Here is a 113,894-nt window from a genome sequence, read left to right as displayed (position 1 = left end):
GAAAGATATAAACTTGTTAAGTGAGGTCATTAACAACTGAAGAGCAACTGGTTCTGAAGTGCCAGGAAGGACACCTTTTTAAGTCATAGCTCTGTCATATCCTTTGTATTCTTGGACAATCTGCTTTGCAAGTTAACATTTATCTACCTTCTCCTGATAAGAATAAAGAGAATTGCTGCAGTCCTGTAAAAATCTCAATCCAATATAGCAGCAACCAGTGAAGATTTTCCCTTTTGGAAAAATAATGAAGGACATCACTTTTTGCAGTCACAAGTTCCTTCTGTGAACCACATGGTTGCTGTTATCTAAGGGCTGTAACAGTGAAGTTTCAGTCAAGGCTAAAGGTCTTGGGATAATATGGGAGGGGAGTGGGGCGTGGAAATCAGTTAAATCATGGTCAGACAGGAAATTATCCCTATTGAATTTTTGGAGCATTTCCTTCTTTCTTTCCCCTGGTTACTATTTTTAGAACCCACAAAGTAAAGCATCAACAATTCCTCCGAGGGACAGTAGCTCTGTATTAAAAGCATGAAGGCACTGACTTTCAGTTAAATAGACTGGCATTAGGACTCTGTAAAAAGCTGACAGATTTGTGCTTAATTCTGTTTTCACAAATGGAAATTAAAACTGTTTTTTTCTTGTCTTTTAACATAACAGCCCAAGCATAAGCCCTGGGTAAGTGAGAGCAGATTGGTGACTTTTCAAAGCAGTATCTTAAACCCATTGGAGATTTCAGTGACATTTACATTTCCACAGTGCCCAGTTTATTTCTATATGGGTTTCAGAAGGCAGCCACTATTTGCATTGCTTGAAGCTTTGGTTATGCACAGTCAAAACAAATACTGTTATGCAAAATAAGTTCACTGGAGGGACAGGAGAATTTAGCTTTGAATATACTTCAGATAGTCACTCTGCTTTAGAGCAAAGCTTTTGGAGTTTTAAAACACTATTCTGTCTCTCCTCGAGAATAGCTGCAGAGAAAGATCTGGGATTCTTCCCACACCTGCTCTCCATCCATACTTCTCTTTCCAAACCAGCTCAAAGTAGTAGCAAGGATGACTGACCATAGCCAAGTTTGAATAGCATTACAGATTGCCCCTGCAGTATCATAATAATGTATTCAGATAAGTGCTAGAAAATAGTAATTTTGATACAGCAAGGAGAGAAGGCTTGCCAGAGGAAATTATTTCAGCTGGAAAGCAAGAAACAAACACCAAACACCAACATTTCTGCTTTACTGTCTGCATGCTACAGTTCACAAAAAATAGTGAAGAAACTTACAAGAGGCAAAAAAAACCCTAGCTCAGGACTCAAAGTCTGAAAGGAAGAACCTGAGAGAGATAAAAAACAAAGACAAGGTTGTTAACACCCAGACCTCACCATCACACAGATGTAAATTTAAAGCTTTGAATCTTTTCTGTTTTCATTTATTTTTTATTTCCGGGAGACATTTGTTGAAGTGTTTGGCCCACATTTGCAGTTTGCTTCTAAAACCTGTACTAGCACTGCTAGATTTCTATCATAAGACAAAATTCTTTCACCATCTTCTACACTGAGCCTGTGCTATTACCTGTTACTTGTAACTGACTATTCAAGACATGGCTGTAAAACAGTACTGACTGGGGCGCAAACTCATTACCTGCAAGACATGAAGCAGTTCAAGCAATGGTGGCAACCACTTTCACAGACATCAGAGTATATTTTGAGTAAGGGCCAGTAGTTTTACTAAGTATGTAGTTGGCAGGTTTGGTTACTACAAAAAGCTCTTAATTATATTATCATCAGGAGAGCCCCTTGTCTTCAGCAGCAAATACCCCTAATAAGAGATTATTCTTCTTTGACCTTAGTGTACTCTAGTTTCCATGCAATATTCTTCTTTGGTATTTCCTTGATACCCAGAGACAAGCAGGATACTTGTTTCCTGGACGTAGTACTACAATTAGTTATAAATAGAACCATTAAAGAAAGATAGGGGGATTTTTAAAAGCAAAAAAAACACATGGAAATACACTGCTCATCCCAACCAGCTCTACTTGTCATTACAGCAAGAGCTACAGAGATGAACAGCAAAAGTGCAGAACTGCATCATTCACCCTCTGCAACATCAAGCTGGCTGTAGCCTGCTCTTGGGTGCAGGCACATCTGGGGCTAGGATAATGAGTGCACATCTGCCAGCATTCCCAGAGAGCAGAGCTGTTCTCTCTGCTCTTGCAGACACCTTCACAATGGGAGACATCTTAAATATACTTCTAGGACAGGGAAGGCTCCTGAACTTAGGCAATACCACCAATAAAAGCAGCAATAGCTGCTGTCAGCTGTTTGGGTGGCAATCATGCTGTATCATGCTGTTTGATAACCTCAGCAGTGAAACATGGACCTCTGCTGCTGCACAATGTTTGGTGGGGGGAAACAGCACAGGGTAAGCAGTGATGGTGCAAACTCTTCTCTGTTTTCAGAAAGATTCAGAAATTAATTGCTCCTGTATGCATGCAAAAAAAAAAAAAAACAAAGTGAGAATTGGGAAGGAGGTTAATTGAGGTATGGATTAACTGGTATGGATTAGAGTCCTGTTCTAGGACTGTGGATACAAAAGAAGTGCTAGAAAGCACTTAGAGGTTAATGTAAAGAACACAGAAGGGAAGAAAGGAAAGACAGAAGAAAAAGCAGCCGCATGATGTACCAAGTTTGAACATTTGAACAGGAGAGCAGGAAGATCTAAGCAAAACCAAAAGAACAAAAACCCCTAACTTTTTTATCTGAAAGTATTTACTGTACATAGCTCTCCAGTCACACACTAGACTAGCAACTTCAATGATGAACCAACTTCATTACAGGTTTTTATAGGGGCAAACTGTGGCTCTGTTACAGCTTGAAGTAATCTAAACTCTTTCCTCTTCAAATTCATTTTCAGCAAGATCAGCTCCAAAAGCTGGGACCTGATTGCATGCGTGCTACTGCTAATGAAGAAATATGTGTATGTGTGTGTGTGCGCAAAGGGAAGGCAGAAACACAGAATAAAGGCTATGAGGACAACACAGTGACTGTTTATGTTTTCTTAATGTTCCAAAAATCCTCAGAATGGCTACAGAAGTTTTTAACCAAGAAATAAACAAAGCTCAAAGTCCACATCCCAAATAAAGACCATGAATAGAGCAGAGAATTTACCAAATATAACAAATCATAAAACAAAAAGAAGAGGGTAAAAATTGATAGAAAATACAATGTAGAATAAGAGGGAAACCTAAATGCAGGGTAGCACTTGTAGCAATTCTGGAGAACACTGTGATAATGGACAGTGTTCCAAGTACAGGGTCGCTTGAACTATGAGTGGTAAGGGAAGCAAGGGTGTCTTATAAAGGAATTACACAATAATTTAGCAGATTACATTCTGCATGCAAGAGAAGATCACACAATGCAAGACAGCAAAATATATTTAATGCTCAGATTAGGACCAAGACGTGACCTTAGCAGACAGTAAGAAAACTGGATGCAAAAAAGACATGAAGGCATCAGGGAATGTGATATAATAACTACAAAGATTTTCCCAGCATCATGCAAGAGAAAGGAGCAAAGTCATCCAGCCAGGAAAAATTCTGACACAATTGTTAAATCACTGGGACAGTGTAAATGAAAGAAAAAAAACTCTGGCCTAAATGTCAGTTATTCTCAGTTCTAGCTGGCTGTTACCAGCCAACATTGCTGGATAATGTTGGTGTCTCCTTGTTCACTTTCAAAAATAAGAAGATTACATTTTACTATTAAGGTTATAATGGTATCACAACAACATGACCAAGATGATGATCTGCCTCACAAGACTCAGCATCATGCAAAATAAAATGTTCATGTATGGTTTTAAGAGAAGAAGAAAGAAACACTAACACAAGCTCAGTTACAACAGAAACTCAGTTAAAATCCCATCTATCATCTAAAAAGAGCTAAGAAAAAAAAAATCTACAATAGAAATAAAATGGCATTATAATAGCTTTTTGATGTCTATGAAACACTTGGGGCATAATTCAGGGGCTCCTGACCAGAGGCTTAGCAGGCTGTTATGACTAGGAGGTACAACACAGTACATGGCAGATACACTAAACAAGGCTCTGAAAGCTTGACCTCTTCATTTACACAACACTGCAACCAATGTTGTTCCACAAACAAGAGAACTATGGGAAAAAAAGATGCTGTAAACCTTTTGTCTTCTTAAATGGAAAATATCTTGAAATTTGAAATACAGATCAGGATCACAGAAATATTACTAGGTGCATGTTATGACAAGCTAGAAGGGTTTCTTTCTTCATGTTGGATTAGCAAATTTCATATCAGATATTCCTATAAGGGCATTACAATCCAGAAGTAGAGCAGGATCCAAAACAGTTGATCTTATTACATAACCTACAGCATAATTAGCCACAAGTGTGGGTACATACATATGTGTTCTGTGGGTGTATGTATATAAAAACCTCATATCATTAGCTGTTTTTCTGTGACTGAATATGCTTCAATTTCTTCACATTAACCTTCAAAATTATTTTATATTTGTCTCACTGATTTTAATGGCATAGTTACCTGATGAAGAACTTAAATAGTGAACATGTAGATTTGCATTGGTAAGTATGAGAGAAGACACCTTCCTGAAAGTATAATAACCAGACTTTGTAGTCATTCAACACTGTAGCAATAACAGAGCAAAAGAACAATACTGGAATCTGGAATTAATGACCTCCAAAGCAAAATGTTCTCACCCAAATTCCTATAGCTGTGGTCTTCCTCCTGTGACTTCAAATGCAAACCACTGCCAGGGTAAAAAGTAGTACATTTTGGTTAAGATTTCAGCAAAGGACAGGGAAACAAAACAACACTGGAGAATAAACTTGTTAGCATCAAGCCTTCCAATTCCCACTGAAGACTTTTGCTTAGGAACATGCATACTGTAGTATTCAGAGCATGTGCACTTTTAAAGTGACAAATTCAAGAGGTATCCAATCACATACACTGACCTCCCTTGCCCTTCATGGTATCTGGCTGGGTAAAACAGCTCACTGCAGTTCTTAAATACCATTCAGAACTACAACAGTGCAATTCATAACTTGTACTTAGCAGAGATGCTCAGGTGAGAAGACTGAATTACTTCTGAGTCAGAGCTTTCTAACTTGTCCTTTGTAATCTTGCTGCTCTCCTTTCTTTGCTATTACCCTCAAGTGCAGAATTCTGTAGCACAGATGCTGTGAGCTCAGCCTGATTTATCCAAATGTTACGTATTTTTATATTTTCAAAGAGTTCCACAGATCTAGAGAATTATATTAACTAAAGCAGATTTTACATTTGTATTCCTATATGACCTGTGGCCCTACCAATTTCTTTTTAACAAACAAAAAAAAAACCAAAAAACAAAAAACAAACAAACAAAAAAAAACCACAACAAAATAAACCCTACAAAACAAAACAAAAATTATAGGCATTCAAGGGTATGGACCAGGTTATGTTATATAGCTAGAAGATCATAATGCAGAAAGTGTGGGACACACTGAGGTGGGCAGGATCACCTAGGCCTGTCTTGTCTTACTTTGAAATCAGTCTCAAGAGGAAAAGGAATAAAGGAAAAATAGATCTCATGCATCCCAGAGCAAATACAAGTAGCACACTGAACATGGACCAAGAGCCAATTTAATTCCATTATTTCTTGTTGGAATGAAATAATGGAATGGGCTTGTCTATCCGAATTCCCCACTTCTGTTCATATCTGGAAATGGCTGATGTCCACTAAAGTATTCGGAGTCATTAGGAGATAAGCTACATTAAAAAATTGACATGCCCAAGTAAGCCTTCAATGGTCAGTCATGCTTCAAACTAGATCCTTCAGTTTCTGAAGGATGACTGCCTTCTCTGCAGAGTTGGTAGGATACAAAACATGTCAATACTGTTGCCTGTGACTAGGCAAATATAATGCAAGATGAGCAGGAAGGAGGTACCACCGCCCTTTGTGCTACTCTAGTCTGGCTGCTCATGATAAGAGGCTTTCCATATTGTCTCCATATGTTTTCCATTTGATTTTTCAAAATTCCGTTAAGTTGCTCTATCATGGTCATTTGGACTTGATACCTACCATCACCCACAGTGGGGTGGCAGCAGTTCCTGACACACATACAGGTAATTCCTTGGAGGAGAGTTAATTACTTCACTGGAATAGCTGTTCTCTGGAACTAATTATCTTTCTGTCATCTTCCCTGGGAAAGGTTTTTTGAGCAGAATCCTGTCTCTGTTTCCCCCATCACTGTCACTCACACACCCTGGTGAGTGAAACTTGAAATCAGTTGACGATTCTTATCCTCTTAAGAAAGAGATCAGAAAGAGACTGTCATTGACGAGCGGGTCTTCCCACTGCTTGACACAGACCCTCCATGTGATTACTCTTTGAATCTATGTGTTTTTAAATGACCCTTACAAGCTGATAAAAGCAAAACAAACAAGCTTGAGCTATGCTGGATGGACTCCATCGACAGCATATTCCCTGTAGAAAAAGAATAAATGGTCACATATTCTTAACATGGTAATTACACCCAGAATTCCTTTCCCCCAGCTTAACACTCATAACCTCATAAGGAAGTGTTCCACTGAATTTATTTCTTTGGAAATATAACTGCCTTCACCTATTACAGCTCATGTGCACCTCAGTAACCAAGTAACTCCAACCTGAAAGCAAAGCCTCAGATTGAATTCTGGCATTTTCTCTTTTCTTACTACTGAATTTTGTGGCAATATTTATTATCAGTTACATGGTTTTTATGCTATTTCAAGAGGTCAAGCAGCCTTGAATTGACTGATGTTAGTCTCCAGAATGAAGGTGGAAAGCAACAATGATTATGGCAGGAATCAATGTGCTTCCATTGTACTTCCTAAATGAGTCCTTTCCAGGACTGAAATAATGCCTTCAGCTTAAAAACTTCATAAACCACATCTTTGAAGTTTATAAACACTTCCTGTAGTTACAGAACGTCTTGCCCCCACTCCAAATCCAACATCTTTCTGCCAAGAGTAGATATTTACAACTTTTCTTGTAAAAATCCGTTTCATTAAAAGCATGGGAAGGAGAGGTATTGCTGCCTACTCCCCACATAATAGGCAGCTATAGACCATCTGTTAGGGAATAGGAGGCCTTTGTTCAATTTCCTCCTCAGCTGAAGTTTATTCAAACCTTCAAAGAGCACATAAAAGCAACTGTTGCTTTAAGGTATTCTTCAGTGGGGGCATCCTCCATCTCACATGCTGAACTTGGCCACTGTGTGGCAAAGATTACCAGTGGAGACCAACAAAGTCAGTCCCCTCCTCTGTTGGGGGGGTCCCTGCTTATGTTGGCCACAGGTAACATAGGAATACAAATGCAAAATAATCTTCATATGTCTCAAAAACAGCCAAAAAGGCACCCTCACCCAGCTCTACAGCAGCCATCAGAATACCAAAGGTCACTAGTTTTCACTACTGCAGTTGTCACTTCTGTGACCTGCCCAGTACAATGTCCAGCCTGACCAGGTCTGTCAGCATGGGCTGACAAACACTCAGTGTCCCCACAAAGTCCCCAAGACTGTACCAGCACTTTCTGCTAAACATCTGGAGCTGAAGACTGATCATCTTTGAAGTCTATAAAAAGATATTGCCAACTTGATTTGACTTTTATCTTAATACCTTCTTTTTAACTTAGGGCCATGCATCACCAAAGCAGTTTAAAGAGTACTTCAATACTCAGGATTACAAACAACTCCATATGGCTGTACATATGTAACATCCTCCTTTATACTAAAGTCTCTCAGTGTCAGATCAAACCAAGTCTGGCACATGGTTGTGACTATTCCCTGTACAGGAGATAAGCTGTTTTATTGTGAAATCCTTTCTCAGCATTGCCATTAAACATCTCTTTTGTTACAACTGTCAAGGGTCTCCACTTTACCAATTGTGATGCATTATTTCTTTTTACATGTACCAGAACATAAGTATTTGTACAAGTGAGTCTACAAACTGGGATATGACTGCATACAGGACTAAGTAATTACCTAAACATACTAATGTGAATCCAGATGCTAAAATTCACATGCAGCTATTTAACAGCACAATGTTGTCTACTGGTCATCATGCAACACCATGCTGAGAAGTAAATGTCAATGGCTTGCATTGGAATAAGCAAATTAACTGAAGAAATTAAAATTCATACTTTCTTCATACCTACTGTACTTCTTTGTACCATATTAAGGTGGTCAGGGGTTTCTGCAGTCTTTTTTTGAATTATGAAGCAAGTTTAAGGCTTGCCTGCTTTACTCTGAAAAGCTAAACTAAGATGCGTGTAAAAGTCACATTCATCAGTAAAGCTTGGCCAGTGCTCTCCTCCTCCAAGCGCTGCCAGTAGGAGCTTTTATTGTTGGCTCTAGCTGGCAAAGCAACTCATGTTGCATACAATTCACAATGTTTGGGAAGTATTCATATCCTAAGGTTATCAATGCTAGGCAAGACACAGGCAAACCCAAACAATTGCACTGTTGCCCACCTCCCACAGTGGTACTCTCTTACCATTGTTTCAGATCATGGAGCAGTCTGTTTCAACCAGTTTCTGAATGAGTGTCTTGGCAGTATAAAAACAGGACTTCTAAAGCTAACCACCTTTTCCAGACACCCCTTGCCATAGCCCCATAAAGGGTGCACCTACTTACCAAATGCTGAGCACAGAAATCTGGATCATCTGTGCTGACTAACTTGAAACTGAAACCTTGCAGTGAAACTAAGGAGGAGTCCAAACCCCCAATTTGTAGGAAGAATATTCATCATCTCATAAAGATCAAAGACTAGCTTACCAAGTACAAAATATACACATGCTGTACACAGTTCTCCTTATTTTGATACCTGGCTTTGCTAGCCGATATAATGCTCTCTGTCCAGGGCCAGCCAACCCTGGATATTTTCACACATCAACATCCTTACCTCAGTTACAAGTTCTCGAAATCCTGCACACTCTCACATGATACATCTGTTTCTCTAGGTAATCAGCTAAAATAGTGCTTACATTATGCCTTGCCCTGCATTGAATCCAAAATTTAGATTTTCCACTCCATTTCATGATTTAAGGAGCCCTCCAGAATAGAAAATGTATCTTGTTATTGACAACTCCTGCACTATAACATCACATTTTTTGCAAGGTATGGGCATTCGGTGTTTTACAGTGCTGACAACTGCATTCTACCAAAACATGTTTGCGAAAACTCTTGGGAAAGGTAACGACAACAGAAATCCTAAAGAGCTATTCATTGACCTTTCACTCTCTTTAGAAGTGCTGGTCCCTCTGAGATAATATTTTTCCCTTTCTTTTAGAGAAATCTTACAGCATCCTACTCAGAAAGTGTTACAAGGATTATTCTATGATTCTGTGTCAGGTGAAGTGTAGTAAAATACTTTTATGTGAAACAAAGCTTATTGCTGATACAAATAGAAAATAGATTTGTTTCCATCTTTATGCTGAGATAATAAATCAGAGAATCAGACTGATATAAGCTATCATTAAGCTGTTTGAAAATGTGCCAGAACATCAGAGGGGTACAGTCTTACCAAGAATATATTATAGCAGAGGATACACATCAAGACTAGGGCTATGCAAATAACTGATTTTGCAGTTTTCTCAGGGAACATGAAAACTAATTTTGGATTAGTCTGAATTATTTCCATTTATTGGGGAGAAAAGCTAACAAATAAACCACACAGATCAGAAAAAAACATTTCTTTCTTCAAGGTTTTAACCTTCCAAAGCATGTCTGCATAAAAAAATCTAACAGAAGAAACATCTCAAATGTTCATTGCACATTCTGTAAAAGAATCATCAATACAATTTTTCAGGCAGACTTTGAAACGGTCACAGTTTAAGCACAAAAACTAGAAACACATCAATCCTTATTCACATATAGTGTTAAGTTTCCATTATAATTATTTATTAATGAAAGGAAAATTACAGGATGAATTTTATGCCTGCTGCACAAAATGCAACCAAAATCTATATACTTGTATTCCCCCTGAAGAAAACTGGAATTAAATTGTGATTTTTTTTTTCTGGATCCTTGACAATATATTTAGCAGAATGTCTTAACCTTTCCATATCTATGTATAGAGTTCTACAGGACAGTATTTCATTCAGAAGAAAAATAATAACCTTTCCATTTAAGGCCTGCCCATTTGTATTTCCTTGTCCACTGGGCTGCAATGCATATAGTAAAGGCTTTATTTATTTGTTCTATGTGCTTTGCATACATGGATCAAAATTTAAAACAATAAAACACTATTACACGTCTGTTACTCCTGACATCAGTACTGACCCAGAAGATAACCCCAGGTCAAATGATGGGCTTTGATTGCTGTTCCCATCACAGTCTCTTTCATATTCTGTGCAAGTATACTAATCCATATTGAGCCCTAAAGGTTTTTAAGTATCTGCAAAACAGAGGCATATTATTTTCTACAAAGTCATTAAGAAGTTCTCTATTGTTCATTCTTTTAAAGAGTTTTCCATGGCATTCATTTTACTTTTAAATAAGAAGCCCAGTGTTACCTAACATGCTGCCTCTCCAAATTCTATCAGCAGCATTTTCTTCACAGCCTATATTTAAGTCTTAGCACTTAAATAGTATTCTACATCCTCAAAGCAAGCACTCTACAAATATTTGAACTAATCCTCATAATACTTCAAAGTCCACATTAGTTCAATAATTTAAAACAAAGAGAACAGATTTTTAACAACTATGAAGGAAAATAAATCATTTCAAAACCAGAAATAAATACAGCATGCATTCACTACCCTGAATATGCAGAGATCATGAAGCATGAGACAAAAAAATCATGAAGCTTTAGAGACAAACCCATTATGAAATGTGTTAGTATTAGAAAGCCAGTGCTGCACACAAAATGCTCTAAGAACAGAAACACTAGCAATAACACCCCATCAATACAGCTTAATTTTTAAAACCAGCCTTAAAGACCACATCCTCCTTCTTCCATACTTCCCCAACATCAGACAAACTCTCAACTTACTCTTCTTAGTGCAAACCCTGAATGAAAAGCTGCATATTTAGAAAGCAGTTCTCTCACCTGAGTTAAATCTCTATCAGCCATAGAGACCAAGCTGCTTGTTAAGCATTTAGCAGTAAAGGAACCACCCCACCCTTTCCTGGGTAATCAGAAGACAGCTGTGAGTGAAGCTTGGACAGAGCTTCTGTTCTGCAGCTGTTTTGCCAAAGCCAATGTATTTGTCGTGTCCTACCTGTTCACTTCTTTAGTAACTATGGTAGGTTTACAAACCCTACAACAGCTGCAAACATTAAGGCATTTTAAGGACCAAGTTTTCAAAGGTATTTAGGCATGTAACTCCTTTACTACAGCCACAGTCAAACATCTATCTCTGGCTCTAGGCCGTCATTCAGTGCCATCTATCATCTGCCCATTCCAGTTAGTTACTCTGAGTACTTGGCACAAACAGCTCACTTCCTCCAATCAAATCTCTTTTGCTTCTCTGGCTCTCTCTTTCCATCGTGTTAGAGACACATAGTTAAAATCCATACCTATTTATTGCTTACTGCTGGGAATCCATTCAGTATCTCATTTCACATTTAACTTTAAAGTAGATGCAAACAACCAAGGTGGACAATGGGAATCTAATTTAGCTAATTAAACTGGCAAATGATGCCAACATCTGACTGCTTTCCTATTGAAACTGTGAGAAATCCAATTCAAATTCAAGCTCAGAAACTGCTGAAGTTTAGCAAAGACAACTTTGCTGTAGGTAGCAAGGCTGCCTCCCTCAGATGCCACTCAAAGATAACAGGATGTTAGAATAGCTTCTACTGCATAGGAAGAATATGTCCTCTATGAGTCATTTAGGACAGATTAAACAAGCTGACCCAGTTCCTGACACAGAAAGGAAGGGTCAGGTACTAGTCAGGGCTGGCACATCAGGGGCTGCACTTGCAGTGCTGAATGTTGCTCCTGACCACAAAGCCACACACAGAAAATCACTGTGGAATCAGCCATAAACCAAATTAGTCCCGAACTCGTGTTATTTTGGTCCATTCAGTCGACAAAATGTAAATGCAAAAATTAATGTAGAGAATTTTTTCTCTTTCCCTGACAGCTGTATCTGCTACCTAAGAGAATCTCAGATTCTTTCAAACTGTCTCTATATCTGCAGGGCTGACAGCTTAACTGCAAAAGGGAAAGATGTGGGAGGCAAAAGACACAGAGACGTTTTTCCTGGAGAAGCTTAATTAACTGTTTTTATAGCACATTAATGACATGGGGTGTTTTTTATCATTACCACAACAAACAGTTATGGAGGACAAGAAATAGTCCAACCACTGTACCTGATGGATTGATTTTTAGATTGTGACTTGAGTGCTCTGTAGTTTTTCTTTCAATAAGTAATCATTGACCATATGATACTACAATATAAAGCCCATCTAGTGCAAAAAAAGGATGTTTTGGGGGATTAAGAGGGGCAGAAATTGAGCTTTTTTTTTTCCTAACATGTTTCTATGGTTTTATGGTTTCTATGGTTTTATGTATTCACTTAAGTCCATGCTGGTTAGATTATATTTTGGAATTGCCTGGGTTCAGTTAGAAGGCACTGCTCTCAGCCAAAATAGATAAATACAAAGATGGCAATTAAAGGTTGCTTTTTCCCCAGCTTCTACACACACAGTTTCTCCTCACTGGCAGTTACAGATAGAGGACTACAGTGCCATCTCTCTCTCTGAGCAGTGTTTGCAACATCATTTAACCTGCCTTCCTTACAGGACAAAGTTGTTGTCAAGATGAATTATACTAGGGTATACTAAGCTGGCAATCAGTACAGCTGTTGTGGATCCCACCATTTCTTTTATATAGCTACAGACATTGCCTCACTGCCATTTCACAGTGGTCTTCCAGTTTCAGTAACATCTTATTGAAAGAATGTAAAATCCAATTAGTTTACATCCTCTGTGCTATGTGGTTGAAATACTGTGGCTATGTAGCATGCCAAAACAATGAACTCCTACAGAAACAATGGTGCTGGATTACCAGGGAAGATAGCTGAGATAGGCAGGCAGACATACATGCTTAGTTGGCATACCTCATGAGCGTAAAAGGACCTTAGGAAGGCTAGTAATGCTCTTCTGTATTCTTGCCTTTTGTGTTCTTAATTGCCAACTTACCCAAAAGCACAGATGAGGGAGAATTTTTGCCATGCCAATTCTACCATTGATTGTACAGGCTGCTCCAAAGGAAATAGTCTTCTGGACAGCTGGCTTGGTGCTGTATTAAAGAGATCTGCTCAGAGACCAAGTTGGTCCATCCTGGGTCAAGTTCAGGGGCATCTCTTGCATGGCCCAGAAGGATGTTGTGGTAAGCTGTATCCATTAATATTCTTCTGCATACTGAATTCACAGTGTTCCAAAAATCCTTGTAAAATTATAATGCTTGCATACCCTTCTGCTCTCATCAACATCATCTTTGGACATTTAGTAGGATCTCTTTATATCCATGAGTACGTGTCACTGCATTGAATTTCCAGCTTTCTGAGATATGATGGCATCTAGGGATGAGCGCAGATAGCTGCAGCCAGCACCTTTGGCTACCTCCAGCTACAAGCTTGATTAGAGGCATAAGTTCAGTGTCTTAAATGGCAAAGAAGAGATTTCACAAAGCAAGCTGGTAGCTTTCCTGTGAATCTTGCACATCTAGCTTGGGAAGCTTAGGCCTAGGGATAGTTTTCAGCTTATTTAACCTCACCATGTGACTACAGAACTGCAGAGATTGTCTTGACATGTTAGGCCAGTCCACTGCAGAATGTCATGGATCTTTGTTCACATAAACAGTTAAGACTATAACATTTAAGACTATATGATTTAGAAAGTGTCCTGGACAGCCTTAGGTTATAGGTTGTATGTGGTGCTTACCTGGCTAACATGACATGTGTTAGGAAAATAGTGTTAAGAAAACACAAGACAAAAATTTCAGCCTCAACTAGTCCTCTGTATTCAAATTTAGTAAGCCTGGACAAACACTAGGGGCAGAGCAACTCATTGAATTATGGAAATATTGTTTAAAACAAAATATTTTGCTGCTTCTGTGTAATAGTTTACCTTTACCTTTCAGGTCATTAACTTAGAGGGTAACGAAAGGAAGGGTAAAACAAGTAGAAACTCGAACCCAGTATACCCTTTCCCTTTCTCTTTCACAAGAGAAAGTTTTCCCCATAAAATCATAAGCTCCAATAGGAAAAGAATTGTGATTTTCTACTAAAGCAGCAGATCAGCACAAGTGAGCCAGAATCAGTGCTAACAGAGAGCACATGCTAGCAGTTACACACTTGGAGGCTAATTTTCAGTAGTGCTGAGCACTCACAATGCCAGCTGAATTCAAGTGGAATGGTAGGAGATCAGCACATCAGAAGATCAGGCTCTTTGATTTAAAGACTATCCAGAGGCAAAGAAAGCCTACCAGTGGGATGAAAGAATGAAAGACAATGACTGTCAGTAAGAGTCAAGTATTCCGGGAAAACAAGTTGAAGCCAACAAAAAAATCTCCTCCATGTCCCACTCTTCAGAAAGGCATAAAACTCAGCACTCAAAGAATCCAGGGTCAAGAAATATTTGTAGAAAGGAAAAAAGTAGTAAGTGGTGCAGTAGCATTTCAGAGCTGGGGTTTCAGGGTGACTTCTGAGCAGATGCTTGATGGGAATACCTAGGGGAAGGCTAGCATGTTCTCCAAGAGGTAGAACCCAGCTCTGCAAACGGATGGTGCAGGAATCCTTCTACTCCTGCAGGAGATAAAGCAAAAGCAGATACCCACATACCCAGCCCTGGAACTTGATTGCCCAGCTGTTCAGCAATTTCCAAATCTGCATAAATATAATAAATTATATTTTATTATGAAATATATTCTCTCTAGTACCTATAAATATGACAGCTTATTGCAGAGTCTTGATTCAAGAGTATTTCTATGCCCTCATTTAGTAATTGCCTCACTCACTAAGAGCTACAGCTCTATCAAGACGATCCTAGTGATATTCATTATGCAGCTTATACAGTATTAAAATACTAAATGCTTACTAAATACTAAAAACATGTCATCCTCTTCTCTTTCGCCTTCTCTACCAAAACGGAAGTGTGAATAAAGCTTGATATTTTTGGTAACCACAAAGGAGGAGTTGAATACATGTATATTAAACACCCACAAAAAATTACAAGCTCTTTCAGTTTGTAGATTAGCATGTTCCCAGTTGTGTCAAACTGCAGGCTCAGGGCTGGATCAACAATCTGCAAAAACATGTGAAAATTAAATGGAAAATGAATAGTATTTCAGCCTGTTTTGCCAGACCAGAGGGATTAAATGCTTAGCCTCTTTTTTAACTTCTTTATCCTTTCTCATGCTAAAGACCATACACAGCAGGCATGGCCCTCAGTTGTATCCTTCTGATGTTTCTATCATGATAATTTTTTCCTACTTCTGGAAAATAAGAGGTAGTCTGAGTGAACTGGACCATAATCAGTGTGGGGCAGTAACAAAGGGACTCATTCTATGGAACGCAGAACATAAAATTGGGAGATACAACCAGTTTGTACCTCTTCTAATTTTAAGACTCTTTCCACCTCTCCTATCATTTAATAAGAAAGGTTAGAATCTACACAACTGGAAAGCGGGACGATCCCAGAACCTGTGAGAATCCACAAAAAAACTTTTTTTTTTATTTTTGAAGCATGACCCACACTGTAAACTTTTCAAGCAGTAAATTCCCTGATTGTACCTGCCTTCTGAATTCAAGCAGCATGTTGTAGAGGGAGAAAAAGCGCAAGTTAACACAGCCTCAAAAGTGTTTAGATAGAGAGAAGCTCTCATCTGGCTGGAGAAATAGATGGAGGCAAGCCATTTAACCTGGGAGAAGAACTGAGAAGATAAGCTTCCCCTTGGAGACTGGACAGAGGAAAACAAGGAGATTCTAAAAGGTAAACAGAATATTCAGAAAAAGCTTAAAGGAAAGCAAGTGGAAAGGACATGCCATTTTTGGGTTCTTCAGGAAAGATAATCTTTAATGGCTCCCTAGTCACTGAATCCCAAATACTAGGATTGCTAGTTGCTAAAACTAGTACTAAAACCCCAATTAGTAGTTTATCTCATCATGCCAATGTCTAGTCAAGTCTCATACACCACAGTAGAACATTTTGAAAGAACATTTTTCAGTTCCCTGTAGAGAGGGGATGGATATAAATATATATCATTGCTTTGCTGTGTTATGCATTAATACTAGTTATTACCAGAACCAAGCAATGTGTGAATGTTATTTTAAGCTACCCCTGCTGCAGCATGTAGATGCCTTGAGTTTTGCCTATGTTTATGCAATTAAGCTGCATTTAAGTTTCTACTGCAATGTGTTGTGAGGTTCTCTCTGGAACAGGCTTTCAGTAATACAGATCCTGATAAAGCTTTAGTGTAAACACACTGCTGAATATTGAGGATGAAATGCAGAAGATTTGAGTGCTGAAAATAAAGCCAGGATGTCTATGTCTTTTCCATTGCTGGCAGAGCAAGCTTTTCTAAACAGGAAGTGATCTTATTATGAATTTCATTGATGCTATGTGTAGTGCACCCTAGGTTTCACATGTCTTTCCATATTTTTACTGGCTTTTATTATTTTCAAAAATAAGTGGAAAAAAAAGCAAGAAAAAGCTATATTCTGATAATCTAATTCTAATACAGAGTGCTTCTCACATGCTTTGACAAAAATTTGGATTATATGGACTATAGGTCCTACTTCTGCTGCCTATTCTTTTAAGAAATTGAAAGAAAATTAATAATTAGAAAATAAACATAAGACACATGGAATAAACAGCTTTCTCTTGGACAAAAGAGAACTTAATAGTGTTGCCATTAAAGTTTGTACATGATTAATACTTACTGTGGATCATTAAACTGCATACAAATACTTGTGTGAAATTCCTATTGATACCCACAGAGTAACTAATCAGTAAGCCAATAAACTACCTTGAAACTATAGTCACTTACTCCTTAAAATATTAGGTAAATGTCTAAGCACTAGCTATGCCTGACCAGACTGGAGATAGTGCAGCATACTCTGCGCATGCAAGCTTTCAGTTGTAGTCAATACCAGTCTGATCCACCTCACCCAGTAACTAGGGCCCCAACTGAAACTCAAGAGCAGGTATTTGTCTTTCCTTAAGTTAGTTAATATGACTAGTGCTTAGAAGCAGTTGTAACTGATGCGTTTGAAAATGAAACATGGTAAGAAAATTATGTTCTTCTCCAGCTAGTACACAGGGAAAATTTCTGCTAAAGATGAGTAAATTTAAGATGGATTATGTAAAAAAAGATCTTCTAACTGCAGTTAAAGAAACAAGACGCAAAATGTTTGCAGGTTTTTTTGTTATGTGCAGTAATTACACTTGTTGTAGCCATGTCAATGTGTGCATTTCAAGGATATTGTAGTCTCCTCTTTCAGGGAAGGAGGTTACAGCTTGCCAAGGAGTAAAATAATTGACAGGAAATCTGCCCCTCTTCTCTCAAAAAGCATCCCTTCCCTCCATGAGACTTAGATGGGCATATTTATAGAAGGGTAGCCCTTCTCTGAATAACCCGATTATAGAACAGTAGACACTGCTAAGGGCAAGAAATCAAAATTGATGGTCTGATGCAACATTATTAAATCTGATTTGATAAAAAAAAAACCCTAGGAGCTTTCAGGCTGCTGTCAAAGTTTATGCAGCTAAAGTAGGCAACGCTGTTTTCTTCTAACAGTATATCACTTACATGGCATTTAAGATCAAAATAGGCACTCTCCCCTGCGTTTAGCATCAGTAATCTTCTCTTTAATGAAGCTGAATTCTTTAAAGGCAGGAAACAGTTCTACTCTTCTAAAAAAGTGAAGAGAACAGAAGCTGTTTAGAGTGTTCAATAACATGTGATTAACTTTTCCCTCCAAAAGAGTTGGCAGGGTTTTAAGTCTATTCCCTAAACAGCATTTTCTATCAAAATACTTGTTAGGTAGGGATTGTTCCCCCCTCAGTTGTTGGAAAATATGCAAAACAAATATTGAAAAAAAAAACCCATAGCTTTCTTTTCACTACAGAGTTTACTGATTTGAGTTTTTAGCACAACTAAATTCTGTTTGACGTATGGAGATATCTCTCATTGGAACTCCAAAATAAGCAAGAAATCCACAGCCAAACCCTAGCAAAAGGAAAAAAAATATGATATAGAGCAGTTATCTCCCCATCAGCATGCTAAGCAAAGAATTCACCCTTGATTTCCAGCAAATATTTCAGCTAGAGCAAGATGTCTTTATGTAATGTGAGCTAAAGAAAAAATATGCTCCATCGACTGTGCTCTGGAAACAAAGCGAAAGGGCTTCATGCTTGTAAAAGTAAGCTAGATCATTTTGAAGAAAAGGGAGGATTGCAGAATCTAAGCTCATTTCCTTTGCAGAATCCACTCATCTATTTAGACTCCATGCAAATTGCTATCTCTTCCCTTTTGGTAAGTATTGTCATGTTTTTAATATCTTTTTCCACTTGTTTGGGCTGCAATCTATGAATACATAATCAGGTTGTGGACATATCATCATCTTATCATGTGTTCTACATACCCACACATAGCGCCTAACTTTTGTCACCTCTTAAATGTCCTGGAAATACCTTTTTTTCCCCCCTCCTCTTCAAAGAATGCATTGTAGCAAAACGTATTTCACAAGTGCCAAAAAGGCATACTGAAGCACGTTGGCAGATTTTCTTCTGTTCCAAAAAGCTGTCTACACTGTAGTCTGGACAGCATGTGCAATGCATCTACCCTGGCAATGACCTTCTGGGAAAGTACTTTACCTGCACCTTATGACATTAGTATGCATCTAGCAAGGGTTGTAGTCATTTGGCTGCCTTCAGCACTAGCTTCACCATAATCTGATGCTCCAAGGTGTATTGACAAACTTATTATGCAGCAAAAAACATGGTCAGCAACTCCTTTTTAATTTTAACTCCTTGCCTTCTATGTTCATCAAAGCACTATAAGTTCTACTGAATGGGCTTTGCCTCAGCGCTGCTCCTAGCCCTCCTTCCTAGGCATCTTTACCTCTTGTGAGTATTGTTATACTTAGAGCCATGCTACAGCAACACTGAATGTACTAAAGGATGGCACTGGTCTTGTGACTTCCCCTGCTCTTTCACATACATTTTGATCATACGAGCTCTCTAAACCATCACAAAGGCCCATAGGTGTATTGAATCTGGAAATATACTTGGTAAACATTCTAGATCTATGTCACCTGCATGGCTTGAGCTGGATGCATTCCTTATGGTTCAGTTTCTTATATTCTAGAGAGAGTCCTTCAGTTTTTTCATATAGTTTCCACCTTAGCTTGATATCCTGCTCTCATCACCCTGCTTGGAGTTGTTACAAGTTGATGCAGTGCTGAATTCTTTCTTCACTGAGGCTTCCTGCTGATGCAGGAAAAGCAGTATCAAATGCAGTCTTTGTGCTTGAGGTTCTCTTTGGCTCTAGTTTCTGCTGACAGTGAAATGCCTCCTCAGCCACACCGATGGCTTGTTGTTTGGGGTGGGGTTTTTTTTGTTTGGTGCAAACAAAACCAAACAAAAAGACCTGAAAACCATAGCAAAAGCTGTCAAAGGGCTGATAGTTATTTTTCATATTAGTGTTCTGCTCCCAAAACTTAGCACTGTAAAATTATCTCTACTTTATGGAAGTATCGAATGAGCATTTCACTTAGGACTTCTGGCCTGTTATTTCTGACATGTTGCATTTTATGGAAGCCCTTGATGACTCTCCCAGGACTTGTGTCAAAATGTGATTATCATTTCTGTTGGCAATATTTCTATTAAATTAGGTAGGCCATCAGCAGCAATATTTTTGACCTTGAACTTTTGAGATCCAACAGTGCACAAGACTACACAGCAATCTGTCAAAAGTAATAGTCTAACATGAGCTTGAAATTGTACATAGAGTGATTTTTATCCTTCAATTTTAAAACAAAAGGAAGATGTATAATATTTATTCAGACAGCAATAATTATGGTTAATGAAAACAAAGAGACAATGTTTTATAAGAGTTTGGTATTTTGACCCAACTGAATTATATGATGTGTTCTATTTTCAGTGTGGATTTTATGTTAAAATAGCCATAGCTTGCTACTATCACAGGTAAAATGGTTGAGGTTATTGTAAGGTCTCTTTCATTTGGAGAGAAGGCGTAAAAAAAAACAAACTACTTCAAAACTTGCTCTTTTATTACTGAATTCATGTTGGTAACATCCTTCTGCCTACTGCATTATGCATTGAAATCTAGCAATTAAATACTAGCTCTTTGCTCAAGATTCCAGATATGTTTTAAAAATTTACTTTTTATTACAGATTGAAAGTACCTGGTGTTACAATGGTCAAATATTTTATTGCAATATGTCCCACTAGTCCAACACAAACATGGATGTAGTTTACCTGGAATGTTTTCACAGAACATCTTTAAAACCAAGACAACTTCCAAGATAAATTACAAATTTTAAAAGCTATTTTTCTTAACAAAGTTATTCTTAAATTAATCCACATAAATGTTTTTCATAATTATATTAAATAAATCTGTCAAGCCTTCATCTGGAGATATTAAAAAGATATGTTCTGCCTTGCTTTTATGAATTATTAGTTACTGGAATAATTTTAAGAAGCTTTACTTATGTTTATACTTTAATGTCTGGCATAATCTGCAAAACACATTACATTCTCTCTAAGCTGGTATTTCATGATAGGGAATCACAGATCTTTCAATAAGCAAAGCAGGATCCAGAATCTTTGTAGACCTGGACTAAATCCCAACACCCAACTTCCCCTACAATGTGGGGAAGGAAGAAATATGCATGAATATATGTAGGTACAGAAAACTGATATTGCCTAGTGACTTGGGAAGAAAAGGTAGAAAGTGTGATTCATTTACATATTTACCTGCTGTAGATAAAAACACACACATGTATTTAAAAACATAAAGAGAATAAATAAAATCCAGAATGCCAAACTTTATATGATTAAAAATTAAAAATAAAACCTTAACCAAATTTCTGTCAGAGGCATATTTATTACAGCTCTACCTTCTTACAAAAATATTGTAATAAACACATTGCTAAAAATATGTGTTAGAGTTACATTTGGAACATTATAGGAACATTCAGTTGCCCATACATAGGCACATGGTGCCATTTAAGGTGCTCTTGGTGCCTACTTAGCCTCCAGCTGCCATCTAAGAAGGCATCTCAGATTCTGTGTCACATCTGACAGCCACTCTATGCCAACACCTAACATTAAAAAAAAAATCGAATAGTGCAGCATTGACCAGTTATAACTGAAGTTCACTTTTAGACTTGTTGTCTATTTGTTTTGCCTGTATAACCAGATTTCATTAATTATATACTAGTCAGTAGCTTAGCTAAAAATTCCATCCAACATTCTTACAATCTTTAATAGAAGCAAGCATAAAATAATCATATAGGAAATAGTGAGATAGAGATTTTACACATCTAAATGCAATCTCTAGTAATCCAGGTCTTTTCCTATGCTAACAATAGAACTGCTTAGATTTAGCAACAGAAGATAACTGCATGTCAGAGAGGCATAGCACAAATAAGAAACTTTTAATACCTGTGAAAAAAATGGCATTATTAGCATTCATAGCATAGCCTATAATATACTGTATTTCCATCAGTTAACAATAACATCTATTTGATCTATACAGAGTAATTCTGGCTAGGAAGATCTAATTCATGGGCACAATCTCATTACAGCATTAAAGACCAACAGGACTATTGCTGCCTTTCCTGCACACCACAGGAATTCCAGGGACAGACTGTAAGGACACATTTGTGTTTAATTATTATGAAAATGTCACATAAAGAATAAGAAAGCAGTTAAATCAATGTACAAAGATTTAAACTAGAAACTGGTAAGGCTTTAATAACACTCTGCATGTGAATTATGCTTCCAATAACACACAAATGTATTATGAAGCTTTAGCTGGTATAAAGCAGTTTCTTGTGGCTTAATGCATTTGAAAAGAGAGTGGCTGTGCTTTGTGCTAACAGAAATGCCAATTATGAATCAAACCCTCAGTTTAATTCACTTAATTATAGCTACAGTTAAAGCAAAAAGCCATGTTGAAATATTTTCTCTTCAGCTGGTGGAAGTGGCAACATTCCTTCCCTCATATTTATTGGAGCACAGTCATGGAACCCCAGCCATTCATTGCACTGCTATGCACCCTGTTGGTGCTCCTCCCCCAGTGGCCATTTCCCTTTTTGCCTACTGCAATGTCTCCAGCCTTACCTCTGTGTTCCAGGACACCCAACCATGTCAATGTCACGAGCATCTACAGGAGATGGTGAAGAAGCTAGAGAAGCAATTTTGGAGGAAGCCAACATACTCAGCACCTGGCATGGTGCCCATGCCCAGGTGTTGGTGAGACTCTGTGAGGGGAGGGCATGGCTGCCCTGTGCCCAACACAGCCAATTCCAACAAGTTCCACCGCAGCCTCACTGCAGGGCATGGCTGAGCCCCTCACCAGCACTGGTGGTAGCAGGTTTGAGAAGGGGGAAACTGCGTGAGGAAAAATGGATGAGAAATGAGCCCTGTGAGCACCCAGGTTGGAGAGGGAAGAGCAGAAGCCCTGGCTGCCTGAGCACACTCCCCTGGAGACACCACAGTGGAGCAGATGTTTTCCTGAAGGACTGCAGGGCAGCCTATGGAGAAGATCCATGCTGGAGCAGGGGAAAACATGAGCTCTACATTGCATAAACCAAGAATAGAAAATGCACTTGCTCTGCCACAAGCCATGTAAATAGCCTCTGAAAAAATACAACTCAAGATTACCTTGCCTCAGCAAGTGCAAGCAACAGCATCACCAGCCATTTTGAAGATGGCTTGTGGTGACCTCATGTAAAAAACTGCCCACTCTTCAGATTCTTCATCATTTCACTTACTAATGACGAAAGAATGAGCAGCTCTGTTCTTCCAGTATAGACACTGCAATAAACTAAAAAAAAAAAAAAAAAAATACAAGCTATGTTGGTGTGCTAGGTTCTAGCTGTAGAATCATAGAATCATAGAATAGTTAGAGTTGGAAAGGACCTCAAGATCATCTAATTCCAACACCCCCTCTCATGGCCAGGAGCACCTCACAACACTAGACCATATCACCCAAGGCTTCATCCAACCTGGTCTTGAACACTGCCAGGGATGGAGCATTCACTACGTCCCTGGGCAAACCATTCCAGTACCTCACCACCCTTACAGTAAAGAATTTCTTCCTTACATCCAGTCTAAACCTCTGCTGTTTAAGTTTCAACCCATTACCCCTTGTCCTATCACTACAGTCCCTAATGAATAGTCCCTCCCCAGCACCCCTGTAGGCCCCCTTCAGATACTGGAAGGCTGCTATGAGGTCTCCACGCAGCCTTCTCTTCTCCAGGCTGAACAGCCCCAGCTTTCTCAGCCTGTCTTCATACAGGAGGTGCTCCAGTCCCCTGATCATCCTCGTGGCCTCCTCTGAACTTGTTCCAACAGTTCCATGTCCTTTTTATGTTGAGGACACCAGAACTGCACACAATACTCCAAGTGAGGTCTCACGAGAGCAGAGTAGAGGGGCAGGATCACCTCCTTTGACCTGCTGGTCACACTCTTTTTGATGCAGCCAAGGACACAATTGGCTTTCTGGGATGCGAGCGCACACTGAAGCTGGCTCATGTTCATTCTCTCATTGACCAACACCCCCAAGTCCTTCTCTGCAGGGCTGCTCTGAATTTCCTTTTTGCCCAACCTGTAGCTGTGCCTGGGGTTGCTCCAACCCAGGTGTAGGACCTTGCACTTGTCATGGTTAAACTTCATGAGGTTGGCATCAGCCCACCTCACAAGCGTGTCAAGGTCCCTCTGGATGGTATTCCTTCCCTCCAGCATATCAACAGAACCACACAGCTTGGTGTCATCGGCAACCCTCTACAAGAATAATTAGCATGCTATGGTGTACTTTGAAGTAGGGACTTCTATTGTATTACAAAATTTTTGCCTCATATATATAATCATAGAATGGTTTGGGCTGGAAAGGACTTTAAGATCATACAGTTCCAAACACTCTGCCATGGGCAAGAGCACCTTCCACTAGGCCAGGTTGCTCAAAGCCCCATCCAGCCTCTCACTGAACAGGAATGGGGCAGCCACAGCTTCTCTGGGCAACCTATGCTACTGTCTCACCACCCTCATAGTGAAGAATTATTTTCTTATAGCTAATCTATAACTATGGAAACATTGTTCCATTTAAAAAAGGCCTCATCACAATCTCAACTGCCAGGAAGCCATGACAGAACCTGACAGCTCAGATTTGTCCTGACAGCCCCTTTTAGGATTTAAATAGCAGTCTCCATCCTCAGCCCTACATCTGCTTTAGCTGGAAGCTAGCAAGAACATCCAAAATTTACACAGATGGACCCCTTTTGGCCTCAGGACAGCTGCCAACCCTTCAAAAGCCATTGCTATTCTGTTCCCACTGCTCCACCTTCGAGAAGGCAACCATGATATTTCATGTACATTTAATATCAATGTGAAATATTTATTACCCTTTCCAGCTTTGAGTTCTGTTTACCATTTCATCTCAAACCTTAAATTGGCACAAAAAAAAAAAACCTGTACAACTGGAAATATGTCAGTCCCTAAAACCATGAATGCTGCACTTAAGTAAGCTGCTTCACAAGACCACAATTAAAAATTTATTTGCATAATCAACACTCTTACACTTGAAATTTTCTTGTCATTGCAGTGACAGGAACTTTTTAAGAGATCTTAAAGGATTTGAACCTGCATTATCTCATTATTGTTACATAATCTGTCAATAAATCAATGCATTGTGGATAACTAGAAGCACCTGCCATATTCTTTACTGCCTACCCCAGGAATAAAACTCACTCTATCATTCCCAAGCATTCAAGACCCCACATCTCAACCTCCAATGCAATACAAAGCCCTTATACTGCTGCATCCCATCTCTAGAAAACTACAAGAGTGCTATCTGGCCCCAGCCCAGCCCACTGGCCAAGCATACAGGATTTTAGGTTACGCACTGGGCTTCCCCTTCCTTCTTATACAACCTTGCCCCTGACAATTAGGGCACCCACAACCTCTGATCACCTGCACAAGGAGAAGAGGGACATGGTGTCATCAGCTGGTCTGTAGGACAATGTGAATGAAAGCAAAATCTCAACCCACAACAGAAGCAGAGGATGATGCTGAGACCAGCTGGAATGATGCAGGAACACTGAGTGGCACAGCATAGAGGTTCAGCCAGGGCACCCACCGCTGAGCAGTGACATGACAAGAATGTTGCACAATGGGGACACTTGCCAGGGTAGAGCTGATGTGCAGCTGAGGGAACAAGAGATATTCAAGGAAAGGCTGTCAGCCTGCACAGCTGCACGCCGTGTGTGGAGTCACAGGAGGAAAGGGCTGAACCTGAGCACTTCCATGCTCACAGCCACCTGTGCTGAGGGGGCACAGCCTGCAGGCTGGCTGGAGGCAGGCCCTCATCCAGGTCTGGTAGAGGCTCTGGGAGCCACATGCCAATGAATCCCACCTCAGTACGCATCTGCCCAAGCAATGCTGCTTTAGGATGTCAGCACCCTCCTTCCCAGACCCTCCATGTGAGCATGGAAGGTCAGGTTTCAGTTATTCCCCAGGGTGGACTAAGAATTTAATTCCAGTTCAAAGGAGTGGAAGGTGTTTAATAAAAATAAAAGAAAAAATTACAGACACACAGAATCTGAAAGTGTGGAGGTGATGTCAGGAACAGCCTGCAGTGGGGGGAAGGGTCTCACCTTCCAGACTGTAGCTCCAGATTCAGGTACTTGCACCTGCTCCCCAGCAAACTTTGAAGAAGCAATGTACTGATGTATTAAGAAATCCTTAGAGTAAACACATCAAAACAATTCTCACACTTCTGCCTTCTGCTGTTGCCTCCTCCAAAACTCAACCCCTCAAGCCCAGGAAAAAACAAACAAAAAAAACCAAGGACAACAAGAAAAAAAAAAAACACTTAAAAAATACACTTTGAAATCCTACCAAAGTCTGTTTTCTGTTATGTTACCCCCCTGGCTATTCAACATCCTTCCATGCCTTTAACAGGAGCTGCCAAGAAGTGGCCTTCAACTTGCTCAAACTGCAGAGGCAAGCTCCAGCTGGATGTTGATATTTTACATTATTCCTGCTCATTAAGCATTTAAAAATACACAAGTTATTTAAGCTTTAAGCATTGTGTCAAAGACCAAAGCTTCTCCTTCACTTCAAAAGGACGGCACATTAGTTCTGCTCATCTCTGCTTTTGCTGAAACAGGTGAAGTTACAGCTCACTTCACATGTCCTTGGCTATTCCCTATTGCACATTCAACTTCCACCTTATTAGTCAGACACAGTGTTTCCAGCAGAAACTCCCTCTCGTTTCAGAAAGCCTCATGTGCCAACACTCATATCCTCTCACTCTCTTCTATTTAATGGGGTAATACATCTTAAGGATTCTTGTAGTTCCATAATTATGGGTATAAGATGTAGGACTTCCTCCTATTTTTAAACAGTGCCAGTTCATCTCAGAAGGTTAAAAAAAATTTAAAAATGTATCTTATTGCATGCAACAGACTAATAAAAAGGCTATGTATCTGCATAATAGGCAATGTATAACTGTTACTGTTCTGCTTGTGGAGGAAGTTATGCAAAGCACCCTGGCATTAAGCATCTGGAAGGCAAGAACACCCCAGCATATTATAAAGTGATAGCCCAGTTCCTAGCAGCTCCTCACTTGCAGGAGAATCAGGCACATAATCCAGATACTCAAAACTGTTTTCTCTTTTGCCAGCAGTGCTTGTGAACAGGTCCAATCCAGCCAGGCAAACAGAACACACTCCTTCCATCTCTCAACCATTGTTGGCTTGAAGAAAGTCACACAAGTTTCAGTCTACGAATGCGGAGAATAAAACACAACTATGCAGACAGGATAGAACCTTGGGAAGGTCCCTCAGGCACACCTTGTTCAGTCATTTTGCTTGCTAGTGTTGCAGCTCTGACACAGAAGTGCTCAAGACTGTAGGCCCAGAAAGGAGCTACAGAAGCCTCCCAGATTTCAGAGGCATGAGACAAAGATTCACAGAGTCTACACATTCAGAGTCAGCTGAATGAAGCAAACATAAAAAAAAAATTCCTTTGACTTAATCCATGTTAGCAAATATACTCAATAGCGTGATTGCTGCAACTCAGCAGTCTGTGCTGATGCCTCAACAGAGGTCAAAGAGCATTCTCAGCTGCATTTCCAGTTCTCAGTTTTCCTTATCATTTAGTGAATCCTGGAGGGGGAAGAGAGGGCAGAGAGAGAAAAAATTAATGGAGGAGGGGAAGAGGGGGAGATTTCCCATGATTTCTTGTGTGCCCATTTTCCCTTCAGTCCTTACTGAAAGGGAAGAACCAAAGAACCTCAACCAACCCTTTTACCCACAGGGCTGGGCAGTGTTACAGAACCCCAACACTACAATAGATATTTTGCCACCAAGAGCTGCCCCACCACATTCCCCCTCTGCAGTTTCATCTCTCCTTCTACTACAGGTTTTAATTTGAATGATTTTCCTTTGGGAAAAGAAAAAGAAGCATCTCTGCACAAACATCCCTCATCCTAGCTGCACTAGGCAGGCTTTGCTAGCACGAGATATTTTCCTTTACCTGGGCTAGGAGTTGATGACGTCTCAGCTGTCTATAGAACTGCAACACAGAAGGGTCGGCTCTCACTACTTTTGGGTCAAAATCCAGAACACGGAGACCTGCAAGGCTACGTGCTCGGGAGAGAGCTACATAAGCCTGCCCACTTTCAAAGACACGAGACAGGGAGATTTCCACACAATCCAAAGACATGCCCTATCAAAGAAGAACCCAGAGAAGCTTGTTACAGAGCAAAGAAAGAACACTGTGTTGTATCAAAACTAACCTGCCCTGTGAGTCTGTCAAAGGTACCACCCTTGGTGTACAGGTTTGATGAAAAAAAGGAAGTCTCCTGTTTGACTATGTAACTGAGTAGAAGAGCAAAGAAAATTATGGTTTTCCACTGTCATGAAACTGCTAGCAGACAGTGGGGTCACCTAACTAACTCCACTCTTGTGTGAAACCCACAAATCCTTTATAATGAATCCTGCTATTTTCACTCCTAGTAGTTAGCTGGAGCAGCCATCACTCCCAAGCAGCCCTCAGGCATCCAAGACACAGTTTGGGTTAGGCCTGGCCAGCCCTGTTTGCACCCAGAGACATCCCAGGAGGGAGCAGAATTTATAGCATGGCCTGGTTTGAACAGCAGCATGTGAACAAACTCACAGATCCCCAAGTGTATGAAGCCTTCTGAAAATATAGGAACTGTATTAGTTACACTGAAAAAAACAACAATGCACACCACCAAGGATGCACAGGTGTGACTCCTGCAGCTTGCTCAGGTACACTGCAAACCTCAGGGTCACTCATGTTAATGACTATCAGGGAAACACTACCTCTGATAAACCCACTGTGATAAACACCACTGCTTTAGAGTCTAACATCAACTATGCAGATGGCAGCATCCTAATGGAAACTCTAACAGTATTGATAGCCCATCCTTTACCCTATAGACAAGTATCACAAGCAGATGAGGTACTGCCTTCTCTGCAGCTAGACCCACATATTCTAGAGGTCCCCCACAGCAAGAGACTGTCAGTTTCCCTTCTTGTTTTACCAGAAATGAAAGCTCACAAATGAAATAGGGCTTATGATGGTGTAAAAGTCTATCCACAGCTGTATAAAAACTCACCTGACTCTTGTGAATGGAAATGGCCCATGCCAATTTTAAAGGCAACTGTTGACGAGTCAGATGAACCCCTGATGGTCCTTTGAAAACCCATTTCTCCATTTTTATGACCTGTGTGATTCCACAGAGAAACCTCACCTTCGGCAGCCCTGTAGGAGTGGAAGCAGGAAAGAAACAGGGATGCATTCCTGGCACGCAACTGCCAGGAAGCCAGCAGCCTAACACCATTTATGTTTTTCCTCCTTCCCCATGTCAGTCTTTCACGAATTTTAGAAGTATCTTAAAAAAAAAACAACATAATAAATAATAAAAAACCCACCAGAAACAAAAGAAACAAACAAAACCCACATCCAATCAAAAAAAGCTAAACATACACACAGTAAATAGTATGTCCTGAAATTACATGTGGGACCCACTTAAACAGGAGAATTAAAGTCAGGAGTCAGGTAACTTATCAGTTGAAATGCAAAGAAAAATACGCACTGCAGGTAGTAGAACATCACTCTCCAAGCAAAATAAACAAGAAAAAAAACCACACCAAGACTTGCTTCAACAGAACAGACAGGAAACATAAATGAGCATACACAACTAGAGAATAAAGGAAAGCAAACACAAGAGGCTCTACAGATAACTACAACTGGTACAGCACATGACATCACAGCTAATAAGAGCCCCAAGCCTCTCACTGCAGAAAAGACTTCCTCTCTGCTTTCCCTGAAATTATTCTGACAAGCAGTAAACAAAGTTAACAAGTCATCAGCTGTCAATGATAAGTTACTTTGGGTTCCCCCCCTTTCCTTCAACAAAAGATCAAATAGCTTACTTACCTTTCTGCTCACTTTCAAATCCTACAACAACTCCTCGTGCCCCATTCACCAGCCCTTGAGACACATCCAGATTCTTAGCTAGCATCACCTACAGAGAAAAAGAAAAATCCCTTAGTGCACTGGCTTTATAAGCCTGCTCAGCCACCTGCAGCTAAGCTTCTAGCCGGGAGGCATAAGCACAGCAGGCTGATATGGCCATGGCCACATCATCCTATTGCAGGCTAGGGCACTATCTACAATTTGACTGAAATTATTTCACAGCCTTTCTTCCCAGGATTCCTAACTACATCATTCTGCAACATTGAACACTTCACTTGAGCTGCTTCTGCCCACAGCTGTGAGCTCAGGTCCAGGGAACAGATTGCCTTTCCCTAAACAGCCACCAGCCTAGACATAGATTCTGGAAATACCTAAGGAATAACTTCCTGATGCAAACAGGGCTGCTGCCAGGCACAATCCTTTCCATTCCAACAGCTCTAGCTCACAGCAAGGTGCCAAGTCCTGCAAAATTTAGCAAGCTGTGCCATACCCTTTCAGGTCAGGAGGGCTGCTGTACCTGGAGCCGAGACAGCAGGAAAGAACTGCCTGTCTTCTGCTTCCTGAAACCTAAACCTAATTGGAAATGTGCATCAAAGTCATAGCAGACACCACTGTCTACGAGATATGGACCTCAACTCAAATAAAACTAATTCTGTGAATAAGATTCAAAATAGAAAGAACACAAATATTGAGATAGAATCATCTGTCACCCTGGCATAGCCATTCTAATGTATAGAATGCAGATTCTGTACAGTCTATTCTACACATTTACCTGCTATTCCTTTATTTTTCTTAGGCTGTTTAATCTACTGGGCTTTCACACACATGCACACACACCTACCTGAGCTCCAAGCTTTAGCTCAACTCTACCACCCACAGGACATTGAGCATCAATTAACTTCACTAACATCGGGTCACTGTCCAAAGCCTCAAAAGTGTGCACTTCTCCTATTAAGGAAGAACATAACAAATTGCAACCATTTAACACACTCTACCCAGCATCACAAGATGCTCAACATTTATTTCTAATAGCTGTTCCTCTTTTAACATCCATTGTGTTCTGCTGCTAGGACATCTTCACACAAACCTTGTCACACCTAACAGCAGAATGTTCACTATGCCTCTCTTCCCACCATAATTCCCAGAGCATGAGAAGGCTTGTGGATCAAAAGCCTGCAGTAAATAAGAAGTGAGCAGTCACCATTTTGAGAAAGTGACCAGTTTCACTTGCAGCCAACACCAGACCTCCACAGAGAACTAAGAATCCTAGGGCCAGACAGGGATGCAGCCTTTAATTAAAGCTCTGGCTGGATAGAGCATGGCCTTTCTAAGACATTAGAGAAAATAAAACCAGGAGAATGGAGGCAATAAATGACCCAGTCTATCTCACAGCAAGCAATGAGCTATTTATTACACACCAAGAAGATGTGTATTTTTAAGCAAAAAGCTGTGGAGTTTTTCCTCAGACAGCTCAACTCCAACACACACAGCTTAGACTGATGCTGCTGCACATGACACAACACTGGGTTCTTCCTGGCACCACAGTATCCCCACTGCACCCACTCAGAGCTGAGCCCCAAAGCCAGCAGTCTCCAAGGAGTTCACCTGATAGCTGTTGCAAGCATCTCTCATTAGTTATTTCTACATCATCTTTATGGGTGCAGAGCCGTGTGGCCAGGATCCCATCACGCTCAGACCTGTTATCAGCTGTCTGCATCAGTTGTCTGGTAACCTCCTCTGTGCACCTGGTAACCAGGAAAAAGAGATTATTATTTAAAGTGATCGGGAACAGGTCATGAGCAGCAGTAACTTACACACAGCTGGATCAGGCTGTGTGCAAGCCCCAGGCATCTAGAGAGGGAGACAGGGAGAGATAAACACACAAAGATGGAGAGCTGTGCCACTGTGTGAACCAGCCCTGCCCTGTAAGCAGCCAGATGGGGATCTACAGAATTCCTAGCAGACATTGCAAAAAGGAACCCTAGAAAGGGTCCTTCCTTACCAGAGCAGCATATATGAAGACTCCCTACATTAACTAAAGGATTAATAGCTATTGCCTCCAGCTGTGCATTCCTGACAGAGCACAGAGAAGTAACCAACCCACTTGCCTCTGCTCTATCAGTAGGAAGCAGGGATTACAAAGAATGACTAATTTCTCCTCACCTGCCTAAACGGATTGCGCTCAGGAGCGAGACAAAGGTCTTGTCAGTCTGCCTCCGCACTTCAGTCAACTCCATGTTTATGTGGATGCATTTCCTCCAGCTTTTTGCCTGGCAGATTATTCTCTTGTTATAAAAAGAAGCAAACTTGAAGTATGAGGAAGAGTTTAGGGACAATTTTGTACCTGGAAGCAGAATGTGGTTTCTTCATTAGCCTTGCAGACTGGGGGTAGCTGCAAGAAGTCCCCACAGATGATTAGCTGAATGCCTCCAAAAGGCTCCTCCCGTTTTCTGACTGCCCTGAAAATGAGGGAATAGAGAAGTTTTGAATGCCCTCCTGGACATAGTAATGTCTTGGAAGTTACTTCTTCGGTTGTAAGTACATTCAAACACATACCACTTGCAGTAAAACATGATTTTATTCTCCTCTGCTGTAGCAGTAAACCTCAAATAATTAAGCAATGCTACCACAAGACATTAAATGTGCTCTGCTTACACACCCAGACATCATTACCAGACTTGGCTCTTCAGTAGCTGTTATACTACAGCTGCTTCTCTGCCAAACAGAACTGCTGGGCACAGCACAGACAGCTGGATTCTGGACCAGGCTCTACAGACAACACTTAGCTCCAAAGATGGAAACCCAGGGAATGTGGACATGAGCAAAACCTATCTAAAGATAAAGATCTGCCCAGATGCTGGCTATGATTTCATGCTTCCTTTCAGCCCTACGCCAGTGGTTATTTTACACCCATTCACATAAGCAGCTGGGATACAGAATAAAATCCGTTTCTGTTAGTTGTTTGACCTAGCAATTGCTCACCTTGCTACTGCCTCCAGCTTGTCAAAGAACTTGCCATCCACCATTGAGATCTCATCGATAATTAGGTGCTGGCAGGACAGCCAGTGCTGGCGCACCCCAGGCCTCTCTGCCAGCTGAATACACTGCTCCAGCGGAGTCTTCCCAGAGCCGATCCCTGGCAGGAGAGAAGAAAGCAAAGCTTTGGGAAACTCCCGATTCTTTAGGAAGGGAGCAAGAGCTCCCAGACCCACTGTCAGGCAGATCATCACCTGCAAAGGCATGGAGAGTGGTGCCACCAATGTGGCAAGCTGCCACCCCTGTGCTGGCTGTAGCATAAGTGGTCTTAGGAGGGAGGGAGCCCACTATCTTCTTCAGCAGGAACGACTTCCCGGTTCCTTGGAGGAGAGAGAAGCAGCAGGTCAGTGGTGATGCACAAGGACTTCAACCGGTAACAGCCGCCCGGCCCCCTCACCTGCGCAGCCAGTGAAGAAGATGCTTTTCCCACTTCTCACAACTCCCATCACGGCCTCCTGCTCCGCCGAGAGCCTCACTGAGGGCCTCCACTCAGCGCGGTGATCCTGTGGGACAGGCGGCGGCGCACCGTGAGGGCAGGGCCGATAACCGGAACGCGGGACCACCCCCCTCGCCCCAAGACTCACCTGCACCTGGCTCTCCCCCTGAGCCTCGCCGCCTCGGAGGCGGCCTGGGGCCCGCAGTATGTCCCGCTCCTGCAGCGGGCTGATGATGGTGAAGGCCGGCGGCGGCCGGTCCAGCAGGCGGGGGACACGCGGAGTGCCCCGTTGCCCGGTTGCCACCTTGACCCGCAGGAGACGGAGGAAGCGGCGCAGAGTGTCTGGGGGGCAGTCGGACAGGAGGACCTGGGCACCGCTCGGCCCCACCCGCACCGCCGCCCGACCCTCACCCGCGAACCGCGTAAAGAGCCGCACGCCGTCACCGGCCAGCACGAAGCTCAGGGCAGCCGCCGCCCCGCCGCTGCCGGAGACCACCCGCAGCACCGGCTGCCGCAGCTCGTTGCGGCCCAGCAGCACAAGCGCGCCCCGCATCACGCGGCGCCTCGGGGCCTGTCCCCCGGGCAGCGGCTGTTCCACGGCCACCGTGCAGCGCAGCTCCGCGGCCTCCATGCTACAGCTATCGCCGCCGGCACAGGCCGTTCAAACTCACCGCGAGCTGCAGCCGCCAATCAGCGCCAGGGGCTTTAACTCGGAGGCCAATGGGAAAAGGGAAGAGAACCGGTAAGAGAAAAGAGGCGGAGCACAACCCAGACCAATCAGCAGCCTCATCAGGGACCACGTGAGGCGTTGCCAGGCTACGGGATGCAGCGCAACCCCAGGGGACCATGGCCTCCCGCAGGGCGAACACCGAACCGCTGGACCCAGTGCGGCTGAACCAGCTCCTATGCGAGCGGGTGCGGAAGGAGCTGAAGTGCCAGCGGCTGCACACAGAGTACAAAGTGAATCCGCTCCAACCAGGTGAGGTGGCGCACGGGCGGTCTCAGGGTCACAGAGAACTGACGTAAGGCCCCGAGGGCAAGGTGAGCACAGCACCGAGCGGTGCTGAGGGAAGGCTTGCGGACCGGCCGGCCCCCGTGAGGCCAGGACAGGTCGTGGAGCAACAGGCTGCATGTCAGAAACAAGCAGCTTCACCCGAGAAAGCCAGCATAGGCCAATGAGAGGGGCAGAGCTGGAAGGAGCAACCCCGTGGGCTTTTCTTTTGCCTAAGTGAACAATCTGCATCCTCAAAGGCAGATCGGCAGCATGACAAATTTGCCCAGATTAGACAGTGCATTATTAAACACGCAGAAGTGAGGCAACTGTCTGGGATCCAGAACCCACGGATCCTGAGCAAACACTAGAGCTAAGATAGGGAAGGTAGTCTCAGTGCTATACCATGCTTCTTCAGTTCCCGGGCTGATTTCTATCTGTCAATTCTGTTATATAGTATCATAATCTGTGCTGGCAGGTGGGTGATGTTAATAGATTCACCCAGGTATAGCTTTTACAATAAACCAAAACCAAAAGAAAGGAAAGTAACATCCTGAAACTTGGCACTCTGCAGGCCACCTCCTGGGCAGAGTGGAAGTTTGCTGTGGTGAATGCATGCGGCACAAAGCAGTAGTGCCATTAGCATCCTTAACCCTCTTCCCTTTTCAGACTTGAAGTCTCTGACTCACTTTGTTCTGTTCACATGCTGTTCTTCCTTCACAACTTCAGTAAAGTAGCTGGGCCCAGACTGGGGAATAACCAAAAAGAACATTTGCAGTGACAGACAGCCTTACTTGGCTGTGATGCTACACTTACATGGAAGTAATTCATCTGTACCATTTCTTTGCAGTTCACACGATCACCAGGAAGCCTATGTCATGGCATGATAATATAGAAGAGCCAGCAGATGGTAAGAAATCTCTTAACAGCTTGTGATAATTACAAAAGAAAATTACTAATAGGATTTCAAAATTCCAGTTAGTCTAAAAAACGACATATATGGAAACACCACTGTGTCAGTGTAAGAAAATAAAACTCATTTATGCTTTTGTTAAATGTAAGGCAGTTTTTTCCCAGTTTAAGGTCCTTTCCTATTACTTTTCATTATGAGTACAAGCTTGCATTCATGTAATTATGTTTTTCAGTTATACTACAAAATTCTGCTTGAGAATCTAAACCTCTTTCAGAAATAAAACAAAAATCTAGAAACACGTTTTATACGTACATGTTGGCTGTTGTTGCAGATTCTACCTAACCACCAACTGCTTAAGTGGCTGCCAAGTCTCACTTTAGAGCACTAGTAACAGGAACCCTTATAAGCAAGTGCTCCCTTATTTCCAACATGCCAATTTTGTCTAAAAACCTTAATAGCCAGTTAAGATTGGCCTGCCCTAGCCAAGGACTGGGGGAAAAGAGGAGAAAACCGAAACAGGGGAAAGCAGCAGGTCTCAGGCAACCAAGAAAGATGAGAACTAACATGAAGTCCTGGTTGATACTAAATGTGGTGTAAGAAAATTAACATGCTACAATACAGTAAACAGGGATGACAGAATTAACAGGGCAGTATAGGCAGACAAATCTAGAAACTTCATCAAGATAAATTTGAGCACAAACGTCACCATCACAACACCATTTGCAGAAGCACAGAGGTTGCCTCCAACCTTGGCTTTCTTGTTACGGCTTGGACAGCATTAAGATGTCCTAATACACACAATTAGTAACTGTTTTTAAACATACTTTCATTTGTATTTGTGTCTCTTAAACCAACAGAAGAGTTTCTGAATCTTATTCACCGTGCAGCACTGGAACCAACAAAGAAATATGCAGAGCCACAAACTGAAAGTCAAGAAATTGGCTGGAACACAAAACCTTTGGTAAGGTGCTTAAGGACCCGGATCTTTGCAGGATTCAGAGAGGTTCAGCCCATCACAGTGGAAGATATTCATGTTAAGAAAGTAATCTGTGACAAACACGGGAAACAGGAATTGAGTATGACGAGCACAGCTATTCACGGACAACAATCTTTTGGTATTTACACCTAAGCTGACTCCTCACAATGGCATAGGCTTGTGAACACAGAAACGGTATACAACCCCCTGAGAAACTTGCACACAAAATATCTACAGTCACAGCTGACCCCAAGCACATTGCCAAATGCCACATACATTCTCATGGGTGTTTATTAAAGCCTTCTGCCACAGGAAATGGCATAGTGAGGAATGTGAAGTGACATACAAAAGTACTATGAAAAGAAATGTGCTGCTGTACAAATAAATTGCAAGCAGAACCATAAAATTAATAATCAGCTAAGTATACCTAAGGCAGAGTACACCAGTGAGGATTCATTTGGGGAACTGTGAATAAACAGGAGGAAAAGAAATCTTATTAACAAGCTGAGACATCAACCATATCTGACAAATAGCTGTGACAATAACTGACTTTGTAGATTTGTGTTTCAAGAAAGGCAAATGAAGGCCTGATTAATTTGGCTTGTTAAGAGGAAAACCAGGATAAATGAGAAAATAAGGGTCTTCTGCAACTTTTCATACTGTACTTCAGGTAAACTACTTACTCATGACAAGGCTAGAAACAGACATCCCCAGCACAGCTTTACGCTTCCTGATACTGCTGGTAGGATTAGACTGGCAGGAAATTCATGTTGGCAACTAAATTCATATGTAGAGAAGTTAAAATGAGAGAGTCAGGACTCATGATGCTTTTTCAGAGTTTTCCTTTTTCACCAGGCTCTACCATAACGAAGCAGTGAACAGTATAGTCTCAAATAAGCAGTTTCCTACTTGTTTGTCACTTGGGCATTTCTTGGCAGCAAGAACACTGTGCATCACTCTTCTCAGGAGGGACTACTACTACTACTAATTCTACTAAAAGCACGTGACTATTCATCTTTTTTCTTTCCCAGATCCCTATGGACCGTACTGATTGCAGATTCTACTTCCCACGTCGGAAAACTGAAGTCACTAAATAAATGGCTGCCACAAGCCATGGGGAGGAGCAGTCTGAGAACCTCCAGTAGTAAAGTGGCAATGCCACACAACTTAGAAGCAGTTAATGACATCTAACATACTAGGCACTGCTTGTTATTAGGTGAGTCTGGTACGTTTCTGGCAAGAGAAAATGTGAGAAAAGGGAAGAGACAACCTCAGTCTGTCCAGAGTTGCAGCCTGACAATAGTTACAGAAATAAACCTGTTTGTAAGATTGCTGCATTTGCCTCGCTGCTGTTTCCAAACCCGTCTACATATATAGCCTAAAAATCACTTCGACATCTTAACAGGCTTTAGACTTCTTATTCTGACCATCAACATGACCCAGGGTTCAAGTTCACCAAGTTCATGTCAGCAGTATCTGTGGAAAAAGTTGTCAGAACAAAAGGAACAAAGGGCAGGGTTCAGCAACCATTCGTAACACAGCTAAACATAAGTTAGACTTAGTTCTGTGCAAACCATTTAATGCGTTCACACACCATAGGTCTAAGTAGAAAACAATCCTTCCATAAAACAGACAGTAAGAAGAAACTGGTGATAAGGCACTAGTTTCCACTGACTTTTCTTCTTGCCACTTGGAAGTATCCAGCCTGCTCCATGGTTAGCTGCTTGATGAGAGCCGAAACACATCTTTGCAACACACAGAAATATAGAAACCCCACTGGGGAGCAGAGTCCTCTTAGCGTGCCCGGCTCTTCATTTTCTGCCTTGCTCTCTTTCCAGGTCTCTTCTGAAAAAAAAAAAAAAAAAGGATATTTCTTTTTGTGTCCTCAATATCTATTCTAGCTCTATAGCTTGGGGAGGATACTTGTCAATAACTCCAGAGAAGGAGGGTTGGGGACACAGACAGCAACAAACATTACTTGCTAATTCCTCCCATTCACTTCCCTGCTGAAATACGAAACCACCATCCTCAACTCTGTCTGCAACTGAATCAAGCTCAGCTCCCAGAGACAGGCAGTATCACTTCCAGATGCTGGAGGCACCCTTCACATACTCAGCTCTCCCTCCCAGACCAGGACTGGCTTCAAAGTCAACTAGGATCATCTGCATGCAACATTCTGCTTACATTGAGGGCCTTTTTTCCTCTTTTTCCTCCTTTTCCTGGGCCCTTGTTGTGAGCCACTTTTGAACTGAAGCTGGATACATCATTAAAACTCTCCTTTGTGTTCCACTTTGAGCCTTTCTTCTTCCCACCAAAACCAAACTTCTGATTCTTGTATCGTCTTTTGGCATTTGGTCTGAAAAACAAGCAAGCAGCATCACTGCCTATATTCCTTTCCTCAGGAATACCCAAGAAGACACATGTATCTGCTGATGGACTTCTATCAGCCATCATAAACCTTTCCCCTCTTACTGAAAAGGCAAAAAACAAAAGTCTCCTTTCCACTCTGGCCACAGTTTTCCTTCTCCGTTGGGTCCAGAAAACCACCTTGGACTTGTTTCAATGAACATTAATTCATTGAAATGACGTTTCAATGTCATTTGAATAACAAATGACACTGAAACGTTTGTTTAAAACAAACATAGTGTTTGTTTCAGTTAACATTGAACATTAATCAGAACAGCTTTCTCATTGCACAAAATAATCCCCCAAAAGACTAAAAAAAAAATAATCAGAGATTCTGCATTTGAATTTCTTTCTTTTGTGGTCTCACCCTTTCTTTGTCCGTTGATTTGCATTCCCTTTTTTATTCCCCTGAGATGACGTCTGCTCTTCGTCTAGGAAATCCAGCTTGTCAGACAAACCTGCAAGAGCAAAGACATGACAGCTGCCACCACAGGAAGTACAAATTTTCAGTTGAAGCAAGTAATAGTAACAAGTCACCCTCACTGAAGAACAACTACCTGGGAGGATTTTCACTGGCATAGAATTCTGCACAGCAGCAGTCTTTCAAGCTCAGTGCCCAGCACACCACACATCACAAGGCTGTACACTTGCTCATACATTGCTGCTCCCACTACACATTTGCTCTCTTAGAGAACTTTACCTTTCTGATATTTTTTGACTGCATTCAACATATTCTTTTTCTCCTTTTGTCTTCTCTGCAGAATCTCAGTTTGTACCTGGGATTAGAAGCAGAATGTTAGTGTTCTCCTTAGTAGTGTCCCACACTTCCACCCCCATCCCACACATACACTTTCGTTTTTAATGTATCCCATCTTTTGCTCTGACTTCCTTCAAAGCAGCCAGATAGATCCCATATATTTTAGACAGCCTTCTGCAGTCTCACTTTCTAATCTCTCAGGCTCTAGATCACTGACATAGATAAATAACTTTAGTAGCTCCTCCTCACCTTCTTGCCATATTTTCTCATTGCACGGAGCTGTTTCGCTTTCTCAGACCTTTCTATTGCTTCCTGTTTACTCTTCAGCTTCTGTCGAATCTTGTTGGGGGAACAGAAAAACAACACTTATCAGTAATGCACAAGAAAATATGAGAATTTTATGATTGCTGTGCAGTCCTGAAATCAATAGTTATATGTGAACTATTAATGACGTGTAAAAAAAGAAAACATCTCTGAATCAGATAATGTGCCATAAAGCACAACACTGCTTCAGCTGAAGGCTGGAACAGTTATTACAGAATCTCCTGAATTGATCTGTAGCAAAATCTCATTAAAAAGACAAAACCTAGATACAAGACAGAGCCTTATAATGGGCCCTAATGGAACCAAAAAACAAGTGTATCTTGTCACATCTTGTCAGTCTACTAAGGTCTATGTATAAGATTTGAAAGTTTCTTTCTTGTCATTTAAAGCACTGAAGAAAAGTCAACCATCTTTCCGTGCCACATGTTTTTCGTTCCCTCCCTGTTCACAAATATTTCTATAAAGATGCCACATTACAAGGAATTACAATGACTTCAACCCAGATCATCTGGCTTCAGCCTGTGACTCCACTAACATATAAAAACTCTGTTCTTTCAACAGAAGCCAACAAAAGAACAGTAATGTGCAGAACTGATTTAAGCCTCAGCACAACCTAATTATTAATATTCCTCTTTTCTAAGAGTCTATCAGCCAGCAAAACAGTGACTAAGTCATACAAGAGCCTCCAAATTAGCTTCTAGCTCATGTGTTTAACTTATACAGTGTAGTATCTCTTCCAAAACTAAAAGAGTTAGGCTTCCATTTTGCACAAAGACCACAATCAAAAAGCAAGTTCACAAACTTATTTTCTATGCAAATCTGCCTTACTACAGGATAGATTAATTCAGCTGTGAATACACAGTTCAAAATCACAAAGAACAAAAACAGGCTGACAATCAACAAAGGGTGATACTTACTTAAATAGGTAAAAAGTATGTTAATGCCACAGCTGACCACAGTCTTGGGACAAGGAGCATAAACACGGCCAACTTCACTACCACTGTTACATGTATGGAGAATTTGCCTCCATTTTTAATATTAAATACATTCAATATAGTAGAAAAGAATATATGCTTTTCTACTTTATGTTCCAACATGTTATGGAAGTCCACACACTGCACTGAAATATCTATTCCTGTCACAGACAAACTTTCAAACACAAACATTGTCACGGGCACTTGTCAGAGATGAAGTACTCACACATCACACCTTCAAGTCTATCCTTAACACAGGCTAAAAGCAGCACATAACACAGGACAGGAAACCATTATTCACTGAACATACCTTCTGCATTTGTTGGTCTGATTTTGCCATCTCTGCAAAGTAATCATCCGGCCTTCTTGTAGGAACCTGGAGCTTATGCAGCCTTGGTAGGGCTTCCAGGACTGCTGCCTGCGCCTGCCGGTAACTGGGAAGACAGCACAGCACTAGCTCTGTCACTGGCACTGTGCATCTCACAGCGCCAACAGGAACTCTGCTCACATAAGCTAGCAGAGACAGGGGTCTAGCAAGCATTGATCTAGAATTATATCAACATTCCATGCTACTATAAGCAATTTAGGTGCCAATACAGTATTAACACTTATATCTTGCACATATACATTTACCTAGCTTCCAGTTCCAGTTTTGTATGGTGAATTATAAAAGGCAAGGCAAAACAAGAGAACTGTAATAACACCAAAGCAAATTCACAAAGAAAAGCCATCCCCTGTGCTAAAGCCACAGTGCTGCAACCAAGGAGCTTTTTAAATAAACTTTGCAGTAAAAGATGGAAGTCTGCTGTGAGGAGAGCAATTCTTTCCAGTGACAAGTTAAATATACTGTCGTTGAAAACATTGAGAGCCATCAAATGCAAGATACGTGGCCCAAGAGTGACAGCCAGTGTAGCAGTCGGCAGCATACTTGCTAAACACAACACCCAAGCATGCAGCAGTATGCCAAGACCCTGCATGAAACCTCTCTTTCTGATACTTACAAGCTCATTTCTCTCTGGAAATCATTCTCAGGGTCAACAGCGTCTTTGTTAGAAGCACTCTGTGAAACGGGATCCACGACTTGGCCCAAAGTCACATCCAGCCTTTCCACCCAAGACAGATGCTGCCTGAATTCGGACAGGCACTGCTTCAGGCCTTCCTGCGAAAGAAGCACAGCCCTGCACACCTCCTCACAGAACCAGCCCCCAGGCTGAATATCCAGGTCACACCCCAGAACGCTCCTCCAAGGTGTTCCCCCACAGATCTCCACAGCAAGGCTGGCACCCTCCAGGCCTGCCCTGTCCCGACACCCAGCGCCCCAGCACCGGCGCAGGCTCTTCTGACCCGCACCTGACGCTGTCCCGCCCCGCAGGCCCCGCTCACCGCATCGTTGCGCCGCTTCGGCCGCTCCTCGAGCACCACGTTGAGCCCCGGCTTCAGCTCGCCCCTCAAGAAGGCCTCTTGCAGCTGTGGGAAGGGAACCGTCAGGCCGAGCCGCCGAGCGGCCCTACACCGCGGCGGCCGGAGGAGGCCTCACCGCAGGGCCCTCGCCACGGGCTCACCTCCGAGTCCGAGAGAGAGGAGTCCTCCGAATCCGAGCCTGAATCAGAGAGGGACTCACGCCACGCCATGCTGCCACCCCTGCCCCGCCACTTCCGCTCACGTGCGAGCTCTGCCGCCGCAACTTCCGGGGACGCCGGGGCCGCGGTTGCTACGGCGACGGCAACGGCGTCGGCAGCAGCAGCGCCATGTCGGCCGTGGTGGCTCAACCCGTGGCCGTCCTCGGCTGCCGGCCGGGGGTCGCCAGCGGCGTCTGCTTTTTGGAGGATCAGGTCGTGCTGCACGCGGTGGGGGCGGGCTGCGTCCAGCTCCACCTCAAGGAGAAGTGGCACAAGTTCATCCCAGGTGATCCCGACCCGGGCCCAAGCCCCAGCCCCTGGCCCGGCCCGTCCTGACCCTTCTCCTCCCCGCAGGCATCGAGAAGACCCGAGGCATGCAGGCGATGGCCATAAGCCCCGATCGGCGGTACCTGGCCGCCGCAGAGACGGTAGCGGATCAGCCGGTGCTGACGGTCTACGATCTGTCGTCGGTGCCGGCGCGGCGGAGGAGGACCCTGTCCGCTGCCGAGCTGCCGGAGAGTATAGCGGTGTCTCTGGCCTTCTCCCCCGACGGTCGGTACTTGGCCGCCGCCACGGCCCCCCCCAAGGGGCACCTCACCTACTGGCTCTGGGAGAAGCAGCGGCTGATGGCTGCCGTCCGGCTCGAGGCCCCGGGTAGCAGCGTCTGCCAGGTAACAGCGGCGGCTCTCACGGGCTCCAGCACATCCCGCCAGCCCCGGGGCTGTTCGGATCCCCGCAGCCTTGCCACCGGGGTGCACGCAAACACCTCCGCAGTTGAGCTGGGCCAGCGTCTCTGCGGCTTATGTTTAACGTTTTGATTCACAGTTCCTTGGGAGCCTACTACACTCGTTCAAAAACGTAGATAAAAAGACCAAACTTTAGTCCAACAAGTACTCGGTGCCAGGTAGGATGTGAGTTCAGTCTGCAGGATACGTGCCTGGTACAATTTCCTGTTACCATATGGCTTCTATTCTGGGCAAGACAGGAAGGAGCGAGCTCCACAATGTAGATTTTATGTAGTTTCCATGGCCGTTTTTGGTATCTGCTCTTGGCCTTCTTCGGCAATAGGACACTGGGCTAAACAAATTTTTGCTTTTGACCCATAATGGACATTCTCATGTCCTTGTCTCTTACATCACATGAGATCTATGGTCTGGGCCAATAAAACTGGCCAGTGTGTGTGCAACATGTCCTTTGTCTCCCTGCAGAAACACTCATTAAATATATTGTCTGTGTTCAGAAGGCATAGTACACATCTCTGCATGCTCACACACCTTTTCCTTCCTGCAGTCTGTTCTATGGTCAGATCAGAGCAGTAGCCCAGGAAGAGTGCATAGGAGCAAGCTGATGGCACTCAAACAATTCCCGTGTCCTTCTTTGGGTGCACTTTTTAGTATCTTTCTTGCAGGGAGGTAATAGGCTTTCAGTACCTGGGTTGGCTGGACCCCAGCTGCTGTTTTTTTCTGGGGTACAGCTACACAGAGAGGTTGTATGAACTACTGACTTCATGAACTCAATTTCTAAGAGGAAGAGGAGTGACTTGAAAGGTAACTGCTGTCTGAAGTCCCATTAAGCACAAAAAATGAGTTCTTATTATGCCTGCTATCCTTCGTGTTGGGTATTAAGATGGCTATTTCACTTTTTCCACCAATAAACACCTGAATAACATGTATAATGGGCGAGGTATGCCAGAAATAATTTATTCCTGGCCTTTAGGAATGAATGGTCCCACTTCTCATGAAGCTTGCCACTGGAAGAAAAAAACATGCTAATCAACAGTAAAGAGGTATTTTTGCCTTACTTTTGGCATTTAATCCTGAAAGTCAGAGACAACTTTCCCTTTGGTATTGCATTGTGATTCAGATAGCAGCTTAATAGAGTTAACATATTTGTAATATCATGTAAATTGATAGACACTGTTTTGAAAGGGGGGAAACTGCAATATGTGGTTATGATGGTTATTTCTTATTCTTTTCTGTATTCCTATATGTTTTTAAGAAACTGCTTCCCTTGTTTGTTCTCCTGTATCTGTTATTCAAAGTCTTCAGAACAAGTATCATATTTGCTTATTTGCGAATATAGTTGTATAAAATATTTTCTCTCTCTTTTTGTTCCATAGGTGAGTTTTAGTCCTCATGACAATGCGCAGGTTTGTTTCACTGGAAATGGCTTTTTCAAACTTTTTAAGTACAGTGAAGGAACTTTGAAGCAGATGAATTTAGAAAAGGGAATGCCACAAAACTACTTGTGCCATACCTGGCTGTCCAAGGAGGAAGTTATATGTGGCACTGACACAGGCAAACTTATCTTGTTTGAAACTGGAAATCTTCTCTGGGAGACAAGAGTAGAGTACAGAAAACCACACAGGGAATTAGAAGAAGATGCAACAACAGAATATGAGTGGTAAGGCTGTTAAACACTAATAATCTCATGTTTGTTCATGCATATTAGTTGTAGGCCATTCACTTATTTCTTTCTTGTCCAGTTTGTGAATAATATTTTGCTGCTGATAAGCATTTTTTTGTTTGTCCTTTAGTATTCTTAAGTCTTTATGCATTTCCTGCTTGCAGTTGTTCTGTTGGCTCCAGTGTTGATAATGGTTCACAACAGGATTCTTTGCCTCAAATATCTGCAATTGCAGCTTATTCCAAAGGATTTGCATGTTCACCTAGCCCAGGAATTGTTGTGCTCTTTGAGAAGACCAGGGGAAAGGAATTCTGCGAGGAGATTCAAGAAATCTGGGTAGGGAGAAAAAAAGCTTTTCCAGGCAATAATACAGCAAAGGCCTGTTTAGAGGGGAGGGGTACTTCCAATTCAGCTATTTATGATAATTTTTAGCATATCTCTAAATTACATTTTAAGCATTAGCTAACTCTGCTGATTGACAGGAAGGGAGTTGCCAGAGGTCACACTGAAAGGCAGCAATAGATAAATTTTATATCATAACTCTGCATGTTCCCTCATCTAAAATCTGCTTTGAGATTGCTAGACATCAGGAAAACTTTAGGAAACTTTTATTTATGGAGACTCTTGGAGCTAAGAAGTACTCTACATCAATTTTGAAGAACTAGTCTGCTTAGTTCTTTTCCAAGGCGAAGTTTTTGTCTCCTCAGATATTTATGAGACTTTTGCACTATTAAGTAATCCAGTAAGATTTATAACTGTTCTATAGTGAGCTGTATACATTGACTTATTTGCAGCCTCTGGATAAGAACATTTAGCTCTGATGACCTGATCAAGCCTTCATACTCTGGGCTTCAGAGGTCAGATCTTCCCTGTGTACAAGACTCTGTAATAAGGCTGTTACCAACCTGAATGATACATTGCAAAGAACTGTTACTCTGACATCACAATTTACAGGCAGTTTTTTTTCTCAATGTTTTTCTGCTACCATTTTCAGTTTTGTTTAAGGCAGTGCTTAAGTTTACCTCTGAAATGTCTGTTGATACTTTTTGCAGCTGTAATGCTATAGATACAATTAAATTATCTCATCCTCTGTTCCCTGCCTTGCAGTAGTTAGATACTATTAAATATCTAAGTTTTCTCATTGATACTAAGTATATGCTTATTAGAGTAGAATTACAGCAAAAGTGTGTGTGTGTGTGTGTGTGTGTGTGTGTGTGCATGTGCGTGTCTACTACTAAAACATGGAGACCTGAAATATCCCATGGGATGTATTTGTTTTGCAGCTTCCTAAGGACCGGTTCAGCAGTGATACAAAAAAGTCAGGCAGACAGAACATTATACATATATGCTTCAGCCCCTCAGAGGAAACAATGGTTGTTAACACACATAAGAATCAGCTTTATGTGTTTACTATGCTCACCACCGATTTCATGAAGGTGAGTGCAATCCTATCACATTCCACATCCCTAATGGCCAGTAAGAGGTATTGTAATGGCACAGGCTGTTCAGTGTCGCTTTCTATAATGCATTCTCATAAAAAGCATAAAATAGCATCTGAATCCTTAAAACTCATGATATGATAAGTTCTGTGTGCTTCTCTGAGAGCTGTATTTTAGCAGCCCCTTGCTCAACCATCCCTCCATATTAATACCTGATGTTATTCAGCAGAATGAGAGAGGACACTATTAAGTCTATTTAAGGGTGCTAAACTAGTTAAGTAGGTGTTGAACTAGTTAAGCAAGGCTTTAAGAGAGAGACTTTTAACAGAGAGGATTTTAACATAATCGTTTATGCTCCACTGTAACATGCAGAATTTTTAATGCAATGATAAACATCCATGGGAATCTCATGTGACTCTAAAATAATAGTCACTGAAGTCCTACTTAGAAGTGAAACCTCTTTGTGACAGACAAACATAATGAAAACCATTCCCTACTGTGAAGGAATTAAATAATAAAAAGACAGGAGATAAATGTATTATCACGAAATAGACTGTCTTGGAGTTAAATACCTACCCTGTGTACAGGCATATGGAAAGGTCTTTACAGGAGGGGGTTTTGTAGTTATGGGTCCTTTTTCTGCATGTAGCCTAAAATTTCATTGGTGCTTCACTTCAGGATGTACTAACTAAACATCCTGGTTAATCTGCTTATCAGTCAGCACTGGATTGGTTTTATATATATGTCTGGCCAGAAGGTCTTAAATGTATTCTTGCAGGTCTAGTTTTATTTATTTATCCAACTTGCATTTCTTTGGACACCTAAAATTACGTTCTGCTCTCACTAGTGTATGAGGACTGTGGAGCCTACATCTTCCCCCCATCACTTTTCTTGATTATTAATTATAACGTTAAAACTGACTCTAACATTGTTATGTTTTTAATATTGTTATGTGCCCTGAAAGGAGTAAGTGGTTTCCTCAAATCTATTTGATTACTGCATGCAAAGAGCAATGATAGATTTCTTACCTGACTTACTGCTTCTAGTGAAATATTTGTGAATTTTTATGTTCTCGTTGTTTCTCAGGACAGGATTGCTTATTTTAAATATTTGACTTTCCCATTGCATTCTGCTTCCATTACTGGTCTGGACATCTGTGTTTGGAAATCCATTCTTGCCACTTGTTCCCTGGATAGATCTGTCCGCATCTGGAATTACCAGACAAAGTAAAGAGTTGTTTCTGTTCATTACTACCTTTTGCTTTTTTGTATGTTGTACTTACAGGTAACAGCAGCCACCTCCCATGAATGAGAGTGTTGTTTTGATAAAATTCTTGTGTGGAGTGGGATATAAATGATCTTACTGACATTATTTGGGGTGTGTGAATATGCAGTGCCTTTAAAACCAGTGCCAGAAGACTCCAAAGCCTTTTCTATTAAGCCATTTTTGTGTCAGACTTCTCATGTGTATTGAGGAAAAAATCTTCAGGAATATTTCATTCAGCTTTGCTTTAAGTTACTGCTGTCCCATCATCCCATCCCCTGCTTCATAGCCATAGTTCTTAAGAAAAATTACTCTAGTTTTTAAGGTTCTGTGGGAGGAGACGGGGAGAAAAACAGATCTCTGGAGAGGTATTTGTGTAGGTTTGCAGTCAGTGATTCATGTACCCTCTTAATTATATTGCACTAAACAAGGATTTGCTCTTACACCTTCCACACTTTATCTATGAATCAGAAAGTTTGAATTTGCCTTTGTTTCCTGTAACATCTGTGTGATGATTACTTAACTGAATGACAACACATTTCCTCAAGGACAAAGCAGAGTTAGATTGTAGCTGGAGGTGTCCTTGCTGGGCCATATGATGTCCCGTTCTGCATGTACAGGGAGTTTGTACTATTCCATACTGCACAGTGGTTTTCTCTTTCAGCACTTTGGAGCTGTGTAAGGAATACTGGGAGGAAGCATACACAGTTTCACTTCATCCCACTGGCCTTTTCTGTTTGGTTGGATTTTCTGACAAACTACGATTTATAAGTCTACTGTATGAGGACATGCATGTTTTCAAGGAGCTTGCTGTGATAAAGTGTAGAGAGGTAAGGAGTGATGCAAAAATGAAATAGAGGAGTCATAAGAAGCAGAGTGGCAAAGAACATAACAAAAGGTAGAAACCTCTCTGATAGATACTAGTAGGATTTAGGATATCAAAGCATAGAGAAAAAGAGTTTAACTTGAAAAATAAGCCTGGAGGCTGATATGTAATGTGCACCTAGGAAGCAGCAGAAGAGGTAGTTTGCTCAGAAATGCTCAACTGAATTTTACAGGGAAAAGTGCCAATTAAGAAAGCAGTAAGAGGCTAATTATGTCATGGAGTTTTCTTTTTGTGTAACATTCTGATTTTAGATGATGTCATTGGAATTCAATTCATGAATGTTTTTATCCCCTGCATCTGCAGTAATGGGTGGTTATGTTGTTTTTGTAGTGTTCATTCAGTAGCAGAGGACATCTTTTTGCTGCAGTTAATGGAAATGTGATTGAAATTTATTCCAGCATCACCTTTGAGAATATTAATAATCTGAAAGGACATAGTGGGAAGGTTAGTAAACAAATCCTATGCAGTACAACTCATTAAAGTATGAACTAGTTGGTAAGATGCATTTTGAAAAGGTAAAGTACAATTTTGGATCAGAAATGGACCCAAAAATTAAAACTAGAAATTCAAAAGTCAGTTTTCTTTGGTCAGAAGTCAATGTATGCATGTATTAGATGCATCTAAAGAGTCTGTTCTTAAACTGGAAGTGAGTGATTGGCAGGTAGCTGAACCAGGAAAACTATCCCAGTAATAAATTACAAAATGAAATGTATTACTCACTGTTGAAATGAGCTTTTTCCTGGCAGTGGGTTCATAAAGTAGTTGTTCCTGATTCTTTTTTTTTTTTTTAATATAATTACTTGAGAAACATCCAGGGGGTTTTAAGTAAGTCTTGTAAATGTGATAACTAAGTTGACATGGATTTACCAGTAAAATTACTTCACGCTGTGTGTCTATAACCTACATATCAGGCTCCTTGGTGTGTTTTGCTTTTGCCAGATACATTCAGTTAAGTGGAGTGCAGATGATACTAAAATTATCTCCTGTGACACACATGGTGCTGTGTATGAGTGGAACTTGTCAACAGGTGAAAGGGAGACAGACTGTGTGCTCAAGTCCTGCAGGTACAGCAGCATTGACCTGTCTTCTGATGCCGAAGTCATTTTTGCTGTTGGATCTGACCAAACTCTCAAAGAAATTTCAGAGTCTTCGGTGAGCTAACAAGGACTAAGGGATTTTGCTAAGTTTTTTGGGGGAGGGTAGTACTGCTTTGGTTTTCTTATTGTCCATTTGGTAAGTAGTAACCAGTCAGGGTTTGAGAGCCGCAATATTTACTGACACTTTTCTTGTGTTCTTGTGCCCTTTAGCATGAAACCTGACATTTTGCTGTAATTTTGTATTTTTATAAATTTACTCTGATTTACCTAGAAATCTTCTAATCCCTCTAACAAACTAACTTAGCAATCTTGTACTTACAGTTTTGCTGAAATCTAAGTATACTGCATCTCCTACTGTAGGCTACATGCATTTATTTTTTTTGTCCAGAAAAGTAGTAAATTGTATTTAATAACCATTACATCTTTCAGAAGTGATTAATATGTGGAACTTGGTTTGAAATTGTGCATATCTATAAAGCTTGATATTAATGATAGTTATGGCTTTACTCCTAAAGGCATGTAGATTCTTTTGACTGCATTATTTGCTGCAGACAGAGGTATGACAAATGCTCATGCAATAGCTAATCAAATACTATTGGGGAACTTAATGTAATATGAGGCGTTTGTGTGGTGGTTTTGTTTTGTCTCTTTTTTTAGATCCAGCATGAAGTGCCTGCTTTTGGTGTTGTTTATACTGCAGTAGCTGTTTCTCATTCTGGGCACATGGTATTTGTTGGTACGTCTCTGGGGACAATTCGAGCTATGAAGTACCCTTTACCTTTGACAATGGATTTCAATGAGTATCAGGCCCATGCGGGTGCTGTTACAAAGGTAACATAAAGTACTTTCTTTTCCCTGCACTGCAGGCTGCACATGTCTCCTTTAGCACTGATTCTCCTTCGCATTTGATAGATAATAAAACTGCTAAAACTGAGGTTGAGCCTCCATGTGGAGAATGAGTATTACAGCATTCATAGAAGTCTCTCTAGAAATAGATGTCACTAGATAAGCTGTTGTTGGCTAAAAAGTGGCTTGCACCAGGATATGTAACATGGCATTTCTCTGACAGTGAAGTTTAAAATATAGGTCTTTCTGGAAAGAGGAAGATAAAGTTACCATAGAATCATAGAATTGTGGTAGAAATGACAGGGAGTATATGGGTGGGGAATAAAATTGGGAATAAAATCAAACTGCTTCTGTTCTTCTTGTCTCTGCTATTATTGTCTTTTCATTCTAAGATGTCCATAACAAATGATGACCAATTTCTGTTGACTGCCTCAGAGGATGGCTCTATATTTATCTGGAAAGTATATGAGAAAGGTGAGATAGTGAAATGGCAGAAGGAAGCTGAGTATGCTGAGGAAGTGTTGGTCCTGAGGTCAGATATAAAAGAGAAGGTAGGTGGAGCAACTTGTGAACATCAACCATAGAATTCCTAGTGTACAGCTTATGAATTACATTTGCATGATGTTTGTGAGTAGCTGTTCCTATATGGCCTTCTGCTGAAAAGGGCTTGCATGCCTTTCATCATAAAAGATGTTACAGTAAGTAGCTGCAGCTGCTTATTAACATGCAGATTGCATTGTATGAACAGTGAGTGTGGATAAAGGTTTAGATTTTTCTCTAATACTTTTCTGAGTCTCTTGAAGGCAGTTTTAATGGAGTAGAGAAGTCAGAAGCTACATTTCTAGAAACCATCTTGTAAGATAACAAAGGAACCTTACTTCTAGAACATCGTCTTGGTCTGTCTGTAAATTCTCTGCAAAGGCTGTCTTTTATAAATACATGCATGTAAATAATATATCCTTAACAAGCTGTTGCTAAAGGCAAATAATCTCTCTGTTAATACTGTCTTCTTATCCATGTTCTAACAGAGTCAGGCAATGCTGGACCTGCAGATTCATGTGAAAGAGCTACAGACAGAAAATTGTTACCAGCTAAGTCTCAAGGACATGTACTATAATGAAAAAATAAAGGAATTAGAAGATAATTTCACTCAGGAAATAAGCTCCCTTAAAACCAAATATGAGGTATGAATCATATTGCAGAACCAAATACTAAGAAATCTTTCATTGAAAGGTTGTATCCAAGCTTGCATTATATATGTATGAATGCCATAAAGCATCTGAAAAATTACACATTCCTTTCCAATACAGATGTTCTTGATATTTGTAAAGCATAAAGCTACCTTTGAACCAACTATCCTGTAACAACAGGATGAAATAGTTATCCTAGGGAGCCTACAAGTATCTTTGTGTAAACAGTTCCAGTAATAAATGCTGGCTGGGACCAAGGACCAGTAAGCTTTATCACCCTTGAGTAGAAATGGGACCATGGTTTGAAAGCACCATCACATATGAAGTTGCAGTTGCTGCAGGATCCTACAATTATCCTTCTAAATGCTGCCTTTGTTGTGCTCTGGCTGCTTAACATTTTTGAGAACATCTGCTGAGATGCCTTGTATGCTTTCTGAAAATAGAAGTAAAATATATTCCCTGGATTTCTTCTGTTAATGTATTTATTGATTTCTCTATGGTCACAAAGCAGAAGTTCCCCAAACGGCAAAAGCCACAATAATTCTTCCCAGTGTCTTATTTATGTATGTCTGTTCATTCTATTCTGTCCATCTGTTTGTTGCACACACCCCATTTCTGACCTGTAATTTGCTATATTTGCGTTTTTAGAGTTAGAAGGCAAGTGATGCAGTACAATTTGTCTGGCAGTAAGATGGCTTAAGTGACAGATTATGTATCACATGATTCAATTCTGACAGCCTCATGTTCTTTCCAAGCTTTTGGATGAGTATTATCCTATCCTGGTGATTTGTTACTGCTTATTTTGTTGAACTGTACATAGTCCCTTCAAGCAGTATTCCAGTTTGACTCCACATAAAGAAGGATTCCAGTATGAAAGCTTGCAAAGTTACTTTGTAGATTTATTATTTTATGGTCTTGTCAGTTTCAGGCGCTCCTTTTTATACCTTTCTTGTCTTTTGGCCTTACAAATGTTCTGGCAGGTTTCTGATTTTGATTATTTTTTTTAGGAAGTTTAATTATTCATTATTCTGCTTTTTTCCAGTAGTTCCTCAGGCTCTTTGGCATTTCACATTGTAGTTTATGCATTTAAGTAACCTGAGTTTTAACCTTTCAATTTCTCCTCATTTTTGTACAGCTTTACCTTTTACAATAAAACCTTTTCACTTCTTATAGATTCTCCAACTGTCTTTTAGCTGTGCTGGTTTTCTGTTCTGTGGTTCTTTAGGTCTTGTCATAGAGTTATAATAATCTCAGCTACACTGAAACTTCTTTAGGCTTGTTGATTATAAACTTGCAAGAAAATGAGTTTGAAGGTGAATAAAAGTTTTCTAGGCAGGCAAGTTGTACTTTCCATCCAAGTATCAGTACTTGTTAAGATTAAACTGAATGACAGGCTTGGGGCTAACGTTTCTAGTTGTGGCCAGCAGACAAATTAAGTATTTTTGCTTATACAAGACCCACAGAGTTGTTATGAGAAGTGAAAAAATTGTACCTATGGTACAATTCCCAACTTTTCTGGGAAATTTCTCACCTGTTTTCTTGTTCCAGTTCTTTGTGATTTCTTAGAAGGTTAAGTCATTTGTAGCAGTAATTGAACATTCCAAGTAAATGGCATTCAAAACTTGCTTTTGCTTAGGTATGCGTCATTCTACGCAAATGACAGTGGTTTATGCCCTCAAGATAGCTTCAAGTGAGGCAGGAAGCAGCCTGAACTTTAATATCTGGACAACAATTTGTGGAACTGCAAATTCTTCTCAAGCAGGCACACACAAAAAAGTGGAGGCTTTTGTAGCTCACAAACTTTTCTTCTTAGATTAGGATTGTACAGTACCCTCAATTATATGAACTCCATTTGCTACTTCCCCTTAGCTTTCCATAGTTTTGTCACTTGCCATAACAAATTAATCTCTGGGAAGACTTGGCTTAGTGACACATAGCATCTGAATTTTGTCAAGAGATTTCAAACATAACTTCTTTTGTGTATGTGTTCCCCAACATTGGCAAGAGCACAATTTGGGTACTGCTTTGCCTAGTTTCAAATTAAAATGTTTTTGTCTTTTTCTTTTTTTTCCCCCAGAATTTACAGACAGAGAAAGAAAACCAGGAACGACAACACCAGTTGCAAGTGTCTGAGCTGATGGATAAACAGGCCAGGGAGATGCAAAAGCTAGGTTATACTGTAACAAGTGTTTGTAACTAGAATCTGGAGGAAGGCATTAGACTCATAGCAAGTAATGTGACAGGGAGGGATTACTAGAATACAAGAACAAGGAAAAATGCATGAATGTCATATAGGTGTTACAGACCAAACATTTGTCTAAACTGCATTTGTCTAAACACACACGTGACCATGATGAGAACATGCACATAGGCACTGTATCTTAGATATTTGAGTTCTGAGATTAGTAATTTCTTCATTTATTTTATAGCTGACTGTGCAAGGATAGTGAAGTCATACATTTCATCAAAGAGGCTAATATACAATGCACACAACATGGAAATACCTGGACCCTAGATTCATAAACAATGTAAGACAGAAGTATTGCAAATGAGTACCATAAAGCAAGTCCACCCAAAACTGAGTCCATTTCCTACTTGTACTCTGTAGCAGTTGTGCTTATACAGATCTGTCATGGCTGTTATCTCAAGGGAATGCCTAAACTAGCTGTTATTAATTTGTTGTAATAGCAGAGTGGAAGATCTTGGTATAGATTTGAGACTTGTTAAAGCTGGAACAAACCGCCATTCAGCAGGGATATAGCAGGATATTCAGAGATACAACAAAGAAAAGTAGATGGTAGCTTTGGAACAGGCATTATTAGTGAAGTGGTAAGTTAAAGGAAGAGCAGGAAACTCAAGAGATGGTTTCCTGATGTAAAATTTTACATGTCCACAGAGTCTAAAACCCCTTTATATCTGAAGAAGAAAGTGATGAAGTGCATCTAGTGTAACTTATTGTAACCAGCTGCCAAAAAGATAGTACAGAATAAGACACTGGTGACTGTAGAAGGATAGGATACACCTCTTTTCTATTAGTTTTATCCATTCTGTATGTTTTCTGTTACCAGAATCTGACAGTAATCAGAAACTCTTAATGGAAAATGAGAAATACCAGGAGCTGGATGAGAAATCCCAAAAGATGCAGCAGGAATACGAGAAACAACTACACAGTCTAGAAGAAAGCAAAAGCAAGGCTGTGAAGGAACTAACAGAATACTATGAGGAAAAACTTAATGAGAAATCTGTTCTGCTGAAAGAGGTTGGAATCTTGATTTACAGTTTGAGTTATTGACCAAATTTATCCCCAGCTCCAAAGATAAAATGTTCCCTAAGACAGCAGAGATGGGGTCCCTCCATGCAAATCCTGATCTGCCTGTAACCTTGGGGAAGTATGTTGACAGGTAGAATAGTAATAAGGAAAAGCCATCTGAGTTACCAAGTTCTCTCACTTCATACCTTGAATAAGTAACCTGCCAAGATTGATATCCTTGGGCATTCTCAGCTTCACCTCTTTTTCTCCTAGATCCCAACATTACTGTTTATTGATGTGGACTAGATGATACATTTACTGTAATTATAGAATCATAGAATAGGTAGGGTCGGAAAGGACCTTAAGATTATCCAGTTCCAACCCCCCTGCCATGAGCAGGGACACCTCCCACTGAACCGTGTCACCCAACGCTCTGTCTGAAAGAAGGCTCTATCCAACTGAAGAAAAAGATTCAGTCACCTTGTTCTGGTGAAGAGATAACATTTCTAAAATGGTGAATTCCATTTCCAAGTCCCTGAGGTTCTTGTGGCATAATCTGGGGGATAAAGAGAAATACCCTGAGTACTTCAAAAACTCCTGCACATTGAGGTCAAGGACATGGCTTGACAAAGGGCAGCTGGATAACTGATCCCTATATATCTAAAGTCAATAAATTCTATGAATGTTCTGTTTGCAGCACTGTGTTGCAATAACAATTTGGAAAGAATGTAAGGAATGAGTGTGAGCAGAATACAGAGACTGATGCAAACCTGAGTGGTTATTTGACCTAATTCATCAAAAGCAGCAATTTTAAAAGATATTTTCTGGTGTTATCCATATTTGCATTTTCTGCAGCCAGAATAATTTTGCTGGTGTTAGTGTTTGGGCTTCCTACCTTGAAGCATCCAAGCCTTAAGAATGAAGTATTCTGTTTTCTTTTTTTCTTTTTTTCTTCTTTTTTTAAGAGGAATCTTTTTTATGTTTGTCATAGCAGTTTTTAAAGCTACTTTAGTCCCCTATGAAGTTACCTTAAATGATATTGCTGCAATTGACAAATCCACAAAATATAGATCCTCCCAGGAGAAACACAGTTACAGATAAAGAACCCTCCTCTTCTTTGTCCTTCTTCATTGTCTTCTCTAATGTTTGCTTTCCCTAACTGCAGGCAGAGGAGGATATGAGGCAGCAGCTTCTAGCACAGGAAGAAATTGAGAAACAAATTTATGAAGATGAAGACCAAGAAATCATGGAAATCAAAATTAAGTATGAGCAACAACTTTGGGAAGAAAAGGAGTCCAACATGGAACTGAAAGGAGAAATTGGAGTCATGAATAAAAGGGTATTTCTTATTCTGTGATAGGATCAGATCTGAACTTGGAGACTCATAGCCAAGGATTGAATGTGATGAATGACATGTCAAATTAGTCTGTTAATTTAATCTGTAAATAAATGGCATTTTATGTGAGAATAGTAGCCTCTTCATGTATCAGACTGAATGTTTAGAATATTTGGGTAGAAGAAGCTGTATGCTTATCGTATTGCCTTCAGTTCTATTGTCTTCTAGACAGCAGGAGTTTCTTCATGTGTCCTTGCATTCTGACCAACACCATTCCTTGATTCTGAATTTCTTGGCTTCACAGATCTGAGTACTGAGGCGGGGATTTTGAGAGTACCCAAGAGCTATGAACTAGGCACATTTCTCATCTACTTTTGAAACCTTTAGAGATGCATGACAAATGATCACCTTAAATTAATTTTCCATGGCTTGAACACTATTTGAAGCTGATGCTTGGGTATAATAACCATACCCTTCTTGGCCTGGATGCAAATTCCTTGTTTCCTTGTAGTGCAGTGAGTATTCTGTCAGAATATACAGAAAATGCAAACATAAATACTCAACTCCCTTTTGAGTGACAGGTATTTAAGTGATGTGATGCTCCTTCATCAGATCATAGTTTTTTAGCTATTTTTATCTCACACTGTCTGCAAGGTATTGTACAGAGTAGTATGGCTAAGTCGTGCACAGGTTTTGGAGACTGTTAAGTTCTTACTTGTTTGCCTCTAGTTGAACAGCCTACAGAAAGAGCTCAAGGAGCGGAACAGGTGCATTGAGGAAATGAAATTGGCACAGCAGAAGCTGCAACACTTCACTAAGTCACTGGAAGATGACATCTTGTCACTGAAGAAAGAGATTCAAGAGAGAACTGACACTATCCAAGAGAAGGTGAGAAACTGGACAATTGTCTGAGATCAAAACCACCCTCTCTTAATTTAATACAGGTATTTATTTTAATAGTATCATGTTGTGGTAATATCACATGACTGGAAACAGTTTTAAAGAACTTGCGATCTTTAGTTTGGGAGTTTAGTTTTTAGCTAACATTCTAAGACTTTCTTGGGGAACTCAAGTTCAGGATGTTGAGTTTGTCATGCCCTGTTCTGGGATCTGTAGATGGCTCTCTGCATTATTTGCCCCTCCCTTCTCACCCAATCTGTATGGGTGTGCAACTGAAGTTCAGTCTTCCACTAGATCTGTGACTGCTGGTCTTGCCTCTATCTTATTTTTGCCTAGTCCTATGGGTCTGTTTGAAATGCTGTGTCTGATTCACATATGTACCTGTTTCTCCCAGGAGAAGCATATATATGACCTAAAAAAGAAAAACCAGGAACTGGAAAAGTGCAAGTTTGTGCTGGATCACAGAATAGCGGAGTTGAAGAAGCTAATAGAGGTACATGAAAATGATGTTAATATAATGAAGAAGCAGATCTATGAGGTGAGTAACACCCTCAATTTGGCCTCTGCTACTAAGTCCTTTGTTTGAATCCAAGTCCCATGGAAGATTCTACCCTCTTTCTTCCTTGACTTCTTTCAAGGATACACAGCATTGATTCAGTATCTTTACACCTAATAAAAATATTTGTGCACAATAGCTGATATTTAATTTTCTATCATATGCTACCAGTGATCAACCAAGTTATTTAAACTTCCATTTCAGTATTTAATTCTAGGCTCCAAGTAATACCAGTTTAGCTTAAAAATAGATGCTGTCCACATACCCGGTAGAGTTTGAAAGACAGTGCTTGGTTTACTGATATGGAGGAAGAGAGAGTGAGCTTTACTCAGAAAAGCTGCAAATTTATGCAAACATAACTCTGTTTAGGAGTTAGACACATGGACAAATAACAGTTCATCAGCTGATCCATGGAAAAATTGCATGTATTCATACTTAGATTACAGCAAATTCTTTGAAGCAACTTATTTATGATAGAAACTTACTGTGACCTCTCCATAGATGTAGCTTTAGATCAGCTGATCGGTGACTAATTAGTTTTCATAAATCTGTTTATTCAGAACTTTTAAATAAAATGCAAACTAACAAACAAGTTTTATGTACATCAGACTAGCATGATGTTCTCTATTCTGGTCACCATCTTATGTGAGTAAGTGCTGTAGTACCCTTATTACTTTTTTTTTTCCCTATGTTTTACATAAGTATGCGCAGCTTTTCAGTGCATTTGTTTCTTTTCAGTATCAGGTGGTTCCTATTGTTGCACTTACTCTTTCCAGCATTGACTGTTAATGCCGGTCTCAGGCAAACGTTTTTATTCAGATAGAACAGCAAAGCTTCAGCTCAGCTCAAAGAAATAAAGAGGCATCCCATCCCTTAAATACTTGTTACTCAAAGGGGAGTTAAAAATCATTTTTTGTGTTTTCCTGTATGTTCTGACAGAGGGCAGTGTTGTTCCAAAATTTACTTTTTCATGTTGTAATTCAACCTGAAGGGGGATCTATTCCTTCAATCCTGTGCTTCCAGTCCATGGTTTTCCTGTTTTGTGTTGTTTTTTCATGTCTGCTTTTAGTCCTGATTTCCTCCTCCTGCTTCCTTTCAGATGGAGGGCGAGCTGGAACGATTCCAGAAGGAGAGCACACAGTTGAAGCTGAACATCACACAACTGCAACAGAAACTAAAGGCAACTGATAATGAGATGCATAGGGAAAGGCAGAAGGTATGGGGTACAACCACTGTGCAGGTCCCACATAATGAAGTTTGTGGGGACAGAACACCGTAGAAGCATTAATCTGAGCAAACAGGTACTTCAGGGATACCATGTCCAAGGACCAGGAGAGCCTCTAGGCAGTGGGGACAAAGAAAACTTTCAAGCCTGCAATCAGCTTAGAAAGTTGATGTTTAAAAAATCCTGTTAATGATGTGTCAGTTTGTTCAATCAACACATATTCTCCAGGATTTAACAGAGCAGTGAGGCAAATGTTTAACACACTACCCTTTCCTGCCCAAGCTTGAGATCTGGGAACACCTGGTCTACACAGGAGCAGCATATAGGCTACTACCTATCACTTATGTAGGTATTAGTAGGATGAAATGAATGGTGGGCTTATTAATGGGGGAGATAAGGAGCCCTTCTCTTTGACAACAAACGTGTCAGACATGAGGGAGGAAAAGGGAAGGGGAAACAGTTTAAAAGGCAGTGCAGGACTGAGGAAGCAGGTAGAGGACCCTAGTTGAAACCAAGTGAAAAGGAGAAGGCAATCTTGATGTGAAATCATCAAGTTGTGCATGTGTCTGATATGTGTTTAGTGCCTTGGATTCTCTTATTAACTGTTTGCATGTTGTTTCTTAATAAGAATGTAGTTTGTTTTGGACAGAACAGTGAAGGGATAGCATGCATGGTAGTCAGCCACTGGTTTTCAGATGAGATCTATGGATGCTGGCACTTACATTATCTAATGCAAGTATCTTGGATTATTATTACTGCTAAGACTTATCACTGCTATTCAAAATGTAGTGCTTATATCCCCAGTTGTTATTTTAATGACTTTTTTTTCCCAAGTAGGTGGAAGTAAAGTATATGACAGCTTTCACCAGCTCCAGTAGACTTCCTAGAAAATTACACATAATGGAGTGCTCTGATGAGCCAAATAAAAATGTACCTACATCATTCTTGCAGAAGCAAAATATGGAAATTCTCATCAAACGATTTAAAGCAGACCTTCATAATTGTGCGGGCTTCATTCAAGAACCAAAGAAGCTGAGGAATGGGATCCGTGAGCTCTACACCAAGTACATGCAAGAATCAGACTTGGTGAGTAGGGGCCTTCACCTTCTCCTTGCAGATGAATTTCTCTGGTAGTGTAATTACTAAGACAACATGCTGTGCCCCCTCAGGAGGAGATTGAAATAGCACAAAAAGATTTGCAGCCCGAGTGCATGAGACAGCGAGAGTATTTCGAGAGGAATTTGGCAGCTTTAAAAAAGAAGTTGGTGAAGAATCAGGAAACCCACCAACGTGCTTATATGTGCATTATGCAGGTAATAAGCCTTTCCCTTGTGATATGGAGAGGGAAAAAGGAAGCAGCTGCACCAAAGATGCTTTAGAAGCCTTACCACTATGGGTTCTTAGGACTTTGAAACAGTTTTGATTTGCTTCCTCACCAGAAATTCCTAAGATTTTCAAGTGCTTCCATTCAATGATAATATTCATTGAGCTACTCAAGTTCTATAGTTTTCTGGACAAAAAGAGCAAGATTTCTGAAGTCAGAAACTGCTGCTGTTTCATGGACACTTTTTGTTTACCTCCCACTCCCTGATATAAAAGGATATGGAGAATCTCTGCTGCCCAGATATTTTTAAAGCAATTTATTTCCAACAATATTTAGAATTGCCATTATAGTCAGTTGGTAGCTGTCTGAGTGCCAAGCTGAACTTGCTGTGTGTTAGTGTTTAGAAGGTAATATTGAAGGAAGAAAAATAAGTCTTTAGAAAATACTTCTTTAGCCTCATAGTCCCACACCTACTGGTCTGAATTCAGAACTTTCTGCTTTTCAAATCAGGGTTTGCAAGGAAGTTCAGAACCATATGATGAACATGTCTATTCATACAAAGATCTCTTGCTCAGAAACTTTGTTCCTTAAAAGGTAAATTTGTGGCTGCTGGGGCCAAAGATCCAATTTGTTTTTATTTGGAGTGAGAGGATCTAAAGCCCCACACCAAACATCATAGGAGGACAGCTTTCTACAGTCTCTTCTTACCGTGATCTCCTTCTGCTCAGTCAGCATTTCCTTTTCCCCTCACTAGCACTTTCTTCATTGTTACTTTATTTTGCTTCCTCAGAACCATTAGGCCCCAGTCCCCTCCTAAGTCATCTGCTTTTTGCCATGTATTTATAGTGTGTCTCCAGGTCTAACCAGCAGTAACCTTCTTCCCTGGCCTTGTTTTAAGTTTTTTTTTATTCCTTCTGTGAGTTGGATGTTTCTTTTAGCACAAAAGGAGATGGCTTCAGAAAATAACCTGAAGAATTTCCTTGCTGGAACAGGGTGACAGATGGTGCTCATAATGATAATACTTGATGTCTTGGATCAGTAAGCCTAACATAAAATGATGATTAAAACTGAATTAATAAAACATCTGGCAGATGAAGATATCAAAGGTTCTAACCTGCTTGGTTTCTTCAAAGAAAAAGCAGTTCTCTGAAGTTTAGTAGATTAATGAGACTTTACAGCCAGCAGGAATTATCATGGTCTTCCAGTCCTTTTCAGGGGGCTTTTAAGACTAGCTAAGACAAACTTCTGTCAGGACTTGCTTTGAAAAAGTAAATGACATTCCAATGGCCATCTAGCACTGTATTTCTATTATTCCTCAGCTGTGCTTACATTTTCAGAGCTGTGCTTTCCTCTTTGACTGACTACTCATGGGTACATTCCACTAGTGACTGCTGCAGCAGATGATTAAAACTGTCAAGATAATTTTAATTAGTCTTACCAATTGGCAAGTTGTTTGTTATTAGACTATTAGTTTTCCCTCCAGCCTTCTGTGTTTGTAATGGCTTCTTTGGTCACTTGGATACATAAGAACAGACACACTGAATAATCTCGCAGTAACTCTGCTTGAACTGAAGCATGTAAAACAGGATGATCTTTTCTGTAGTATGTTCTCCCTGTCTCTGACAGTCAGCACTGTAGGGACTTCCTAGGCTGTAGATTGCATCCAGACATCATAAGCAGTTGTACCTGATGGCCTCATCTTCCTTGCATTTATTATCAGTGTCAACCACAGCCTTTTAGTACCCAGAAGACCAAACAAGACATTTCTATGTAGCCCAGGCTGCTTCATGCAAGACACTTTGTAATATACTGTCTAACAGATGAAAAGGAAGATCTTAATTTGATAGCAGCATGCAACCACTTGGAATGAACTTACAAAGTTGTTCATGACTAAAGTATACATAAACAGAAATGCTTTGACATAACCCTGAAAGCTGGTCAAAAGAAAATTACCTTGGCTGATTCTTGGAAATCAGTCTTTTCACATGTACCTTTTCGGGATCAAGCTCTGGGCTAAACACATAACAGTCAGATTTCATCTGCGTTTAAAGACCTGAATTAAACAATTCAGAGTCAACAAAATATTATGGTTTCAGAGTAGGCTGCCTGAGCTCACCAGCTCCTGCTGCATTTAGAGTCCCACACAACCACTGCAAGAACAACTGTTCTTGTCCAACAAGTTCAGACCTTAACACATCCCACAATCTTCCTCCAGTCAGTGACTTTCAGCTGAGGGAAAACTAAAGCACAGTTTATGTACTTGTCTTAGTGTGAAGTATTAAGTATCCTGCCACACACATGCGCCTTAAGTTGTTGCTGCCAACCTGAACTCTTCGAGTGCATCTATACCTAGAAAACTGTGATAGGTGTTGTACTTTGTTACTCGCCAGTTTTCAGTTTTGTGGTGCCAATACTTTATAAGTATACTGTAAGGAACCAATATATGCCTTGTGTAAATCTTTTTGTGGCACCATAATTATCTCTATAAACCAAAATCCTCATTTAAAAAAAAATCAATGTTTGAAGACGCTTTTTTCATAGGAAAATGCCATTAATCCTTGTTGTTATCTCCTTGATTTAGTGGGCTCCCTGTTGCTTGAGACTGGCATTATGTGAGGTATCCAAAGCATTCCTTTGGGCCATTTATCTTTTTAAAATATTGTCACTTATGATGAAATTCCATGGGTTGGAATCATGCTGTGTTCCAAAACTTATAAAAACCCACCACAGGTAGCTGAAAGCTTTGCTATTCTTGGGTTGAGTATAATGGCAGCTGTTTAACATTTGCACTAGCTGTTGATGTGATATTTCAGTGTCTTTGTAAGAGGCAAATATACAGTTCCACTTCTCTTGAATTCAGAAAGAAACATTTAGTTAATTGTGCTCCTCTGTCTGAGTCACGAGCAACAGTTTTATCATCCTGCACTAGCATTAGCCCATACTGGTTCTGCTGAAGTCTTTGAATCTGTTGCAACAATGGGTAAAGTACACTCACTTGTACTTTCACAACTCCTTCAGCAAGATGCTTTGTGGTAGGCTATTAAAAAAATTAATAATTAGAGAATTGAACTTTTATGGGTTGAAAATTGTCAAAAAAAGAGCAACAGATTAGCTAACCTTTCCCCATAACAGCATATTAGCAGAAGATAGCTCAAGTGTCTATATGCTTTATATATTTCTTAATAATTTGGAAGGGACATTGGAAAATTATATCTGTCAGAACTAATGAAGAGGGCTTTGAAGATCGGTAAGGAGATACAGGTAATTTAAAAGTGAACAGACACATAGTGGCAAATGAAAAGCAAACTAATAAACGCTGGAGGGAGAAATGGAAATTCCTCCTATTATTTGAATTAATAGGATCAGTCCAGGAAGGGACCTGAGCTTTACTAGAAACTTGAAAGGAACCTGCATACCTTGGAGTGCAGCTGCAGTTAGGAAAGCAAAACAAATATTAGTTAATTTAGCTAATATGGTTTGAATACTGTAATGTTTTGTATTAAATCTACTGTGGCCTTGCCTGAAATGTTGTGTACTGTCCCGATTGCCCTTTACTTTCTGTGATACTGATTCTATACTGTCCAGTGGCCTTCCTGATGATATGAAGATACATATTGCTGAGCCAGATAGTACCTGTGCTTTTCCTCATAGGGAGTATTGGTTTTGCAGGAAAACATGAGTCTGATTAAGGAAATTAATGACTTGCGGCAAGAACTGAAGGCAGCCCTCACCCAGCTACATCACCTCAAGTCAACACTAAAATTAATCAAGAAAAGAGAAGCAATTCAAGACACAGGTGAATAGTGCTTCTTGTATGTTTTTCATGTAGTAAATATTCATTCCAGAAGCCTTTTTTTGTCCTTGGTGAACAGTTCTCTTACACTCTCCTAGCTTGTCTGCTTGGTGAAACCTGTTATATTTTACAACCTATATATATATATAGGTTGTATATATATATATAGGTTGTATATATATATATACTATACCTATATACCTATATATAGGTATAGTATATGCAGTACAGTACATATATAGGTATATACCTCTACTCCTTCAGCCCTGAAAGATACATTTCCTTGTTCATGCCAAAGAATCCTGCAAGCTGGACCTTTGTTACTCTGTCATGTTCTCTCTGATTTTATCTTCTAGCTCCCTCCAGTGAACCACTGCCCAGTCCAGCTGTCCTGAGGTTGAATGCAGAAAAGGAAAATGAGAAAATCATAGAAATGCAGCAGCTAGAAATTCAATACCTGAGAAACCAAATCCAGGAGAAGGGGCAAAGCCCTGCAGTTCAGCCCCTCTTAACCAGAAATCTTCCTAAGCTGAATCTGGAAGGAAGTCACGAGACACAGCAACAGTGATCTAGTTCAAGGATGTCTTACATTATTGTATTATCCTGTCAAGATCAGAAATGCAGAAGCATAGGTTAGACTTCCATGATTCTATACTCTTTCCACTAGAAGCATTCATGCAGCCCTCACTGCTCTGAACACAAGGCAACAACTTCACTCCTTCCTCTTCTACTTTCCTGGAATCTTCCCTTTCCATAAGGCCAAGGAGCCAAGAGAAAAAGAATAAATTTGTGTTAGTGCATAACGGATCTTTGAGCCTTCATGCTAGGACAGGTATGCACCTTCTCTTGAAAAATAATGTGTCCTAGTTCAGAAGAGCTGGTCAAACTCTGTAAACCTTTTCCGCTAGAATTCTAATTTGCTGTCGTTATGCTGCAAAACTCAGTATCAGCCTTTTATTTTCCAGTATTGAGTTGCTTAAGTCCACACAACAAACTGCTCACACTTAAGACAGATGTCAGCGTTATTCCAAGCAGGTATCCAGTCACAGACTGAAAATCAATTACCTTGTGAGGGCAACCTTTGACTAGTGATCAAGCACACCTGAGCTAGAGCCCTTGCTCAAGCCTCTGCCTCCTGTCTGGAGATGCATTGTCTCATCTGTTACAGTCATTTCAGCAGGACAAAAAGACAGCACAGCTTCAGACTCTGAAATCTGGAATAAAGTCCAAACCCTGCATCACAACTCTTCTATAACTTTGATAAATTAATCTTTGCTTGTCTTCTTCCCAGCTTCTGCAATCCCTTTAGTTCAGTTTTTCTGTGAAATTCTTCTAAAAAGTCACCCTACAAAGTACTCATATATAGCAAAAGGCAGGGAATCATTTATTTAATAGTGGGAGGAGAAAAGTACTTTTTTTTATCCTTTGTTTCAGTGCATAACACACTGTCTCACTGAGGAATACTGCACATACATCAGAAGTTTAAGCTACTTATTGAGCTTAAACTCTATAAATACCATATATTGTTATAATACCACAGACGGAACTATATGGTATTCTAAGAGCCAGTACATTGCTGTTTCCATTTCCTAATCTGAATTGTAAAGAAGTGACAAGTGCTTTCTATGTTAAACAGAAGATAGTGGTGCCAATGCTGGATAACACATAAGCTATATTACCATTAGTGACACCAGACACGTTTCTAGGCTAACACCATGGTAAAACAGCCAGATAGCTCCACAAGCTCCTGTGACCTGGGAGACTTCAGCTGAGTGCTTTGGCCAAGAATGTGGAATTAAGTTTCTTTAGTCTTACTTTTCCAATTTTGCAGCTATAACTGGTATGGAGCATGGGTTTCACAAGAACAAAAGGAATGAATGACAATGGAATTGGTCTGTTGATGTGCTAACTTAACACCCTTTCTTCCTCCTCCCCTCCCCATATAATCATCTTGATACTTCCTGTACAGAAAGAGGATGTAATTAATGTAATTAACAAATATTTTAGAAACTAGTTCCCTCTTAAATTTTCAGAACACACCCATTTTAATTTGCTGGACTCCCATGTGCTATAATTTTCCCCTCTCTCCATCAGAATAAATTGAGTGGCAGAAGCCACTGCTTTAATAGATGTCTTTTAGAGAAATGGAATCAATCTTCCTGAAAGAGAAGAATCTTGTCCTCGTAAGAGGAAGAAGCATCTACAGGTGAAGAATGATTTCTAAGTGGTGATTAATATGCTTAGAAGTACGCCTGTGTGTCACCCACATTAGAAAGAATTTAAAGGCAATAGAAGGCCTGTCAGATGAAGCCTGGGTAGGGAGCTGGCAGGCTAGGTTCAAGAGGATTTTGAACTTGATCTTAGTGGCTAAAAGGCAGCTAAAACACTGTTCATAAGGGAGAACTTTGAAAGTTAGGCACAGCAGAGAGTTTCAACTGAGATATATCAGAAACTTGCTGGAAGCAAAATAGAGGTACAAATTCTTTCTATACTCGGAACAGTAGACCAAGGATGATTTCCCACACACGTGCTGTAGGAATGGTTTCAGGATTAAGTTGTAACTGGATTATGGTTTTGTAGCTAATGATCTTCTGAATTCTCTCAGGGTACAAAGACACTCTGCTTTCATCCTGTGTTGGTCTGCATTGTCTGTTTCTCCTGTTGATACGTTTCTAAAGGTGCTAGTAAGCATCTCATGCGCTCATAAAGTTACAGCCCACTTTTAAAAGTGAATATATAGCTATCTGTAAAGCTGAATAAGGTTTCCCCTTGGATAATGTGTTTGTTAACTGGCCCAACTGAAGGTTTTTCTTACTAAGTCTTTTCTTAGTAAGGGAAAGCTCATTGTTCAAGGGTGTTCATATAGCAAAATCCACCATGTTCTATTTGGTGTTTTAGATTTAGGACAGGTGATATTTCACAAGTTTCAGAAGATCTGTGAGCTCTTACTCAAGATAGATCTCCAAAGCAGTTGCACTTTTTCATGTCTATTGTATTAGCATATCGTAAGCTTCCCTTCCAATAGCCTGCTAAAAAACTAGCATGTGACTTAAATAACTGAGCCTCACTTCCCATTAGTCAGGCAAGAGCTGTTGTTCAGCCCCATTCTCTTCTTCCTACATCTTCCAGGAGAATTTCCAGCTGCTCAGGCTCCCAGTAGTGATACCTTCTACTGTCATTAAGGCCAGCCACAAAGGAAGTGACTCTTGTCACTCCCCTTAGTCTGGGAGTCCCATTCCCCTGCTGACTTCAATGTTCCTGCTGCTCCCTTTTATTTCTCTTCATCTCTCAAAGGAGTCCTTTTCTGTTTTCCTAATTCCTCTCAGAACAGACACTTTTTACTTTCCACTGAATTACCAGGAAGTCAGCTCTTCTGCAGCATGGTAGGCTCTGCTGATGCCACTGTCTCCCAGGGAGGGGGTGCTGCAGCTGCCTGGTGACAGGGAGGTGCCACCACAATGACATCTTGCCTCACATAAGTGCCTGCCTGGACTAACACCATGCAAAGATCCCGTCCTGATGTGGCCAGATGGCCCTAACCTATGCAGCAGTGCAGGAGCTATTTTGTTCAACACCACGTAACACCAAATACTTGCCGAATGTGTCAAATCTTCCCTAGTGCTGCCAACCTGGCTGCAGGCTTCCTCTCACCCACTGCCTGGGAGCTGCCCTCAGGCTTTGGCACCCCTTCACCTCCAGCTGGGAGGAAATGAGCCACCTTCCAGGATCGGTGTGCGGCCAGATCCTGCCCGGGGAGGGAGGGAGGGGTAGCGCCTGCACACCGACGCGGCTCTGGAGCCTCTCCAAGGCCAGCAGCAGGTTTACTGAGACGCCACCCTGCTGGGGAATGCACCTGCCCGGGCGAGAGGTGAGGGCTTGCAGCCTATCGCTGGTGCTGCCCGCGCCGCACCAGGAAGGGGAGCGGGCAGCAGCACCTGCTCCTTGGCAAGCGGCTGCCGGAGGAAGGGAAGAGATTCTCCCGGTGAGCTCCCTCGTTAGCTCGATCCAGTGGAAGGAAAGCCAGGAAAAGCCACTGCTGGCAGCCAGGAGCAGGGGACAGTGCTGCGCTGCCGTGTGCGGGCAGCATCTGCCGCAGGTGAGTGAGCCCTCCTCCCCGGGACCGTGCTGTGTGGGAAGGGCCGGGCTGCATCAGTAGGTGATGGCAGGTTGGGGGCTGCTTCAGACATACTCCTTAAGAGATCTGCCCCTTGCTTTCACATCATTTCTTCCTTGCACCATCGTGTTTCCTCTCAGCACATAAGGGAGTTTCTTGTTCCCTCAGGACTTCCAGGCTCCCCCTGGCAGAGGTGCACCAGAAGAGTCTCCATGGGGTCAGAATGATGCCTGCCTTCTATGAATACAGTGAGGAAGGGGTACACGAATCTCTACAATGGAGCATGCCAAAGCTATCTAGATCTCTGTAAAAAGCATCTATGTGCTGACCCTCTTGCAACAAGTCCTCCACCATCCTTACCCCTAGAGCCCCTAAGCTGGGTGGAAGGAAGGAACAGTCATCTGTCATCCAGGGCTTCCCCAGGGATTCACAAATGATGTCTGGTGGCAGGAGCGCTGGTGGACAGACTTGCTTCTGGGAAAGCGTTATCCCTCTAGTGAGGTAGGCAGGGTAGGCTCTCCCTATGAGGTACAGATTAGACAGCATAGGTTTGCATGAATTTTGAGCAGCCCCAGAAAGGAGGAGCACTGGGAATTGGCTGATGTAGCACCCAAAGGAGCGTGGATCTGTTGCTAGGATTTTGGGTGAGACAGACAGATGCCACATAAAAGCCTCATTACTCCCATTCCCTGCAGGTTCCTCTATCCCTACTTCTGAATTCTTAGGAGAAGAGTGAGGACCCTCTCAGTCATCCCAAGGCAGCAATGTCCCTCCTCCCAGGGGCACAGACAGCCCTTGAGTTCCATGACTTTCAGATCTTCTGATTTATGTATTGACTGTAATTCAGCCATAAAACAGGATACATGAGCTTCAGTCCCTTGGAGCCTACTAGGGAGTTAGATTAGAATAGAATATGCTTAGGAAGCAGTTCTTTACCAAGAGAGTAATCAAACACTAGAACAAGGTTCCTCCAGAGGTGGTCAGTGCCTCACACCTGTCAGTGTTTAAGAGGCATTTGGACCATGCCCTTAATAACATGCTTTAACTTGGTCAGCCCTGAATTGGTCAGGCAGTTGGACTGGATGATCATTGTAGGTCCCTCCCAGCTGAAACAGAAGAGAGCAGAACAGAACAGACTGGAATAAACTGGACTAGACTAGACTGGGATGGACTAGGATAGGATAGGATAAGATAGGATAGGATACTTCAGTAGGAAGGGACCTATAACAATTCAGGGCTGACCCTGTTAAAGCACGTTATTAAGGGCATTGTCCAAATGCCTCTCAAACACTGTCAGGCTTGGGGCATCAACCACCTCTGTAGGGAGCTTGTTCCACTGTTTGACCACCCTCTTGGGAAACAAATGCTTCCTGAAGCACTATGGCATCTGTCTCTCTCTCTTCCTAAAGCACCGGGAGTTGGAAAATCACGTGGAAGGATGGGAAAATATTTATGCCTTCTGGACTAGAGATTTCTGTGAGGCCTAAAGTGGTGGCAAGTCCATCCCAAACAAGGATGGCTATGGCTAGACCTGGCCAAGAAGCACATAAGCTATGATGGACTGGAGAAGCAGGGGAAGGAGATGGCTTGTGTCTGTTTGAGATCATGAGGCTCTGTTGATCACATCTGGATTGCTCATGCAAATCATTTCATGTATTGTTATTTTACAGCAAATCCTGCCAGACCCTCCCAGTCTCCAATGATGCTCACAAAGTCCACATAGCTGCATAAACACCTCCCAAGGCTGGAAGTCCTGCAGGAGCCTCTCCCACCCTGGCTTCCCCTCCTGAACACTTCGGGTAAGCAGTGTCTCACAGGGCACCCTGGGTTCAGGGAGAGGAGGGAAGTGAGGAGTATTTCAGCAGCTGAACTTCATGGGGCTCTGAAATGAAAGTGTTCATTAAAGTACATACAGTGCATGGCCCCTCTGCCAGATGTCAGACAGAAATAAATGTGTATACCATTCCCAGGGGTTCAGCAGGAGTGTGCCTCCCACACCTGCAGCCAGGAATGACCAGAAACCAGTTGCTGATGACCCACAATTCCCAGTTAAATGTTGTCAGAGTAGGAAAAAGAAAAAAGAAAGAAAGAAGGAAAACATGACCATTGTTGTTTTCCTGCATTCCCAGTGCTTTCCTGTTCTTCCTCCCCCAGCTGCCAGCCAGCAGCGGGGAAGGACAGACAGCCTGTCCATTTCTTCCTGAAATGTGACCTTCAGTCAGAAAGCATTGTGTGGCTGGGCTAGTCCTCTCTTTCTTTTGAGCACAAAAGATGGGAGCACTGAAGGTACTGGGTTCAGTAGTAAGTAAATGGTAGAGACTAATGACCTGTGATACATGTTATCAAACCGGCTGATCTGATGGGGTAACTGCCTTCAGCTCCCAAAGGGTCTGTGTTATGGTCTACCCCAGACCAGTGAGATGAGGTACCAGGTAGCTCAAAGCAACAGAAGGGGCAACTGCTGTGGAAAGGCTGCCCTCCCTCATGGCAGAGCAGGGATCCATAACACTTCCTTTCTCTCAACCTGACCTGAGCAAACCTACGTGCTGCATAATGCCAAGAAACCAGATCAGCAAAGTCGCTGTGAGATCTAGTTTCATCCCCTCTCCAAGCAGAGGTGGGTGACAGCCCAGGATAGGGCTGCTTTGATTCAACACATGTTAAGAGGATGGAAAGCAATGCACCCACGCATGGGAAAGTGCAGTTAGATTTAAGGAAAAACTCATTCGTGGTGAGGGTGGTTAAACACTGGAATGATCCCAGAGGGGCTGTGCATCCTCCATCCTTTGCAGTATTTAGCACCTGAGTGGATGGGGCCCTGGGCAGTCTGAAGTTAACTGCTTTAAGCCTGTGGATGGACCAGGTGACTTCCCAAGGTCCTGTCCCACCTAAATTATTCTGTGATACAAATACTGTTATTAGCAGCACAAACCCTCCCAGTATGGAGAAGCCCAAGCAAGTGTAGATGCTTAGAGCAAATAATTATATTCCCAGAACACTTTGAACAGACACAAGGAAGCATGGAGGCATACTTCAGCAGAACCCTTTGCCTCTCAAAATCATTCCTTCAATAGACCTTAATATAACATTGGGAAATCAGTGCTCACAGACATCACGTTTTACTTTGTTCTGCAGCCAGGTACTATAATAGCTTCATCTTGTTCCCTGACCTTCTTCTGAGCAAATAAAAGTTGAAATGGTTAAATATGAAACAGTAACATGTGAATGCAGTGCCATGGCTTCATTTTGATTGCATTTTCCCTCACTGTGATTTGTGCTGTTGTGGGGTTTTTTGCTTACTGTTTGACTCACAACTTGTGTGTGCAGCTTGGACCAAGCAGCAGAAGGCTGCAGACTTTGCACTTCTCCAAGCTTTGCTTTTTTTAGTTCAGACTCTTGATCTAATCTACAAACCTGCTGTCTATTGGACTCACCCATTCTCTGGTAAGGAGGAGATAAGGAACCTCTGCACTTGGAGAAGGAAAGGCAGGAGGAAGCAGTGATAATCACTGAGCTAGTTTGCACAGGCTGGGGAAATGTTCTCTCCCCTCTACTTCAAAGGTGCCCTGTGACATCCTCACCACCTTGTGCACATGTGGACAGCACAAGGTATCTGCTGTCAGATGCAAGATCAAGGTGGGTCCCAGCAGTCACAAATCTGCACGCTCAACCACAGCTTTTTCCCTCTCTATTTGATGCTTTCTGATTGTTCTGGCTCTAGCCAGGAGCTGCATCTCTCCCATGGGCTCCCAGGCCAGTGTGTACCCTCTGGAGCCTGTGTTTCTGTGTCCAGGCGACTGCAGCACCAGGGGATCAGTGCAGCAGCTCACGCAGCACCATGGGTCGCGGGCCTGCAAACCCGGGCTGGTTAGAGACTTCCTGGACACGTGCTGCCAGCTGGCAGCAAGCCCTGAGCCACGTCCAAAGTGACCTCATGCTCCATCACAGCCTGGGAGTGACTCAGGAGGAGCTTGGGCTGACACTGTCAGGCGGTGTCTGGCTCGGACACCCCCACACTATTGTTTTCCCTCTCCCCCCAGCCCACATTGGCTTGCCACTGTGGAGAGTGATCTTGAGGTGTCTGCTGGTAGCAAAGGCATTGCCATAAGGGGATGAGGGGACTCTTTGAGGACAAGGAGAGCTGTGAGAGGAAACATCCCTGCTGTGTGCAGAGCTGCCATGCATGCAGGTCACACATTATCCCCACCCGGCTGTAATGAGCCCAGAGTCCCAGGGCTGTGCAGATCAGGGCAAAGTGTGCTTGGCACAGGCTGATGGGCTCCTGGAGAGCCAGTTTCATCAGGCAGGGTGCTGTGTGACTGTCCCTGCTCAGGAGAATTGGCACACCTCTGACACAGGGAATCTGCATCAGTTCCTGTAGCCAACACAGGCTCCCATGGGATACAGAACTGTTGGGGTGTGTGTCTGTGATGGCTGAGAGTGCATCATCCTGTCTGGGAGGTGACCGGGAGGCAGTTCGTGAGTCTGCAGGATCTGCTTCATGTCTCAAGGGCTCAACTATAATCTGAAATGCTCCCATGTATTCATCACCACCTTTCCTTGCTTTGGGTACTCGCTGTGGTGGAGGGTCCCTCTGGTACTGTGGGGCCAGTTGGAGCACTCATGTGCCAGGATGAGACACTGTGTAAGAGAAATGCAAGTGGTTTCCACTCTTGTTGTAAAACTGTACCCAGAGAAGCACTGAGGGGTGCCAGGACCCTTGGGAGGTGATGAGCCCCAGGAGCTGGGCTGTGATGAGGGGGGCCCAGCTAAGCCCAGCACCACAGAGCCTGCCTCCAGGCTGCAGCCACCACTGCCATTCCCCTGCTCCTCTCCATCGGTGAAGGGCTTCAGGGACTAGCAGAAAGAAGAGCTAAATCACAGGGTTCCAGGTCCCAGCTGTCTGGGGGCTCTTCTCAGGGAAGTGCTGAGACTGCTGCGGATGTAACCATCGTGTTTCTGTAGGGAACTTGGGAGGGGGAACCACTGGCAGTGAACAGTGAACAGGGCTCAGAGCATGCAGCAAAGGCAACTCTTACACTTCCAGTGACTCGACTGGAAGGGTTAAGCCCCGGTCCTGACCCCCACCTCCCGCTGTCCTTCTGGGCAGCAGAGCCAGTTGGTGACAAGAGGCTGATGCTGATGAAGGAGCATGTGAAGCCAGAGCTGTGAATGGGGCTTTATCCCCGGGGGACCTGCCTCTGCTTCGTCCCTGCCCTGCTGCCAGCAGCAGCTGCAGGCAGAGTCCTGCGGGCAGCCATGTGCCAGTAGCCTCTGAGCTGGGCACAAGGGGCTGGGGAGGCAGGAGACTCACCCTTGGGGCAGGCTGAGGTCCCCCCACTGTGTGCGGAGGTCTCCCAGGAAGACGTGCGTGGCTGATCCATGCTCCAGTGCCCGGGCCTTTTGTGAGGGGAGCTCTGCAGGCCAGCCTGGGGCAACTGAAGCCCTGGGTTTGGCAGGGGATTATTTGGGACAGGGGAGGAGGGTCTCTTTAATATCTTCTCTTCTTGACTCTTTAGGATGAAAGACACAGGAAAGGAAGGACGCGGCCCTGGTTGTTCCCTTATGGTGCTGCTCCAGGGATGCTCCACCACATCCTGCAGCCCTGTCTGGGGGGTGGGCTCAGCCCCAGCACATGGACCATAGCTCTCCAGGTGGCACTGCTGCAGAAGGGAGCTCCAAAGAATGAGACAGAGACATCCCTGCTTGAGAAATGCAGCTGCCTTCGCAACCGCTGAGGTCTGGACCCTTCTCTTCACTGTAAGGGTTTAGATCTGTACAACCACCCCACCGTGTCCCCCCCACCCAGCCACGCACCATGCCAGAGCTGGCAGAGCTGAGCAGCCCCCGCACCCCTGCGGATGCAGACCACATCCAGAGGAATATCCTGGAGGAGCATGTGGAGCTCTGGTGGTTCCAGGACCCCAAGAAGTCCATCCTGTGCTACGGGGTGGCCGTGGCGCTGATCCTGTCCTGCGGAATCGGGGGCATCATCCTGCTGTACAGCACCAGCAGCCGGTCCGGGGAGTGGCGGCTGGCCGTGGGCACCACGCTGTGCCTCCTTGCCCTGCTCGTGCTGCTGAAGCAGCTGCTGAGCTCTGCAATCCAGGACATGAACTGCATCCGCAGCCGGGATCAGATCGAGCTCCTCAAGAGCGGCGGCTTCTCAGACTGCCTGGTGCTGCTGCTCAGCGCCCTGGTGCTGCTGGTCTGCGGGGTGGTGCTCACCATCCTCTCCACCACGAGCATGCAGCTCAGCTCCACGCGGCCGCTGGCCAGCATGTTCACCAGTGGGGTTGTCCTCCTGACTGCTGGCAGCACCATCCTCCTCTGCCTGCTGCTCTACCTGCTCTGCACGTCCTGCCGCCAGGCCGCTCCTCGCAGCCTGGAGACCGGCGAGATCCGCGTGTTCACCATCTCCGGCCGCCTCGCTCCAAACAGGCGGCTTCCTCCCACCTCCAGCATGGCCAACCTGATCTGACTCAGGACAGCTGTGTGTGAGCCTCTGGATACAACCCGTCAGCAGGGTTGGTGCTGGCTTTTCCTCGAAGGAAAGGGGAGTGCTGCCATGTACCTCACACTTCTCTTAGAGATGACTGGCATTTGCTTTGCCCCAGGCTGATGGCACGGCAGGGACATGGGGCACCTGGACAGGCTCTGACCTGGCACATGAGGAGCTCTGCACTGGCCTGGTTGGTGTTGTACCTCCACAAAGCATCCTGCAACAGCTGCTGCCTGCCCAGCTGTGGTGCCTGTCACAGCATTAAGGTGAGCCTGTCCCATACCCATGGGGACTCTGGTACTTGCTTGGTTCCTGCAGCTCCTGGAGCTGTTGTGTGCTGTCCTGGCAGGGGAGGCTGTGATTGAGGGTTGCAGGAAACTACCCTGTGCTTTGTGCAGAGCTACCAGCTACCGAGCGAAGCAGATCCTGTAGCAAGTGATAAATGGCAGGAAACACCCTGCATGTCAGCAGGCATGCAGTGCCAATGAAGGGAGGTTGGTGGGAGGTAGGGCTGCAGGGGCTGCTCCTGAGAAAGCACCTGTGTGTTTGTCAGAGCGAGTGTGGGATTTGCATGGAATTCCATGTGCCAGAGCCCCAGCATGGCTGGACCTCACATGAAATGCTGTTTGTGTTTGCAGTGCTGGGATCTGTTCCAATATTACGTGTCTGCAGCCCACCACCTTCTGTGCTTTATCAAAGAGGTGATCAACAGGTGCTGCAGTCAGGGCCCTGATGTGTTATCAGTGCTGCTCTGTGTTGGGGCTCTGCTATCAATGCCAGCATGCAAGGTTCAGTCACTGGGGATGATGGTGGGATGCTCAAATTCCAAGGCTGGGCTGATGCTTTGCCAGAGCAGTGCAAGGAGGGAATGTTGTTACCCTCAGAGAGGAGTTTCCCAAGCAGAGGCACCCCTGCTGCTGTGGGAACACTGCAGCTCATCCCAGTCCCTGTGCATTTCGATGCTGCTTCTGTCTCTCAAGTGCTGGTGCAGCTGCAGGGCGAAAGAGTTCTTCTGGTACCACTTGGCCTTTACCTGCAGCTTTTCTGGTGTTTTATCTCTACAAGGTGTCTATCAGAGAGGTGTCTTTCCCAGAGGCAGACTAACAGCTCACCCCTGGGAGCTCTTCCTGTGACTTTAGGCTAATTTACCTGTCAAAATTCTCACTTCCTCCAAAGACCCACAAACCATTTCACTGCCCTTCCCATAGACACAGATGGTAACCTCCTAGGGAAGCTGCTCCTGCAAACCCTTCTCCTTCCTCTTCCTCTCTGCTCCCATCTCCCCCTCACTTGAGCTGTTCTGCCCCTGCCATTATTTTTGCTCATTATTTGCAAAGTTCCCTCTGTAATGGAACAGGACTGAGCTATTATTTTTTGGTGCCTAAGTACCAAATGTATTTGGCAGAGGACGGTAGCTCATTCCCTTGGTAACATGAATCACTGTCCATACTACAGCTACACTGGAAGCAGTGTCAGAGTTCAGCATCAGTGAACCTCACCAGTTATGCACTGGACAATGAAGGCTTCATCCTTCCACAGCTCTGGACCACACCATCCCTGATGCACTTGATCACATGAGGGCTCTCAAAGTATAGGAGCAGCATTTGGGCTTTTCTTTCTAAACCTGTTATTTACACATTTTCCTCTGCCACTTTCACATCATCCATAGATTTTATTCAGCTGCTGTTTCCTTCTCTCTCTGAATCTTTTCTCTTAATCTGCCCAAGATTTCTGAGGGTGTGACTAAGCTCAGGTCCATCTATGCTAAGTCCTTGGCAAAGCAAATAACCATCTTACCCCTCTGGGCTGTTTGACCCTGGGTCCAGTAGAGACCCCTGTGCATACACAGGGAGGAACAGGCCAGAGCTGGACAGTTTTGTGCCATCACCATTGCTGCTGTTCTGCACATCTGCATCAGTGCATGTGCAGTTACCCCACCTCTGCTTCTTACTCCCAGCTCCCCCAGCCTGCACACGTGGGCAGCCCACAGCTGCCTGCACACCAGCTGTTTTGCACATCTTGGCATTCCTGAGAAGGTGCGTGATTGTGCCCAGCTCACAACTCTGCGCTGCCTATATTCCAATGTGAATCCTCCCCTCCATAGCCCCTTCAAAACGTGCCCCAAGTGCCCATGAACTATGCCAGGAAAGGATGCTTGTGGGCAGTGTCAGCAACACAAGGAGATACTGTCTGAGAATGGGCTGTCCCCAGAGATGGCAGTTTGGGTGTCTGGCTGCTCAGACAGGGACAGCCTGCACTGCCCCAGTCACAGTCTCTGTCTGCAGCAGCGGTACTGGTCTGCTCCTTTCTTGGTTCCTGTGTTGTGTGTGGAAATACTTAATAAAGTGTTACAGAAATCAACTGTGTTGAAGGCTGATGCTTGAGTTTTGGCCTCTCTGAAGAGCTGAGGGTGGCAGGGCTATGCAAAACTGGCCTCTGACCAGAGAGAGCCCGGGGCAAAAACCATGGCAGCCCAGGGTCCCTCCTGAAACTGTGATTTTGGTTTACCAGCAAGTGTGGCAATGCCCCCGCAGCCCCCCAATGCATATACTTATTTCCTGATACACATCTTGCACCCCCAGATGCACATGCATCTCCTTCTGCCCAAGGAACTATACAGCCGGTCCCCCTTACCACCACTCTGTGAACAGAGGATCTTGCCATGCCTCTGAAAGATGCTCACGTGGTGCATGCAAAGCCTCCTGATGATGTCCATGCCAGTTTGTTTGTAGAGAAGCTGTTTCACCCTGTGGTGAGGCCGAGCCTTGTGCTTCATAGCAGCAGCTACTGCCTGCAGCGACCCTGGAACTAGGCTGCCTGCATACCTGCCACTGCTTCCCTCCACCAGCCTCAACCATGGGGTCCTCTGACTGCTTCCTGGGGGGACCCCTCTGAGAAGGTTCCTCTTTTTCTGCTCTGATCCACTTGTATTCCCAGCTCTGCATGCCAGATGCAATTCCCACCACTGGGCTGCCAAGCTCCTGCCCGCTAGCACTGGAGCTGCCTGGAGAGGGGTCAGAGGGGCTGCCACGCTCTGCCACACACCAGAAAATCAGGGTCAAAGTAGACAAGCAAGCTGCCACTGGGCACTGAAGGATGAGAGTGAGCAAGATCCTGTATAAAAAAAAACCTGGGCACTTGTATTTTAATCTCTTTTAAGACATCAATGAGATCTAAATAAAATACTGAGTCTAGATGAGTTCATGTGATTAAAAAGCATATTGAAAAGCCCAGAAATTGCCCTCCAAAAGAGAACTGAAATGCATTTTCTCAGCTCTCAGATTTAAGTATTCTATTTTACCTGAAAGACATCCATGATTTCAAAAAATTACAGCATATATTACATATATATACAGTGTGTTCTGTAATTCAGATGGAGCTGTTAAGATGAACCCAGAAGGCAAAACATGAGGCAGTGACTGCAAAAGTAAATCTCAGGTTAGAAATACATTATTTAACAACCAAAACTGGATGACCACTGAAACAAGCCAGCAGGTTTTCCTCCTTGTGGCTATAATGGCACGTTCCCTCTCTGAAAGGTGCTCTAAGTCACTGGCCTGGGCTGCCCATGCAGTGCCCAACCCAGTCATTCCCTTTGGTTTACATTCTCTGACATGTATTATTTACGTTTGTATACACTGTGTTCTGTAAATGTCTTAATGACCACAGAAATAGAAAGGTGGTTTACAGTGCAATGGAGGTTTGAAGGAGATGGGGAATCAGCCGTGTGGCAGGGCTTCAGAAATGCTGTCCCTGTGATGATGTTCCATGCTCTGGAGCAAGATAACAGAGATTTCCAGGCTATTGGGGATGGGAACAACCAGGTTGTGCTCTGGGAATTCTGCCCAGCCAGATGGTACCAGCTTGTGAATCACTTTACTACAGAGGGTGAACGCTGCTGCTGCTTCCTGATTTTAACTCCAGTGTGACCCATGCAGACACAACTGGCTGGGTCATAACTCACAGCTACTGATGTCTCATGTGCTGTTTATCGTGCCACAAAGATGACAGGAATGCAAAAATTATAATGTTCATCTAAATCCATGCTTAGAGATACAGATGGGATGCTGCAATGGGTGCCGGGGGACAGGGCTGTCTCGCCCCAGTGCACGTGCTTTCCTGATGCTGCAAGCTGCCAACAAGTTTGCTCATCTCTGCAGAGCTGGCATGGGAAAGGTAAGTACTTTCCTAGCATGTCTTGGTGGAGAGGGATGAGAGAAAAGAGGGAAGGGGTGCACTGTAAAGCAGCAAGAGGGGTGGGAAGCAGCACTGTAAAGATGCGCACAGAAATCCTGTGATGAAGCAGCAGATCTGCCTGTGCCACAGTGGGTGACAGACATGCTTGCACAAGCACACTCGTGCCACAGACCTGTTCTTTCACCACCACAGTCAACACGGAATGCATCTGTGGTCTTTGAAAGCACAGGCAGAAGAATCCGCACCCCAGCTGTGGGCTGACAGGTCTCCTCCTGGCACTGTCACCAGGAGAGTCCCAACAAACCATCACAGACAGAGGCTTTAATCACACTTTTAATCACACCCTGGAGTGACAACACACTGAAGGGCGGAGCAGGGCTGTGTCTGGCACCATGGGGCAGTGGGGCTGATGCCTGAGACCCTGCAGAGAGCACCAGGGCAGGCTTCTCTTCCCACTCCACCAAACTGCCTGGGTGCAACAGGCACCATCTTCTTCAGCAGCACCCAAGCAGGGCTTGGAGAGCAGAAGCAGATCCAGTGTGTCCCTGTGCTGTTGCATCCCCACTGGCATCATGCAGGGGCTGGCTGCCTTCAGCCTCCATCGTCATTCCCAGCCCACCCTTTCTCTCCCCTCCTCTCCATTCCTTTCCTCCCCCCCCCCCCCCCCAGCCGTGTGGGGCTAAATGCCGAGGGAAGGTGGGAAAGGGCAGGATGGGGATGGAGGTGAGGGGACAGCGAGAGGCTGCTGGACTGCAGGCTCAGATGGAGAGATGCAACTGCCGCTGCTCATCCTCTGGCACCTGCTCGCTTGGCTGGATATAGTTGTCCTCAATGAAACCATCATCATCCTCACCTTGCAGGTCGACAGCACCAGGCATGGGGTGGCAGCCCCCCTGGCCTGAGGAGCCCCTGTCCCAGCTGCTGCTGTCCTCCATGGGGCTGCCTCCGATAGAGCTGGTTTCGGGCAGTGGCCGGTGGTGGTAGCTGGTGAAGTTCTTGTGGAAGACCTTGCACTTGGCAGCCAGTGCAATCAAGATGGAGATGCCAATTGCTGCCACCAGGAAGCCCACCAGGTACGGCCAGCTCCTTCCGCCTTTCCCGGTGGGTGGTGCAGTGGCTGCAGTGCAGAAAGATCATCGGGGTTAGGGCAGGTCATGGCATACCCAGTGCTCTTCAGCAGCCAGCCCTGTATATGCCTCCAGCATGCAGCCAGCATAGGATTGCATTCATTAGGAACAATATAAATGCTCTTCACCAAGAGCTAGCTACCAGGAACCTGGGGGGAAAACTGCTGGCTGGCTGACACTGGTGCCGAGCACTGCAGGGGCTGTGCTCCGTGTTGCTTTGTGGCATCTGCTAACTTTTCTGTTGCAAAACCAGCAAACACCTTGCAGGTGGTAGCCACTGTCCCCACCAAACCACTGCACCACCAGTGGCCCCTGGGAGTGGGGCAAAGCCACAGATCCCTGCCTGCAGTCCCTCTGGGGTGATAGAGGGGAGGAGGGAGATAGACGTGATGGATGCCTTTGTAGCTGCACAACTCACTGTTGCTGTAGGTCACTGTGATCTGCTGCACCGTGCTGACCTCCCGAGGAAACCGCTGCTTCATCCAGCAGCCCAGATCCTGGGAACCCAGTGCTGCGACCTTGTGGCCCCGCAGCCACGGGGGTGATGCACAGGTTACCTGCACAGCTGGGAGACACACGGATAAGGTGGGACAAGGGGTCTGCCCCCATCCCCTCCCCAGTTTAGAGAAAATGATGCCTGCTTACTCCTGGGTTGATAGGACACCTGGCAAGATGCTCCTGGATCTGACCTCCAGCCTTGCTGGCCCTCAGCACATTGTAAGGCACAACCAAAGGAAAAAATCCCTGGCCAAGGAGCTGTGTGACTGTGATTAGCAGGCTTCTTTTAACTGAATAATGCCAAATTCATGGATACTGATAGAAACCCCACTGTCTTAGGGCTGCATTTTCCTGGGAGATGAGCTCAAGAGGGCTGGAGCCTAACCCGGCTCCACAGGAGGAGCTGCCAAGTGCTCAACACCTCTTGAAAATTTAGTCACTCCATGTGGATACATATAGGTGGATTTTGGGGCTGAAGCATACATACAGCCCCTTTCCCAGTAGAGTGGCTAAATTAGAATCACAGGATCATAGAATAGTTAGGGTGGGAAAGGACCTTAAGATCATCCAGTTCCAACCCCGCTGCCATGGGCAGGGACACCTCACACTAAACCATGCCATGCAAGGCTTTCTCCAACCTAGCCTTGAAAATTATCCTGCTGTCATTCCCAGAAAACTTTGCTATCGTGTGTAACTGCAAGGAAGGAACAGACACATCACCTTCCAGTCCACTGTCCCTCAGCAAGGTGGGAGATGTCCCAGGGAAGCCTGCCCGGGGGTTGGAGCAAAGGGATAGAGTGGGACCCCTGCCCCAGAGTTCCTCCTGCCCAGCACCTCTTGTGCCACCTGCCCGTGTGTGCTCACCTTGCCTGCGCTGCAGCCACTGCTGCAGAGGGAGCGCGCTGCAGTCACAGAGCCAGGGGTTCCCTTCCAGCCAGACCTGTGGGACTGCATCCATCAGCTGCAGGCTCCACATGTCCACAGAGACCAGCGCATTCTGCTGCAGGTCCAGGTGGAAAAGTGCCTTCAGTGGCAGGAACAAAGAAACCTCAAGCTCTTGCAGGCTGTTGTTTCTTAGGAGCAGTGTGTGCAAGTTTCCCAGGCCCTTGAAAGCATCCATGTGGAGGTAGGTGATGCTGCAGCTGCTCAGGTCCAGCAGATGCAGTGCTCCAAGGTTGGAGAAGGCTGCTGGGCTCAGTACCAGAAGGGCATTGCTAGAGAGGTTGAGAGTGTGAAGGGAAGGGAAATGCATCAGGAGAGTCCTGTGATGGGGCATGACCAAGGAGTTGAAGGAGAGGTCCAAACTGGTGATGTTGTTTGGAAGGGAACTTGGAGCATTTTGGAGGTTCTTCCCGTGGCAGTCGGCCCAGCCCTGGGAAAAAAACTGGTGTCTGAGATGTGCTTTCTGTGCTGGGGAAGATCTCTAGACTGAGACTTCCGAGACATTCAAATGTCTTAATGAGTTACCCTTGCAGAGTTTAAAAAACCAAAGATGAACACAAGTTTAAATAACATCTGAGCTGCTCAGAACATAAGTTTGGTTTGAGTCAGGATAAACGGAGAAAGGTGAGCAGGACAGCCCAGCACTGAGAGCAGCTGACAGAAGGAGTGAAGGGGAAACATGGAGAGCTGGGGGGAAACTCAAACAGACGAGGTGGATGTGAAGGAACCAGGCTGTAACCCTCCTGTCCTCCCTTTCAGGGCAGTTGTTATGCAGGGTCAGCTTGCAGAGGGCCTTCCTTTTCCTCCCCAGTCCCCAGGGATCTCCTGTATGACACAGGGCATCTTCCCAGCTGGGGCAGTGAAGCAGAGGAGAACCTGCCCGCTGCGAGGGCAGGCAGAGTGATGCCACCTGCACCAGGCACCCGTGTCAAGAGCTGCTCCCAGGGCCTGTACAGGATATCCCACCCATGCCTTCAGCCCTCCCATGTTTCTGAGGATGCACTGTGAGTGGCAGTGGCTTAGTGCAGCCTGGCTGCAGCTGTAGTAGTAAACAGAACACACTAAAGACCATTTGCTACCCCAAAAGACCAGCAGTGCATGCTGAACGGATCAACAGATCCACACAGATGTACTGGACTTCTGTGAAAAACAGGTGGCCAAATTCAAGCTGGTCATGGGGCACAGTCCCCAGAATGTGTTACTCTTCCTTGGGCTTTATGTGGGGCCAAGCCAAGATTTTTGACGTCTGTCTCACGCTCACACAGGGCTGGGGTCAGAGAGGCTGGGGAAAACAGGGCTCAGTGGGCAGCACTGCCCTGTGCCATCCTTTTCCTGCAACAGCAGCTTTTCCTGCTTCCTCCCAGCTCCCTCCTGGTGCAGCCTAGCTGCTGCATGCAGCACGTTTCCCAGTGAGATGGTTTAGTTACACTTCCTGCTCCTTGCCAGGCACCTGGGGATGCTAACCCCATGGTTGCCCTGACCCTGGCTTCAGGCACTGCATCACCCTGCACTGGAGAAGGGAGTGAGGGACTGTCCTGGATTCAGCTGGGATAGTTAATTTTCTTCCTAGTGCTGGTGCAGTGCTGTGTTTTGGATTTAGTGTGAGAACAATGCTGATAACACACCAATGTTTTAGTTGTTGCTAAGTAGTGCTTATCCTGATTCAAGGACTTTCCAGCCTCTCATGCTTTGCCAGTGAGGAGGGGCACAAGGACCCTGGAGGAAGCAGAGACAGGACACCTGACCTTAACTAGCCAAAGGGGTATTCCATACCATGGAACATCACACTCAGTACAGAAATGGGATTTGGCCCAAAGGGACGAATTGCTTCTCAGGACAAAATGGACATCAGTAAGTGGGTGGTGAGCAATTGTATTGTGCATCATTTATCCTTCTTGGGATTTATCCCCTTCTCTCTGTTTACTATTATTATTATTACCTTTATTTCTATTATTAAACTGTTCTTATCTCAGTGGCTGGGGTTTACATTCTTCCGATTCTCCTTCCCATCCCACAGGGAATGAGCAGAGAGCTGAAGCATCTATGTCGGTACTTAAGCTGCCAGCTGGGGTTAAACAACAACAAGGGGTGAGAGTCCTTTAGGGATGCGCCTTCCTCCTCTCACCATGCATCCCTATGGGCAGCTGTATTATGGCTACAACCAAGACACCCCCAGAAATGCCACAGCTCAGATAAAGCTTTGCCATCCCTGCCGTGCTGCGGTGAATGGGCTGGACAATGTGATGTGCTCAGCCCAAGCCTGGGAGCAGGGCAGCCGGGCTGCAGGTGTGGGTGACCCACCCCTGGCCGCTGGTGGCCTCTGGCACAGCACATCTCCCAGTTAACTCCGTTTGTTCCTATGGGGTTTCCTTGCTCCTCACCTCTCCCGCGGTGCAGAAAACAAGGCACCTGGCAGGGCCTGCTGCCCGCAGGCACATGGTGCCACAACCCCAGCCATGCCTACCCCTGCCCGCCCCAGCTGCTGCCCGTGCTGGAGCCCCCTCATGCCCCTACCTGGTGGTCGAGGTTGCAGGGGTGTCCCGTCACCAGTGCCCAGGCGCAGAGGAGGCTGCAGACCCCGAGCAGGCAGGCAGGAGCCATTTGGCTCCAGGAAACGGCGGGACTGAAAACCAAGCCTCGGGGAGAGCCGGGAATCCGGCAGAGCAGGCTGTGCCGGGCCAGGTGTGGCCACAGCCACGGGGCCCAGCGCCCCTGCCAACCCCCCAGGCCCGGCCACACGGCCCCGCAGACCCCCGGGAGCCAGCGCCCTGGCCACGCTCCTGCCGCGCAGGTGAAAGGTGGCAGCGCTGGTTACACATTAACCACCACCACGCCCCGACACCTCCCACCCCCTGCAATGGGTGACCAGGGACCGGCTTCTGCCCCATGGAGCGTGGGGCTGCCTTGGTGGGAGCAGAGCACTGGGAGGCAGTGGGGGCCAGAGGATGAGTGGGCACCTCTGTGGTATCCCAGTGTTGTAGCAGCTGCTGAGCCCCTGCTCCCTGCACCCAGGACAGGGGCATGCAGCAAGCCTTGGACAGAGAAGCAGAGGCTAAAGCAGCAGGAAAGGATCTTACAGGGAAATAAAGGTCTTACTGGGATTCAGGTGGAAAGGTGTTTAAAACATGCAGCAAATGGGCATGTCCCTGGGCCTGGCAGTGGCTCAGCGGTGTTGGCTTTCCAGCAGTAGAGAGTCATACGGCCTCCTTTAGCAGCTCCTGTGAAGGTCCCATAGGATGCAGGTGCCCCACCACCTCCAGCAGACCCCATGCAGACATGCCATCAGTAGTGCTCTCTGCCAGTCCTGCCGTGGAGCCAGTGAAAATCTGGGAAACGGTGTCAAAGCAGCATCCTGTAGGTGTTCACTGGCATATGGCTGGGACATGCTCCCATGCCCAGGGGTACTGGAGCAGTGAGAGGGTGATGGCCTGCAGAGCCTCTGCAGCAGGAGGGAGCCCCAAGCTCTGTTCCATGTTATCTCATTCCCTGATCCATGATCCCTGTTCCCACTGCTCCTCAGCAGCAAGAAGCCAGCTGCCAGCAAGAGCACTGTGCACCTGCAGTTTCCACCCTGCCAGCAACCAGGACAGGGCAGCCCTGCTTCCCTCAGTTGTAAAGGGGCTCCTCCACAGCCACGTGTCCCACCCTTTCCTCAGGGAAAGGGCTTCCCAGCATCTTATCCTTCATCCTGAGAGTGTGCTGTGGATGCCAACACAGCCAGGCATGCCTGCTCCCCTGCTGCCCTGCCAATGCCATCAGGCAGGCTGGGGATGTTTTGCCACCCCGCAAATGGGCTGCTCTTATCCCTGGTGGCAGCAGCCCTTAACCCAGCCTTGCAGGGACTGCCTGGGACCCCTTGTGCACATAAAACAAACAAATGGCCAGAGAAGCAGGGCTAGACAATGTTGCAGAGACAGCCCAGCCCATCAGTGGATTCAGGGCGTTTGCATTTCCTATCAGGAAACGTATTAGTGCATTATGGTTTCTGGCATGCGGTGCCGTGCATTAGAATGGGCAAATGATAACAAAAAGGGGTATTTTTGTCACTCTTTTTTTTTTATTCCATCATGATTCAGCAAAAAAGTTGAGGTCTGTAAATTCAGCAGAAATTCAGGTGTTTTCAGCACGCTGTGGGTTGGGCAGCTGGAGCTTTCTATGTTACAGAAGAGCAAGTGTGGTGAGCTGCTTTGGCTGGGCTCAGCTGCATCCAGCTCCCTGGTTCCTCCTTTGGAGATACACAAGGTTAAGCTGGCCCTGACTGGGTTTCCCCACAAAACCTCCCAGGGAGGTTTCTTGCACCACCTCCAGCCTAAGGGATCCACACAGAGATACCTCTTACCCAGGTGTTCCTAGAAAAAGATGCAAGGGGACAAATCAGCTTTGGTCAGATTCCTTGATGGATCCCTGATATCTGAGCATCACCTGGTGTGAGAACTGACTCCAAATGGCTCCCATTCCCCAGAAGAGCAAAGCAGTGTGCCAGTTTCCCTCAGGCAGCAAGAGGAGCCATGCCGTGCTCCAGGGAGGAATGGGCAGGGCCTGCAGTTGCAAAGCCTTTCCCAAGTGTGTTTGTTCTGTGTAAATAATCCTGTCCTCAAATGGAATAATCCTGTCCCCAAACAAATCCTCGTGTTGGAGGCAGTGTGTACCACACACAGTGCACCATAAATGTGCATAACCACAATGCACAGCTCTGTGTGCTGCTGGGGGAGCACAGAACAAGTTGCTTCCCCAGCTGCTGCATGTGTAAGCATGTGGTGGCATGATGGCAATATTGTTGTGACCATGATAGGCAGTGAACGAGGGGAAGAAGTCATTTATTTATCTATTCATATGTCTATCCTCTTCCTGCAGCTGTACTGGGTGCACAGATGAGTCCTTGACCCAGCACCCTTGCAAATTACTTCAGGTTCACCAGGCAAATGGGGATGTGCACTTCCCAGGAGGGTGCCAATGGCAGGAGGGACCAGCCTGGCTGCCCAGCCCCTGTGCATCTCACTGTGGGATGGCCTCGTGTTCTGCATTTGCATTATGGTTGTGCCTCAGGTGCTCCGGGGGGCTCCCAAAACCAGAGCCCTTCTCCCATACACAGCCCGTGGCAAAGCACCATGCTTAGTTTTCCAGGCAAATGGGGGCAGCTGCATCTGATGTCCCTCTGTTTTGGATCCTCTCCATCCCTCCTGTCGTGGGGTGTCCATGCGGCTGCTCCGGGGGAGCTCCTACCCACTGCCATCCCTCCCTTGGCTGCTGTGGGCACCACATGGCCCTGGAGCGCACTGTAAATAGTCGGAAGCGATGAATGGATTTCCCCTTCCTCTCCATGTGTGCTTTAGATTTTTGGCCGGATACAGTACAGGCTCGGGACACACCAAAACATGAGGCTTGCTCCCCGGCAGCCCTGGCTTTCACGTGGGAACAGTTTGATTTGTGAAGCAGTGGGAGGTTTGCTGGGTGAAGCTTATGCTGTTTTCCTGGGGAATGCCACTCATTTTCCAGGCGAGATGCCCGGAGCCCGCCGGAGGCTAGGGCAGGAGGGCTGGGCTTGGGGACAGCAGTGTCATGCCATGCTGTGCCTGTGCTGCTGCCCATGTGTATGGTACTGTGCATGGGAAAGTGCTGGGGGAAATCCAGGCATTCTGCTGCTTTCTGCTTCCTCCCAGGCATGTTTACTGCAACAGGGAGGGGTTTCTCCCAAGGCAATGGGGCCATGTTCCTATACAGGCTGGTGGGTTTTAGTCACCCTTCTCTGCCTAGACCCTTTCAACTGGAATAGTGGCCTTGCCATGAAGAGCTGCAGGTGTGAGTCAGGCCCCAGCATGACACAGCGCCCACATGGGGCCGTGCCTCAGCACCCCGGCTCGTGGCGGTGGGAGGCCAAGGTGTCACGAGGTGTGTACGGCCTCAGCACTGCCGCACGCTGCTCACCAGGGACAGCCCGTGCAGGGCAGCTCCCGCCAGCTCCTGGAGTCAGGGCCGTCTCCAAACAATGGGTGGAGAGCAGGAAACACCGCATGGGAAACAGGATTTGGCTCCGCCGCCGCCGCCAGCCACGGCCCCTTGGCCCCTTTCCTTTCCCTGCTCCAGAGAGTCCTTCCCACAGCCCTGAGGCACGGGGCTGCACCAAGGGGACGGGATGCTGCCAGCCGGGAGGACTAGGGCATGAGACCCTCTGCACAGCAGGCAAGGATGGGGCCCGGGACACCTCCTGGCTGGGCTGGGATCTCAGCATGGCTTGGGAAACCCTGAGCACACTGCCCTAGCCCCAGAGGGGTGGGCGCCTGCTCCCAAGGATTGCTGCCACGTGGCAGAGGACCTCAGTGGACTCTTCACCACCAAACTTTGCTCCTGAGCAACCAGGTGGCCACCAAGCAAGCAGGGACAGAGTTACCTTCCTCACCGTGCCCAGGCTATGCCCCAGCGGAGGCGGTCCCGGCTGCCCTGGACACTGAGCAGCAGAGCAGAGACAAGATGAGGGGCATGGGCAGGGGCCAGGGGTCCTGAGCTGCTGCTCACGTGGAGCCCTTAGGGCAGCCGCAGCCTCTGGCTCTGACCCCCCTGGCTGGGACATGCCAGGGATCTTCTGACATCTGCCAGATTTGGGATACGCTCCAAGGACATGGGACTCCAGGTTTATCTTCTGCTTCTCCTCCCATGGCTGGCAGGTAAATCACCCCTTTCATTCTGTCCTAGGGAGCAGCCCCTGCCCCATTGAGGCTTGGTGGGATGAAGCAGCTATGGGAGCTCAATGGCACCATCAGAGCAAGGTTTAGAGGGAGGAACATCCCTTTGTGATAGGCCATTTGGAGATCTCAGAGGCCAGCAGTGCCCTCCCTGCCTGCCTCTCCCCAGCATGGCGCTGGTGTGTGGGCAGCTTGTGGGAGGAGAGGGGCCCAAGACCCATCCTATTGCATGCTTGGTTCATGGTGGGGAGCTGTGCCGATGGGGTTCTCCAAAAGGAGAGTGGAAATACCCACTGTGTCTGCACCCAACCTGGCTGTGTCCTGGCTGTGTGTCCTGGGCTGGGGGTGACAAAAATGTCCTGAAAAGGGGGTGATGAGAGGATGACAGGATCTGGCCCTGAGGCAGGGCTGGATGGCCTTGCCCTTGTCCTGCTGTAACATGCCTTCCTGCTCCTCCACCCCAGGGGCCATCCTGGACATCACCCTGATTGCCAACGTGCAGAGCCTGTCCCACTCTGACTTTTACCTGTCCTGCGTTATGGGGGAGCGGGACGTGAGTTACCTACAGATCGAGCGGGAGAACAAGATCGTGATGACGCACCCTAAGACAGGCTTCCAAAACTACCGCAACCGCAGCAACCATGTCCAGGCCAGGGGCTTTTCCATGGCCGACCTGGTGGGGATCCTCTACTGCCTGGGGCGCACCCCAACCGAGCAGGCACAGGTTGTCTACGTGCACAACAGCCACAACGGTGAGAGGATGGGGGGACACATGGGAGCTACCTGCTCTGTGCTTCACAATTCCAGTGCCAGCCAGCACGGTGGTGGGATCCTGGTGACCCACAGGCTATGTTTGGGATCTGCCAGCACCAGTGGGGTGGATAAAGGAGGGATGTTCAGGTGGAGGGGGGTGGCTGAGGCCCTCAGGAATGGGCAGCAGCACAGGCAGACTGCTGGGCTGGGATCGGTGCCTGGAAACAGAGCAAGGTCCAAGAGGAAGTTGAGCACCCTTTGAGGTGGTGGGGTGTGGAAATCATTGACTAGGGTGGGAGGCAGCCCACTGGAGATGTGCCAGCCTCACACCCCCACTGCAGGCTCACAGGGAGGAGGTAGTGGTGGGGTGCACCTCCAGCAGCTCTCTGGGTACTTAGTGAGCACGATGCCACAGCAGCACTGCCAGGGCACACCACAGCCAAGGGCAGTGCTGGGCTCTTGTCTTCCACTCCCATTTTGTGCCATATGGCCAGTGGCAGGGATGGAGCAGTACTGTCTCATGCTGAGCCCCCAGCCTTCACTGCCCTCGTGTTGCAAAACTATTAGGACTGAAATTTCCTGGTGTAGGTATTTGCCTTAGGAGGATTTCTAGCTCTTTTTTAGACAGTTTTGGCTAAAACAGTTAACCTTTTGCTGAGAAGGAGAGGGGGGTGATACAAGTTTCCCTGTGCGTGTTAAAACACAGCTTTAGCAAGCAGCTCTATTATATTCAGGCTGGAGAACACAGGCTGTTGGTGGGGTCCAAGCATCCCCCAGGGAGCAGTGATCAGCCTGTGTCTTTAGCAAGAGGCTCAACACAAAAATGGCAGTGCTCCTGTCAGGAACAGAGCCAGTTTGAGCAAGCAGAACGGCAAAGAGACCAGACACCACCAGCACAGAGGGAGGGAGGCAGAGGCACCAGAAGAAAGCATAGGAGCAATGGCCAGGAGCAGGGCAGTGAGAGGGGGCTCTGCACCCCCAGTGTCCTTGTACATAGGTCATGGAGGGAGGTGACAGCTCTGGGGCTCCATTGGCATGTCGTGGTGTCCTATGGGGGGGCGATCTCAGCCAGGCCCCTGCTTCTGGGTCAGCATAGCCAGCTAAAACAGCACTGTGGAGGAGCTGGTCAGGGTCTGGGTCCAAGACTCTGTGTGAGTTACAGATGGCAAAAAGGGATCTCTTTTGCAAGTACCAAACAAGCTGCTGTTGCTCTGTTAAATTTAGAAAAGTAAAGAACCAAAAATGCACACGCATAAAAAAAAATAAAAAAGAAAGGAAAAAGTAAGCAAAAAGTAAGCAAAAACATTACAACTTTGCAGCGGGAAGGAGGGCTGGGTACAGACACCTCCCCCTCTCCCCCCCCCAGAAAAGGCTTGGCATACATCATCTCTCCTGTTCCGCCTAAAAGCACAGAAAACCTGGCCAGGGTGATAAAGCAGAGGGTGGGGAATGCTGTTAGAGGAAAGCTGGCATCTCCTGAAAGGTCACGCTTGAAGAAGAACACAGGAAGGTTGATAAACTTTGGCACTTTTGCTGTAAAAACAGAGTAAAGGGAACCAAAGTGACCCTGAGAAGCAATCTCAGAAGGGTTTAAATCTGGCAATAAGCTATTTTTTTACAATATCCAGAGCAGAAAGATGCCCAGAATAACAATTGCAGAAGCCCAAATTTCTTTTATCTTTTCATCCATGTACAAAATGGAGAAGCTGGGGAAACTTGTTGGGAATCTGCCCAAAACACTGGTGCCGGTAGCAAGAGGTAGGCAATAAGCAGCCAAACAGAGCAGCGTGGCATTTGCAGGCCAGGCTTGCTGTGAGCATGAGTGGAGGGCAGGCAGCAAGGCTGCTTGTGGGACACCAGCCTCTCTTAAAAGCTCTCTGGCAAGGGAGTTACAGGTCTGTAAACCCCAATCAGAACCATGGAAATCAGTAGAAACTGTAATAAAGAGCAGGATTTGTGGTTATGTGGTCCCTAAAGCAGAGGCAGGGTGAGTTTGTAGCAGGAAGGTCTCTGGGGTGACTGTGGAGAGGATGCTGTGGATGACCCAGTTGACACTGTCTGCTTGGGTTCCTGGAGAAAACTGGGACAATTCCCTTTCAGAAGCTCTTTGGGAGCAACTCTGCACCCAGGGGGTGGCAGGGCAGGTCTTTGAATGAGTAAACAGATGACTGAAATAGAGGGAGCAAGAATAGGAGTTAATTTGTGGTTCTTGTCACAAGGGAAAGTCCCCACTGGCATGGCACGGGGGCTGTGTGGGGACCTGTGCCATGGCTGTGAGTACAAACAGCTGAATAAGCAACCATGCCAGCTGCTGTCCCCAGGATGCCTGGAGAGATGGATGGATGAGCTGTGGGGGGCTGCAGACACTGCTGGGCGATGATGAAGGACAGATACAATTCAGTGTAGGTAAAGACGAAGTGCTGCGTTTGGGGATCCACAGGGGACATATAGGGCTGATGCTCCAGTGAGTGAAAGGAATGAGACAGGATGGAGGCCGCATCTGTGTGCCCTGTACAAAGGACTACGAAGACCACGGTAGTAAGATCCCAACAGAGGGACATGTGGGGAGGGGAATTACCAGGATGCGTGACCTGCAGTGCCCTTCCCTGGGTGTCTGCAGCGTGTGCAGCTTCCTCCTGGTCCCTGGCCTCACTGGGGCAGGACACGGGGCTGGATGTGCCTTAGCTCCAGCCTGGTGTGGCTGCTTTTAGTGTATACAAGCTGGCGTGATGGAAGGATCCAAGAGCCAGTGCCCGCCTGTGCCCTCTTTTGTGTCTGTCCTGGCACACCCAGGGCTTGGTTTCCCAGGTCTTAACGTATTTATAGCCCCGTTTGTGCTCCGAGCTGAGCTCTGGCTGACTCACAGCAATACTCTGGGAGCTCACAGCTGCTGCACGCCCCAGCACCTGGGAAATCAGGAGAACAGGCATGACGGGGTCACCGGTCCTGGGGGCTGACACGCAGCCCTCCATACGCCTGCTGCCCCTCACCGCCCCTCACCTGCCCGTGCTGTCACTGCCTGACCCTGCACCCCCAGAGACAGCAGTGAGCGGGGTGCACTGTGCGGACTTGTCCCAGCCATCACCTCCCCAGGCTGCTGCCACCCACACTGCACCCCAGGCTGGCACTGGCCAGAGGGCAGGGTGCCATGTCCCACTTCCTGGAGTCATGCCCACAGCGGCTGGAGGGGCCAGTAAGGCAGCACCTTCCCTGCAGAGCCTCATGGGGTCCCAGCTCCCACATGGGGTTGTCAGGGAGGCATGCATTGGTGTCCCAGAAGAAACATGTGGTGGGTGCTGGCCTGCACCAGGGCCATTTAGGGGTGGCTGTGGTGCTGACACTGCCCTGCAGTGTAAGTGCCCTGGGGGTGACCACTGCTCAGACTGCTTCTCCTCCATCTCCACAGCCCATCTCTTCCCAGTGAAGGCCACACAGTCTGTGAACATCGCAGAGCAGGCCACCTTCTCTGCCAGGGTCGTCAAGAGGAAGCAGACAGATGTTATGTGGAAAAGAAACGGCAAGTGGTCCCGAGAGCAGGCCAGGAGCTGGGGCTGCTCTCAGCCGGTGCCTGGTGCTGGCCCTGGGGGTGCAGGGAGGGCCCCAGGTCACCTTCTGCTCCCTTGCAGGCACTTACTACCAGACCACAGACCGCGGCGAGGTGCGGGGTGACCTCGTTGTCCTGACACTACCCAACGTCAGCGTGAGTGAAAATGGTGTCTACAGCGCCACGTTCATGGGGGACAGCCCTCTGTGGAGTGCCTTCTACCGCCTGATCGTGAGAGGTGAGCAGGGCCCTGGCCCCCTGGCACGTGGGGACAGGCGGCCATCCCCAGGGTCCTGGTGCCACCCTGAGCCCTGTCCACTCTCTCTGCAGCCTGTCCCGCAAAGAAATGGGGACCGTCCTGTGAGAAGGACTGTCCCGACTGTCTGAACGGCGGCATCTGCCACGACCATGTTGGTGAATGTGTCTGTCCTCCTGGCTTCATGGGCACCCGCTGTGAGCGAGGTAGGTGCTGTGCTGTCCAACAGCGGGAGCTGTGGCCAAGACATGCAGGGGGGCCTGCTGCACCCCCAGACCTGGGCACTGAGGCCAAGTACTCCATGTGCATCCCCAGTGCCCCTCTGCCCAGAGTTCCCCTGTTTCTGGAGCTGGGCTGGACCATCCACCTCAGCAGGACATGGCTCCTCTGCCTGCTCAGGGTGGTGACACGGGCAGTGCAGGGGTGAATGGTGGGCAAGGGCAGACCACACTTGTGTTTCCAGCCTGCAGGGAAGGTCAGTTTGGCCGCAACTGCCAGGAGACATGCCAGAGAGCCCAGGGCTGCAGGGGGCTGAGCTTCTGCCTGCCAGACCCCTATGGCTGCTCCTGTGCCTCTGGCTGGAGTGGCTCCCGCTGCAGCCAAGGTATGTGTACATGGCTGTCCATCAGCTCACCTATCCAGACTGGGCTTCCTCCGGGACCTGGCTCTGCTCTCCAGCAGCAGCAGCACCTCTCCCAGCCTGAAAATAGGCACAGGCTGAGCAGTGCTGCTGCCTGTACCAGCTGCCTGTGGTCTCTGCCTGCACCATGGTCAAAGGTAGCAATGAGCTCTCCTCTTCCCACAGCCTGTCCCCCGGGATACTATGGCCCTGACTGTGCCCTGGTGTGCGCCTGCCGGAACGGGGGCAGCTGTAACCGCTTCAGTGGCTGTGTCTGCCCAGCGGGCTGGCACGGACAGCACTGTGAGAAGTCAGGTGAGGCTGGCATGGGGCTGTGGCGGGTTTCTGTTCACAGCCTGTGGGCTCCAGCTCCTTCCTCACTGGTGACTGAGGGAGTCATCAGCTCCTGGCCTCACCAGCCAGCCCAGCAGCCCACCTTGCTTGCAGAAATAGCCTCTAAACCTATGGAAACCAGGGCACTACAAGGGGAGCATCTAATCTGGCCCCCAGGATTATTAGCATTGCTGAACCTGGAGCATGGGGTGGGGATCAGCACTGGACCACAACATCTGGCTCGAGCCCCTTGCCACCAAGCTGCCAGCAGCTCTTGTGCCTGGGGAGGAGTGGGGCCAGCCCTAATGCTGGTTTCTGTGTGCCAGACCGCTTCCCCCAAATAATCCATCTGGCCTCGGAGTTGGAGTTCAACCTGGGCTCAGAGCCCATTGTCAGCTGTGTGGCGACAGGCAACCCACTGCCCACCAGTGACAGCGTGGAGCTGCGCAAGGCTGATGGCACTGTGCTCAAGGTACTGCCATGCCCTTTCTCCACCAACATCCCCATGTTGCTGGCTCCCTTAAAAGCCCCCATCTCCCCAGTGGGCTTCTGAGCAGCTTCAGGCTGGTGGAGGGAGCCAGGCGGCTCATGACACTCTCTGTGACTACAGCTCATCAAAGCCATCATCGAGTCAGGGCAGATCACCTGCGAGTTTCAGGTGCGACACCTGACAAAGGCAGACACAGGGCTCTGGGAGTGCCGTGTCTCCACAACTGGAGGCCAGGACAGCAGGAAAGTCAAGGTCAACATCCGAGGTGAGAAAAGAGTGGGACAAGATGGGGTTGCTGGGGGAGGTTGACAGCACAGTGTGGCAATGCCAGATGCTCTGCATTAGACTGGGAGACACCCATCATGTGTTGCTGTGCCAGCAGACAGGTTTGGGTGGTGATAAAAGACTTCCTTGACAAAGCCGAATGGAGCCATGAGGTGGCAGACATACCCACACTCTGCTCCTCATTGCTCCTAGTCCCACTGGTGTCATTCTTTCCTTCCCCTCCTCCAAGAGCCACCAGCGCCCCTGAGCCCTCCCAGGCTGCTGGCCAAGCAGAGCCGCCAGCTCGTGGTGTCACCTGTGGACTGCTTCTCTGGTGACGGACCTATTGTCTCCATCAAGCTGCTCTACAAGCCCAAGGATGACACCTCAGCATGGTCATCCATTGTGGGTATGTCCATTAGGGGCTGGGGGACACAGGTAGAATCTGGGTGGCAGGCAGTAGCTGCTCCAGCCAGTGGGGATGTGGTAGGCAGAGGTGTTCATCCTGGGACCCACATGGTGATGCCGAGGAGGATGCTGGCGGTAGGGCAGGCTGTGGGTCATGGGCATGGCTTTGACATGTCCTCTTGGCCAACAGTTGATAACAGCGAGAACATCACCCTCATGAACCTCCGGCCAGTGACTGCCTACATTGTCAAGGTGCAGCTGAGCCGGCCGGGGGACGGTGGAGAGGGCAGCAAGGGGCCCGAGGCCATCATGGTGACCGAGTGCCTTGGTGAGCCTCAGTCTCCCTCACATTGACCCTACCCCTAACCCTGAATGGTGCAGGCTCTGCAAGGCCCCAGGGCTGATGTGCAGTGATGTTTTGCTGCCTTTGTGTTTGCAGAGCCCACAGTCAAGCCTGTGATCGAAGGCTGGTCCATAGAAGAGAAAAACACACTTCATGTCAACTGGAAATTGCCAAGTAACCATGAGCCAGCACATGGGTTCATCGTCCACCTCTTCGACTCTGCAAAGCGGCTGGTCTCTGAAAAGAACATCACCTCCATCTCTGTGCTCTCTGCCCGCATCGCGGACCTGGAGTTCAACAAGGAGTATGGGCTGGAGGTGCTGGTGTACCACTGTACCAGCCTGGGGCCTCCCTCCGACCTCTACAAGGTCATGATCAACAGCAAAGGTGGGTCCAGCAGAACACAAGGAATTATTTCAGGGACTTACAATGATAAATTAGTTATAATTGTAACAGCAACCATGCCCAGGTCTGGCTGCTTCTGTATCCTGTCTCTGATAGAGCATGAACAGCTGTTTGGGGGATACTGGGTCCTCCTTTCTCCACTAGATCCCACAGGCTTCACCACCAAGCAGCTGAGAAACACCCTAAGCTGAACATGATATCCAGGCCATCAGGAGTGATGCTCACAAACAGATGTGTCCTCTGCACCCTTGCCCAAGTACCTGTCTATACTTGCAGCCTTTACAACACCCTGTAGCAACAAGTTCCTCCATATAATTATACTTTGAATGAAAAAATATTTCTCTTTGGTTCACTTTAACCCTGCTGCCTGGTAATTTTGCTGGTCAGTAGGGCATGGGGAACCTGCAGTCCCTCTTCAGGGCACACACACACATATGGGGTTAGGGATGTGGGCAGGCTGGAGGAGGCTCAGAGGTGGTGGTGGGAACAGTGTGTGAGAGAGGGTTGAATAAATAAAATATCCTGAGGGCTAGTCAATACACAGACATCTAGCCTGATAGGCCAGTCCCTGACGCTGGGAGCAGTTGGGATACAGTCCTTCCCCACTGTTGTACCTGGAGAGCAGCTCCACCTGCTCCTGTACCTCCTCTAAGCAGGGACCAGAGATCCCTGGAGGTCCCTCAGACCTGGCAGAGCTTTGGTTGCCACTGGCATCCACAGGGTCCAGTCCTCACATCACCATTCAGCCCACGCAGCTCCAGGAGCCCTGTCCTGGGACCGACACTCTCCTTGCCTTGTTCCAGGTCCCTCCTCACCACGGTTGCTCTTGGCAGAATCCGTGTCCGACACCGCTGTCAGGCTCTCCTGGCAGGTCCCTGAGTACCCCAACGGGGGCATCACCAAGTACATTGTGGAGCTGCAACAGGTGGGGGGCACCAGTGAGCCTCAATGGATCGACACTGACAGCGGCACAGAGACAACCAAGATCGTTGGGGGCCTCAATGCCAGCACCAGTTACCAGTTTCGCGTCCGTGCCAACTCCCACGTACCAGGGGAATGGAGCCAGCCTGTGAAAGCCAAGACCCTGGGGGATGGTGAGAAGGGTGTACAAGCAGGCAGTGAGCTCACAGCTCTGCTGGAGCTTGGGATCAGCATCTGGGTCAGCAAGGAGTGACCAGGGTGCTCATGATCACCTCAGAGACTGGCTCTGAAGCAGCATCCAAAAACCAGAATACCTGCAGGTGTCTTCAGAAATCCTGCTCCTCCTAGTCCTGATGGGGCAGGGGTGGCATGGGTCACAGCACCCACATGGGTCACAGCACAGCACCCACAGAGTGGCTCTGCCTTGACCAGAGGGTGACATGGTGCATAAGGGACTAGAGAAGCAGTCTCTCTCAACTGGCATGAGAGGAGTTGGTGGGTGAACCTAGAGCAAGTTGGAGCTCCAGAAAGCAGAAGGTTCAGTGGCTGGGCCTAGGCAGGCCTCATTCCTGTGCCACTATGGCACCAAGAGCTTGGGATATGGTAGAGGTGTCTTCATGTGGTCGCAGGGTGTTGGGAGAGGGCTGCCATCTGGGTGCTTGGCCTGCGCAGGGCTCAGCCGTGTACCATGACCCTTCATCCCTCCTTTTGGCAGGAGCACTGAGCGTGCCACCCAGCCTGGGCAGCCAGAGCACTGAGCAGGCAGGAATAGACCAGCAGCTGCTCCTGGCCATCGTTGGCTCCGTGTCCGTCACCTGCCTCACCATCCTCTTTGCCCTCCTGGCACTTTTCCTCATCAAGAAGAACTTTTTCCACCGGCGCCGCACCTTTACGTACCAGTCTGGCTCGGTGAGTGCCGCTTGCCCTGCCAGGACCGTGTCCCCAGCTCCCCTCGTCCCAGCCCGATCCAGGTCACGCTCTGTAGCCTCCAGTCCGGATGCAGCCAGACCTCACTTCCACACGGAGAGGGTGCGGAGCCTGCCCTTGCCCAGGACACCTGCCCTGCCGGAACTGCCGCGCAGGCAGAGGGGTGCCCAGTGCCGCTAACCTCACCTGCTCCCATCTGCCAGGGGGAAGAGACCATTCTGCAGTTCAACTCGGGGACCCTGACCCTGACACGCCGGCCCAAGCCGCAGCCCGAGCCCCTCAGCTACCCCATCCTAGAGTGGGAAGACATCAAGTTTGAGGACATGATTGGGGAGGGCAACTTTGGGCAGGTCATCAGGGCCATGATCAAAAAGGATGGCCTGAAAATGAATGCAGCCATCAAGATGCTGAAAGGTGAGCATGGTGGGGCTGCGGGATGCAGCTTGATCCTGGGCCATGCCTGGGGCTGTGGAGAGGCATGAGCCATAAGTAGAGATGCAGAGGAAGGGCCTTTGTTGTAGTACTGAGGTGTCTGTCCCTTCTTTGCTTTCAGAGTTTGCTTCAGAGAATGACCATCGTGACTTCGCAGGGGAGCTTGAGGTGCTGTGCAAACTGGGCCATCACCCCAACATCATCAACTTGCTGGGTGCCTGCGAGAACAAGGGTGAGGGATGTCCCCCTCTTCCCTCTTCGCAGACCTGTGGGCTCTGCCCAGCTGTGTATTCCTCTTTGCTGGTGTGAGTCCTATGAGCGCAATCTCCTCCTGTCACCCAGGGTACTTGTACATTGCCATTGAGTATGCTCCCTATGGAAATCTTCTCGACTTCCTCCGCAAAAGCCGAGTCTTGGAGACAGATCCGGCCTTTGCCAAGGAGCACGGCACTGCCTCCACCCTCACCTCCCAGCAGCTTCTCCAGTTTGCTTCAGATGTGGCCAAGGGGATGCAGTACCTGAGTGAGAAGCAGGTACATCCCCAGCAAGCCCACCAGAGCATCCTTTCTCTGGGGCCTGAGGACTCCCTATCAGGGTATGAGACCCCTGGGGCCAGCAGGAGGGAGTATATGGCTCCTGCTGACTGCTGGCCCCTTTCAGTTCATTCACAGGGACCTGGCAGCAAGGAATATCCTGGTGGGAGAAAACCTGGCCTCCAAGATTGCTGACTTTGGCCTCTCCAGAGGGGAGGAAGTCTATGTGAAGAAGACAATGGTGAGGCAGGAGCAAAGCATCTCCATGGGGCCTGCCTTCAGTGGGAACAAACCACAATGTCAGGATCAGCTGGGTAACCTCTTCCCTGCATCCACAGGGCATCCCCCCTCCTCTGATGGTCATTCCCTCTGTTTCCCCAGGGTCGCTTACCAGTTCGCTGGATGGCCATTGAGTCCCTGAACTACAGTGTGTACACCACCAAAAGTGATGTGTAAGTCCTGCATGCAGGGGCACTGGGGCGGAGGCATGGCTGTGGCAATCTCCATCCCTCTCTGGGGTGGTCAATGCAGCGATACTTTTGCTCTGGGTGCTGCAAAGGCTGGAGGTGATGATGATGCATCTCTCTGAGGAGCTGCCAGCTCAGCCCAAGCCCTGGCTGCCCACTCCACCCTGACCTTAGGGTGATGCCCTATGCCCATCAGTGGGGCATGGTGGAGGGCTCCATCACAGCATCGGCTCCTGCCTTTTCAGGTGGTCATTTGGTGTCCTGCTCTGGGAGATCGTCAGTTTGGGTAAGGCTCTTCTGTGTCCCCTGCCTCCACCCAGGCCCCTGCAGTTCTGGTCCTCCCTCAGTCCCAGAGGGGACACCCAAGGGACCATCCACCACAGCCAGTTGTGTGTCTCTGGCCACAGGGGGGACGCCATACTGCGGGATGACTTGTGCTGAGCTCTATGAGAAGCTGCCCCAGGGCTACCGCATGGAGAAGCCACGCAACTGTGATGATGAGGTGTAAGTGTGCACAGAGCCTCACATCTCCCTGACCCCACACTGCCCCATGGGGCTCCCACCAACTTACAGTAGCTCTTGGTTCTCCTCTGCATTGTGGCTGGGGGATGACCTCGCTTTACTGTGCCACCTGCTTCCCCCTACCTCCCACAAATAGCCTTTCTGCCCTCTCCACCTCCATGCACACTGAGCCACCGACTCTCTGCCACCAGGTACGAGCTGATGCGGCAGTGCTGGCGTGATCGCCCCTATGAGCGCCCACCCTTCGCCCAGATCTCCATGCAGCTCATCCGCATGCTGGAGGCCAGGAAGGTGAGTGCTGACAGCTCAGCAGGAGGGATACCCACCCTCCATAGTGCTTCTTCTAATGCTGGAGAATCCCTTGGGCTTGATGGGGGGGATGGCAACATCCAGCAGCAGAACCTGTGTGATCCCACCATGCCTGGGGGTAACCCCAGCATCATTTTTTGGGATGGTGAGCATGTCAGCTGGGATGGGAGGTAGAGAGGGACACTGTCCCAGCTGGCTCCTGACTGGGATTCCCCTGCAGGCCTATGTGAACATGGCGCTGTTTGAGAACTTCACCTACGCAGGGATTGATGCCACTGCTGAGGAGGCATGAGGCTGCGCTGGCACCACACAGAGGGGCCTCACTGGCCCCAGCTGCTGAGAAAGTGCATGAGGACAAGGAGCTGCCTACCCTTCTCCAGTGTCAAGCATCTAAACACCAGTGCCCCTTTCTGAGGGCATCTTTGCCACAGCAAGACTGTGCTATCCCCTCCCTGGCTGCCCACCTGGCGTGTGCTGGCCACACTGGCATGCCATCAGCCACCAACATAGCCCCGTGCTGCTGGGGGACATGCTGGGATGGCCCCAAGGACAAGCAGCAGCAGGGTGTTTGCAGCAGAACAGGCAGGAGAGGGGCTCTCTCAGGAGCCAGTGCACTGCTGCCTTAATCCACGGACACAAATGCTCAAGCTTTGGGGCAAGAGGGGAAGTAGTGACCCAGCAGCTGCCTGCCCTGCAGCTCTCCACATACTCTGGACCTGAAGTGATGCCAGTAGGACTTTGAACATCACTGCCTGCCAGCGTAGGACATGGCCACCCCGAGTGGAGTGCAAAGGCACAAGGAACAGCATTGGCTGTGTGCAGCCTCCAGCTCTGCAGTAACCCTTTGGAGGTGCCAGTTCTACCTTATGGACAATAAACATACTGCAACAGACAACTGGGTCTAGAGAAGGGGAGGTAGGGACGCAGCTCTGCCCCCCTGGTGGCACTGGGGAACAGTATGCAGGGCCTCAGTGGTCTGCTGCTGTGGTGGACACTCTTGAGGATCCTGTCACTGTTGGGATCTTCTGCTGATCCCCAAGGATGCCCCAGCACCCCCAGACAAGCCCCAAGTTTTACCATGCCATAGGGATGGGTTTTCTTAGATCTTTCCTAGATCCATCTGGGATCTTTCCCCCTGCAATTTAAGACTTTGTCCTGTTCCCAGGGGATATGGAGAACAGATTGTGTCCTACCTCTGCGTAGCCACCTCTTGCATGCTTGAAAACCCTTCCTGCAGCTGCCCCCCCTGGTTGGCTGCTCCTCACAGGGAATAGCCCTGCTCCTCTAGGTTGTCCCTGTGGGCTGTGCAGCTCCACACCCTGCCCAACCTGGCCAGCTGGTGCCTGTCCAGCCCTGCCTGAGTGCCAGTAACCTGCTGTGTCTCACAAAGGGACTGTGGTGGTCAAGCACCCTGCTCAACCATGTGCCGTTGGGGTGATTCCCTCTTGCGTGCTGGCCTCTTGAGGATTCCTCCATGGGAGCTCCTGCCCCAGCCTGCGGTCCATCATCCTGCACTGCTGCTGTTTGCTGTTGGCAGCAACAGTATGTGGGCTTCATCTCTGCTGGCATCAGCTTGCTAAACCCCAGCATGCCATCCAGCTGCCTGTCCAGCCATCTTCTGCAATCTGCAGGAAGCAAGGCCCTGTCCTCTGGAGGCTGGAATCCCAGCCAAAGGCAGGGGCATTTGCATTTGTCCTAGGCAAGAGTCTGTTTTCCCCAGAAGGTGTTTCAACCCTGTCAGTACCATTTTGATTGCCCATTCTGGCCTCCAGTGCTCTTTGGTGTCAATTGCAGCCATCAGTAAGCAGCCTCTCCACTCCATCACTGAAGTCCCCAGTGAAACAGTAATGGGTATATGCCCCTGCAGGCAGCCTGTTGTGTGGCACTGCTTTTGCACCTCCTCCACTGCCAGTGGGAGCAGCATCTGGGACAGTGTCATCAGTCCTGCTCAAACCTGCTTTTGCCTCCTTGATGACAAAGCCCAGTAGCTGGATAGAGAAGGAAGTGGGACCCAGCGCACACAACTGTTGGTCAGCACAGGGCAGGATAGAGTCAGAGCAGCCACTCCATGTCCTTGCAGCCCCCAACAGCCTGCTCTGCCCTATCTTGCCCTGCCCCACACAGGGGCCTCCCTGGTTTCTCAGGGGATGTTTTTCTTCCTACTCCAGCCTCCCGGCATGCCGGTAGCCACAAGGGCAGGACGTGCTGCCTATCTGATAGGAGCAGTCTCTCTTGGCACTGTGGCTGGCGGTGGAGGGGCCGTGGCATGGTGGTTTTGGGCACAGGGAAGTGCCGGTGATGGGGCAGGGGGAGCCTCCAACCAGGCTTCCTGAGCTGCACAGCCGCCACTTCCCAGATAAAGGTATCACCCAGAGGAGCCGCAGCAGCTCCCAGCAGGGTGCTGGGAAGGGCCAAGCGCAGCACACACGGCCTCGGCACACGGGTTGCAGGATGGCAGCTTGCCTGTGCCGGGGCCGGCTGCTCCCTCTGCTTCCTGCTGTTCTGCTCAGCTTCCACAGCCCGCTGTTGGCAACCGAGCCAGTGACATCCCAAGGTAGGTCCTTGGGGCCGTTTTCTTCCCCAGAGGATGGGCCAGAGATGAGATGGCACACTGGGTACAGGCAGCAAACACCCCATGGCAGCCAAAATCTGCAGGGCTGGGGAGGGTTGTGCAGGGTAGGCAATAGAGAGCCCTTCTGACCTGTGGGACACCCTGGGGTGCCTGGATCAAAGGGACATCCCTGCTCTCTGCAGGTAGGACCTGGCAGCCCTTGGGTTCCCCTTTGGGATGCCAGTCTGTGTCTCCCAGTCCCACACAGGTAGCAGAGGGGCTCCCCACACATCAATATCAAGGTCTGAGCCAAATTCAAGCTAACATCTGGCAGCACAGCTCTGCACTGCGGGTAACACAGCAGCCCCACCAGGCTAATCCCAAAGCTCTTGTGCCAGGCCTACAGTGACCTTACTGCCCTGATGAGCATCTTCAGCTCAGCCTGTAGCTGGCCCCAGCCTGACGCCCTGCACCTGCCAGAGCCACTTCATGGTTTGTCCCATTGAAGGCCTGTCCACACTTTCCTTGAGCCCCTCCTCGGCCCTTCTATCATTCTCTGTAACACCATAAAAAGCATTCACTGAACCAAATCCTGTCGATCTGCTGCTCATCTTTCCAGCTCCACCCCAGGTCTCTGTCCACAGCAGGCTCAGGAGCACATTTTGAATCACCCCCATAGCGGCAGTGGGAGGAAGGTTGGGGTTGGGCTCATCATTCCCCTGCCCTCAGCTTGTGAGACATTGCTGTGCCCCAAGGGCTGCAGAGTTGTGTGGCCACTCTGCTAGGAAACAAAGCCAAGATGCTCTGATAGCCCACAGGACCAGTGTGGCTTCCCACTGATGTCATGGACCCCTTTGCTACCCGGCAAAGGACCCGGGTAGCAAATTGGACCCGGCCATCCCAACCCCTAGTGCTGGGACCTGGGGTGGTCACAGGGTTGGCATGAGGCTTGGGGTGGGAGCAGTGGGTCTCAAAAAGATAAGAGGAGGTGAGGGCCTGTGGTCTGTGGGGATGGGATGCGGGCTGGGGGAGAAAGGCAACATGACTGGGAAAGGAGGAACAGAGCTGTGGATCAGGGCAAGAGAAGGGACAGGAGAGCAAAGGGACACTGACGTGACAAGGATATTTGAGCACTGTCACTTATTCTTTGCCCAGGGTGGGCTCAATTGGCAGTGCAGGGGGTGTGCAGCAGAGGACAGACGCACATAGAGCACAGCCAGGCAATGGCAAGGGTTTGTTGTGGGGCAGCCTCTGGGGAAGAGAGCACATCCCAGGAGGAAGAAGAGGAGGAGGACGGCTTGAGCAGGTCCCAGGGCAGAGGCAGTAGGGAGAAAGGAGTGCTGGAGCAATGCTGGGGGCAGCAATGCCGCAAATGCACATATCTGCATCCTGGGGCTGTCCTCTTTCCCCTGACAATGGGGACTGGCACCCAAGTGTCAGCAAAGCCACCAGTGCTTGGGATGGAGATCCTGCAGTGTGATGCTCTAGTTTATCCCTCCAACAACAGGGATGACAGCCTGCTGAGTGGGGCAAAGAAACCTGCTGCCCCTCAAGCGGTCCTGGGGCTTAAACATCCCCCCTACTCAGGACCAAACATCCCCATGCCAGCCCCAAGGCCCTTTCCCTCTCCTGGGGCACTGCTCCTCCTTATCTCACTTCCGCGCACCTTCCGGCATGAGCAGGGCAGGGGTGCTTCCCCTCGATCGCTGGGCCCTGAGCCCCCTGCCAACCACAGAGCTATTTCGGGATGTTTGTTTATCCTGAAGGACCCCCTGAGCTGAGGAGGGGGGAACAGTGGGGCCGACCAGTGGGAGCCCTGCCACCAGCCAAGACCCCAGTGCGAGCCAGCAGCCAGCATGTACCCTTGTCCTTCCCCACTGTGCCAAGCTGTGCCTCAGCTGTGTCCATGTCGCCCCAGGTGCCTGCACAAACTGACTTCAACCAGTGAAACCTTGGGCAGGGGGATGTAGGTGAGATGGGGACAGGTTTGTGCCCAGGGATTCCCTCATGCCCACACTCCTCCCAGATGCTGCACTGCTGGTAGGGGTGCCTGAGGACATCCTCTGCTTCACCCGCTCCTTTGAGGACCTTACCTGCTTCTGGGATGATGATGATGAGGAGGAGGAGGCAGCGAGCAGGATGTGCCACTTCTACTACTGGTACAGCAGGTAGGAGGTGGTGGGGACACAGCCCAGTCTTCCCCTTGCCCACACAGAGAGCAGCAGTGCTGCAGCTCTCCACCCATCCCACTCGCTCCCAGCTGCAAGGAGAGATGGTGGAGGGCCCACGAGAGCTACAGAGCAGCCACTGCACACCCCTTGTCTGTCCCTGAGTACCATGGGGATGGTACCCTGCAGTGGATGGGGTACAGGGAAGATGCTGGTGACATCGAAGGGCACTGTGCCCCAGGTCTTGTCTCCTACAGCCTGGCCACAGGCAGGAGCCATGGGGTGCTGTAAGACCCTGCTCTACATTCCCCAGGGACATGCCCACAGCATGCACAATCTCCACATGGCGTCATGGGGCCAGCAGGACACGGCACGTCTGCATCTTCCCCAGCCAGGATGTGCGGCTCTTCACCCAGCTCCACCTCCGCGTCCTGGACGCCACCAGCAACCAGACCAAGTACTGGCGGGACCTCAGCGTGGATGCGGTGGGTGAGTCCCTGCCACCAGGCAATACCCTTGGGACACCAGGACAATCCCCAGACCTGGGTCCCCTGTCCTTGTGACCACCATGGGGGCTGGCAACACCCTGTATTCCAGGCATGGATGCAGCCCTTGAGGGACCTCCACGGGACTGGGGGTGCCTAGACAGGACTGCTGCAGGAAGGCAAACACCTGGCACATTCCCCACAGGTCTCATCGCTCCCCCAGTGAACATCACGGCCCGCTGGGCTGGGGTTGCAGGGCAGCTCTATGTGTCCTGGCAGCCACCACTCACCGACTTCCTGAACTTCTTCCTCTATGAGGTGCAGTTCTGCCCTGCCAGCTCCTCAACCATGTCCTGCAGCACCGCAGCAGGGCAGCACCCTGGGGACCCCTCTGTCGACCCAGCCATCAGCACCCATGCACCCACCACCGGGGCAGCTGCAGCCTCCCCGGGAGCGGGGCAGGTACACAGAGGGGACACAGATGGGCAGGGGGATTTAGCGGGTGCAGCTGCTCCTCAGCCTGGCCCCTCTCCCATAGGGGCTGGTCCAGGCCAACACCTGGGTGGTTCTCCGGAACCTGCGGCCAGGGGTGAGGTACCATATCCAGGTGCGCAGCAAGCCTGACGGCACCTCCATGGATGGTGTCTGGGGACCATGGTCGCAGGCAGTGGCTGCGGAGACACCCCACTCCTCCGGTGAGCAGCCATCCCCACTGCTGCAGTGCTGGCAGGCACAGCAGGGAGGCACCCATGCCTGGGGCTCCCAGGGTTGTGGGGCCTGGGGCAGGTGAGGTGCAGCACACAAGTTCTGGGGGCCAAGGGGTAGCAGCTCCCTCCCTCCCTCCCCTGGCTCTGTCTGCCCAGGAGACATCGGGCTGTGCTGCAGCACCTCTGACCTGCAGCATGTGCGCTGTGAGTGGAGCTGGGACACTGCAGAGCCCCCCAGCTCCCACCAACTCTTCTACCAGCAACCTCCAAGCGGGGCTGGCACAAGGTAAAGGCATGAGAGGGACACAGTTCTCAGGCAGAGGGGTGGCACATCCCAGTGTCCCACTTCCCACTGTGCGCTGTGCCCTGCCCTGCCACCATGGACCTCGCACCTCCCCACCACCACTCCCAACCACACTGCCCTTCCACCTTGGGGAAGCACCGGCTGTGGGGACAAGGGTGTCCCCAGACCAGAGCTGGCAGTGGGTGAAGGGAGTAGGGCCACCACAGTGGGGCTGACTGGCTCCCTGCTCTTCAAACAGGGAAGATGCATGGCAGCAGTGTAAGGAGGTGAGCGTGGAGACACTGGGCTCCCACACCTGCACGTTCCAGCCCAGGGTTGACAGTGCCATCTCTGTCCTGGTGAATGTCACCCAGCCCCATCCACTGTCCACACTCAGCTACTTCAAGGAGCCCTTCTGGCTGCACCAGGCTGGTGAGTCCCACTGCCAGCACAGCTCCTGCCATTGCCCACACCTGGCTTATGGGGAATGTAGCATTCTATGCCCCATTCCATGGCAGTGACACATCCCCATCCATCCCCAACAGTGCTCACAGAAGCCCCACAGATTGTGCAGGCAACAGTATCACAGGGCCAGCTGAGCCTGCAGTGGCTACCACCCCTGGAGGTGCTGGCAGAGCACCTGGACTACCAGGTCCGCTATGCTGTGCAGAACAGCCATGACTGGAAGGTAAGGCATGGCCCGGGCTCCCCAAGGCAGCCCTGCCCACCTCTGCTGCTGGCACAGAGGCCACATGGGGTCAGGCAGGATGGACCTACACCCCAGTGCTTCCCTTTGGCCACCCCACAGCAGCTGTTGTCTCCAGCTCAGCTCTGCCCACAGGTCCTGCAGGTCCCGCAGGCAGCCAGGAAAGAAGTCCTGGATTTACGTCCAGGCGCCCAGTACCATGCCCAGGTGCGGGCCCAGCCCAGTGGGCCATGGTACCAGGGCAGCTGGAGCGCCTGGTCCAAGCCTGTCGTGGTTGATGCCATGGTCGATGCGGGTAAGGAACAGGGCAAAAGCAGAGGCTGCAGCCATCAGAGCCAGAGGGTAGGAAGCTGCGGGTGCTGCAAATGGGACAGGGAGCACCAGATGAAGGTGGCAGGGCTATGAAGGACTCAGCAGTGGCAGGTCTGGGAAGAGCTACAGTGCCAGCATTCCTCCGATGCAGGCTGGACCATCCCCAGTGTTACGCTGGTGCTGCTGCTCTTCACAGGAGTGCTCCTGGGCCTGCGGTGCACCTTCCCCTCCCTCTACAGGTAAAGACTGTGTCTGGGGCTGGGAGAGCTCCAGCACCAGACCAGGGGAGCACCAGGCCTCCCCAGGACTGGGGTTTGCCTTCAACACCCGCTTCCCCACACTCAGCAACATGAAGCAAAAACTCTGGCCCCCCGTCCCCGACCTGCACCGCGCACTGGGCAGTTTCCTCCACGAAAGCAGCAAGCACGGCCAGGTGAGGGGGCCGGAGCAGGACCCACCGCGGCCGAGCCGCCGCGGGGCAGCCCCAGGGGCAGGGCCCACCACGCCCCTCTCTGTGTCCCCCAGGCCAACACCTTCTACAAGCAGCCGCCGGAGGAGGCCGTCCTGCCCTGCCTGCTGGAGGTGCTGCCCGGCCCGCGGGGGGACGCGGGCTCGCCGCCGCCGGAGCACGCTGCGGACCGGCTGCCCAGCACCGACATCGCCAACCAGTCCTACCTGCTCATGAGCGGCTGGGAGCCCCGCGGGCCGCCCTGAGCCCCCCGCCCTGCCATAAACGACACGCACAAACACACGGTCTCCTCTCCCGTTATCCACGCCCCGGGCACACAGGGGAGAAACGCGACACTACCCACCCAGCCGCGGGGCTGCCACCCACCCGGCACCCGTAGCCGCCCCGCAGGGAGAGCCCCGCCCCGCCCCGCAGATCAGCCAATCACGATGTGGTGCGCGGTGATCGCCATGGCAGCGGGGAGCGGCTGGGTTTGAAGCAGCCAATGGGAGCAGCGGCCGCGCGGGGTTTAAATGCCATCGGGGAGTAGGGCTGCGCGAGCGTCAGTCACAGAGCGGAGGTGAGGGCCGGGTTGATGGCGGTCTGTCCTGAGGCGCAGGGGGACCACGGCGGGTGGGAAGCTGCGGTGAAGCGGCCCCTAATGGGCGGCTTAGCGGGTGTCCTGTGGTGGAGAGGGCTCTGAGGTGTGGATGGGAGGGTGTACTGCCGTGGTGGAGAGGGCCCTGAGGAGCGGCCTGGGGCGGGTGGGGGTCTCCTGTGGTGGAGGGGGCCCCTAGGTGTAGCTGGAGGGGGACCTGGAGGAACAGAGCTACAGCTCTGCCGGCTGATGTGGGTCCCGCTGACGCTGCGGTTCCGCAGCGCTCGCCATGGCACAGTTCGTGTTCGAGACGGATCTACACGGGCTGCTGAAACTGGACACGCCGATCCCCAATGCGCCACCCGCGCGGTGGCAGCGCAAGGCCAAGGAGAGTGTTGACGCTGGGCCCGGCCCCACAGCCATCGTGTCACCCATGAAGCCGCTCAATCGCTCCTACAGCTCCAGCAAGACGCCGTCCAGAACACCCGGTGAGCGGCGGCGACATAGGACAGGTCGGGTGGGGGAGCGTCTCTTTGACTGCTTGTCTGTAGCCGTGGTGCTCTGAGCTCCGTGCCAGGCTGCCCTTCTGGTCAGGCAGGATGAGGTGGGCTACATGGCGTGGCTCCTGGAGTCGCCTATCTCCTCCCCTCCAATATGAGGAGGGCAGAGCTGTGTGCATTGAGGCTGGGTTATCCTCCAGCTGAGCCTTGCTGGCACAGATAAGTGCTCAGACAAGTGTGGGCAAAACGGTTTGCTGACAGGTTTACTTGTTATAACAGTATTTTTGTATCCTCCCATTATCTGTGAACTCTGGGATTGTTTTTCTAGGCCCAGGGAGTTGTCTCCTGGCACTCCCTCGCCTGAGCTTAGTGCATCTACATGGAGGGGGGGACAAATATATGAGTTAACTGTGACTGGGTGGTATGACTTATCTTGAGTCCTGCTTGTCTGCAGCATGTCTCACAGGTGTGATGTGGTAGAGTGCTGGGTTTGCTGTCTCTTGAAAGCTCTAATACAAGCTGTTCAATAGCTGTAAGACAATATTTATATTTATTATATTTATAAATATTTATGCCTGTGAACACAGGTAAATCTGGATCCAAAATCCAAAGCACACCAACAAAGGCTGGGGGTGATCGCTACATTCCCAACCGTAGCACTATGCAGATGGACATGGCAAATTTCCTCCTAACCAAAGAGAATGACCATGCTGAGGAGTCCCCTACCAAGAAGGTGAGCATGTTGCTAAGTTACAATTACTACAGTGATTACTATCAAACACCTAATCCTTCCTGGTCTTTTATAGATAACTTATAAACCCAAAGTTCTATCAAGTGGGCACATGGGGTTGACAGTCCCAACCACCACTGCTTCCAGCTCTGGGCTTTAAGACAAGTGAATGCTGTAGAGCCTTCAGATGGAACAGGCACTTAGCTGCTACACAGGAGCCTGAGTGTAGGTGCTCTATAAGGGCTGTCTCCCTAGACACAGGGAAGAGCATAGTCTTACACCTCTGCTTCCACTCACTAGCCTGTGCTGCTTCTGGTAGCAAATTCAGCTTTGGGCTAATGAGGCTTTAAAATGCAGCAGGCTGCTACAAAGACACAAAGCTGTGAATCTGCACAGAGAAACTGCTGGTGGTGCTATTCCAGGACAATGTCTACATGGGAGCTATTCTGGAATGTGTACACTGGGTTCTGAAAACTGTTTATGAAGCATTTGGTCCCTTAGGGCTGTGGCTTTCCCCACAGGCAACAGGACACTGAACTGGCCACTCTTGTGGATTAAAATATTGAGCTGGACAGTGTGCCAGTGTCTGAGGAAAAATTCCTTTGATGTGCCTGCCTGTAGCTGACTCCCACAGCACAGTTTTATACTTCCTAGGTTTTAAGAGAAAGGGGCTTGGGTATATGCCTGCCAGCTGCAGTCTTAAGTGCAGCATGGACTTTGTGTTTTCAATGCATCTCACTGAGGTTGGTTTGTCTCCAGGAACAACAGAAAGCCTGGGCAGTGAATCTGAATGGCTTTGATATAGAAGAGGCAAAGATCCTCCGCCTCAGTGGAAAGCCACAGAATGCTCCAGAAGGTATGACACAGGGTTTGTGTGAGTTAACTCAGCTGGAGGGATCTGAGCAGAGGAGCAGCAATACAGAGGCCCTGTATGTCGACAGGGGCGAGATCAACTGGCTGCTTCTCAAGGTTCCTGTGTGCAGTGGAGTCTCCTTTCTTAGGGTTCTTGAGGTTGTGGGGTGGCATAAGTTACAGTGAATTTGTTTATAGAATTTGAAATGAGTGCTACTTGCTCACTTGTACAGCAGGTGGCAAAACTTCCTGAGGTCTGCAAAACTGTCAAACTCTGCTGTGCACTGGAAGTTAAACTGCCAGTAAACATAATGGGATACAGAAGGCCAAGTGCTTGTCAATTAAACCTGTTCTTGTGAGTTAGGGAATCAGAGCTTACCCTGGTTCAGCAGTTCATGCTGCCAGTGATAAGCACAACTGCAGCCTTCTGAGTGCATTTCTTCCCTCAGGATTTCTTTTTCACTGGTGGAGAGGATTTCTAGTTGAGTGAACAGTGCTCAGCTGGGAGGAAATATTAACTCAGGTTAACAAATCTGTTCTTCTGTACACAGGCTATCAGAATAACCTGAAAGTGCTCTACAGTCAGAAAATGACACCTGGATCAAGCAGGAAGAATGGCAGATATATTTCCTCAATGCCAGATCGGATCTTGGATGCACCAGAGATCCGCAATGACTATTGTAAGCAGGCTGCAACATCGAATGCTGGGCATTGAGATCATTCCACACTAGAGCAAGATTCCTAGATTCTGGTTCAGTACCCTGTGCACCCACATCAGCATTGACCACTTCTGAAGTGTCCCTCTGTAGCCTTTTAGGGAACAGTGGTCCAGAGCTCTGTCTAGGTGGCTTGAATCAGGGCTATCTGACCCCATTACCTGGGCATGGTGACACCTAGAAGGCTGGTGAAGCACTGGTGAAATGCAGGGCTCTCTAAACACTGTGACCTGTATTGCTCTTCCAAATTGTAGACCTGAATCTCATTGACTGGAGCTCTCAGAACTTCCTGGCGGTGGCTCTGGACAGCTCTGTCTATCTGTGGAATCACACCACTGGCGAGATTATCCAGCTACTGCAGATGGAGCATCCAGATGATTACATTTCTTCTGTGTCATGGATTAAAGAAGGAAACTACCTTGCTGTTGGCACAAGTAATGCTGAGGTCCAGGTGAGCATAGGAGTAAAACTAGAGCTGCTTCCTAGGGACTGCCAGAGCTGGGGGCCCTTGGGACAAAGGCTTGGCTAGTACTAGAATAATGCAGTGCATCCTGACTTGCCTTGACTGGTGTGGCATGGAAATGTCCACATCCAGTGACCAACTGCAGCATGCAAGGCACAGATTGGTTTTGGGGATTTTCCTGACACCTGGAGTTGCCCTCTGCTCTGTAGGCATGAGATACCAATTCTCTCTGCCCCTGTGCTGATGGGGTTGAATGCCAGAGCCTGCACAATGAGGTTCCTGGGCAAGGCAATAGAACTGGGTTTCCCCATCCTCCAGAGAATTTCTTGCTCTGCCTCTCTAGCTATGGGACATACAGCAGCAGAAACGCCTCCGAAACATGACCAGCCATTCTTCACGTGTGGGCTCCCTCAGCTGGAACAGCTACATCCTGTCCAGGTAAAGCAGTGGGTGAAGGGCAACATCTAACCATTGCAGATTCCTATCCTAGATCTGATTGGTGCAGTTTAGGGATGGCAGAGAGGAATTTCTGTCCTTGCTTGGGATTCTTCTTGCTCAGCCTGTTCAGTCAGGACAGTGGGGAGAAGGCCTCTGTTCTCTTGCCCTTTGTGCTGAAGTTGTGAAAAGCTGTGGCTGCTTTGCTCACTCCAACAGGCCAGTGGCATGTACAACAGTCTTGGAACAGCTCAAAAATGGTCTTGGTGAAAACCAGCCTGACGCTGCAAGTCTTCTCTTTCTGCAGTGGGGCACGGACTGGCCACATCCACCACCATGATGTCAGAGTGGCTGAGCATCATGTGGCCACACTTACTGGCCACACACAGGAGGTGTGTGGACTCAAGTGGTCTCTAGATGGGCGCTACCTGGCCAGTGGTGGCAATGACAACCTGGTGAACATCTGGCCATGCACCCAGGGGGACAGTGGGGACTTTGCTCCTGTACAGACTTTCACTCAGCACCAGGGTGCTGTCAAGGTGAGTGCAGGGCTGCTGTGGGCACACACCTGTGTGCGAGGCAGGTGTGCAGTACTGGCTGTGCACAGGCTGCCCCTTGCATGTCTTGAACCTTTTTCTCTTAGGCTGTGGCGTGGTGTCCGTGGCAGTCAAATGTTCTGGCCACCGGAGGTGGGACTAGTGACAGACATATCCGCATCTGGAATGTGTGTTCTGGCACCTGCCTCAGTGCTGTTGATGCCCACTCCCAGGTGAGACATGAACACCAGCTTGGAGATAAACACCTTCTGGCAGGACACCTGTACAGAGCTGCTAGCACCTGAGGCCCAAGGGCATGGGAGAGGAGGGGACCATGCTCACCTCTGGGCAGTGAGCACCAGCACAAGCAGCCTGTCTTATCTGCATTACTGCCTCTTCCCAGGTTTGTTCTATCCTGTGGTCAACAAACTACAAGGAATTCATTTCAGGCCATGGCTTTGCACAGAATCAGCTGGTTATATGGAAGTATCCAACAATGGCCAAAGTCACTGAGCTCCGAGGTAAGCTGGGCCCTCTGCCTTTGGAAGAGGTGGGTAATAGAGGCTGAAGGCAGGTCTAATCCTTCGTTAGAGCAGACCTGTGGTCTAGCCTGGAGCATTACTGACGCAGAATGGTGTCCAGGACCATGCTGCTAGGAGCAGCTAAAGAAATACTGCTGCTCCAAATGCATACCTGGGATGTGAATTGATGCTGTTGCAGTATGTTGTGGACATGGCTATGCAAGCTGGTGGGGAGTAATGTGATGATCAGCCAAGCCCTAAATTCACATCACCTCCTCCTCAGGTCACACTGCTAGAGTCTTGAACCTGACTATGAGCCCTGATGGTGCAACAGTGGCCTCAGCAGCTGCCGATGAAACGCTGCGGCTCTGGCGCTGTTTTGAGATGGACCCCATAAAGAAGAAAGAGAAAGAAAAGGCAAACAGTGCCAAAAGCAGCATCATTCACCAGGGCATACGCTGAGTGCACAGGGCTGTTGGGGGGAGAGGGGCTTAACTTGTTGTACAGTATTTTAAAGTTAATAAACTGCTCCAGTTTGCCTTTTTTTTGTTTATATGGGGTCTGGAAGAGAAGGCCATGGCTCAAAGAACTGAGGTTTGCAATCTGAGCAAGTGGTTGAAGATCTTGTTCTTTAGGGCCAGTTTGCAGAACCCCTCAGCCTAGCAAAGGTGTGAAGTCCTGGGAGGAGGATGCTATGCCATGGCTAAGACAGGTATGATTCCTGCCACATACACCCATGCTGACCACAAGCACAGCAGCTCCACCACATGGGGAAGCTGTAGCTGAGGTGACTTCCTACCCTCCAACACTCATTATAGTGTTTTAACTGCACTGGGCCAAGGAAAAATACCCCTGACTTGTCTCAACTTCCACAGAGCAGGGAAGCAGCTCTGAACTGGCTCCTGCCTAAAGGAGGGCCCTTTGCCAGCTGCTGCCTGCTTTGGAGGGGATAAGCAAGGCCCAACTGACAATACAAAATACCTGTCCTGCTTCTTTGCCTGCTGGGCCTTCTTGTGTCTCTGCAGGTACCTATCAGCAGTGATCACCTGTGCCAGAGCAGGCTGGGCGTTGTTCTTGGCAGTCTGATCTGCAGTGTCACCTGCACTCCGAAGTTAGTCTTGTTCTGCTAAACAGCCGCAGTGCTGCAGGCAGGGTGCTGGGGTGGCATAGCTGCCTTTGCAGTGAGTTTAGTGCTGAATTTAGGAGCCAAATGCTAGCAGGGGTGGGGGAAAGGTGGGGCAGGAGCTATAAACATAGAGTGAGATGCTCTATGTACACTCGCCCCAAAGGCCAGAAAGGGATTTGCAATGGCATTGAAGACTGATGCAAACCACAAGGTTAGTTTACATTGCCACAGCCAGCCTTGCTGTCATGCAAGAGGCTCCCAGTGTGCAGCCCTTAGGCATATGTTGTTCCAGCATACCTGATCCCTGTCCTGCCTTTGTGCTGAGGGGAAGCCCTATTGCCTTGATGATGCTGCATGCAGCAAACCATATGCAGATGCTTGGTAGAGCTTGACTCCTCAGCACTTGGAGAAATGCATTCTTTCCAAGCCCAGTTATGTTGGTGGGAGCATATTT

General features: G+C 46.8%; 9 protein-coding genes across 12 annotated transcripts; 6 read left to right on the top strand and 3 right to left on the bottom strand.

The window, feature by feature from the left end:
- Positions 1–24,781: 24,781 nt before the first annotated feature.
- Positions 24,782–33,877, bottom strand: PIF1 (PIF1 5'-to-3' DNA helicase). 2 transcript variants are annotated; one of them, XM_034064394.1, is made up of 12 exons: positions 33,395–33,877; positions 33,208–33,313; positions 33,005–33,130; positions 32,757–32,934; positions 32,119–32,233; positions 31,938–32,044; positions 31,380–31,519; positions 30,616–30,722; positions 29,736–29,823; positions 28,912–29,057; positions 27,804–27,995; positions 24,782–27,433 (listed from the first exon to the last, which is right to left on the bottom strand). In XM_034064394.1, the coding sequence occupies exons 1-12, from the start codon at positions 33,875–33,877 to the stop codon at positions 27,407–27,409; spliced, it is 1,815 nt and encodes a 604-aa protein (XP_033920285.1). In that variant the 3' UTR covers positions 24,782–27,406. The 2 variants fall into 2 exon arrangements, with proteins under 2 accessions (XP_033920285.1, XP_005151302.3); XM_005151245.3 differs by having other exon boundaries at positions 32,757–32,910.
- A 195-nt stretch (positions 33,878–34,072) lies between these two features.
- CFAP144 (cilia and flagella associated protein 144) lies at positions 34,073–37,297 on the top strand. Its single transcript, XM_005151052.4, has 4 exons — positions 34,073–34,225; positions 35,088–35,147; positions 36,008–36,111; positions 37,158–37,297. The coding sequence occupies exons 1-4, from the start codon at positions 34,093–34,095 to the stop codon at positions 37,221–37,223; spliced, it is 363 nt and encodes a 120-aa protein (XP_005151109.1). The 5' UTR covers positions 34,073–34,092; the 3' UTR covers positions 37,224–37,297.
- EBNA1BP2 (EBNA1 binding protein 2) lies at positions 35,870–42,251 on the bottom strand. The gene is made up of 9 exons (XM_005151053.3): positions 42,150–42,251; positions 41,971–42,054; positions 41,589–41,746; positions 40,898–41,021; positions 39,539–39,628; positions 39,233–39,308; positions 38,900–38,990; positions 38,311–38,482; positions 35,870–37,971 (listed from the first exon to the last, which is right to left on the bottom strand). The coding sequence occupies exons 1-9, from the start codon at positions 42,216–42,218 to the stop codon at positions 37,921–37,923; spliced, it is 915 nt and encodes a 304-aa protein (XP_005151110.2). The 5' UTR covers positions 42,219–42,251; the 3' UTR covers positions 35,870–37,920.
- An 84-nt stretch (positions 42,252–42,335) lies between these two features.
- Positions 42,336–65,891, top strand: CFAP57 (cilia and flagella associated protein 57). 2 transcript variants are annotated; one of them, XM_005151246.3, is made up of 22 exons: positions 42,336–42,492; positions 42,561–42,877; positions 44,326–44,609; positions 44,777–44,948; positions 45,896–46,048; positions 47,138–47,277; positions 47,979–48,144; positions 48,531–48,644; positions 49,140–49,352; positions 49,955–50,128; positions 50,536–50,694; positions 51,172–51,327; positions 53,411–53,504; positions 54,402–54,592; positions 55,749–55,922; positions 56,649–56,807; positions 57,214–57,357; positions 58,475–58,591; positions 59,552–59,686; positions 59,770–59,913; positions 63,594–63,720; positions 64,074–65,891. In XM_005151246.3, the coding sequence occupies exons 1-22, from the start codon at positions 42,336–42,338 to the stop codon at positions 64,283–64,285; spliced, it is 3,702 nt and encodes a 1,233-aa protein (XP_005151303.2). In that variant the 3' UTR covers positions 64,286–65,891. The 2 variants fall into 2 exon arrangements, with proteins under 2 accessions (XP_005151303.2, XP_030906757.2); XM_031050897.2 differs by lacking the exons at positions 42,336–42,492; positions 59,770–59,913 and having other exon boundaries at positions 42,567–42,877.
- Positions 65,892–67,494: 1,603 nt separating this feature from the next.
- Positions 67,495–76,694, top strand: TMEM125 (transmembrane protein 125). The gene is made up of 3 exons (XM_031050793.2): positions 67,495–67,813; positions 69,502–69,630; positions 73,351–76,694. The coding sequence occupies exon 3, from the start codon at positions 73,650–73,652 to the stop codon at positions 74,310–74,312; it is 663 nt and encodes a 220-aa protein (XP_030906653.2). The 5' UTR covers positions 67,495–67,813; positions 69,502–69,630; positions 73,351–73,649; the 3' UTR covers positions 74,313–76,694.
- A 2,511-nt stretch (positions 76,695–79,205) lies between these two features.
- On the bottom strand, positions 79,206–83,780 carry C6H1orf210 (chromosome 6 C1orf210 homolog). Its single transcript, XM_005151055.3, has 4 exons — positions 83,612–83,780; positions 81,020–81,527; positions 80,076–80,222; positions 79,206–79,647 (listed from the first exon to the last, which is right to left on the bottom strand). The coding sequence occupies exons 1-4, from the start codon at positions 83,696–83,698 to the stop codon at positions 79,289–79,291; spliced, it is 1,101 nt and encodes a 366-aa protein (XP_005151112.1). The 5' UTR covers positions 83,699–83,780; the 3' UTR covers positions 79,206–79,288.
- Positions 83,781–87,192: 3,412 nt separating this feature from the next.
- On the top strand, positions 87,193–100,787 carry TIE1 (tyrosine kinase with immunoglobulin like and EGF like domains 1). Of its 2 annotated transcripts, none has more exons than XM_013129544.3 (23): positions 87,193–87,759; positions 88,242–88,529; positions 91,937–92,047; positions 92,157–92,312; positions 92,405–92,536; positions 92,794–92,934; positions 93,136–93,264; positions 93,609–93,754; positions 93,893–94,037; positions 94,287–94,445; positions 94,635–94,772; positions 94,884–95,174; positions 95,996–96,286; positions 96,829–97,022; positions 97,244–97,454; positions 97,594–97,704; positions 97,815–98,005; positions 98,133–98,246; positions 98,387–98,457; positions 98,718–98,758; positions 98,880–98,976; positions 99,186–99,285; positions 99,524–100,787. In XM_013129544.3, exons 1-23 carry the CDS (start codon positions 87,714–87,716, stop codon positions 99,593–99,595), a joined length of 3,375 nt encoding a protein of 1,124 aa, XP_012984998.2. In that variant the 5' UTR covers positions 87,193–87,713; the 3' UTR covers positions 99,596–100,787. The 2 variants fall into 2 exon arrangements, with proteins under 2 accessions (XP_012984998.2, XP_030906663.2); XM_031050803.2 differs by having other exon boundaries at positions 96,829–97,142.
- Positions 100,788–100,838: 51 nt separating this feature from the next.
- Positions 100,839–107,460, top strand: MPL (MPL proto-oncogene, thrombopoietin receptor). The gene is given in 12 exon segments (XM_005151248.4): positions 100,839–101,857; positions 103,881–104,013; positions 104,336–104,511; positions 104,713–104,969; positions 105,046–105,202; positions 105,371–105,500; positions 105,757–105,929; positions 106,043–106,185; positions 106,339–106,545; positions 106,639–106,754; positions 106,861–106,948; positions 107,041–107,460. Coding segments are annotated over 12 exon segments (2,256 nt in total). The 5' UTR covers positions 100,839–101,601.
- On the top strand, positions 107,459–112,861 carry CDC20 (cell division cycle 20). The gene is made up of 11 exons (XM_005151056.2): positions 107,459–107,543; positions 107,843–108,049; positions 108,649–108,794; positions 109,551–109,647; positions 110,195–110,323; positions 110,614–110,810; positions 111,166–111,260; positions 111,565–111,796; positions 111,901–112,026; positions 112,197–112,314; positions 112,598–112,861. Exons 2-11 carry the CDS (start codon positions 107,851–107,853, stop codon positions 112,774–112,776), a joined length of 1,518 nt encoding a protein of 505 aa, XP_005151113.1. The 5' UTR covers positions 107,459–107,543; positions 107,843–107,850; the 3' UTR covers positions 112,777–112,861.
- The last annotated feature ends 1,033 nt before the right edge of the window (positions 112,862–113,894 follow it).

Source organism: Melopsittacus undulatus, chromosome 6 (genome assembly GCF_012275295.1).
Source record: "Melopsittacus undulatus isolate bMelUnd1 chromosome 6, bMelUnd1.mat.Z, whole genome shotgun sequence".
NCBI lineage: Eukaryota > Metazoa > Chordata > Aves > Psittaciformes > Psittaculidae > Melopsittacus > Melopsittacus undulatus.
The sequence above is the reverse complement of the archived record's forward strand: the minus strand, read 5'-3'. Positions and strand labels throughout refer to the sequence as shown.

Bases quoted from the DNA above. Each gene is read 5' to 3' on its own strand.
- PIF1 (XM_034064394.1), bottom strand. From the start codon at position 33,877: ATGGAGGCCGCGGAGCTGCGCTGCACGGTGGCCGTGGAACAGCCGCTG. The intron at 30,723-31,379 runs GTGAACTCCTTG...CTTCCTTAATAG, and splicing joins ATGCTTGCAACAGCTATCAG to GAGAAGTGCACACTTTTGAG. The intron at 27,996-28,911 runs GTGAGTTTTTAT...CTTCTTTGATAG, and splicing joins TTTCCATTCACAAGAGTCAG to GGCATGTCTTTGGATTGTGT.
- CFAP144 (XM_005151052.4), top strand. From the start codon at position 34,093: ATGGCCTCCCGCAGGGCGAACACCGAACCGCTGGACCCAGTGCGGCTG. The intron at 34,226-35,087 runs GTGAGGTGGCGC...ATTTCTTTGCAG, and splicing joins AGTGAATCCGCTCCAACCAG to TTCACACGATCACCAGGAAG. The intron at 35,148-36,007 runs GTAAGAAATCTC...TTAAACCAACAG, and splicing joins TATAGAAGAGCCAGCAGATG to AAGAGTTTCTGAATCTTATT.
- EBNA1BP2 (XM_005151053.3), bottom strand. From the start codon at position 42,218: ATGGCGTGGCGTGAGTCCCTCTCTGATTCAGGCTCGGATTCGGAGGAC. The intron at 41,022-41,588 runs GTAAGTATCAGA...CTGTCTTCCCAG, and splicing joins TTCCAGAGAGAAATGAGCTT to TTACCGGCAGGCGCAGGCAG. The intron at 37,972-38,310 runs GTAAGCAGAATG...TTTTTTTTTCAG, and splicing joins GAGGAAAAAAGGCCCTCAAT to AAGAGACCTGGAAAGAGAGC.
- CFAP57 (XM_005151246.3), top strand. From the start codon at position 42,336: ATGTCGGCCGTGGTGGCTCAACCCGTGGCCGTCCTCGGCTGCCGGCCG. The intron at 42,493-42,560 runs GTGATCCCGACC...TCCTCCCCGCAG, and splicing joins GTGGCACAAGTTCATCCCAG to GCATCGAGAAGACCCGAGGC. The intron at 54,593-55,748 runs GTTGGAATCTTG...CCCTAACTGCAG, and splicing joins AATCTGTTCTGCTGAAAGAG to GCAGAGGAGGATATGAGGCA.
- TMEM125 (XM_031050793.2), top strand. From the start codon at position 73,650: ATGCCAGAGCTGGCAGAGCTGAGCAGCCCCCGCACCCCTGCGGATGCA.
- C6H1orf210 (XM_005151055.3), bottom strand. From the start codon at position 83,698: ATGGCTCCTGCCTGCCTGCTCGGGGTCTGCAGCCTCCTCTGCGCCTGG. The intron at 80,223-81,019 runs GTGAGCACACAC...TGTGTCTCCCAG, and splicing joins GTGGCTGCAGCGCAGGCAAG to CTGTGCAGGTAACCTGTGCA. The intron at 79,648-80,075 runs GTGAGTTGTGCA...TCTGCACTGCAG, and splicing joins CACAGTGACCTACAGCAACA to CCACTGCACCACCCACCGGG.
- TIE1 (XM_031050803.2), top strand. From the start codon at position 87,714: ATGGGACTCCAGGTTTATCTTCTGCTTCTCCTCCCATGGCTGGCAG. The intron at 92,537-92,793 runs GTAGGTGCTGTG...TTGTGTTTCCAG, and splicing joins GGGCACCCGCTGTGAGCGAG to CCTGCAGGGAAGGTCAGTTT. The intron at 93,265-93,608 runs GTGAGGCTGGCA...TCTGTGTGCCAG, and splicing joins ACAGCACTGTGAGAAGTCAG to ACCGCTTCCCCCAAATAATC.
- CDC20 (XM_005151056.2), top strand. From the start codon at position 107,851: ATGGCACAGTTCGTGTTCGAGACGGATCTACACGGGCTGCTGAAACTG. The intron at 108,795-109,550 runs GTGAGCATGTTG...GTTTGTCTCCAG, and splicing joins AGGAGTCCCCTACCAAGAAG to GAACAACAGAAAGCCTGGGC. The intron at 112,027-112,196 runs GTGAGACATGAA...GCCTCTTCCCAG, and splicing joins CTGTTGATGCCCACTCCCAG to GTTTGTTCTATCCTGTGGTC.